At 40.7% G+C, this 144,179-nt stretch overlaps 1 pseudogene; it reads right to left on the bottom strand.

Annotated features, from left to right (window-relative positions):
• Positions 1 to 31,593: 31,593 nt before the first annotated feature.
• On the bottom strand, positions 31,594 to 136,231 carry LOC114700904 (annotated as a pseudogene).
• Positions 136,232 to 144,179: the final 7,948 nt, after the last annotated feature.

The raw sequence follows: 144,179 nt of genomic DNA, 5'->3' as shown, positions 1-144,179 counted from the left end.
AATTGTTTTTTATATGTAATTTTACATGTTAAAGTTAAACCTTCCTTTTTAAAAAAAAAGAAAGGGAAGTGCTGTGATATCACTCTATATAAATAAACACTGATGGCCAGTGACAGGCAGGAAGTATAGCGGACAAAGAGAGAGGAAATTGGGAAACAGGAAGAAGAGGAGAGACACTGCAGCCACCACCAGGACAAGAGCATGTAGAGACTCTGGTAAGCCACAGCCACGTGGCAGTATAGATTTATAAAATGGTTAATTTAAGATAAAAGAACAGTTAACAAGAAGCCTGCCACGGCCATACAGTTTATAAGTGATATAAGCGTCTGAGTGATTATTTTATAAGTGGATTGTGGGACTGCGGGGCTTGGGGAACCTGGAGAGAAGCCCTCCAGCTACAACCACCGGAGCTTTACAGCAGGACTTAGATCTGTGGTGGTGTGGTGGTGCACACCTTTGACCCGAGGGTGACTCTGGAAGCAGAGGCAGGTGAATCTCTGTGAGTTCAAGGTGCTCCTGGTCTTCATAGGTATTTCCAGGCAGCCTGGGCTACATAAAGAGAACCTGTCTCAAAATAAAAACAAACAAAAGAGATGTGTGAAAAACTTGTGAAGCAAATTTTATATATATATTTGAAACAGGGTCATAACACCGACCTGGCTGGTCTGAAATTTCACTTCTGATGCTGCTGTCTTCTCCTCTGGAGTGCTGGGGTTACAGCATGGACCATCATACCTGGCCTCCGGGTTTTCTCTCTGTGAAATTTTAATGCTCGGTCCGCGCTTTACTTGTTGCACCTATTTGCTTCCCTGTTCCTCACACTCGTTCACTTGCTGTAAACCCTGACTTACACATCTCCTTTTGTTCTAGGTTGCTTCTTCATTGCTGTGATGCAACACTATGAACAAAAGCAATGTGGGGAGGCAAGGGTTTATTTGGCTCAGAGATTATACTCCATCATCCAGGGAAGCCATGGCAGGAATCTGAAGAACGTAGAGGAAGGCTGCTTACTGTCTTGATCTATTTGACTCATGCTTGGCCACTTTTTTTTTTTGTTGTTTTGTAGATAGGGTTTCTCTGTGTAGTTTTGGTGCCTGTCCTGGAACTCACTCTGTAGTCCAGGCTGGCCTCGAACTCACAGAAATCTGCCTGCCTCTGCCTCCTGAGTGCTGGGATTAAAGGCGTGCACCACCACCACCACCACCACACCACCACCCCAGCACTTTTTAAAATATAGCTCAAGCCCACTGGCTTAGAGATGGCACCGCCCACAGTGGGCTGGGGCCTCCCACATCAACTGGCCTATGGAAATGCCTCACAGACATGCCAAGGCCAATCTGATGGAAGCAATTTCTCAACTGAAGTTGAGGTTTGGGTGACTCTAGCTATGCCATGTTGATGAAAAAAACTGACCAGCACCCATTACTTTCACTTGAAATGTGGTGCTTCCATGTTTATTCAATTAAAACATTTCTGTCTTTTGTACTTTTTTTTGACTCATAGATTAAAGGTATTTGTTTACATTTCTTAGTGTTTGTAGATCATGGTTTCCTCCTGGTTTTCTTTTCTACTGTAATTCTTTTCTGCTCAGAGATCCCATTTTGTATGGTCGGGTGTTTTCAGGTTCTTGGCTTGAAACCAAATCCAAAGACTTGAAAATATGGGCTCACCAAGCTTGCAAAAGAAGCAAGACAATTGAGTGAGAGCATAGCAGTGGTGCAGTATGTAGAGATAGACTGTCCAGACTGGCAGTCACATGGGTGAGGGCACTCAGCCCAATTACTGTTTGGGGATTCCTTTGTTGGGGTTCAGGAGGAGGAGTTGGTTAAGGGGTTTAGTTTAGATGATTTTTCTAAATTTATTGATAAAGTCATACATTCATTTTTTTCCCACTGTGCATGTCCCTCCCCATAATGCACTTGGTTTCAATCATATGTATCTTCTATGTATAGGTTAACAGAGGAGTCTCCCTAAAAGATTACCAGAGAACTCAGTTTTGTCTTATGGTACAAGTACCCCAAACTAGCTCAGGCTGGGTTGTCCCTTCTAGTTCTCATATCTGGACATGTTGGTAATATACTTTGTCCTGGTTAATTTTCTATTGACTTGGCACACATTCAAGTCCTCTGGGAAGAGTAGCTTCAGTCGAGAAGATGCCTCCGTCAGATGGCCTGTGGGCAAGTCTGTAGGGCTTTGTGTGATTGATGTGTGAGTGCCCAACTGATGGCAGTGCCACCCTGACCAGGTGGTCCTGGGTAGTATAAGAAAGCAGGTTGAGCAAGCCATTAGGAGCAAGCCAACAAGCGGTGCTCCTACATGGCCTCTGTTTCAGTTGCTGACTTCAGGCTCCTGCCTTGAGTTCCTGCCCTGGCTTTCCTTCATGATGGACTGGAAGATATAAGGTTGAATAAACCTTTTTTTTCTTGGTTATGTTTCAATTGCTATGGTAATGACTGTGTCCAAAAGCACTTTGGGGAGGAAAAGATTTACTTGGCTTCGATATTTTGGGTCACAGTCCAATGAAGAGAAGTGAAGGCAGTACTGGGGCAGAAACCATGAAGGGATACTGCTGACCAGCTTGCTCCTCATGGCATGCTTAGTGTGCTTCTTTATATAACCCAGGGTCACCTGCCCAGGAGTAGCAATGCCCTCAGTGGCCTGGGCCCTTCCATATTAATCATTAATCAAGAAAATGCCCCACATACTTGCCTATAGGCAAATCTTATGGAAGCATTTTTTTTTTTTAAATTATGTGTATGTGTGTATGTCTGAGTGTGAGTATGATTATGTGAGCGCAAGTGCCTGTGGAGGCCAGAAGCAATGGATCCCCTGGAGCTGGAGTTATAGATGCTGTGACCTGCCTGGCGGGTGCTGGAACTGAATTCAGATCCTGTGGAAAAGCAGTGTTCTTAACTACTGAATAAATCTCCCCAGCCTCGGAGGCATTTTGTTGTTTGAAGTTCTGTTTCCAAATGACCCTAGTTGTGACAAGTTGGTAAACACAAAACAAAAACAAAAATCAACAGCAGCAACAACAACTAACCAGTCCACCTTTCCTGCCAAGTTGCTGTTGCTGATGTCTATCCCAGCAACAGAAAACAAACTAGGATACACTGAAATAGAAACCGTCGATATTTGTTACCAGGAGTGGGGAACCTGCTACCATTGTCAAGGATGGAAGCGGGTATATAATGCAGGTGGGGGTCAAGGAGGCCCTGGGGCTGCTGGGTGCACTGTTTGAAGAGGGGTGTGTGTGTTATATGTTCAGATGAAGGAACTAGGCTTCCAAGTGAATTATTGCAAGGTAGAGTTGTAAGCGGTGTATATAAAATCAAAATCAAATGAGGGGGTCTGTCCTAGGGCTTCAGGGCTTCTATTGCTGTGATAAAACACTCTTGTATGACAAACTTTTCCCTGGGGAGACACAACACACACACCTACTCACCCCAGATAGAGAGCCCACAACAGACCAAAGTATGGAAAACACCCAAGTCCAACTTGATGAGTTTTATTGGGATTGTTTATAGGAATATAGGTGAGGGGTTACTTATAGGAGCAGAAATGACTCAAAGCCAGCAGCTTCACCAAAGCCCACCTGAGCCTGGATGTTGGCAGCCCACAAAAGCTGGGAACCTGGAACACACTGCACAGCCTGCAGGCAGCACAACAAATTGGAGAGTGTCCTCTCCAGGTGCCCCAGTTGGTAAAAACCTCTTCCATACAGCTATTCTGGTCTCAAAGTTTTCTTTGCGGCTCATATTCCTTCTGTCTTGGGGGTGATGGTGCTCAGATTTTATTGCTTACTCTGGCAGAGAGAGGCCTAGTGAATCTAGTCCACTTCAGGGACTTTCTGAAGCTATTTTGAGTTATTTACCTTCCTGCTTAAGGAGCAGATGGAACGTTTCACTCTCAGAGGAAACTCTACACAGCAACATCACAACCAAAAATAAATTGGGGAAGAAAGAATTTATTTCTTCTTATAGCCTGTGGATCTATCGTCCAGAGAAGTCAGTCTAGGAACTCAAGGCAGGCACTGAGCAGGAGCCATGGGTGAAAGCTGGTCTTTGACTTGCTTCCCAAGGCTTGCTTCTTCAGCTCTTACAGCTCCCAGGAACACCAGCCCAGGGCTTACACATCCCCATGTGGGATGGGCTCTCCCATATCCATCACTAATCAAGACCGTACCTCACAGACTTGCCTACAGGCCAATTTTACAAAGGCATTTCCTTTCCTCAACTGTGGTTTCTTCTTCTTCTCCTCCTCCTCCTCCTCCTCCTCCTCCTCCTCCTCCTTCTTCTGTTTTTTTCGAGACAGGGTTTCTCTACGTAGCTTTTCGTCTTTCCTGGAGCTCACTTGGTAGCCCAGACTGGCCTCGAACTCACAGAGATCTGCCTGGCTCTGCCTCCGAGTGCTGGGATTAAAGGCGTGCGCCACCACTGCCCAGCTGTAGTTTCTTATTTTTACACAACTTTGTAGCTGAAGTTTTCCTGGTCCTGCCTGGCTCCCATGGCCCGGTGGCCACTTGGACCCAAGTAAACACACAGATGCTTATATTAAAACTGCTTGGCCGGGCGGTGGTGGCGGCGGCGGCGGCGGCGGCGGCGCACGCCTTTAATCCCAGCACTCACGAGGCAGAGCCAGGCGGATCTCTGTGAGTTCGAGGCCAGTCTGGGCTACCAAGTGAGCTCCAGGAAAGGCGCAAAACTACGCAGAGAAACCCTGTCTCGAAAAACCAAAACAAAACAAAACAAAAACAAAAACAAAAACTGCTTGGCCATTAGCTCAGGCTTACCACTGACTAGCTTTTACATTTAAACTAACCCACAATTCTTATTTACATTTAGCCATGTGGCTTGGTACCTTTTCTCAGTTCTGCCTTCACATTTTGCTTCCTCTGTGTCTGGCTGGTGACTCCTGACTCAGCCTTCCTGTTCCCAGAATTCTCTTCTATGCTTATCTTGTCTGTACTATACTTCCTGTCTGGCTACTGGCCAATCAGTGTTATCAGCCAATCAGAGCAACACATTCACAGCATACAGAAAGACATCCCCAGCATAACTTTGTTTGTGACAAGTTGACATAAAACTAGCCAGCAGGGGAGCTCAGGCTACTAAATTACCTCTTATGCTTCCTACCTTCAGCACCAGTCCTTTCTGATTCCCTGAGAACCATGACTTTTGTTTCTGTTCTCCTCAAAGTGTAGAGAGTCTTCCTCTGTCCCACCAGCCAGCTCCCAAATAACCAAACAGAGACTTACTATTAATTATGAAAACTTGGTCAATAACTTAGCCTTGTTTCTAAGTAGCTCTTATAAGGTAAGTTAATTCATTTCTTTTAATCTACATTCTTTTATGTTACTGTGTTACCTTTACTTTGTAATGTTCCATGCTGCTTCCTCTGCATCAGGCTGGCAGCTCCACCTTCTTCTTCCCAGTGTTCTCTCTGCCCCAAAAATCCTGCCTAGCTCTTGGCCATTTAGTTTTTTATTAAACCAGTCACAGTGACATATTTTTCACACATTGCAAAGAAATATTCCACAACATCAAAGGCTGTCTTTTCTTTGAAAAATAGACTTCACAGCATATATTTGGTATTACTTCTGGCCTGTTGGTATTTGTATGTTTAAAGTCTACTACAAAGAACAATGCCCACTTATGGCAGAACTAAAAACATACCACTTGTAAAAGGTAAAGTTTATGTGGGGCTGGAGAGATGGCTTATTAGTTTGAACACTTGCTTTTCTTCCAGAGGACCAGGGTTCAGTTCCCAGCTCCCATGCCTGGCAACTCACAACTGCTTATAATTCTAGTTCCAGGGGACCCAATTGCCTTTTTCTGATCTCCATGGGCACCCACATGGATGCACACATATCCATACATGGATGCTCAGACATACACATGACAATTGAAAATAAAAAGATAAATTCATTAAAAATAATTTTTTTATCTTGCACAAAAATATGGAATGCAAACTCAATAATTCTCTCTTTTGCTCTCTCCACCTTTCCTTCTTCCTCTCCCCTCTGTTTTCTTTCTTTCTGTACTGGTGATTGAACTCAGGGCCTTGAACACAATAAAGAAGTATACTACCACTGAACTACACTCATCTTTATAATACATCTTTATACCTACTGTTTAAAGTGCTGTGTAATGTTGCCACCAGAGCCTCACACATGCCAGGCAAGTGATCTACATTCCTAATGTTGCCATCAGTCTTTTCTGTTTACTTTCGTTTATGTGTATGTGTCAGTCTCAGTGTATTCCGTATATGTGTGTGTTCTTAGAGTGTTCAGAAGAAGGCATCAGAACCTCTGGGACTAGAGCAACAGGTCATTGTGAGCAGTCCCATGTGTGCATCCTAGGATTGGAACTCAGGTCCTCTGGAAGAACTCTTAACCACTAAGTCATCTCTCCAGCCCCATGTAATTCTTCATATTAGATCACATTGTTAAAAATTAATATTACTATAGAAGCTAGAACTTAAGCAGTCATAAAACAGGAAAGCATTTCTTGGGCTAGGAAGTATTGGTACTGAACATCTCAAAGACTGTAGGAAGTGTAACTAAGGTGCTACTATGACAAACTTGACATTTTGACCTTTGGTAACTGTCTTTGTTAGGGTTTTTATTGCTGTGAAGAGACACCATGTTCACAGCAATTCTTATAAAGAAAACATGTATTTGGGGCTATCTTGCAGGTTCAGAGGTTTAGTCCATTATGGTCATGGTGGGAAGCATGATGGTATGCAGGTTAGCATGGCACTGGAGAAGTATCCAAGAATTTTACAAATGGATTGGCTGATAGCAGGAAGAGAATGAGGTGTTGGACCTGGCTTGAACATTTGAAACCTCAAAGCCTACCCCCAGTGACACACTTCCTCCAACAAGACTGTACCACCTCTGACAAGGCCACATTTCCTAATAATGCCACTCCCTGGTGACCAAGCATTCAGATCTATGAGCCTATGGGGCCCATTCCTATTCAAATCACCATAGTAACTTCAATAAATACCTTGAAGTTAGACTTAAATTTTTTATATAGCTAATCTGTATTAAGTACCCCTGAAGAATGATATATTTGCAAACTCTAAACCTTTTATTTATTTTTTTATCATTCAGATTTGAGGAGCTTCTAAACTTTCACACATGCAAACTATTTAAAAAAGAAGGCGAATGCTTCTTTAATCCTACACCTCTAAAGGGTTATAAGGAGTTCACTGCTTTAAGGTGGAAAAAGAGGGTTTTTAGACAGCAAGTAAATGAAGATCTTGGATTAAATATATTATTTTTGCTACAAGTTGATGCAATGTCTTGCAATTTTCCTTCATTCTGGCTCTGAATGACCTGTGGAGTCTGCAGGAAGGCAGTTTTGGAGGCTTCTTTTCTCAAACAGAAATAAATTAGAGCTGCCATTATCTGTGGTGTATGATAGGGATGGTTGTGATTCATAATTTTTGTTGTTATTTGTGTTGCTCAGGATCAAACCCAAAGCCTCAACCTGTTAGGCAGATGCCCAAGCACAGAGCCAAGTCTTCGGTTCTTACTTCCACACTGCTTTTTGTTAACTCTTTTATAAAATGTTGACTGGTTACTGTTTTGCTTTTCTTCCAGTTTTTAAGACAGGGTCTCTGTGGAAGCACAAGCCTTCAGTCCAAAATTCTCCTCCTGCTGCAGCCTCCTGAGTGCTAAGACAAAGTTCATGAACACTGTCACAGCTCCAGAGAATGTCATCTCTTGCAAGTATATTTGTACACTATTGTTCCAGCCATTAGAATTAAATCATATTGATTTTAATAGTCACTGTCTCTTTGCTTGAGATTGAATTTGTCAAGCATACTCTTTACACACTTACCTACATTCTCAGTCTCCTTCATTGTCTTGAGTTTTTTTTTTAATTCTTTTGTTTTATGAATTAGGGATTATCACCATAAATTAGTAAGTTTTTGAGGTAGGGTCTCATGAGCTTCTAGCCACCACCTTCTCAGTGCTGGGACCATGCCTGGCACCATAAGATGGCTGACTACCTCCAATGGTTTTTAAAAAGCAGAAGGGATATTTAGAAAATTTGGAACTATCAGAAACCCTTATGTGTAGCTGGAGGGCTTCTCTCCAGGTTCCCCAAGCCCCGCAGTCCCACAATCCACTTATAAAATAATCACTCAGACGCTTATATCACTTATAAACTGTATGGCCGTGGCAGGCTTCTTGCTAACTGCTCTTTTATCTTAAATTAACCCATTTCTATAAATCTATAGCTTGCCACGTGGCTGGTGGCTTACCGGCGTCTTCACATGCTGTTTCTCCTGGCGGTGGCTGCAGTGTCTCTCCCCCAGCCTTCCGCTTCCCAGAATTCTCCTCTCTCCTTGTCCCACCTACCTCCTGCCTGGTCATTGGCCATCAGTGTTTTATTTACATAGAGTGATATCCACAGCACTTCCCCTTTCTTCTTTTTTTAAAAAGGAAGGTTTTAACTTTAACATGGTAAAATTACATATAACAAAACAATTACCGAGCAAGAATTATAGTTACAATATTAAAGAAGATGTCCTATCTATCTTATATTTGTGAGTTTAAGGTTTTATAGCTAACTTATTTTTTATCATAACTGAGGAAATTACGACTATCTAGTCTTCAACCACATCAAAGACCTGAGAAGGAACATAATGGTACCTGAGAAATGGTAGATGGATGCAAGCAACTTTCGGGAATCTTGCAAGAGTAGACCAAGACAGCTGGCAGCCTGGACAGTCACCTAATGTTTCTCAGCATTGTTGGTGCATTCAAATTGGCTACAGGCCTAGAGTATCTGACAGACCATTTTTAGAAGCAGGAATTTTAAGAGACCATCTTACCCTGTCTTGGCAGAGTACAGTGGTCGCTTTCCTTGTGTCCCGCTTGTCCAGAAAGGACAGCATTGCATTTGTACTGTCAGCCATCAAGGCAAGGGCAGTTCTTTGCCCAGTAGGCCATTTTGTGCCAAAAGACAAACTTCCAAATGGAAATGTCTTAGAAGCCCAACATTCTCTCGGGATCAATTGGTGCAGCCAGGAGCAATTGTGTCTCACATCAACAGAATTTTAAGTTATTTAAATGCCATATTCTCCAGGTCTATGAAGTGTTTGAAGATTACCTATCTATCTGAAATATATCTATGTATACCTAGAAGACTTAACTAACATGGCTACAGATATGATTATCATAGATGACTAATTATTAATCTATTTTTTAATTATCCATTACAATTTTAAATGAGTTATATAAACACAACACCTCAAACAAGAATAGAAATATATACATATATAGAGAGAGTATAACAAAATTAACTTCAAGTTTGTATCAATGAACCAAAATTTATACCAATGTAAAACATTTTAAACATAAACTAAAATCTATACCAATGTAAAACATTTTAAACAAGTTATTCTTTAAAAGTAGGTTCATTAATCTACCCTTTTATCTTATCATCTCCATATCCTCCTATATATCATATTATATCCCCCCTTTTTTTTTAGAAAGAGATCACATTTATAATCAACCTGTTTTAAATAAAAATATTGGTTTTTCTCTGTCCTACAGGACAAAAGCAAAATTAATTAAGGGACTATTCTATTACTAATCTCAACTCTTTGATTCTATTCTGATTCTTTAAACTTTTCTCAAAGTATAAATTTTATATCAAAATTTATAAGATTAATATATATATATACATTTTAAACTTTGTTAAGATATGAATGGTCACATAGAGTACTAACTAATTCTAGAAAAAAGGCTAGCTGCATATATATGTTTTTGTGTTCGAGTCTCTTATCAGTTTTCTGCAGGAAATCACGGCCAGGCCTAACATCAACTGAAGTCTACAGAAAGAAGATGGGGCCCCACAACAACAAAAATTCCACGTGGACAATAATAATATCATTAAGCTGACAAACATCATCCACAGATCAGCTTTGAACTACAAGGTGCTCAGAGCAAATTTGAGATGACTAGCTGAGATGATCCAGTCTCAAAGACTACTTGAATAAGGACTTGAGATAAACCCTGAACTTTGGCATTATACACAGACTGGATAATGAAGGATATAGTTACCTCTCCTAGAATTTGACAATTAACCTAAAATCTTTCTTTCAGGATAAAGAAAACTTCGCCCATACCCAGCAGGAAGCAATTTTAAGAATACGACGCCCACATTCTCAAAGAGGTGTGTGGGGCGGGTGGTTTTTTGGTCTTTTTAATGGGTTTTGGGTCTGGGATAATTTTCAGTATTTAGGGGGTTGGTTACAAGTTATTGTCAAGGGTTAGGAAAAAGGCTAAGCAAAGGAGATTAGATTTAAGGTTCTTGTTTTAAAAAAAAAAAAAAAAAGAAAGAAAGAAAAGAAAAAGACAATTACTAATTTTAAATACTTTACATTGGATTGGATTGTTTTATATTGTATACAAATTTGAAATTGATATTGTTAGAAAATGCTATATGTATATTTCTAATTGTATTTATTCCATCCATTTAACAATGTAATGCAAATTTCTGATCCTTGAATGTTATTATTATCAACTATTAGGATATAAAGAAATGAAAGCTAGTAGTTAGACATTATCATAGAACTTGTAGTCAGATTAGATATGTTTTAAAATTGAGCAGAGATGTTTTAGACAGGTCATCTTCAAACCCTTCAGAGATCTACAGAATATGGCATTTAAAATGTTTTAATAACTTAGAAAATTTTTCTTTTTTGAGACATGTCGGCTCCTGGCAGTACCAATCTACTTTAGAGAGAATATGGCATTGAAGAAACTGCATATGGAGTCAACTTTCATTCTGGCAAAAGTTAGCCACTGGACAACAAAGTATCCTCGAATCAACAGGACAAAATGGACAGACAGATCACGAAACAAGGACTACTGATTCTTGCCAAAACAAGTGTGGTTATGGCTTTATCAAAAGGCATCTTCTGAGGCCAGGACAATACGGCCCCATCCCTGAAATGGCCTTCGCATCCGGAAAAGGTACGGTGCCCTTTTCTTCAAAGCAGCTTAACAAGCAGAGGGCCAATGGATTCTGTTGTACAATGGAACAGCAGCTGAAAGCTCATGCCTCTCGAAAGTAGACTGGCATTTAATAGAGGGATGTGGAGAAGAAGGGGATGCTGAGATGAAGCCATATATACACAGCCAAGAAGAATGGACAGCTGAATTAAAAAACTGTCAACAATTTCCAGAATTTAAAATCCTGAATCATGACAGGACACTAGTGGAATTCAGGTGTTTCTGGTACGTGGACTGCTCTCACCCAATGTGAGGTTGAACTGTTGACCTTGTGTACATCCTACTTCACAAATGAGTCTGTCAGATACACTAAGCCTATAGGCTGAAGATGATGCCCCAACACTGCGGAGAAACCTCAGGTGACTGCCCAGGCAGCTGGCTGTTTCTGTCAACTCACAAAATTTTTTGGAAGTTGCTTGCATGCACTTCCTGTTTTTATTTTTGTTAGCTAATATTATTCCCTTCTTGGGTCTCTGAGGGAGTTGAAGATTAGTTAGTTATGGTTGAAGATTAGTTAGTTATAGTTGAAAATTAATTAGGATAGAAAGTGCATTAGATACATCTTGGATTTACCAAAATAGGATAGATAATGGAATTATTTTCTCTGATTTGTCAAATACCTGTTTAGGTATTTATTACTTGTATATATTGTATATAGTTATTGTACTTTTGTATATAGTTTTTCTTTTGTTAGTTATAACCTTTTGCTTTTTTTCTTTTTATTAAAATAGAAAAGGGGAAATGTGGTGGTAATCTAATTGTACTGAAATATTATTTTGATTGTATGTTAATAAATAAAGTTGTCTGGGGGTCAGAGCTATTAGAGCCATAGCAAGAGTGTGGCGGTGGTGGCACACGCCTTTAATCCCATAAGATCTCTGTGTGTTCAGGGTCAGAGCTATTAGAGCCATAGCAAGAGTGTGGTGGTGGTGGTGGTGGTGGTGGTGGCACACGCCTTTAATCCCATAAGATCTCTGTGTGTTCAGGGATGCAGTCAGCATTGGAGACATATACCTTTAAGACCTAGGGGGCTGTACATTCAGACAGTGACGAGGCAGTCATGTGTTTGGGTTTACAACCAATGAGAAGGCAGAACGACATACTATAAAAAAACAAACCGACAGGAAGTAGGTCTCTTTTCGCGAAGCTGGGACAGCAGAAGGAAGGGTGAGATTTAGCTCTGAGCTCTGACCTCTCGACTTTCTCTTTTACATTGTTTCTGTGTTTCTTATTTAATAAGACGGTTGGTTACATCTACACTTATGGTTGCTTTTTTTCTTCTTCTTCAGTTTTTGGTAAGGAGTCATGGAAAATATTAGCCAAAATATTACCCCTCCTCAGGCTTTTAGGTAAGATCAGATGTAGTTATAAATATCTTTAAACTTCATAAAAAGTGAAATTCCCATTCATTTTCTTCACTATATCCTTATGGGTAGTAATAAAATACAAACTATAAATTGTGGATTATGAGCAGGTTTTAGTGCTGGGCACAGAGAAACATACCTGTAACTGCGTAGCCTTTGGGTCCTGGAGGCAACAGGATCAATCCAGGTCAGCCCGGCTTATAAGACCTGTTCTCAAGAAAACAAACCAAAATTACAACAGAATCCCAGAACATTTTATTACACTCAAGTATTAAATAAAAAAATCCACTAATAGAGCCAGAGGGATGGTTCAACAGGTAAGGAAGGCACTTGCCACCGAGACTGACAACCTTGGTTTGATCTTTGGGGCTCACCTGGTGGAAGGATAGAGTTGTTCCCTGACCTCAATGTGTATGCCACAGCAAAGTAAGTAAATGTAAAAACAAAAAACGCTATTAATTATTTCTATTCCATTTTCTCATTTTTTCATTTATTTCAGGATGGTGTAGGGGAACGATGCACAAAAGAGTAATGTGTCATCATATGAAAAAGTTTTTTTTCTTCTTCTTTTTTTTTTTTTTCCGGAGCTGAGGACTGAACCCAGGGCCTTGCACTTGCTAGCACTCTACCACTGAGCTAAATCCCCACCCAACCCAGAGAAAGGTTTTTTTTTTTCTTTAAGTAGTATCATTGCATGTGCTTCAAGCAAGCAACCGCAAAAGTTGAAGATTAAAGACCAGCAAAAATGGTTTAGCCAGTAAAAGTCTGTGTTGCACAACTCTGACAGCCCCAGTTCTGTCCCGGAAACCCATTACAGGTGGAAGGAGAGAACTGATACCAGACAGTTGTCAACTGATGTTCTTATGAGTGCACTGTGGCACATATGACCACACACACACTATGCACAAACATTTATACACACAATCATAATCAATAGGTAGAACTTTAAAAAAGTTCAACTAAGATATCTTTTGGAAAGTAGAAGGATGAATCTACAAATTTACAAAAGCTTTATGAAGCAAAATGTAAACAGTCTACTGTGGAGAAGTAAACAATAAACAGGACGGGATGTAGCTCAGTTGGTAGTGTACTTGCCCCGGGTGTATTAGGCCTGGTTCAATCATTACATAAGTCTACAATGGTGGCACACACCTACAGTCCCACACCTTAGAAGGAGAGGTAGGAGGATCAGAAGTTCAAGGTCGCCTTTGACTATATATTGAATTGGCCAGCCGGCCTATCTCCAAAACAAAACAAAAAAACAAAAAACAAAAAAACAACAAAAAAGAAAATAACAAAAACAAAAGAGAGAGGGGAACGGAGAGAGGGAGAGAGAAGAGAGAGAAGAGAGAGAGAGAGAGAGAGAGAGAGAGAGAGAGAGAGAGAGAGAGAGAGAGAGAGAGAGAGAGAGAAGAGAGAGAGAGAGAGAAGAAACTTTCTATATAAATTGAGGTGTCAGTGCCCATCCTGAATTCCTGACCCTGGGAGTTGAAGACAGAAAGGAGTATGGAATCATCTTCTGCTACATTACAAGTCGGAGGGTGGCCTAGGTGACATGAAACCCTGTCTCAGAATAGAACAGAGAAAGTTTCCAGATAAATTTCCTATGTTCCATATTTTCTAATCAATGGGGTATTGGCTTTGGAAGTAAGTAATATTATACACTTACTGATTATTTAAAGGTCTTTTACCCACATTTTTAATAGCGAATACCGAGTTAAGCATGGATTTGAGATCAACACTTGCCATAGGACCGTGCTGACTTCAGTCTGAGCTCTGCTTTGGCTGACCCCTGGATTTTTGTGTTAGGAGTTTTAACTTACAGTTTTCTTGATGTCCACTAGAGGGACCAGACCGTTAAGAGTACAGGCTTCTGTCATTCCCCACGTGGTGTAAAGCCCAGCCCACTGCAGATCACAGCCTGAAATTTCCCAGCTGTTCTCCAGCGCTTCCCAGCTCCAAAAGGCCTACTTTATGGAAACATGTGACCACATCTGTAAAAACACTGGCGAGTCAGTATCACACAGTTTAGAGAAGAGTGGAAGCCGGTCTAGAATCGGCTGGATTGGGACTTCTCAGTTCACAGAACTGAGTTGCTCAGCTTCAGCACCTGCCAAGTCACCTTCTTATAAGTTTGCTAAAATACACAACTGATTAAAGAAGGTAACGGCGACCTTTGAAATATGACTTCCAGTGTGGTACGTGAATGTATGGTGGGCTGCAAAAAAAAAAAAAAAAAAAAAAAAAGATTAGTGACTAGCTAAAGATCAATAAAGCCTTAAATTTACTCGCAGTGTTTGGAATTCTGTCGTTTGAAAATGTTGTCTTCCAAAATAAAGTCAATGTATACCTTAAGACTCTGAGTCACAAGTGCTCAACATTTCTGTTTCTTACTTGAAGCCTCTGTAGCGAGACATTTATATACTGTTTTTCAAAAAAAACTTTATAATGTAAGGCAACACATTTTACATCCTTGGTTGTTCTAACTTAAAGTATTCTCACATTTTATGAAACAACGTTTGAAGCAAAACAGGGGTCTATTTCATGGGAATACAGTTTAAGAATCTCATGGTGCACTATTTATTTTTCTCATGAAAGGTCGGCCCCACCAGGTAAGAATCACTTCGTAGAGTAGAGATTCTAATTTTTTTTCCCACAAGGGGTAGCTTTCATTTCAGGGCCAAGTTGATTTAAAAAAAAAAACCTGTCTTAACCTAAGGATGGTCACGTGATGTTTAAACGAACACCACCACAGGTAAAGCACACGGACCCATCTTCTCTCACAGCTACTTTGCTGCAGACCCAGGAAGACACTGCAGCAACTGAATGTCCACTAGATGCCACACTTCCTTTGCTGTGTGGAGCCGTGCGGGCAGGCTTTCAGCAGACGGAGGGGTATGTGGTCACAGGACCTCCCGTCCTGCAGGGGATACGCCGCCTCATCAGGCACACCGCAGAGTGGGGCCAGGCTTGGGAAGCTGATGAGATCCTGAGGTGCAAACCCAGGAATCAGGCTTTGGCCGACTTTGAAGATCAAATCCAAGATAATGGAACTTCTATTTTTAAAAAACTTAACATCATTGCTTTTGATGGTGGAACCTAAAAAGGATTGTGCTTTTGTTTCCCTTAATTATTTTTTTAAAAATTCTGTGTTCTTTTCTTATACTTGTCTCATTCTTATTCTTTCCTCACTTAGGAAAAAAAGAAAGAAAGCAGATTTTTAAAATGTAACAAGGAGACATAATTTAACTTTCTACAGAACTACACTGAATGAAACTAATTATCTTTAGAGACATTGACAGTTTTTGGAGAGGTTGTTCTGCTTTTTCGAGACAGTCTCTTGCAGTCAGTTCTTGGCCTTGCTAGGAAGCTGAGGTCGATTTTGAACTACTGACCTTCTTGTCTCCACCCCCGAAGTTCTGAGATTGCAGCCATATAACACCATGCCTGGTTTTATGTGGTAATGTGGATAGAACCAAGGTTTTATGCACACTACATAAGCACTCTACCAACCTTTTAGCCCTGACATTTTATTTTTAGGAATCACTAAAACAGAAAAATAGGCTTTCAATTTTCTCTGACTTTTTTTTGTGTGTATGAATGTGTGTGTGTGATGTGTACACATTTATGTGTGCATGTTTGTCTATGTATAGACATACTATGTGCACTGGTAGACTGGAAGTTGATGTGGGATGACAGCCTTGCTCACTCCCCGCCTTCTATATAAGTCAGGGTTTCTCAATCAGCTAGTCTAGCTAGTCAGATTGCTGGGATGGGGGCATTTCCATCTGGGCCTCCCAGGAGGCCTCCAGTATGCTAGCATTACACACAGATCACCACACCCACCCAGCATTTATGTGACAGCAGGAGACCCAAACACTGGTCCTCAGGCTTACATGAAAAGCACTTATCCACAGAGCCCTCTTCCCAACCCATTGTCATTTATTTTTTTAAATGTAGCCCACAGCGGGCCTCAAACATGCTACATGGCCAAGGGGATCTTGAACTTCTGACTTGCTTACTTTCTGAGTGCTGGGATATAGTCATACCCTGCTTAACTGGCTTTCTTTGATATTTTTTTGGTAGGCTGGATTCAATGATGAAATTAGAATTCAGTAAGTAAGGAATAAGGCATTGTCCTATGCCTCCCCACCTTTTGTTACCAGACGAGGCCAGCAGGACTTAAGTTACAAGTTGTTTAGTATACCTGAGAATTATCAAATACATCTTAAAGGGGATGTAAGTCATGGTCAGCATTTGGTAGTATAGGATCAACAGCCTACCTAGTCATGTGATTGTATAGGACCAGCCATCTGCTATCCTCTGGATTATCAGTTACCTAGACAATATCTATCTATCTATCTATCTATCTATCTATCTATCTATCAATCATCTATCTATCTATCTATCTATCTATCTATCTATCTATCTATCATAAACTACTCATCCATCCATATTCTATTTATCAATCATCTATGCATCTATACAGCCATACATCTATGTGCATATGTGTGTGCAGGTGTGTGCAGGTGTATGTGTGTGTGTGTGTGTGTGTGTGTGTGTGTGTGTGTGTGTGTGTGTGTGAGCACATGGATGTATGCATGGACCAAGGACAGACAACAACTTTGGGCACCATTTTTGTTGTTATCTCACTGGACTGTAACTCAGCAAGTAAGCTAGCTGGCCCAGGAGCCCCAGGGATCTGCTTGTCTTTGTCCCCTCAGTGCTAAGATTCAAGTGCATACCACCACACCTACACCTGGAGTTTGAAGATGTAGGTTCTGGGAATCAAATCAAGGACCTCATGCTTGCAAGACAAGTACTTCACTGACTGAGCCATATTTCCAGCCTTTTCATACCTTTATTTTTCTTAAAAAAATTTTTTTTGAGACAGAGTCTGACTATGTAGTCCTGGCTGGCCTGGAACTCACTATGCATACCAGAGTAGCTAGGAACATCTGCTGTCCCCACTCCCAGAGAACTGAGATTAAAGGCATGCACCATATTCAGCCCAAGGCCCAAGATGTATTATATTATTTGTGTGTATGTGTGTGGGGGTGTATGTGTAGGTGCCTGTGGAGACCAGAAGAAGTCATCTGCTCACCTGATGCTGGACTTACTCTTGGCTGTGAGTCACCCAATGTGGGTGCCGATACTCAATTTAGGTCTTCTTCACGAGCAGCAAGTGTTTTTAATTGCTGAGCCATATTTCCACTCTTTCCTCGTTTTAAAGAAGAGGCTCATTCTATAGTTCAAATTGGCTTAGAACTTACTGCACAGCACATGCTAGAAATGAACTCACAGCAACCCTCCAGTTTCAGCCTCCTGAATGGGGGAATCACAAGCATATGGTCTCACACTCATTTCATATGTTCTGAGGAACAGTTTTCAGCTACCTCTCTTACTGTAATGAAATAAAAATTCCTTCTCCAGCCTTGTTCTCTGTCTCCCTGTCTGTATGTCTCTGTCTCCCTGTCTGTCTGTCTGTCTCTCTCGGTATCTGTCTCTATTTTTCTCTCTGTCTCTCTGTAACTGACAAAATAGACTATAGACTTGTTGATTCCTTTTGGATAAAATATTTCTATATGGGAGGAAAATATTTAAATTATCTTCAACCTAAATTGCCTTAATTGATCAGTCTATATCTACAGCAAGAAACTGTCAAAAAATTCCCGTTATTTCATAGTTTCCCTAATATAAAATATTGTTAAGGATTCTTGTCTGAAAAATTTAATCAGTGTCTAATAACTGTTTGAAAAAGACCTAAAAATGCAAATCAGCCAAGGTGTGGCTTGTGAGATGGTCTTAGACCAACAAAGCTAGATTGTGCCTGCTGCCTCCTGTATGCTGACCAGAGGACAGAGTGCATTGGGGGACTGTGTGTTTTTGTGTGCACTTTCAGAGTTTATACCAAAAGTCTATGTCTATTTATAGGTGAAGGACAGCCACAGACCAGGTCACAAACACAAAACAGGACAAAAGTTTCTTTTTTTATCTAAACATTGTTTTTAAGAAAAGATAATATAATCTATTGTAACTTGTTTCCATTGGATTTGAACAATATACTTATTCTGCTTTCATAGACACCAAAGTCTTATTTTCAAGGACAGTTTCTCAGAAAGAAACACTTAGAAATTGCCTAGAGAAAAACTGTAACAGTCAACATAGTTGAGCATCCAGAATGTGCACTGAACATCAGGAATACAACTTGCATCATCTCAGCATGGAGGAGAATGATGAGCTATGTCCTCTTTTTATAATTTAGATCCAAGAGATAAATGCATGGTGGTCAAGATTAGGAAAGGTTTGTGTCTAGATTCTGTTGTAGATTATGGGTGTTGGGAGCCATGTTTTATGTCTTGGTATACTGCTATTCTTCAGCAATCAAAAATCTTAAGAAAAAAATTGCATTCAATCCTCTTAGAATTTAGAAATAGTAATAGAACATTATTATTTATTTGCATGTATATGTGTCTGTCTGAGTGTGTGTTTGTGTATGCATGCACATGCTTTTATGTCTTGGTATACTGCTATTCTTCAGCAATCAAAAATCTTAAGAAAAAAATTGCATTCAATCCTCTTAGAATTTAGAAATAGTAATAGAACATTATTATTTATTTGCATGTATATGTGTCTGTCTGAGTGTGTGTTTGTGTATGCATGCACATGTGTGCACCTGAGTGCTGTGTTCAAGGAGGCCAGGAGAGGGCATCAGATACCTGGAACTGGAGTTATAAGAAGTTATGAGCTGCCTGACATTGACCCTGAGAACTGCTTTTGGGTTCTGAGAGAGAACAGTGTGAACTCCTAACTGGTAAACCATCTCTCCAGTCCCATCAGTATGATATTTAAATAAATAATAGACCATAGTTGGATGTCAGTAGTGTTACTATTTTTGTTATAGCTTTGAATAAATTATATAAGATTAGAATAATTATACTTATCACATTTATTGCCACTTTACCTCTTTTTTTCTTTTTTAAAAGATTTATTTATTTATTTATTTATTTATTTACATTTTTTCCTTTTATTTTATTTTACAATACCATTCAGTTCTACATATCAGTCACGGGTTCCCCTATTCTCCCCCCTCCCACGCCCTCCCCTTACCCCCAGCCCAACCCCCATTCCCACCTCCTCCAGGGCAAAGCCTCCCCCGAGGACTGTGATCAACCTGGTAGACTCAGTCCAGGCAGGTCCAGTCCCCTCCTCCCAGACTGAGCCAAGTGTCCCTGCATAAGCTCCAGGTTTCAAATAGCCAACTCATGCAATGAGCACAGGACTCGGTCCCACTGCCTAGTTGCCTCCCAAATTGATCAAGCCAGTCAACTGTCTCACCTATTCAGAGGGCCTGATCCAGTTGGGGGGCCCTTCAGCCTTTGGTTCATAGTTCATGTGTTTCCATTCGTTTGGTTATATTTTTTTCAATAATTGAGTAAAACCGAAATTTACTATAAGCCACAGTCGTCCTAGGGACCTCCATGCTATATATATAGACTCCATGGTTCTATGGGTTGTGGTCTGATTTTTCTTTATTTTATATCTAGAATCCACTTATGAGTGAGTACATACCATGACTGTTTTTCTGGGTTTGGGATAGCTCACTCAGGATGATTTTTTCTAGTTCCATCCATTTTCCTGCAAATTTCATGCTTTCATTGTTTTCCTCTGCTGAGTAGTACTCCATTGTGTATATGTACCACATTTTTTTTTTTTCATCCATTCTTCTGTTGATGGGCATCTAGGTTGTTTCCAGGTTCTGGCTATTACAAATAGTGCTGCTATGAACATAGCTGAGCATGTATCTTTATGGTATGAATCAGCATTCCTTGGGTATGTGCCCAAGAGTGGGATGGCTGCGTCTTGAGGTAGTTTGATTCCTAATTTTCTGAGAAACCGCCATACTGATTTCCACAGTGGTTGTACAAGTTTACATTCCCACCAACAGTGGAGGAATGTTCCCTTTGCTCCACATCCTCTCCAACATTGACTGTCTGCCACTTTGCCTTTGAGAAGGTGAGAAAGAACTTAGACATTCTTTTTTTTTTTTTCCCCGAGACAGGGTTTCCCTGTGTAGCTTTGCACCTTTCCTGGAACTTGCTTGGTAGCCCAGGCTGGCCTCGAACTCACAGAGATCCGCCTGGCTCTGCTTCCCGAGTGCTGGGATTAAAGGTGTGTGCCACCACCGCCCGGCTGAACTTAGACATTCTTAAAGGTCTTTCTATCTCCTTTGGTGATGGAAGGGGATGGATATTGGTTGCTTAGATGACTTTCTGCATTGTCTGTCTTTTCCTTTCCCTGTTTACACCATTCTTGCTTCCCAACCAAGCAACAGAGGCAGCAAAAATACTACATAGGAAATGGCCAAACAGAAACTAGGTCTCCAAGCAGTCTGCCCTTTGGTTTAACTCAAGCTTGCTTTTATCTTTTAAGATCACTACTGGTCATCAGCTGAAGGCAAGAAGGCAATTTATCTCATTTGAACTCTAGGGCAATGACAAATTTATCCCAAGCAATGCCTTGTCATGAAGGGTAATTTCATTAGTTCTTCAAGACATGTGTCGATGAGTGTGGACATCATGGGGACACACTCGCATTCCTTATGTCATCACCTTTACTTTTGTTGTGTTTTGATTGTGGTTGTTGTTTGTTTCCCTCCTGAGACAGGTCTTGCTATGTAGTTCAAGCTGGCCTGGAACTCTTTCTGTAGCCCAGGTTGCCTTTGAACTCTAGGTGATCCTCCTGCCTTAGTCTCCTGAGTGCTCAAATTGTAGACATGAACTCTCTCACCTGATTGGAGAAAAACAATGTTTAAATTATGTACTATAGACATTTCTTAAGAAGACAAAGATTTTTAGAGAGTTGAAGAATTAAAAAAAAAAATCGCTGTATTTCACTAACTATAAAGAAATGATCCTTTATCAAAAGCCATTTCATAAAACAAAGCTCTGGAGACTCAGTGGCTTCACTGAAGTCTTACAACACTGAAGAAAAATGCATGTATGAGGTCAGGGGTTCAATCCCCTGCACTGCATTATTTTTGTTTTTCAGTGCACAGAAATCAAGGTTTAAATGCACTTAAAATTATTTTATTTATCATTATGCATGTGTGTAGATGATGTCAGGGGGACATGCCAAGCATGCCATGGAGTACATGTCAAGGCTTACCTGTGGAGGTCAGAGGACAGCTTTGTGGAAGGTATTCTCTTCTTCAACTTTAAGTGATTTGGGGGATCAAACATAGGAGGCCTCATGCTTGCATTGCTGGCTGAACCATCCTGCTAGCTCTTGAATGCATTTTTACACTTAGTTTCAACAAAAGTTAAGTGAAAAAAGCACCATCATGCCAAATAAAATCCTTGTTCATTTCTACATGAATTCCAAGCAAATACTAAGTTGGAATAATCACTCCTGGCACAAATTAACCAGCCACATCCTTTACACGTTAAAGGCACTGTAGTCACACATACACTGGGCCCCACTCTCATCCTTTACATGTTAAGGGCACTGGAGTCACACACACACTAGGTCTTGGGCTGACTGTTGATTCTTTCCTCCCCCACCACCCCAGATTTACGTTTTGAACTTATGACTATCCAGTGCGATGGTTTTAGGGGGGCAAGGCTTTAGGAAGTCATTAGTTCATGAGGCTGAAACCCTTTTGAATGGACTGGAAGCCTTATAAGAAGGGGCACAAAGCTGGCCCTCTCTGTGTCCTTCATCATGTGAGGCTCTAATGAGAATGTGATTTGCAAACCAGAAAGGAGGTCTTCACCACAACCCAACTGTACCCTGGCACCACAATCTGTCAGTTTTCAGCTTATCGTCTTTTCTGTGGTTTGAACCATCCAATTTATGACATTCTATTAGAGCAGCCAGAGATAAGATCAAATATAACCTCTGTTCCTAACTGGCAACGTTCCCACGGATGTCCTTCGGGTAGTACATTAGTTACTTTTTTTGTTGTTGCTGTGATAAAACACCATGACCAAGGCAACTTATAGGAGGTTGGGCTCTTGATTCCAGAGGGATCAGAGTCCATCACGAAGTGGGGACATGGTGACAAGTGACAGCCATGGCAGTAGGAGCAGGGAGCTGAGTTCACACCTTTAACCGAAAGCTCTAAGCAGAGAGAACAAACTGGAAATGGCAAGAGGCTTTTCCCCCCAAGGCTCTCCACCGGTGATGTGCTTCCTCTAGCAAACCTCTCCAAAGAGCGCCATCAACTGAAGACCAAGTGTTCAAATGCTCATGACTATGGGGGACATTCCTCTCTCAGACCACTACAGATAGTGAGGGTAGATGAACACAAGAACGCTGATTTCCAGACAGGAAATGTCCTTGAAGTAGATTGCAAAGTAGTTACAAATCCTTTCCCTCAGGTGACACATGTTTCTTTCTCTCAGTCAGCATGTTCTCCTGTTAGAGGTCATTTATTTCATTGCTGAACCTGGTCCGGATGACTCACTTTGAACCTTAGGAAGATAGTAAATATGACTGGAAATAGACATTTGGCTCATTTGGACTTGCCTCTCTTATTGCTCTTCAGAACTCTGCCTTTCCTACTGTTTGAATACACCTGGGCAAACCTACTGTGGTGGCCATGTTTGTGTTTCACTTACTGTGTTGCGTAGCAGAAGTGTAGCTTTAAATACCATCTGACCATAGAAACATTTGGGGTCAACAGCTTTTCAGTGAGCATGCCCAGTGGTCTCACTAAAGTTTCTAGGTCCCAAGAACATCCTTACTCCCTGGAAAACCAAGATGACTGGTTATGCTAGACACATGACTGAGTCTAATCCAACAGGTAGAGGACTCACCATGTAAACTCAGCCCAGATTTCTCATGCACAAAATCATGACTACCTTGTTTGTAAGTAGCAGAGTTTTGAGATAGTTTGTTATGCAGCACAAGCTATGTGATACAGACTCTGAGAGACTTAGTTCATTTATCTCATTTTGGAGATGAAAAATAAGATTTTAAGAGATTAAAAGACCTTCCTGTTTGGTTGGAACCTCAAGCTGGCCCCTGTATGATCTGGAAAACCCCATGCTTGTCTGTTTGTCTGTCTCTGTCTCTCTCCAAACCCCACCCTCTCAGAGAATCTCCAATAAAGAAAAGGCACCAAAAAGCCCAGTTCCTCATTCCTGGAGACTATTGCAGCTTCCTACCCTGTTGCCACCAGCAGCTCAAGTCCCTGCCTAAGCATTCCAACTCTTGACCATACTTGGGCACAAACCCAGCTTGTGGTGGACACATCATCACCCCTTGCCTACAGGCTATATAATCTCCCTGCTTTAGTTTGGGCATGTGGCTTCTCCAACCTCAATCTCTGGGACAGGAGAACCCATCTGAGAGTTGCTTTGGTCAAATAAACCTGTTGTTACACTTTTTCAATTCGGCTTCATCTAGCTTACTGCATTGGTGGAGAAACCTATCGTTGGGGTACAGAAAACCTATTACTACCCAACATCAATTATCTAGTAAGTATTGATTGTCAAGAAAAATCAAAGTTAATATGAAGAAATGTCAAGAGACACTGTCTACAGGACATTTGAATTGTAGTATATAAACACACCCACAGTTCATGCATGTTCTGTTGTACATATAAATATGGGAAGGCTGTACAATATAGCACACAAGAACAAGATGGTTTAAGTCAAGAGGATGTGAGTTCAAATCTTATTTGATTGCCTTAGATGTTAAGTAGTCTGTGTAGCCAACTTTATCTGTATGGTATGCACGTTTACAAACACCTCATAGGTATAATAAGGAAAGAATTAAAATGATGCCTAAAATATTATGTACAGTGTCTAGCATGTAGTAAAGTCTTCATTATTGGTTACCATTGATATTATAAACATACAGGTTATAGATTTATTAAAAATGCTCAAGTTCATGGTGTTTCGATGTCTAGTTTTGAACAATCCTGGTACTGACCTGGAAGCAGGGAGCCCAGTTCTAGTTATTTTATGCCACATCTTTTCTAACTCCTTTGTAAATGTAATAGACATTCACAGCTGCAATATCTAGAAACTATCTTTAGCGAGTAATTCCATTTTAATAATTTTTTCCTTTTGAGAAGCAACTCATGTAGCTGAGGCTGGCCTTGAACTCCCAAAACTCCACCTGCCAAATACTGGAGTTACAGGTGTTGGTAGTCAATTTGGAAAGGAGCATTCTTTAAACACAGACCTGTTTAAAAAATTTCAGTTATTTTTATTTCTAACTATTTTACTCACTACTCTATCTATCATGTGAGTCTCGGCTCTATCTCAAGGAAAGCAATTAAGGGCTTCAACAAGAACACAACAAAACCAGCTTTCAAACTGTTTCAAAGGAGAAAGGTAGCATAGAAGCCCAAAGACACTAAAATATTCTGACTGCTCCTTTTGCCACAATGGAAAGCTAGCTGGTACAGTTAAGAAGCGGAAATCTATTCAGGTAACTGAAAAAAGAAAAAGCCACCAGCTGTAAACCCCCAGCTGCAGATGGAAGAAAGAAGCATCGCAGAAGAGGCATCTCCAACTTCTCCGTACTGTAGTTTTTGTGAATGACCATTGTCATGTGTCTGGTATGGGATCACATTAAGAAGAAAGGACGAGATCATCACCGTGACCACACCGCAAGCCTCAGGAAAGCCATTGTCTGTTTCTTGTTGGAGGCACATTGTTCAACATTTCACCGAGGAAAATATCCCTTGGCATTTCAGGGGCCGAGCCACATCTCTGAAGCTCCCTCAGCTTACAGTTATCTGCTTGTGAATCCCATGGTTATCAGCTCAACTCTCAAAAGGTGGCACCTCCCTAGACATCTGCTTTCAATGATTAGCATGTACAATCCGTGCATGGGAGTTATTTGAAGTGAGAAATTATAATGTGCACATTTAGCATTAGCTGATTTCATACTGTGGAATAAGACCCTATTTGGAAAATTTAGACAGGATTTCATCTCAGATCTCTCAGTAACTCCCCACTCCCTACCCTGAGACAGAACGTTCTGTTGCCCTGGCTGGCCTCAGACACCCTATGTAGCCAAGGATGACCTTGAACTTCTGACACACCTCCTGAGTAGGTCTTTGTTTACAGGTGTGTACCACCATGCCTGGTCTCTGCTGAGACAGGGGCAGAACCCAGAGTTTTGTCTACTAGGCAAACATTCTACAAGCTGAGTTATCCCCAACCTAGGAGCTGAATTAAATGTTACCAGAGAAGATAATGTAGTGTAGAGTGAAAATTAGGTTCTTTGAAATCTAGTCAATATATTTAATTTTAATTAAAAAGATTTTATCTCTTTGTATATGGGTGTTTTGGCTATGTGTTTGTCTGTCTACCACGTGTGACTGGTTTCCATAGAGGCCAGGAGAGGGTGTCAGATACTCTAGAACTAGAGTTAGAAATGGTTGTGAACTGCCATGGAGTGCTGGGGAAATGAACTTAGGTTCTCTGCAGGAGCAGCAAGTGCTGCTAACTGCTAAGCCATCCCTCGAGCCCATATATATATTGAGATAGCGCCTTAATTTGTGGCTCTGACTGATTTGGAATTTGCTATGATTCCTAGACAGCCTTAAAATTCACATGTATCTTTCTGATTGTCCTCCCAAGGGCTAGAATTGCAGGCATGAGCCATCATGACACGCTCCCTCTGCCTGTCTGTCTCTCTCTTTCTCTATCCATCTGTCTGTCTCTGTCTCTGTTCTCTCTCTCCTCCCCCCCCCCCCGTGTATGTGTGTGTGTGTGTGTGTGTGTGTGTGTGAGAGAGAGAGAGAGAAAGAACGAGAGTGAGGGCGAGATTACTATCATACAGATAAAATAAAATAAATAAAGAAGCTCATGTACATTTTTTTCAAGGAGACCATAAAGGAGAATTGCTTTACTAGGATTCTTGTAGTACAAATGACTTGGTGTTTTTAAGTTGCTCAAGTGTGAAGTGTACAGAGGGAAGCTCTCTGTAGATCTGTGGGACAGGTGTAAAGCACAGTAGTTTCTCCCAAGAGCCATCTCTAGCCCTGATGAGGGAGACCAGAGTGAGGTGGCAGTTCAAATTCCGTTGTTCAGCCTATCTCCTGAGACTTCAGACAGGGAGCCGTTTTTGACAGTGGGTGCTGTTGTGGACTTATGTCTACGATTAACACGGATGAGGTTGTGTCCCTTTGACGGTGCATACTCCAGCAAGGGACATTCAGGGGATGAGGCCTTCAGTCACTAGCTCAGCTTCTCCAGTTCCCTGAGTTGCTCTGAAGCCATAAACTACTTCCTTGGAGGACAGGGGTTAGCAGCCTACCCACATTTCTTATGGCTTTTTAAAAAAGAGGGAGTAAAAGCTTGTCTGTATATTTGTAAAAAACAAACAACTAAAAAAACCCCAAAGTCTCATGATATCTAAGAACTTTAGTGCACATGGCTAAAAAATGACATGTTTTCTGGATGAGATGATGACAAAGTCTTATTTTTTTCAATCTTATTTAAAACACCACACACACACACACACACATACACACACACACACAATTTAACTAAATGAAAAGTAGTTATAAGTTTAGAGCTGTAAGAGAGTTCCATTTCAGTAAAGCCCAACAGACAGTGAATATCACTTAGTTACCTCGTGCTTAGTTGTTACTGAAAATCTATATTAATTAGAAAGTATCCCCAGAGATGCTTGCACACCATGGAAAACTGTAATTCAACATTAAGTTATTGCCTCCCTTTAAAGGGAATAGAGTAAGAAGATTTTGTCTTAAGCCTTTCCAGTAATTTATTCTAAAACTCTTTTGATTTCAAGTTATTTTTTTTAGATTGATTAAAAAAAAAAAAAGAAAAGAAAAACAGGGGAGAAAGAAATCTGGTTCACAGCCTGAATTATGCTAAAATAAACTAGTAATTTAAACACAGTGTTTTTTTCCGAAGCCTGATTAGTGCTGGCCTAACTTTTGCTCCTAAAGTGTATGCGTGCATTTCATGTATTGATGACTCTTTTAATCTTGTAAGAACCACATCCAGCAATGAATCACATTCTTCGAGTGAATAATTCAGTCCTGACGCCAACCTCAGAGGGGGAATATTGTGGTCATGCTGTCTGAACAGTGTGGTAGCTATGGCTACCTATATAATTCTTCCCAATGGAAAAAAAAAGTGACAATGACATTAAATTTAATCAGGTTTCCCTTTTCTGTGGTTCCCACTGGGATGAGCCACTAGTGTCCTGCCTTAAATATTCAAAGGCCTTCCTGAGTAGTTTGCATGTGTTCATGTACCGGGACAATGTCCTGCTACTGCAGAACAATAGATCTGTCACATAGTGCCCTTGCAACTGGGTGTGAGGCTGGCTAGCACCGCTGAGCACTAGGTTTAAGGGCTGGGCTTTAATCCAGGGGACATCTTAAGTCTCAGCAAACACCAGTAAGGAAATGTACATAGATACTGAGTGTCCTTGCGTAAAAATCTGCAGGTGCTAAATGAGGATGCCACTCAGTTTTTCAGCCTCAGGGCGGTGGAGGACCTGGTACGGAAGCTCTCATGGTTGAAAACCTTTGAAAAACAAACTAAGCAAGTATTTAGGAACTGAACTCACATCTATGCCCCTGTACTTCTGCAGAACACTCAATAGAGAGCACTTACTTTTAAATTACAAGCATAACTTAAAAATATTTTATATCCATTGTGTGTATCTAGGAGGATTTTAAGCTGGATGCTAATTTTCAAAGGATGAAAAATACCCAGACAGCCTGACTTCAGTCTTAGTGAATGTTCACATTGGACCTGTGACATTCATCTAAAATATCCCTGTTTGCTCATAACTTTGGTACTTGCAGATACAAAGGAAAGCACAAATTAATTTCTATCTTCTCCCCCACCACCCACAGGAGCATAAAACCAATCGACCATTAAAAACAAAAACCAATAAGCACAATTCTGTATTTCTAGGAAAGAATTAAGAATTGTACTTGACACTTTCTGCTTTGTAGACAGAGTAAGCCCATCTTGGGCTATGTTTAATTCTAAAACCTGGCCAGGAAGGTTTTTGAATAGTGTTAATGTCCTTGGGCATCGTATTATATAACTAAATGCAGTGTTTAAGTGCTGTACAGTTATAATATAATAAAATACATATTACTTTCTACAAATATATATAACAAAATATGTACTGGAGGTAGAAATGGAATGTGTGGTAAATAAAACGTTTCTTTGTTTCTCGTATTTCTTATCTTATTTCTTATCTTTGTTTCTTTATTTTTTATCTTTTGCTAAGTGTTAGGTTGCATTGAAATCAGGCTCTTTGTCTCAATCAATAGGCATGTTTAATTTCTACTAACATCAATTTCAAGACTTGAAAATTATTAGTTCATTGCATAGTTAAAAGAAAGATTCTTTTACAGATTTGTGTTTTAATTCACAAGGTAGTTGTTTGAAGATGGATAATTTGAAATTGTTTCGAATGTCAAGATCATAGTCAAAGAAGTAAGCATCTCATGCATGGATGTATCAGAAAATCTTTTTCTAATGACATATCAGTGACCTCAGAGTCATGGAGGAGTTCAAGGTCAGCCAGTGAGATGCTCATGGTGGTCAGCTATTTTTGACTGACTGACACTTGTTTTTTAATCTTTGAGAATGTGATTTCATGTTTATCAAACTTTGACATAAGGCATTGTGTACAATATAGAAATGGGGACCCTGTGCTATGGCTTTCCAAAATAAACTTGACACACAATATATTGGCATCCTCTTTAGGACAGATCAGTGTCAAAGGGCAGGAGGTCAGGAACGAATGGTCTTACTGAATAGGTTTCAATCAGGGAAGGCAGGGTCCCCAGGAGAAATGCCCTTCCAGAGAGCCTCATTTGTGGACTCCAGGCACCGCAGCTCAGCTCTCTCCACTTCTATTATTTGGTGGCAGGATTTTAGAGTGAATCAGTAACTAGTACATCTATACAAGGGTGGCATGAAGTCATTGTTTTGTGTAGAATGGAAAGGAGTCCAGAGAGTTTCACCAAACCTAGAAAAGATAGTAGTAGGTAAAGTTTGTCCATTTCCATGTTTCTTTTTTTCTTTTTATGTTTTGAAACAGAATCTTACTATGTAGCCCTGGCTAACCTGCAACTTCCCATGTAGGCCAGGCTGGCTTCACACTAAGATCTGCCTTGTACCATCATACCTAGTCACATTTTAATTTTTGTTTGATTGTTTAATTTATTTTGGAAATTTTCTCAAGGACCCTAGCTGGCCTTGAACTTGCTGTGTGGCAGAAACTGGCCATGAACTCCTATTATTTTGTCTCTGCTTCCCAAGTGCTGGTATGGCAGGATTGTGACACCCACTGTGCCTGACAAAAGTTTGTCTTTATGTCACCTTGAGCCTCCTTCTGATTCCTCTTGACTCTTTCATGCATTTTGGCCACAAGGTGATAGATAAATATTTAGTGTATAGTCCAGTACACAATGTCAGAAAGTGTCTTGAAATTTCTTTTTTTTTTCTTTTTGAGTTTAAAGCCAGCTTTATTGGTTGTAGTATTAAGGCAAGTCCGAGTAGTTAAAAGGGAGGTTTATTTTGTGGGGTAACTTACAAGTGAAGGGATAGGTTACAGGGTCCAGGAAAGGTGTAGCTCAATCCAGCGGTGTTCTCTGGAAAACTCTGCTTGGTCTACCTCCAGCGTCCAGGGTCCAGGAACCAAGAACGGAATTTCTTAATTTAGTTTGAAGATGCACTGGCTGCTGACTCTTTAGATTTTGTTTGTTCCTCTCAATCCTCATTTGGATGATAGAAACCACAGTCTGAAGAAAGCAAGTTACTTCACTTGTCTGACTTATTACTGGATTTGATTGCACAAAATCCTTGACTAACAACAAGGAAGAGACCAATAAGAAATTGTAATGTTGCCCTGCACACTTCCAGATTTGTGCACTAGGCTGGCACTTCTTTGCTACGTCTTATACTGCAAAGAAGTCATTTTAAAATTATTTCACTTTGAGAGAGCAAGTTTTTGAAAAAGGTCACCTTACATAAAACATATTCTCTGGACAAAAGTATGATCAAAAGTCCATTCTGGTTGCCAGACATTTACACCCAGAATATTTAGAGCACAACTATTTTCTTCTTGATTACTAATGGTTTAGTTAATGTCTCATTCAAGAGTGTGTTGTTACTGTTGTCCTGACCATTTAGAATAAATGTTGTCATGAACATTTATGCTCCCCTGTCCTAGCATGTATCTTAGAAATGCAAGAACATTCTCCTACAAAACCTCAATACTGTCTTTTCAATCATTTAGCATTACTATAACAATGGGCTCAAATGTATAGTTTATATTCAAGTTTCCTCAATTGACCTCCAAATGACCTTATAGAGCTATATAGCTTCCTGGTGTGCCTTCTCCCTCTGCCCCCTCCCTTCCCTTCATCGCTTTCTTGGTGTCTTTAAAGCCAGGATCTAATCAAGTATTATACACTGCATACATTTATCATGAAATTATTTAAAAATTACATCATTTATTTATTTTGTATGTACATGTGAGGGTGTACTTGTACTGTGGTGTATGTGTGGAGGTGGAGGACAATTTATAGGAGTTGGTTTTTTTTCCTTCAACCATGTGGGTCCTGGGGGCAGAACTCAGGTTGTCAGGCTTAGTGGCAAGTGTCTTTACCCATACAGTCATCTTGATAGTGTTCATTAAGTTAAAAAAGGAATATTTAATTTTCTTTATCCTAGAACACTCCCATTCTCAGTATTCTCTTTTATAATTTTTTTTTGTGATAAATTCTTCTTGCTCAGGGATAATACTTTGGGTATTATGGCCTTGCCCTCATAGCCCTGTTTATGTATTTATTTTTGCTTTTTGTAAAACTTAAACAAAATTTTCTTACAGAGGTCACAAAATTGGATACTTCTTTATTTTGTACACAATTGTTCTTCCTCTCTATAGAGATTTGCTCCTGAACTTTTCATCTGGGGGCAGCAGGCACAAAAATCCTGACTGTAACAGAATTGCAGTAGAATTGCCTCAGTGATTTAAGTTGAAAGTAGGACCCTGGGGTATGGTTCTTGCCCCTAGTACCAGGAATGTACAAATGTATTCATTAAAAAATACAAAACAAATTATCTATAGGCATGGACAATGACAACAGTAAACAATTGTACACTGTCAACTGAAACCAGTAACTGATGGATGGACCAGTCTTTCCTTCAGGCATTTTTTTCAACTGAATTCTTGGAAGTTATTCTTGGTGATCAGTTTGTTTTGAGCTTCCTTAAGTTTCCTGCTACAGTTACAGGGAATGACAGAGCATTGTTCTGAGAATTCAGATATGTCATCTCCCATGGTGCCCATTCTCGGTTCCTTCTCGTAGGTATTTCTGTCACTGCAGATTCTGCTATAGTCAATAGAGAGGCTTCTCCACAGCAGCCAGTAAAGCAGCTCTTATAGTCTTTGTTGGATCAATGATTTCCTTTCCTACCTGCTGTGGGATGTCTTTCAGTATGTTGTGAATATGTGTTGCTCCCATTGGCTAATAAACAAAGCTGCATTGGCCTATGGCAGGACAGGATGGAGCCAGGCGGGATATCCAAGAGAGACAGAGAGAAGAAAGGCAGGGTCAGAGCAGATGCTGTGAGCTGCTGCCAGGAGAAGCAAGATGTGAGAGAACAGGCAATACCACGAAGCCACGTGGCAAAACACAGAATAATAGGAATGGGTAGAGTTAAGATGTCAGAGCTGGGTAGCAAGAAGTCTGAGCTATAGGCCATACAGTTTGTAATTAATATAAGCCTCTGAGTAATTATTTTATGATCGGCTGCTAGAGCTTGGGTGAGAAAGATTCATCTGGAGTGTGGGCCTAGGCGGGACTAAGAAACTTCTCCCTACACCTACCATGTTCACAAAACTTCCAAGAATGGCATCATAACCAATTCTGAGAAACTGCAGAATTTTCTCAACTATCAAATATCCTTCAACACCCAATTCTTTGCTATAGACACTACAGGACTTTTCAGGACTCTTTGAATAATTTGCACACCAAGTTTCTGGTCTTCATTAGCAGGCTTTAATGAGTAGAAGGCTGGAATACATCAAGGCAGAGTGCAGCCCCCTCCTAGAACAATGCCTTCTCCAACAGCAGCTAGTGTAGCGCTGAGGGCATCTATAACTCTTCCTTCTCATTCATGGCAATATCACTTGTTCCTTCCGCCTTCAGCACAGCTATTTCAGCTATTCATTCAGCTTTTCCTCTTCATATTCACTAGCTGTATCATTGCCCAGTGATTTCTTCAATGCGGTTTTCAATTTGAGCATTGTCATCTTTGGTGGCAATGACCTCTCTGACTTTTCCTAAGTCCTGAGCTTGACAATCTTTAAGATTTAGATTCAATCCATCTTCTCCAAGTACTGCACCACCAGTAGCAACAGACATATATTTAAGCAGGTTCTTTTTATTGTCCCCAAGTCCTGATGCTTTGCTGCAACCTGAAGACCAACTTTTACCCTGTTCAAAACCAGTGTACTTAGAGCTTTTCTTTTTAACATTCCTAGCAATTATGAACAAGGTATTCCAGTGAGTACTGGAAATTTCTAGAGGAGGTACAATGGACAGAACACTAGAAATATTCTTTCACTCAACTGAAGGTAGGCATCTTGGGATTCACATTTCTGACCTTTTACTGTGTTAGCAAAATATGGGGAACTAGGACTTTTGTGGCAGTTTGAATAAGAATGACCTCCATAGGCTCATACATTTGAATATTTAATCATCAGGGGGCAGCACTACTTGAGAAAGATTAGGAGGTGTGGCTTTGCTGGAGGAAGTGTGTCACTGGAGGTGGGCTTTGAGATTTCAAAAGCCAAAGCCAGGCCCACCTAGCATGTCCTTTTCCCCTGATGTTTGTGGATCTGGATGTAGAACTCCAGCTACTTCCCCAGCACCATGTCTGCCTGAATGCTGCCATGTTCCCCTCCATCATGATAATGGACTAAAGCTTTGAAATTCTAAGCAAGTCTGAGTTAAATGTTTTCTTTTATACGAGTTGCCATGATCATGGTGTTTCTTCACAGCAATAGAACAGTGACCAAGACATCCTCTATAAAACTTCATGCCTTCAATAACTTCTAATTTATTATCCAGTGTTTTTTCATCTTTCACTGTGATGAAACCCTTCCTTCCGACCTTTTTCAATGCATCAGAAATGGTGTTCCCATTTCTTGATCTCCCTTTGCAGAAATTTTAGCAATCTGAACAATTTGTTGCAGGTTTAGACTGCTTTTCAAGTTCAGCAGTTATAGCATCACTAGCTAGCATGGTGCATATTCTGATTCCCACTGCATTAGCTGCTTCACTGTGCTGTGGATATTGCTCTGTATGCTGTGTTGTGTTGCTCTGATTGGTTAATAAATAAAGTGCTGATTGACCATTAGCCAGGCAGGAAGTATAGGTGGGACAAAGAGAGAGGAGAATTCTGGGAAGAGGAAGGTTGAGTCAGGAGTCACCAGCCAGACACAGAGGAAGCAAGATGTGAAGGCAGAACTGGGAAAAGGTACCAAGCCACGTGGCTAAACATAAATAAGAATTATGGGTTAATTTAAGTGTAAGATCTAGCTAGCAAGAAGCCTGAGCCATTAGACCAAACAGTTTAAATAATATAAGCATCTATGTGTTTATCTGGGCCTGGGTGGGACTGGAGATAACTCCAGCTACATTATTGGTCCTTTCAAAGCACTCCTTGCAGTGGAGCGTGCCACATCAGTAGCAGTGTTGTGTCAGCCCTAGGCTCTTCATTTGTGATATCAGGAACAATCACACTATCTTTTCTTACTTTGGGGCTTCTCCAGCTCTGTTCATAATCACCGCTTTCCCCTTTGACCCCACTCTCCAGGCTACAGCATCACCTAAAAGGTTTACACCTTGAAGTGTCAGGGCAGAGCTGTCCATACCAAGTTTTATATCTTTGGCCTGAGCCTGAGTGAGATGATGAGCCAGTGCTCGAGCGACACTAGTCTCATCAGGTAAAGCAGTGAGGCAAGCCTCTGGCAGCCGGTGTTTGCTTTTTTTGACACAGGGTCTTCTGTAGACCAGTCTGCTCTAGTGGTGTTTACTAGCTGAGGATGACTCTGAACTCCGGTCTTCCTTTTCCCATGTTCCCGGTGCTAAGGTGACCGGTGTGTGCCACCACCTCAGCTTCCTTGTTCCCTGTTTTAAAAGCCTGACTCTAACCTCTTCAGGCCTGTCACTTTGCAGATAAGCTTCTGTTAACGTCAATCAGAGTCAATTTCTGGGGCTTGAAGCCAAGAACCATGAATTCTGCAAAAATAGTAACTTCTTTTCGTTTCATTCTCAGTGTAGACCTGGTTGATCTGGAACTTGCTTTGTAGATCAAGCTGGCCTCAAACTCAGAGATCCATCTGCCTCTGTCTCCTGAGTGCTGGGACTAAGAGTGTGTGACACCGCATCCAGTTCCAAAATGATAACTTCTTCGTCTTCTAAAAAATGAGAGCTAGTCTCTGAATATATTTCTGTTGAAGAAAGTAGAAAAATATTAAAGTTTACATAAGTTGCAGAGCTAAAGAGAGAGCTTAGTAGACAGCGGCATTTGCTGCCAAGCCTCATGACCTGAGCTTAGTTCCTGGAACCCACATGGTGGAGGGAGAGAGTTGACTCCCTCAAGCAGTCTTTCAGTCTCCACTTGCATGTTGTGATACATGTTCTCTCCCACACCTCTTTCTTTCGGTAAATAAACAACAAATTTAATAAAAATTTTAAAAAAAATCAATCCAAGGATGAGGATAAAGCTCCATACTTAGGAGAAAAGAACACAGCCCTGTGAAAATCACTGATCTAATCTAATCATAATTATATCAACGAACAGTATAAATACTTGGAATAAGCACCACATACCCAGTGCTGGGTTTTTATTTGTTGTAGTTGTTGTTTTGTAGTGGCAGGGCTTTTTTTTGGACACAGGCTCTTACCTGTCCTATGATGGTCCCTGATTATCCTCTGCCTCAGCCCCCTGAGTAAGCTAGAATCACAGTCTTCCGTGACTGAACTTCACTCCCCTCTATGTCGATACCTAACTGTCTCATAACTATTTATTGAAGAGACTGTTTTTTCCCCATTGAATAGTTTGGACACACACCTCCAATCCCAGCACTCCGGAGGCTGATGCAAAAGAATCAGTTCAAGTTCCAAGTCAGCCTGGGCTCCATAGCAACACGGGTTATTTATAGCTGTGTTAGTTACATTTCTACTGCTCTGATGATATCCATTCTCTAAGTCTAAGGTAGTTCCAGGGTGGGTCTTGGAGGTGTTGGTATGTGGTGATGGTGATGGTGAGCTGTGTGAGTGTGTGTGGTTTGGGGACATCCGAGAGACTGAGACAAAAGGAAGAGGAGGATTTTGAGTTTGAGATCAACCTGGCTACGTAGCCACATCTGGGTGTAATGACTTGTGTCTGTAATTTCAACCCTTGGAAAAGAACTTAACGCAGGCCTACTGTGAAGGGAAGGCCATCTTGGTAAGTTCTCATTACAGAGAGCTCAAACTGCCTCATACATGCTGTGTAGACCAAGCTGGATTTTGGATTTTCAGGAGGTGATCTTCCTGCCTCTGCCTCCCCAGTGCTGGAACTGCAGCCATATGCTACCATGCCACACTTTGCACTGAGTTTACTTGTGAAACTGCCATGTTAGCAGCAAAGTCCACAAGGAATAGTAGAGGTGACTTTCTCCATGGAAGACCTCACCAACTGATTGTCTAGTGCCCAACAGTCAGCTTTGAGGTTTCGGAAGCCCATGCCACGCCCAGTCTCTCTCCGCCTGAAGATCAGGATGTATAGCTATCAGTTACTCTTCCAGTGCCATACGTGCTTGCTTCCCACCATGATGATCTTGAACTCATCCTCTGAAACTGTAAGCAGGCTCCCAACTAAATGCTTTTTTAAAAATAATAGTTGTGTTGGCCATTGTGTCTCTTCACAGAAACAGAGTAGTGATGATTAAGACAGGTATCTTTCCATTTTTCTAGTGTCTTTCTCTATTGCTTCCTTCTTAGGACTGAAGTTTTCATTGTAGGAGTCTTTCCCTTTCTTGGATAAGTTTGTTCCTAGATGATTTGTTATTGTTGTTGTTGTTGAGGCTGTTGTGAATGGAAATGTGCCTATGATCTCCTCTGTGTGTTTTTTGTTGGTGGATAGAAAAGCTATTGATTTGTGTAAGTTGATTCTGTGTTTTGCCATAGGGCTGAATTTGTTTATCATTTCTAGAATTTTTCCGATAGGATTTTTGGAATCTCTAATGTTAGTACGATGTCATCTGCAAATAATAGTTTGACTCCTTTCCCCATATCTGTTCCTTTAATTTCCACCTCTTGCCTTATTGCTCCCCCTAGTACTTTGGTTACAATGCTGAAAAAGAGTGTGGATAGTGACCGACCCTGTCTTATTCCTGACTTCAGCAATATTGCTAAAAACTTTCCTCCATTTAGGATGATGTTGGCTATGGGTTTCTCATATATAGCTCTTATCACTCTGGCCATATATCTAGGACTTTTATTATAAAGTCATGTTGGATTTTGTTAAAGACTTTTCCTGCATCTGTTGAGGTGATTATGTGATTTTTTGTCTTTAAGTATGTTAATGAAGTTTATTATGTTGAACCATTGCATATGTTGAACTATCCCTGCATTTCAGGGATAAAGGCAACTTGGTCATGTGGATAATCTTTTCCAGTGTATATCTGTATTCTGTTTGAAAGTATTTTAATAAGCGATTTTGATTCTATGCTCGCCAGGCATATTTGGCTGTAGTTTTCCCTTTTTGCTGTGTCTTTAACTGGTGTTGGTACTGGACTGGTACTGGCTTCATGGAAGGAGTTTGGGATTGTTTCCTCTCTGTGTTTCTTCTCTGTGTTTCCTCTCTGTGTTTCTTCTCCTCTTTCTCCTCCTCCTCCTCCTTTTTCTTTTGAATAGTTTAAGGAGAAGGATCGACTATAGATTTTCTTTGAAAGTCGGGCAAAATTTTCCTGTGAACCCATCGGGCTCTGGACTGTTATTAACTGGAAGGATTTTTATTACTACTTCAATCTTATTTGCTATGGGTCTGTTTAGGTTGCTGACTTCTTTGTTTAAGTTTAGAGGTTTGGCTAAATCGATATATTCATCCATTTCCTTTAGATTTTTCAGCTTATTGGGGTATGGGTTTTAAGAGTATTCCCCTATATTATTCTGAATTTCTTTAGTGTTTACTGCAATGTTCCTCTCTTCATTTCTGATTCTGGTAATTTGAGTCCTTTCTTTCTTACTTTTGCTTAGTTGGGCCAAGAGTCTGTCAGTCTTGTTTATCATCTCAAAAAAAAAAAAAAAAATGAAATAAAGAAAAAAAAGCAGCTTTTAGATTCATTGATTCTTTGTATTATTTTCATTGTTTCTATTTTTTTGATTTCTGCTCTGATTTTTATTATTTCTGGACTTTGACTTGGTTTGGATTTGGTTTGTCCTTGTGTTTCTAAATTTTTGAATTGTATCATTTGGCCATTTATTCATTTTCTTCCTGATTGTTTAATGTAGGCAATTAGAGCTATACATTTCCCTCATAAGACTGCGTTCAATGTTTTCAATGTGTACCAGAGGCTTTATTTTGTTGTGTTTTCACTTTCACTTAGTTCCTGGAAGTTTTTATTTTTTTTCTTGATTTCTTCTCTGACCCAGTCATCAGTCAGTGATAAATAGTTTAATCTCCATAAGTGTGTGCATTTACTAGAGATTTGTTGTTGTCAATTGTAAGTTTTATTGCACCATGGTCAGATAGGATACAAGGATTTCTATCTTTTCGAATCTGCAAAAATTTGTTTTGTGTCCCAGGATGTGGCCTAATTTAGAAAACCTTCCTTGTACTATTAAGTAGATTGTGGAATTTTGTTTGTTTGTTTGTTTGTTTTGGTGTTTGAGTGGGAATATTCTGTAGATATCCGTTAGATCCATTTGATGTATGATGTCAATTAATTCTGATGTTTCTCTGTTTATTTTTTGTCCAGAAGACCTATGTTTTGGAGAAAGTGGGGTTTTAAGTCACCTAATATTGATGGAATGATATTAATTTGTGTCTTCAAATTTAGCAGTATATTTTTAGATAAAACATAGCACCCCTAAGTTTGATGGATATATGTTTAGGATAGTAATGACTCCTTAGCTAACTCTTTCTCTGATTAGAATGAAGTGTCCCTTTCTCTTTTCTGATTAGTTTTAGTTGAAGTCTATTTAGTTAGATATTAGGATAGTGATGCCTGCTTACTTCCTGGTCCCATTTGTTAGGAGAACTTTTGCCCATCCTTTTACTCTAAGGTGGTGCCTGTTTTAAAACTAAGATGCATTTCTTATAGACAACAGATAGATGAATTTGGATTCTTGACTCACTCATTTAGCCTGTGTCTTTTGAAGGAAGAATTGAGGTCATTGATGTCTAAAGCTATTATTGAAATGTGTGTATTAATTGTGGTCACTATTCTGTTGATTTTTGTGTTATTCGTGTTCTAGTGGTACTTTGTTTTTTTTTTTTTAAGATTTATTTATTTATTATGTATACAGTGTTCTGCTTGCATGTATGTCTGCAGACGAGAAGAGGGCGCCAGATCTCACTACAGATGGCTGTGAGCCACCATGTGGTTGCTGGGAATTGAACTCAGGACCTCTGGAAGAGCAGTCAGTGCTCTTAACCTCTGAGCCATCTCTCCAGCCCAGTACTTTGTGTTTTAATAAGGATGGTTTTGTATATCTTTCCAGAGTCTCTCTGCCATGCTCATTCCTTCTTTTGGCTAGAAATAATGCTTCCTGTGTTTTCTAAAGTTTGGTTTGGTTATCCATTTCTTAGACTGCTTATACTATGAAATTTTTTTCTTTCTTCTTCAATGATGGTAGATAGTTTTGCTGGATATATTAGTCTAGGCTGGTCATCATAGTCTTCTAGGACTTGAAATGCATTGCTCCAGGCTCTTCTGACTTTCAGAGTTTTCATGAGAAGTCACCTATTATTCTGAATGGGTTTTCCTTTATATGGGACTTCATATATATTTTTCTCTTCTACCTTTCAATACACTTTCTTTATCATGCATACTTACTGTATATTTATGATATGCTGTGGAGATTTTCTTTTCTGATCTTGTCTATTTGGTGTTCTGTGTGCTTCTTTGTATCTATATAGGTGTTTCTTTCCTTAGTTTAGGAAAGTTTTCCTATGATCTTGTTGTGAGATATTAGCTGAGGAGGGGTTACATTTATTTTTGCTGTGGAAAAATTGTTTAATGATGCAAAGACGTGTTTCATTCTTTTATGTTTCATTTGCTAAACTCTGTGTTACTTTACCTGTCTAAAATACCTAATTGGTCTAATAAAGAACCGAATGGCCAATAGCTATGCAGGAGAAAGGATAGTTGGGGCTGGCATGCAGAGAGAATAAATAGGCGGAGAAATTTAGGAAGAGAGGATTGAGTAATGAGAAAAGGAGGCAGAGTCAAGCTAAGGCCTGAAAGTTATAAGTAAGAAAAAGCCTCTGGTGTGATTATTTGGGAGCTGGGTGGAGCCCCCCCCCCCCGAAAAGGCAAAGGGCCAAAGACTAAAGAATAAAAACAACCAACTATATTTAATCTAGTCCATGGTAGTCAGTTGGGAGTCTTCTTCCTCATCTGTGCCTATTTGAAGGTTTGATCTTTTTGCATGGTGATCCACATTTCCTGAATATTCCTTTCCTGTTTTTTGCTTTAATTTTTATATTCCTTGCTTATTTCATCTAGATCTTCTACTGTTCTTCAAGCCCTGACATTCTATCTTCTGCTTGATTCTTTCTACTTGTAAGGCTTTCCTTTGAATTTTCAAGTTAAGTTATTGGGGTTTTCAATGCCAACTTCATTTTAGTTTGAGTCCTCTTCAATGATTCTATATCTTTATTGAATTCTCTTCTCAAATCTGGACTGTGCTTGCCATTTCCATCAGCTTTATGTTTGTTTTTCTTGGGTATCACTCAGCTGTTTGTTCTCCTTAAGCTCTTTCTCAAGTTCCTTGAGTTGTTTCTTTGAATCTTCTTCAAGCTCCTTGAATTATTTGATGAAATTTATGATTCTTCTTTTAATTTCTATGTCCTGGGATTCATCTAGGTATTTCTCATAGTCAAACATTCTACAGGACTGGTTGACTTTTGAGATAGGATACTGGCTTGGTCTTTCATATTGTTGGTATTTTTGTGATAAGATCTGGGCATGTGTTCTTTTATTAGCTCTGAGTCTGATATTGACAGAAAAGGTTGGGAAAGAAGAGAGGATCTGAAGACTGGGCCTAGAGGTTGGAAATGACTTGGGTGGGATGCAGTCAGGTGGACAGAGGGGGCTGAGCTGGTGTATAGGATGTGCCTTCTGGTCCAAGCCTGGAGTGTAGGGATAGGTCTGGTTGGGTGGCAAGTATTGATGTGGCATGGGAGGGGCTTGTAGGTTGGGAGATAGGTAGTGAGGAGCCTGGCAGAAGCCTAGAGATGAGTTGGGATTCAGGCAGGGGAGGCCTGGCTAAGCTACTGCACTGGATGTAGGACCTAGGCTAGACATGGTGGGCTGGAGAACAGGTATGGATGGGAGGTTAGGGACACTACCTGGCCTGGACCCCAGAAAAGGAAATAGGAGGTCTGGCTGGGTGGAGGAGTTGGATGCTGTGAACATGGGACCTGTGGGTGGTGGCAGGTAGGATGGGTCTGGGCTAGATGCTGGAGAAGGAAATTTATTTACTTTCTGAGCATAAGCATGTAAGTATGTGTGTGGGTAAGCATTTTTGAATATCAGCCAACTTTCAGAATTCAGTTTCTTTTCCATCATTCAGGCTTTGGGAATTGAACTCAGGTCATCAGGCTTGATGACAAATGCCGTTACACACTGAGCCCTCTCACCAGTTCAGAAAGTTCTCAAATTTCTGTAGAAAGAACCCTAATGTTTGCAGTAAAATGTGCAGTGTGAAAGATAATGGCAGACTAAACTCATCTGAAGAAAACAGTGAACTGGAGACAAAGAAATTGTCCAACATGACACATGGGCACACTTAACGGAAAAAAAAGTGCTCCTGAGATCAGTTCATTACAGCACAACTTCAGACAACCTATCATCCTTATAATTTAAGTCCTTAAAGGAAAGAGTGGGGAAAAAACATCTAATAACAGTGGCTGGATTTTCTCCGTTTTATGAAAACCGTTTAAGAGCTCTAAGAAGCTTGATAATCCATAGTCCCAGGAAACAAGGAGGAAACTCTAGGCACACCATAGTCAAGTTGCTTAAAATGAGTGATAAGAAGAAAACCTGAAAATCAGCCAGAACAACAGCAAAAAATGATGGCTGATTCTTTTAAAAACCCACTGCATGTGAGACTGCAATAAGGTAACATCATTGAGGGAGATAAAAAGAGAACATAATTAGACTTCCATACCTAGTAAAAATGTCTTTCCAAAATTGAAGAAAGGAGGTTGGAGCTGTGGCCAGAGAGAGGGATCATCCGTTGAGCATACTTGCTGCTGGTTGGTGGTGCATGCCTTTAACACTAACACTCAGAAGGCAGATGGGTCTTGAGGCCAGCCAGGTCTACACAATGAGTTTTAGATCAGCCAGAGCTACATAGTGAGGCTCTATCTTAAAAACAAAGAGCAACAGCAGCAACAATGACAAAAGAACACTTGCTGTTCTTGTGGAGGACCTGGGTTCTGAACCGAGCGCTCTCCTTGTGGCTCACAAGTACCCGTAACTCCAGTTCTGGAGGATCTGCTGCCCCCTTCTGGCCTGTCTGGGCACCAGGCATGTTATTGGTATATACATAATCTTACTAATTTTTTGTTTGTTCTGTGTGTGTGTGTGTGTGTGTGTGTGTGTGTGTGTGTGTTAGAGAGAGAGACGGACAGACGGAGGGAGGGAGGGAGGGAGGGAGGGAGGGAGAGAGAGGATGAAGTTGGAGTAGGGAGGGAGGATCTGGGAGGCACTGGGGAAGGGGAAAACATGATCAAAATATGTGGTACGAAAATATTTAAAATAAATATTTACAATAAAACAATAAAAATTAGCCGGGCGGTGGTGGCGCACGCCTTTAATCCCAGCACTCGGGAGGCAGAGCAAGGTGGATCTCTGTGAGTTCGAGCCAGCCTGGCTACCAAGTGAGCTCCAGGAAAGGCGCAAAGCTACACAGAGAAACCTGTCTCAAAAAAAAAAAAAAAAAAAAAAAAAAAAAAAAAAAAACAATAAAAATTAAAACAATCTCCCCAAACAAAATACATCTTTAAAAAAAACGGAAAAGAGAGAAATTTTTGTTTTAAGGATGTACACATTGTAAGAATTAGTTACAAATCTGCAGCCCAAGAAATACTATGGGTCGTGCTCCATGATGTGTCAAAACGATACCACACAAGAAGTAGATCAAAATTGCCCACTGCATGGGTAATACACGATCTACTAGGATTTTGTAAAGCTTTGAAAAGGTAATTGACTAGTAAGAAAACAGCAATGTCTGTGGAGGTCCACATGCGTGGAGAAGGACAGCAGAGAGGTCGGAAGGGAAGACATGGAAGCCCTGGCTTCTGGTGACATCATCGTGGTTAAAGGTTGATAGCCGGAAGTGGACAGTTAAGGGTGAGTGCTCTAGGCCCTTCTGCCATGTTACCACACCGCAACAAGCTCCTGCCACAGAAAGAGGCGGGATAGGAAAATAACCTGAAAGCATTCGGAGACAAAGAGAACCAAAAATTGTGGGCCGAATAGAAAGCCAGTACGGAATTGGTCGCTTAAACCGGCCCTAGTAATAACTATGTTTCAATGACGTACAACCGTTGCTGAAGTTCCCAGCAGCTGGCGGGGATGCTGAGATATGTACCAATTGACTTTCTTATTGTTGGGTGAGTTTCTTCTCCCCCTTCCCCCTCCCCCTCTTCCCTTCTTCCTCTTTTAGCAGTACTGAAGATCAAACCCAGGGCCCTGTGAATGCCAGGCAAGAACTCTATGGATTGAGGTTTATTTCCAGTCTCCCTCTTCCATTTTGTATTTGTTTTATTTTGAGACAGTGTATTACTAAGTTCTTCAAGCTAGCCTTGGATTTACTCTGTACTCCATGCAGGCTTTGAACTTGTGATATCTTGCCTCAGTTTTCCTAGCAGCTTGGAATGTAATCATTGTTTGTAGGACACGTCCTTCCATTCCTTGTTAATGTTCTGGAAGTTATCATTCATTGTGCACTGTTTATGGTGAAGAACTCTGGGATGTAGCATGTCAGCCATGAAGTCTGAATGATATACTACTATTGTCTTTTATTTTTATTTGTATGTATGTGTGTGTATCCTGTGGGTGTATGCCACATATGTGTGTATCCAACGAGGACAGGAAGAGGGTGTTGGATCTCCTCAAACTGGAATTACAGGTGGTGCTGCAAACTGAACTCCTGTACTCTGCAAGAGCAGTGTATGCTTTTAACCTCGGAGCCATCTCTCCAGTCACTAGTATTACTCTTACAAGCATATTTTCCCCAAATATGAGTCATTCAGTTACTAATAAAGAAGTCATCATTGTTTGCTGTTTTGATACTGACAAATAGGATTTCTTTCCACAAAACACACACAACATCAAAATGCTGCTTTAGAGAAAGAACAATCATTATACAGTATTTTATTTTAGCCATAAAGTCTTACTTATTGATGTCAACGATACTTGAAAAAGTTGGTGTGGAAGCATTTAACTTGTGGCATTTATAATTTCAATAATTCACAGCTGTTCTGTTATCTGTCTACCTACTGTTTTCAAGGGGACCAGTTCACTGTCTGTTGGAGACATTCTGGCCTCATACATCATCTAACCAACCATACTAAAAAAAAAAAAAAAAAAAAAAATCTCAGGCTTTCATTTGTCCTGCTGCAAATCCTCAGGCACCGTGATTTAAAGTTTTGACTAGCAAGCGCAAAATCCGGTCAGGTTCCAGTGGAAGTTGCATGCCCAGGCTCGGCCTTTGGCTTCTAATTGAGTGGCCCAGTGGGTGTAAATTAATACATCCCAGCAGAGCTCTGCTGCGGGTGTAACTCCCTGTGTCCGCAGCTGGTTTGCAAAGGGAAAATTCTTTCTCGTGGAGCCACCACTTGGTGCTTGGGCCTAAATTGTGAAGATTCCTTCCCCGGCTGCAGCCTGTGTTCCACTTCCAGATTCTTTGTAGGAGCTTTTAAGAGAGGTCCGATGCTTGGTTCCAGGTAAGAAGTCATTGACGGATTGATTTGTACATTGCTAATCATTAGGTAACTTTTGTTACTGAGGTTTGAAAATTTGTATTTGGGGGAGGTATTGGCCGAAGGTTTGGCAAATATCTTGAAGTTATTTTAAGGAATATGAGGAAGTGCTAAAAGGTTCTTTGATTCTATATTTAGGAAAAAAAGAATGAAAGTGGAAATCGATGAATATTACTAAAACCAATGGCAACCTATTTTCTAAAAAATTGTCTTTAATGGCTGCATCTATGTGTGTGTCAACCAAGCCATTCTAGCAAGTCACCATAGAGTCTGAAAATTAGAATTTACAGCCGTCCTGTTCAATATAATGGGGTGACAAAAGTTCAGTTGTTCTAAATGCCATAGTTAATGCTCAAGTTGTACCTTATTGTCCAGAGTTCACATCTCAAATATTCAGTACTTAAATATCAACTATTCAACAAGGGAAACATTTCCGGTAGGAAGGATAACATGAGCAGACTCACAATCAAGGTGCATGATGGTGGAACTGAAGAGGAAAGGGTGCTTGCTTCTGTTTGCACGTCTGTCAAGGTGAGGTTGTATGAGACGAATTATTTCTACATACTATTCATGGAAGTACCAACTGGGGCAAACTTACATCTGGAGTGACTTAGTAATATCTTCAAGAATTAGCTTGCATGTGCCGTTGGCTAGGGTATGCCAATGTTGCAATTTCATCTGCCAGGAGCTAACTCTCAAGAAAATATATGCACAGATGTTGTTTTCAGTAAGTTACAACGAGAAAGCTGGAAGCAACTTACATATGCATCAGTAGAGATCTGCTAAATAAATTATGGTGCAGTCATGCATGCAATAATAAAATAATATTGTAAAGAATGAAGTTTAGTTTTATAAGAGGCAACTGAAGTTTCTCACCCTGTATATCTTAAGTGCAATGATGACTCAGAATAGTAAGCACATTATGTTTTTATATGGCAAAATAAATGTCCACATGCCTATCTGTGTGTCTATGTATTGGTATTTTGTAAATCTTTCCCAGATTTTTGTGACAAGATTCAGTTCAGGGTGTAAGAAGGAAAGTTGAAGTGGAGAGAGATATCTGTTTGCTTCTAGTTTACTACCTTCGTGGTTTATTTTATTTATTGGTCGATGGTGCTCACCGTTGATCCCAGTACTCAGGAGGCAGAGGCCAGCTTGGTCTACATAGCAAATTCCAGGACAGCCAGAGCTACAAAGTGAGACCCAGTCTCAGAAAAACAAAAATAAATAAAAAACTTAAAGTAAAAAATAATAAAATAAAAATATTTGTTTCCTTTTTTAAATAAACAATTATAATCAAATGAAAAAATTGAACTATTTTTATACAACACAGTGATAAAAGAAGTGAGGAGAAACATAGACATACAAATTCACTAATATTTTATTTGAACATATGACCTTAATGGTGAGGCAGGTAAACTGAGACTTGACAATTTTCTACTGTGACTGGGATCTTTTAAATTAGCTTGATCTTATTGTTTACTTTCGTTTTCTGAAGACAAAAAACCATTTGTTCTGATCTGTTACAAAATACTTCTGTTTTACTAAGGAAATCTTATATGTTGCCATCAAAGTGAGAAGAATTGATTTAGTACTTTTTCGTCATTTTAAGTTGTTGAAAAATGATAAATGATTAAAAAGTGACAGTCACGTTTAACCTGGGAAATGCCACCACTATTTGTGCAATTAAATGGAGAGTGGATGGGGTACCGCAGGATGCTGGCCATTGTCCTGAGGGACACGGGTGGGAGGATAAGCCCTCCTTTCTTACTGAACTTATCCTCCGAAGATGGAGCTCAGGATGCTGTGATTTACATAAACATTTTTTCACTTTTGGTTTTTAGATTAAATTCAATTCAAAATGAGCAAGCCCATTTATACTTTTATTTATTATAATGAATGCCTCCATAACCCTTGGTATTTACATAACCCATGTTAATTACAGTCTTGATTATTATTTTATTTCTTATCATCTTTTTCATTGTATTTACTCATATTCTTCATCTTTTCACTTTGGAATTGTGTTTAGTCATTCTAGAATGGCTAGGGTTAAAGTGAAGGAGCATCTATAATAATCCTGAGTGTTCATAAGTGAGATGTCTACCAGTTGTTCTTAACTAGAAGCCATTTTTATTCTCTTTCCTTTCTGCCCAACCAAAAACATATAAGAATCCCTCCTCCCTCCTCCATCCCTCCTGCCTCCTCCATCCCTCCTCCCTCCTCCATCCTTTCTCCCTCCTCCCTCCTCCCTCCTCCATCCCTCCTCCCCCCTCCATTCTTCCTCCCTCCTCCCTTCGTCCCTCTCTTCCTTTCTTCTTTCTTTCCCTTCCTTCCTTTCATTGCTGGTATCAAACCCAGGACATGACATGAACTATGATGTCCTTCTCCTCTTGAACTTCATACCCAGTTCCTTAGGTCATTTTTGGTTATAAAGACTCTGGAGTGGTGCCTGCTGCTCTGACCGAGTGGGTGGAAGCCGGGGATGTTGTTCAACCCATTCTACTGCACAAGAACACTTCTAACAAAGAATTAACCAGTCCTGACACTTTACATTAGTTCTGAGTTTGAGACCCTACTAATTGTGTGTGTGTGTGTGTGTGTGTGTGTGTGTGTGTGTGTGTGTATGAGAGAGAGAGAGAGAGAGAGAGAGAGAGAGAGAGAGAGAGAGAGAGAGAGAGAGAGAGAGAGAGAATAAAATTTCCAGGTGAGGCAAATTTTTTTGAAGGTCATTACATAAGTATCCAACCAGGCTGACTAGATATCTCAGTTGAGTTGACAAGGTTTCAGAACTTCCCAGGATCACTTCAACTGAGTGCATCTGCAGTGATTTTTCTGAGTGATGATTATGACAGGAAATGACCTGAATATGGAAGTTGAAGAGACCATATTCTCATGAACAGGCACCAAGTCTTAAATTCCCCACTAATCAGATATAAGGAAAGGCACTTTAAGAGGAATTCTCATTGACTGTTATAAATTGTTGCCTTTCAGGTTTCATTGGTGTAAAAGTCTGACTGTTTAAAACTTGGTAAAGGACCGTTAAGATGAAATTTGACTGACATATAACAGTGTTTAGTTTTTTTAAACAATAAAACCTGGCTCATTATTTATGTTATTTGCCTCACAAGTCACAAAGAAAGCCTTTTTAAAAAGGATCAGGGAATAGTAGTACATACTTAAGATCTAGTGTTCAGGAGAATGTTAGGGTCATGAGTGCAAGGTCAGCCTACCCTATCTAGCAAGATTCCATTTTATAATAAATCCACAAAACAGAATAAAGGAGGGGACAGAGTACTTACCCAGTTTCCACACATGTAGGTTATCTTATTTTTAAAGTTTAATTTAATGTTTATGAATTTTTTTCCTGCATGAGTGTCTGTGTATCATGTGCATGCCTGCTGTCCTTGGAGGCCAGAAGAGGGCATCAGATCCCCTGGAACTGGAGTTATAAGAGTCTGTGAACAGCTATGTGGGTGCTGAGAATTGAACCTGGGTCCTTTGGAAGAGTAGCCGGCTCTCTTAACCACTAAGCCATGATCCAACTTCTGGTTTTCTCATTCATATACAAGCAGTTCTGACATTGTATTGTAGCAGGATAGTAAAAACAAATGTGCAAAATGATCTTCATGTTCAATGGACAGTGGCTGTGCTGTGATCTACTGGTGTTTCATCCCGTCTTCAACATCTGTCTATTGGTTATACATGCACTACACATATAGTTGTGAGGTATACGGCTGTACAGATACATGGGTATACACATAAAAAGGCAACACACAGTAAGATTAAAATTTAGCACACAAGCTTAATACATTGGAAATATCGTCGAGAACTGAGATGTTTGGTTTGTTTCTAAAAACTTGCCAAGTTTTAGGATTGGGCAGATGGCTCAGTTGGTAAGAGTGCTTGTTATGTGAGCATGAGGACCTGTCTTCAAAATCCTCAGCACGCATGCAGACGCCCAGCATTGCCCATAGCCATGCATGCCTGCAACCCCAGCACTGTGGGAAGCAGAGATGGGAGGACCACTGGGGCTTGCTGGACACCAGACTAGCTTCACATCCAGTGAGAGCTCCTGTCTTAGGAGGGTGAGGCAGAGTGACAGAGCAGGACACCCAATGTTCTACTCTGTCCTCTGTGTGCACATGCACATGCAAATCTGTGAGTACCCCCCACCCCACCCCTGATTACCAAGTGCAGCTTACACCATGCTTGTATTCCTTGGTGACTTGCAGTAAGGGACAAATGTCCTTTTTATGCCATGTGAACAATTACTCTTTTAAAACTCGAGTTAGCTACCAGCTACAATATGTAGGAAGTCATAAGAAGATAGGATATAGTTCATGCCTTTTCGTTTCCCACCCCTTCCTCTTCAGTATTTACTACTCCAGAAACTAATGCAATGGCAAAACATTGAACATGCATTGCTACCATGTACATATGTAGTTTAGGCACTGAAAAACATTCTAAATTACATTCACGTATTTAAAGTTTTGTATGTATGCACACACTGGTGCACCCGTGTAGGTCAGAGGAGAACCTGCAGGAGTCCTAGGAAAAGAACTCAGGTCATCAGGTTTGGTGGGAAGCTCCAGTACTTCAAGAGTGATCTTGCTGGCCATGTTGTCTCATTTTTTCTACGTGTGTAGATTGATGTCACCACTGCTGAGATCAAGAAGTAGCACTCATTCCTCATGCCACCAGTACCCTCTTGCCTTCCTTCTAATCACATCCAACACCCTTCCACACCAAAACCCTGGCAACTAGTGATCTGTGGTTTTGTCTTTTCAAAAATGACTAGAAATTGTCTTTTTTTTTTTTTCTGGATGTATCCCGTGCTAAGAGTTAGTCTGAATGTGTGATAAAAGCTTATGTAAAATGTATCATGCTATTTTTGCTACTTTGTAACTCTTAGAAAATTCAGCATCCACAAAGTACATACATAATCTTGAGATATGGTTTCACTGTGTAGTCCTGGCTGGACTAGAACATAGAGATCTGCCTGTCTCTATCTCTTGGGTGTTGAGATTAAAAGGGAAGCTTCAGAGGTGGGATGTGATGGCATGGTTTCTGGGACTCAAATTCTTGTCCTTTAGAAGTATGAGATTTAGCCTTTAATGACTGAACTGTCTCCAGCCCTCAGTATATTTTTGAGATTTTTTTCATGTACATAGATGTTACCTATTTCATAAGTAGCATCTAGAGTCAGTGTTTTCCTTTTCTTCCTTTCCTCTCCTTCCTTCTTTCCTGTTCCTTTCTTTCTTTCTTTCTTTCTTTCTTTCTTTCTTTCTTTCTTTCTTTCTTTCTTTCTTTCTCTCTCTCTCTCCCTCCCTCTTCTTTCTGCCTTCTCTTTTTTTTTCTGAGCACATCTTACTATATAGTCTAAACTGGCTTTATAATCCTTTTGCCTCAGATTTCCAAGTGCTACAATTCTAACTATGTGTCAGTCATGTGGCTTGACAAGGGGTGACACAGATTTTTGTTTCATAAATACTGTAAACTGAAAAAACTATTTAATATATAATGCTGAAAACAAGGTGCTAAGCCAGGTGGTGGTGGTGCATGCTTTTAATCCCAGTACTCCTGAGGCAGAGGCATAGGCAGGCAGATCTCTGTTTCTGAATTTGAGCTGAGTTTGAGGCCAGCCCGGTCTACAGAGTGAGTTCCAGGACAGCCAGGGATACACAGAGAAACCCCAGGGATACACAACAAAACCCCAAACCAAACCATACTAAAACCAAACTCAGAAAACAAGGGCTGTGTCTTTCAGAATTAGAGAAATATAGATGACATTCTTCATTGCTTTTGAGATAAGGTCTTACTGTGCAGCCCAAGATGACCTAGAACTCATCTTAGAGCCCAAACTGTCCCCAAACTCATGGCACTCTTCCGTCTCTGCCTCCTGCATGCCAGGATACAGATGCAAGCCACCACATCTGACTACCAATGTAGTTCTTTATATTTAATTCTAGGAAATGAGAAAGCGGTTGAGTGACCGCTATTGCCATCAGTCTTTCTGATCCAGTGTCGTGGTAGGAGATGTAATGACAAGAATGCAGATGCTTGCTGATGTAACTGTGGACCTTGTTACTTTTCTTCCTTTGACAATTATGACCTGACTTAATTTTCTGGGTTGGAGATGCATGCAGGTCCCCTGGAAGGAAAATGTTTCACTTTCTTTCTGGGGAGGAACAGGTACACGAGGATGAGACCGACCTCATTTCTAGGAAAAGAAAACCAGATAAAAATACTGCTTTATCAAATTTGACATTTTAAAAGCAGCTATATAATGGGATGTTCTAGAAAAATGAAATGAATTACCATGTGAAAGAAATTAGATTGTTTCAAAAAATATAGCCTAAAAATGAGTCAGAGAAAAATGCCTCAGCTTTTGATTTTAAGAGAACAGTCATATAGATACAAATTTATCAGCACATGCTTTCACATTATAGTCACTCAGACTGAACAACAAGTGTATACTTTCACATCACAGTATTTCAAGTTGTACAACAAGAGTGCACTTTCAGGTACTGGAGAGATGGCTCAGTGGTGAAGAGTACACACTGCTCTTCCAGAGGACCTGAGTCCAATTCCCAGCACCTGCATCAGGCTGCTTACAGCTGCCTGTAACCCCAGTTTCCAGGAGGTCTCACATCTCTGACCTCTGTGGGCACTTGTATTCATGTGCATATACTCCAGCCCACACACATACACATAATTAAAATAATAAAAACAAGTAAAAAAAAAAAAAGGGTGTACTTCCGCATGACAGCCATCCAGATTGAACAACAACTCAGCTACCTAGTTAGCTCTGTTGCATTTGAGCAGATCACATTGTGTCCAACCCTCAGCCTATTGATAAGGTAGCTTTATAAGCACTCAGGCCATGAGCAATGATCACCGATACAAAAATAGCTACATTTATGAAGCCAATACAGAGATCTCCTGAGTCCCCAAAGTGAAGAGGATCCAAAAGACGGGGAACTAACTGGCTCAGAGTCTGGGTTGTCTAAAGACATAATGACAAAGACATTATCTCTGGAGCTTGAGCAGCTTGTGGGGACTGTTCCCATTCCGCAGGTCCGAACTTACAGCACGATAGCACTGCTGAGGCGTGCCTTTGCTAGCTAGGGAAGCACCCGCCCTCTCTCTGCTGTGTGTTAATGTGCTGGCCGCAATAAACATGTCTACTGGTAGAAATACTTTTACCTGTAAATGAAAAGAATGCATTAGGGGGAAAAAACCCCTCTTTTTGAGTTTGAATAAATCTCTCTTTCCCTTCATCAAAAATTTCAGAATGATTGTAACATATTCCCAATGAGAAAAATGCTTTATTCTTCACTTTCAACTTTTCTACCCATTTTTTTTCCTAAGAAAATTTGCATTATCTCTGTGAGGCTTGGGAAACACATAACTATCCTATTCTTTGAAACAACCGCTGGTAATTGCGTCGGGTTACCTGAGTCCCTGCCCCGAGTAGCAGTGACAAATGGTCACTCTCAGTGCACAGATCAAGTACTGAGTGCAGGAGGTCAGCTTCTTTACACGACACCTAATGGAACTGTCATTTCTCAGGGTCCCCAGCCAAAGTCAGGGTGGCGACAGGGTGTGCTCATCACTAAGGGGCCATGTCTGGCATCTAAATAGAACCCAGTAGTTCTGGTGGAGCCAAGTTATTAGAGTCTAATTGCCACTGTCTCGTAAATTCTTTTGAGGTCTTTGTGTATTGGTTCACTTAAATATTCAATGTATCTAGCTAGAGGCAGTTATTATAATGTAATCATCTTGTAAATTTTTATTTTCAATTCCAAAACACTCTCATGCATTAATAAACAGCATTGAGATAGAATACTAATACGCATGAATAATGCAAGATTTTTCTGTGCTCTTGGGGGTATAAATCCGACACTGTTGCTCAAGAGCTCTGGGGAAATAAGGAATCTCCTCTCTTTACACAGTAGCTCATGTTCATCTGGAGAATTTGTACTTTGAGCAAAAATGTTTTTATTAATATGTTCTTTGCAATAGAGTTATTTGAACTCATCATCATCCTAAGTTTATTTCACGTTATTACTTTCTGGCTTGCCTTCCCAAAGCGAGCTATGAATACACAGTGGACTCCCAATGAGCAAAGCTCGTTTTTGCTGGAAGACTGCAATGATGCTCTTGTCCCCAGCTCAGGAACACAGCATGGCCGGCCCTCCCAAGACATTTAGACGCTGATCGGAAAACGGCCACAGAGTCAACAACCAGAGAAATCCACACACTTTCCTTGAGGGGTTAGTGCTTCCTTAAGTCTCCTGATTGACAGCTCTGGACTTGCCCAGTGACACTGTCATCTGAGGAGTCCTGCACTTTCTTTCCCAGGTTTTCTGAAGTCTCTTTGGTGTCAGAAGGGGACAAACCCCTGTGGTACTGCCAGGCCCCTCTCTGTCAGAAGGCGAAGACCTGGACTAATTCATTGCAGTGCGGTTTAATTAAACTGCACCAGAGTTGTTTCCCTGGTAAAGTAAGTGTGGGAAGAGAATGTGTGTCAAAAGGGACATGCCCCTCACTGTGTGTGCTTTATTGTCACACCGAAGCTAATATATTGTGGGAATTCCACGGAGTCGATGATAAACTGTATTACAGAGCGCCATAAAATAGCATTCTACTAGTGCAGGCTACTGTAGCTCCCAATTCAATTAATCCTTCTAACTTATTATATTTGAGCTGTATGTGAGGTCTCATAAATTTATTATACTCCCTTTCATCTAAAATAAGCTGCACGATTGTTTCTACTCTCAAATAAAACTCTTATTACTTGTTGTGTCTGTCTCTAAAAATGTAATAGCCACTTCTAAGAAATATAGTTACTGGCTGAGAAATGTAAACTGCATTTGACATGTCGTCTACTCGAAAATTAAAAAATTTGATTAAGCCTTGTTGTATGAGTGCAAATCCCGGAGCATGAAGACCCATTGGATTTTTATCTCCAGGTTTCTGGAGCTACTAAGGTCATGTCAACAATGTCCTTATACTTTTCACTTTTTATATCTTGTGCATGATAAAAGAATTTACTTATAACACTCTTTGCCTTTATTACTTATGAAGGAAGGCAGAGGTAACACTGTATCTTTAAGGCCAAATGCATTTGATACATAGTGGAGGTATATAAGTATGTGTTAAGTAAGTTGGAAGATGAGGACAATAAAAAGTTGTTATTTCCTTGGTGTATATCCTTCATAATCTCCACAAATACATTTATGGGCATGTTGACAGACTGAAGCTTTGAATAATTAGTAATAGTAGCACAAAGATTTATGTTTCTACTCAAAAGGGTAACATCTAGAAATACACAAGAGCAGTTTCATCAGGTTGGGAGGTTTTATCTATTGTCTGTTTTTGCAATAGAGAGACTTGAACCTGGATCCTTGCACAGAGTAAGCAAGTGCTTCATTATGGAGTGCACTCAGCTCTCAGGATATCTTAACTATTGCCTACAGGTTGCAGTTTTGCTTAGTTTCAGAAACTGAGGTGCCCCAAAAAGTGAGAGCTGGGATGTTAATACTCTAGAGATTCTATGTGCTGACACTTTTATAAAAGGAGTTTTATGAAACTGAGCAGAGACTACTTATCTTGGGGGTCAGAGTGGTACCTATGCATTCATCAGTGACTTGAAACATTCTTTCTCTAAGAGATGTGAGCATCAAACACTTAGTTCTTTAACCTGATTTTTAAAGGATGGTGCTGAATGGAATAGGAAAGCAGGATGGACATGGAATAGAAAACCATCAACTTGACATTTCTCCCTAAATATGAATGACCCGAAGTGGCTTTGGTCAGTTCTTCTTCAGAATCTGTGGGATGAAGGGACATGATTAGCTTCAGTGTGCATGGTCACAATCAAAATGATGGAAAGAGCAGGTCAAGCTTGTAAATGGGACTGCTGATTTCTCTTGTCACAGTTGGGTGACAATGAGACAGGTTAATTTTCTGATATTGACTAAATTTCCAATGTTTCTGTTTGGAAATGAAGACAAATCTTTTCTTCCATATTGCTCTGTTTTTTTTGAACTAAAAAAATCAGTAAACACTTTAATATAGGGTCTATAAGTTTGCCACAGCTGACAGCATGGGTGGCCCAGTGCCCTTGCTGTATTACCTTGATTCCCAGCACCAGGTGAGTATTTGTCATGCAGAAGATTAAAGTTGTTCAGTTTCCACTAGGGAATTATGTGGTATTGTGGAAAGAATATGATTTGGGAACTCACTGAGCCTAGATTTGGATCCCTGTATTTCTTTTTAATAACTGCAAATTCAAAAAAATTACTTGTTTTTTTTCTGAGTCTCCATCATAGGATTTTAATAAAAATTATGCTGCCTAACATATGCTGTATGCCTAGCAGAGGTCTCTCTACACTGTACCACTCGGAAAGCCATTGTAATCGCCGTTATTATCTGTGTTGCTCGTGTCTAAAGAGCGACCCTGCAGGTCCTGCCCCTGAGGCACTGTTAGGCTAACACAACTTTCTCAGCACTGGATTCTCAGTTGGCTTGTGTTGGTTTGGTCTTGCACATTGCATTTCCAGACAATGGTCAAGTAAATAGTTTCTAAGTTGAGGGACTAACTTGCTCTGGGATTAGACCAATTTCTTCCTGTCTTCACTTGGTCCAGAAAGCACGATGAAAACATGCTTCTATCCCTAGTCACTAGAGATGCAGCACTAAGGAGAGCGTGTCTACTCATTTTCTGCTGATGAAATTGTGTCCAGAGAGATAAAAAGGGATAGCTAGAAAGGGCCTGAGACTCTTCTTTCTCACATCTCTCCTACTGGGTATCATAATTTATTGTAAGTGCTGCATAAAGTATATAGTACAAGAACTAACTTGCTGAGTCTTCACAATAGGCCCAAGGAGTGCGTGATTATCACCTCCAACCAGTGGTTGAGGATGCTGATGGTGAGAGATGTTAAGTGACTTGTTCTAGATCATATATGTGGCAAGTACTCAAGCAGGCATCAAACGTGGGGATCACTTCATGTTAGGCTTCTGACTGCAATAGCTGCATCCCTCAATACACACACACACACACACACACACACACACACACACACACACACACACACACGTAGCTAGAGTTTTCCTGCTTTGCCCACAGTCAGGACAAATCTTTGTCACCCGCCAGTCCCACAGCCACTCAGACCCAACCAAGTAAACACAGAGACTTATATTGCATACAAACTGTATGGCCATGGCAGGCTTCTTGCTAACTGTTCTTATAGCTTAAATTAATCCATTTCCATAAATCTATACCTTGCCACGTGGCTGGTGGCTTACTGGAGTCTTCACATGCTGCTGGTCATGGCGGTGGGTGGCAGTGTCTCTCCACCTCAGCCTTCTGCTTCCCAGAATTCTCCTCTCTCCTTGTCCCACCTACTTCCTGCCTGGCCACTGGCCAATCAGTGTTTTATTTATTGACCAATCAGAGCAATTTGACATACAGACCATCCCACAGCGCGCACACACACACACACACACACACACACACACACACACACACACAGCTCTTTCTATGTTTCTAGATAGAGCTAGACAATATGTGCTTTTGGATAACTCAAAGCACAAAAAGGTACATGGGAAGTTGGTTAGTCTTGGTCATAGAGCTGAGGTTGATTTTATTTTTAGAACCATCTTCATAAAATTTCCTTGAAGATGAAAGTGCACATACTAGACAAACATGCCCCCTTTTTTTGTTTTTGGTTTGTTGAGACAGGGTTTCTCTGTGTAGTTTTGGTGCCTGTCCTGGATCTCGCTCTGTAGAACAGGCTGGCCTTGAACTCACAGAGATCCACCTGGCTCTGCCTCCTGAGTGCTGGGATTAAAGGCATGTGCCACCATCACCTGGCCAAACATTCACTTTTAAGTTTTTATTGAAGTATAATATGGTAAATTAAACACACGAGTGATTTCTCCTGCATTTTGAAGTGCCATTGGAAATCTATAAAATGCATTTATTATTACTGATGTGGTGTGTGTGTGTGTGTGTGTGTGTGTGTGTGTGTGTGTGTGTGTATGGATATGTAATTGTGGGCATGTGGGTGCTACAATACTTATGTGGAAGTCAAACGATAACTTTTGGGAATTGGTTCTTTCGTTCCACTGTGGGTTCCAGTTTTTGCACTCAAGTTATTTTGAGTTATCTCACCAGACCTATAAATCTTTTAAAAGTATCAAGTGGACTGTGACAATATATAAAGAAAAAAAGAAAAACAAACAACTAAGTAACTTAATAGGCTTGAGTCATTAAAATTATAGATGATAATATGTTTGTAGTCTAGAAATACAGAGAACATTTCAATATTGGAAAAAGTCTTCATAAAAATCCATTGTTTTAGTTTTTGCAAGAAAATATAAGGTAAAATTAACTGATTTTATAGTGTTATGTTTCATTTAGGTGGTAAAACAGAATCTCTGGAAGAGTATACTACACAAAAGAGGCTTCATCACACTCTCATTAGTACCCCAGCAAACACTGATTCTGTAGAAAGTATATGTGAGAAAAATTCCTACAACCAAGGAATAAAGCAATTTTTACCCTCTAGATACAAATGTCACTGAGATGTGGACTAAGTGCTGTAACTGAACTTTTCTCCAGTTCTGAAGAGACCCAGAGACCCTGCATCCACTTAAAAAATGATCACTCAGAAGCTTATATTAATTAGAACTGTTGGCCATTAGCTCAGGCCTACCACTGACTAGCTCTCACATTTAAACTCACCCATAATTCTTATTTATGTTTAGCCATGTGGCTTGGTACCTTTTCTCAGTTCTGCCTTCACATCTTTCTTCCTCTGTGGCTGGCTGGTGCCTCCTGACTCTTTCCTGCATTCTCTTCTCTGCTTGTTCTGCCTATACTTCCTGCATGGCTACTGGCCAATCAGCACTTTATTTATTAACCAATCAGAGAAACACATTCGCAGCATACAGAGTGATGTCCATAGCACTCCCCCCCCCTTTTTTAAGAAGGAAGGTTTTAATTTTAACATAGTAAAATTATATCTAACAAAACAATTATCAAGCAAGAATTACAGTTACAATATCCAGTCTATTTATAATATCTAGTCTATTTGTATTTGGCAAAATTAAAGAAGATATCTTATCAATCCTATATTTGTGAGTCTAAGGTTTCATATCTAACTTATCTTTTATCATAACTAAGGAAATTATAACTATCTAGTCTTTAACTACATCAAAGATCTCAGAAAGATATAATATTACCTAAGTAAACAGGAAGTGCATTATAAGCAACTTTCAAAAATCTAGAATGACAGAGACAGCTGGCTGCCTGGATAGTCATCCAAAGTTTTAATTAATATAAGCCTCTGTGTGTTTACTTGGGTCCAAGTGGCTGCAGGACTGGCAGGTGAGAGAGAGAGTTGTCCTGATCATGGGCCAGGTAGGACACAGGAAAACTTCAGCTACAAAGTGCTTGTCATATTTCAGAAAGTGTTATGTGACATTGAGCAGGTATATGAAAACATTAAGCAACTTTTTTCAATGCTTAGGACAAGAGTAGCTATTATTTGGAAATATACTGAAAGTGGTTCAGGATTTTTTTTTTTAGTTGTGGAGTAAAATGAGATTGATAAATGCCAAATTCTTTTTTATTTTTTTAGTGGCAATGCTCATTTCTAAATAACATCAAGGCATGAGGTTTTTGGTCTAATTCTTGCAATTTTTTTTGGGAGGGAGATATCTCATGGGGTCACATTAAAACAGCACCCCATAGGAACAACAGTAATGTTTAGAAAGTACAGAAACCTGGTGTTAGTCCTGCCTCCTTATTTGGCTGAATGAATGCATTGTTCTCCAATGATAAAGAGTCAACTACATGGAATTCTGCACATTACCCGTTAAGGAGGTCCACATTGACTGACTTTTGCCTTTCTGTTATTTATGTCTCAATTGCTTTTTACTTGCTATATAATGCTATGTAGTTAGACAAAATTACAGCTGCAACTCAGAACTTTGTTTTCATGCACCAGAGTTATGTTGAAGCTCTGGCAGACTTCTGTCTTCTGGTCCATAGTGCAGACTGTAAGGAGCATCTATGGAATGAGAACTGGCAGAAGAGTAATGCAATCTTTGACCTGTTTGTGACATATTGTACAAAGATTTGGGAAAATGCTGTCTAGGATAATCCATCATTGAGTAACTTAGTATAACCTTGATGACCTTGCTCTTCTAATACATGGCAAACAGTACTGTGAATATTCTAAAAGAATGTAGTGTGTGAAGACTTATACCTTAAAGAGTAACAAAAACATGCAGTGAATGTTTGTTAAGCAAATTAAAGAGTGTGTACATGAAAATTGATGATTCCTGTAAAAGTTGCTCAGTGTGGTAGTTTAAATGTAATTGGGTCCCATAATTTCATAGGGAGTAGCACTATTAGGTTGTGTAGCTTTGTTGGAGTGAGTATGGCCTTGCTGAGGAAGTGTGTCACTGTGGAGGTGGGCTTTGAGGTCTCCTATGTTCAAGTTATGTTCATTGTGGACACAATTTACTTCCTTTTGCCTGAAGATCAAGATGTAAAACTCTCAGCTCCTTCTTTAGCACTATGTCTTCCTGCATGCTGCTCTGTCCTGCCATGATGATAATAGACTGAACCTCTGAAATGGTAAGCCACCCTAATAAATATTTTCTTTGTAAGAGTTGTGAGGTCATGGTATATCTTCATACCTATAAAACCTTAATTAAGACAAAAGTTGGTACCAGGGACTGAGGTATTGCTGTGATAGGCCTGATCATGTTTTTGTTTAGACTTTGGGAGATTGGGTTAGGAAAGCACTAGAATGCTTTAAGCACTGCTTAATGGGCCATACTAGTAGGAGCATAGAAGACAGTGGTGCTGAATGTGATTTGATGAACTGTAGGGACCAAGAAGTTTCAGAAAAAAAAGAATGTTAGTATGTGGCCTATAGACTGGTCTTGTGATATGTTGGTGAAGAAAGTGGCTGAATTTTGCCCTTTTCTGAAGAATCTGCCTGAGGCTAAAGTGAACAGCCTAGTATAGACTCTATTTGTGGCTTTTAGTGTTAACATTGATGAAGATTTATAATGAGAAGGAGCAAAGTGAGCAGAATAATTATAGAAAGTAAATTTTAAGGAGAAAAATAAGTAGAATGGAGCTAAATCCTAGGTTCAAGGAGAAAAGCAGCTTAAGAAATGGAATAAAGGGAGTGCTGACCTCAGGGCAAGATCCCACCCAGCTAAGTTTCCAACTTGTGAATTAAAAAGAGCTTAGAGTCAAGTATGGTGATGCATGCCTTTAATCACAGCACTGGGAAGGCAGAGGCTGGTGGATCTCTGAGTTTGAGGCCAGCTTGATCTACAGAGAAAGTTTCAGGACAGATAAGTTTAGGCAGTGAGGAACAGAAAGCTAGTGAAGATGTAATTGAATGAGAGGGCCATGTTCCAGCCCCAGTAAGCAACAGAATTTGACAGCTTTGGCCATGTGGTTCTGGCTTTTGAGCTAAGGATAGAAGAAATGGATTATGTACCTTGTCTTTGTACCTAAAGAAAGCCACCGAGGCCAGACATGTGTCAGGGATATCCCTGAACAGGGGCCTCGTAGAGAGGTCATTGTGTGAAGCTGTGAAGTTGAAACCTGGATTGCCTTGGAGAATCCAAGATGTTAGAGATGCCAGAGTTATGGATTACCTGCCAAGGAGAGGTGCTAATATGGAGTGGAACCTTCCCTAGAGAAAGAAATATGTTGCAGTCAACAAAGCTGAATGGAATTGGAGATGTGAAGAGTGTTTTGACATCAGACATAAAGATGCAGAGTCTGGAGTTTGCCCAGCTGGATTTTAGTCTTATTTTGGTCTCATATTTCCTCATTATGCCCCTTTCCCTATGTTTTGGAATGGTAATGTATATCCTATGCCATTCATTATATGTTGGAAGTATGTGATCTGTTGTTTGATTTTGATTTTACAGGGCATTATAGTTAAGAGATTGTATGGATCTCAGAAGAGACTTTGAACTTTGGACTTTAAAACCCTGTTGGGACAGTTGTAGGCTATAAGTGTCAGCATTTAGGCATTTGTACTGGCCTGCCCTTAGGGTCCTGACAGGATATATCCTCAGCTACAGCTACTATGAGCACCCCCTGTGTGCATTTGCTACATTTCCTTATAAAAGGTGGGCCTTGCCCACCTCCCATCTCTTTCTCTTTCTCCTCCTTCTCTCTTGTCCTCAGGGACTGGTCCTGCCCTTCTCTCCCCTCCCCTCAGTAAACCTCCCACATGAGCCTGTTGTGTGGTATGACGCCTTCCTGCTGCTGAGTCTTTTTAAAAATACAACAATGGGAACTTTTGAAGTTGGACTGAATGCATTTTTGCATTATGATATTGTTACAAGCTTATAGGGGCTAGGGAGTGGAATGTGGTGGTTTGAATGTAATTGGCTCCCATAATCTCATAAGGAGTGGCACTATTAGGAGATGTGGTTTTGTTGGAATGGGTATGGCTTTGTTGGAGGAAGTGTGTCACTGTGGGGAATGGCTTTGAGATTTCTGATGCCCAGGATACTGCTTAGTGTCACAGTCAAACTGCCTGTTTTCTGAAGATGTAGAACTCTCAGCTCCAGCACCATGTCTGCCTGCACTCTGCCATGTCCCACCATGATGACAGCAGACTGAACCTCTGAACTGTATGTAAGCAAGCCACCCCAATTAAATGTTTTCCTTTATAAGAGTTGCCATGGTCATGGTGTCTCTTCACAGCAATAGAAGCCCTAACTAAGACAGACACTTAGTAACTATTGAAGTCTACAGACATTGGGAATAACTTTCCCAAACTTATCAACCATATCTTGCAAGTGAGGGTTTATGCCAGTTTCCTCTGGACTGTCGATGCATTCATGCATATACACAACTCAAATATACTAATATCTAAAAGATATTTATAACCATTTCCCACTTGGATGGGAAAGGTACTTAGAGCACATTAAACATGAATCTAGGGGAAAAGAAGACACAGAAGCTGCAATGTGGTTTGGAAGCATGTAGCAGGTGAACAAGGAGAAGGCAGGACATAAAGAAAAAGAGAAAGCAAAGGGGAAGAGGAGGAGTTTTGGGGAGAGAGGTGCAGGAGGAGACTCATCTACAGTTTTAATCTTAGTGTAAATTGTGTGTCCTACTACTGATCCCTAGATAACCAGTGGCTTCAGATCCTTTAGTGCTTTATTTCTGTTTGAAAATCATCTGCTGTGATCAGGAAAGGTGCCACAGAACAAACAGTAGATACAGTGCCCACCTTCAATGTGCTCAAGTCTTGTTGAAAAGATGAGGATGTGGCAGGAAAGAGACAAGACTAAAATCTATGGTACTACAACGAAGAGCACACGAAATCCAGTAGCAAATCCCTCTCCTGATGGTTCTGCACACTGTGCCTGTAAGCATTGTTGCCAAGTAATGCTCTTCATAGCTTCAGTATTTTGAGGTCACTATGGACTGTAGTAGGAACATCAGTATAGATCGATTTGTTAGGAGCAAAAGTCATGTTTAGGAGACCATTATACTAGGGACAGGATGTTACAAAAGTTTAGGAAACCAGTTTTAAGCAGACAATGCTCAGGTCCAAAGGACAAAATTGGTGTGGCAAACTCACTCTCAGGAAGCCAGGATCGTGGTGAAATTTGGTGACAAAGCCAAAATTTCTCTCCTCACTGCTTAAACCTCACTAATTTTAGTGACACAATAAAACTACTAATAAGTCACTCAACATAAACTTATTTGGTGCTCATTCATGTTCAGAGTATGGTGACAGAGCAGAAACACACAGTTAAACATATTAGTGCACAGTCTGTTGGGAGAGCTGAACAGCGCACAGGGCACGGCGAGAAGAAAAAAGTGAACCATCTAGATGAAGGCAGATGCACTACACCATTCTTTTGATTATTAAAAAAATGGCAAATCTTAAAAATTATTTTGTGTATCTGTATGAGTATATGCACACATACATGCTCACACTTTTTGCACTTAAAGGTGAGAAGAAGACCTTGATATCCTCTACCTGCCTCTGCCTATTCCTTTGAGGCAAAGTCTTTCCCTGAACCTGGAGCTCATGCTTTCTTCCCTAGGCTGTTGGGCAGCAAAGATGATGATCCTCCAGTCTCTGCCCTGCATGGAGCTAGGATTGCAGGTATGTGGAGGACACGTATTTTCTTATGGATATTTTCAAATGCTGTGAACATCTTTGAGGCAAAATATTAAGGTGTTGCAAAAAATCCTCCTTTGGGAGAAATGTGAACATCCCTCTCCCTAAGATCCCAAAGACAAAGTGAGGTTCAATTTTACCAAAGTTCACCTAGAGAAACAAGAAGTTTACTAGACTTTCTTTCAGATCACAGGGGGAGGGGTATGGGCAAGAACATTATAGGAGCCATGCTGGAAGGTCTGCACCCAGAGGAATGATGGCTTCCCCATGGCTATGTAGATTGAACCCCCTCCCCTTATTCTTCCCTGAATACATCCTCTATCCCCCTCTCTCAAACCAAGTTCAATTAGGACAGAACTGCATGCAACTGGTTGGAAGGGGTGAGTGGATGCTCAGGTGAGGGCCCAATGATCATCCCTCTTAGAAGGAGGTGTCTGTTCCATTTATGAGGGACAGTAAATGGCCAATGGGTTTTGCTATGAGAAGCTTTTATGAGCAGGCCCCAGAAGAACTCCTAAAGATGGCAATTTGGCTTGGAGGAGAGTCCTGTGCATCAAAGGGTCTCACAAAGGAGATTCTACAACTCAAAGTGCCTGGTGAGCATGCCTGCAGGGTAAAAGCAAGATGGACAATGAGACCCTGTGACAGCAGCACATGAGGAGAGGATTTTTATTCTCAGTAAGTGGTAAATAATTTGAGTGATTAAACGGGACCTTGGAAAGCAAGCTGAGAGTTGAAGTTGGATTCTGTAGGCTGGTAAGTGCTATTATTTGGAAGGAGTGTCACTTTATAAATAGTGTTAGACATATTCTTTTGCTGTGAAAAGACACCATGACCACAGAAACTCTTATAAAGAAAACATTTAATTAAGGTGGCTCACTTACAGTTTCAGAGGTTCAGTCCACTATCATCATGTAGGCAGCATGGCAGTGTGCAGGTAAACATGGTGCTGGAGCTGAGAGTCCTTGACTCAGAGGCAACAGGAAGTTGACTGATTGTCACACTGAAGGAAGCTTGAGAAAAAGAGACCTCAAAGCCTTATCCTACAGTGACACACTTCCTCCAACAAGACTACACCTATCCCAACAGGGCCACATCTCCTAATAGTGCCAGTTCCTTTAGGGGGGGGCATTTTCTTTTGAACCACCACATTCCACTCCCTGGCCTCTAAGGCTTGTAGCCATAGCATAATGCAACTTCATAGTCTATAGCAGTTTCAAACTTGTTTTAAAGACCAAAGTCCAAAATTTCTTCCAAGACTAATGTAATCCCTTAACTGTAATGCCCTATAAAATTAAAATAAAAAAAGCAGATCACATACTTTCAATATACAATGTCACAGGATATACATTATGAAAAACTCTTCAGATCTCCAACTCTGTTCAGGTTTGTTGAATGCAACATACTTCTTTCTCTTGGACTGGTTCCACTCCTTGTTAGCAACTCTCCTTGACAGGTATTCCATCTCTAACATCTTGGGTTCTCCAAGGCAATCTAGGCTTCAACTTCACTGCTTTATGCAATGGACTCTTTAGTAGGCTTTCATTCAGGGACACGCCCAACACATGTCTGGCCTCAACACTTTCTTTAGGCACAGAGGCAAATTCCACAATCTGTTTCTTCTATCCTTATTAGCTCTAAAACCAGAACCACATGACTGGAGCTGTCAATTTCTGATGCTTACTGGGGCTGGAACATGGACCATTCACTCAATTACATCTTCATCAGCTTTCTGTCCTTCACTTGGCTATCCTGAAACTTGCTCTGTAGACCAGGCTGACCTCAAATTCAGAGATCTGCCAGCCTCTGCCTTCCAGTGCGGGGTTTAAAGGTGTGCCCCACCACACCCAGCTCAAAGCTTTTGTTTAGTTTCTTTCCACAAGTTGGAAACTTAGTTGGGTGGGATCTTGACCTGAGGTCAGCACTTCCTTTAATTCCATTTCTTAATCTCTTTATCTCCGCAAACACATGATTTAGCTCTAATTCCACTTCTGGGTGCTCTTTTTCTCAAAATTTACTTTTTATAATTTACCCTACTCAGCTTGCTCCTTTTCATTATAAATCTCCACTAGAGTTAGCACTAATATCTGCACAACAGAGTCTATACTAGGCTGTTTTGAAATTTCTTCTCCTGACAGAATTAATTTAAAACTCTTCACTTTAGCCTCAAGCAGCCTCTTCAGACAACCTATATGTAATTCTTTACAAGACCCATGGGGTTTCAGGCATCATCTGGGTATACAGATTGTGGATGATTGACTGACAGGACTCTCTCTATGCAACCATGGGGAAGTTGTCATTGGGGGAGTGAGATTTTTCAAACAAGGTGTTTGCTTTAGAGTCACCTGTAGCGATAACGCTGCGCTACCACCACTGTTCACCATGTCCGAGCGAGGGGCTGTGCATCAAAAAACAGAGACAAAAGACAGCAGGTTATTCGCCTCAGCAGAATGCTGAATGCTGTTTATTGAAAGAGGCAGGAAACCTTAAATACAGGCTTACAGCACAATGGGAGAACCCCAGAGGGCAGAAGTTCGCTACTGATGTTCACAATCTTGCATCTAAGCTGTTAAACGCCCAATATGCAGGATACACAAACAAGGAACTTCCCTTAAGCATTCAGGAGGGTGGAAACCGGCAGGGAATTAGCATAGGGAGGACATCTGGTCAAGGTCGGCAAGCACGGCAGCAGTTACCCAAAATTGGGGGGCCAGAGCCCTACAGTCACCCACACCTCTCTAAGTTATCCCTCATTTACACTCTGTTAGTAAGCCAAATAAAGCCATTGGTTCACCAAATTGGATTTTGATGAACTCTTTGGTCTGTTGTTCATGCCCTGTATGGGGTATGTAGACATCTATTTACATCTTCCATAAAAAGTTCACATGACATGTGTATGGTGGTTGGTTTTAAATGCCAACTTGCCACAGAGGACAAGCAGGGAGCATCAGCCGAAGAACTGTGTATATCAGGTTGGCTGGGGTGGATTCTCTTGATTGCCTTAATTGTGGTGGGAAGACACACTCCAAATGTGGCTAGCACCTTCGGGTAGCAGCCCAGACAAAAAAGGATACAGATGCCAGGCGGTGGTGGTGCACGCCTTTAATCCCAGCACTCAGGAGGCAGAGCCAGGCGGATCTCTGTGAGTTCGAGGCCAGCCTGGGCTACCAAGTGAGTTCCAGGAAAGGTGCAAAGCTACACAGGGAAACCCTGTCTCGAAAAAACAAAAACAAAAAACCAAAAACAACAACAACAAAAAAGGATACAGAGAAAAGACTACCTCACCTATTCCTTGCTCAGCCTTCCCTCTTGCTGCTGAATTAATTTAGCTTGCTGCTGCTGTTGATTCCCTAACTAAAATCAGAACCAGCTTTTCCAGTCTCCCACTGGAGACTGGGGACCAGCAGTTCTCTAGGAGTCATTTAGGATTTTGGCACCGGATTAGGATTGCTGAGGTATCCAGCCTTGTGGACTAGGTTATTACTGGGTCTTAGCCTGCAGGTGTGAGACAATGTATTGCATATGCTGACTGAATATGGTTGCTACTAATATACATTTGTTCTATTGCTTCTGCTCCTCTAGAGAACTCTAATGAGTAAAACCTGTTAATCTATCAAAACACTGACCTCTCAGCCCTTTACAGTTCCTGTGTTTCCTCTCTATCGTCTAAGTATTTTCTTGTGTCTTTTAAGTTGCACATTTACATTTAAAATGTTTATTTACTTAATTTTATGTTTATGAACATTTTCCTGCATGTATGCATGTGTTCCATGTGTGCTCCTGGTGCCCAAGGAGGTCAGAAGAGGGCATTAGATCCTCTGGAGCTGGAGTTATGGACTTTAAAGAGAGTAAATTGAGTCACTGGTCCTTGCTATGGGTGGAAGCTAAGGGAATATAAATGATAGGTTCTAACAGAGTTTAAAAACACCCTGGAAACCTGGAAGCCTTGTTAGTCACAATGTCTCCCCAGCCAACTTTTATGGAGGATCTATGGACAAGATACATTTTGTTTTAGTCACTTTTTAATCCTCTACAGCAACATTCTGAAAGGCAAGGATTTAACAGACATGACAATTCACATGCGGGCAGGCGAGTGAGTTCTTGGATGGTTGGATATATGGACAATTGTTAACCATCATTTGGATGCTGGGAATTGAACTCAGATCCTCTGTAAAAGCAGCAAGTGCCCCATCTCCGCATCCCACATTTTAATTTATAAGAAGCTAGTCTCCAGTTCCCCTTCCCCAGAAAACACCCTTCTTCAATAGCTGTGGTTCCTCTGCAGCTGTTTCCATAATGTCCTGTTAAACATTATGGCCTTTACCAAGGAAGACTGACAAACTCCGAGAAACAGACTTGTCCAGTGTGTTGCAGCTATGAAATATCAGTGCCCGTCTGTTACATGACAGACACTATTCCTTGAGAAACACAAACAGGGAGGTTCCAGTCTAGCCTGAGCCTATGAGCTCCTTTCTCAAAAACAACACAACAAAGCCTTGCACAAAAGAAAAGGAAGCAAGCAAACAAACAAAAAACCAACCAAACGAACAAACCAAGGACAACACTAAAAACAAGTAAGGAACGCCAGATTGGAGCAGCATTAAAGCGGTTGATCATTAGATTCAACAAAGGGCTGGAAAACAGCATATTCTTCTCTGACTAGCAAATCTATTATAGAATTCACATTTTTTTTTTTTTTTGAGAACAACCCAAACATGACAAATGGAATTCAAGGAAGCAGCCTGACCAGGCATTTCTTGGTGTGACTTAAAAATTAACTCCTTGGAAACGGCAGCTATCTCTCCAGTCAGAAATGGGAAAGTGCTATCAGTTAGCAGAAGCTGTCCTCCTGGGAGCTTCCTGATTGTGTCTGGTCCCAGATAGAGGATAAGGCACTTCTCCCGCCCAGAGGCCATCCTCCTAAGTACCCACTTGGCAGGCATCCTGGAAAATGGCAATGCTGTGCGGGCTAAGTTACTCTTCTCAGAGATCTCTATTGGACCTGATAAAGGGAAAAAACCCTCTGAAAGTGCAAGCTGTATACAGTTCAATGTACACTTTAAAAGATGTGCTAGCGGGTATTTACACAGTGGGTCAGATTTTTGTTCTGAGAGTCTCGAGAGAAGAAAAGGCCCCTTTGAGTGGAGAATCTGCCTTTTTGTTTTCAGTGAGGGCACATAAAGACAGGTGATCCAGAAGGCATCACTTTCAAAGACGAACATTTTATAAGCAGTGGAAGTTTCAGGTGTTACACCGAGGGTAGCGTGTCACACTGGCTCCCAGCAACTGTTGACAATTATTTCAGAGCCCCTTACCTGTTGTTGGTAGAAAGCAAATCTGAAGCAAGCTGTTGTTGCAAACAAGCCCTTGGCGAATCACAGAGAGAGAATGTCTGTTGTCAGAGAACTGGCAACAAAAGAAAAACCAAGAAGAACCCAGCCTTCCTCTCCGGCTAGCTGGACAGTTTGTATTTTCACACTAAAATTGGGCAAGCGAATATGGTTAGTGTAAAAGCTTCCTGAAGGAGTAACTACAAACTGTTTCAACAGTAAAAGTTGTGCTAGGTCACATAGCTGATCAATTTACTTTGGACCTTTTTAAACTAAAAACAAAACAAAAAACACTATTATGATTAATGACTAGAATAAAAAAGCTTGTGTCTTTGCAGGCTTATTATTTTTCAGATTGATGTTGTGGAAGGTTTCAATACTTTTCAGATGACGTAGAACATAAATTAGATGCTTTCAAGAATGGTTATTCTTTTAAACGGGGCTCATTTGTTTTTGTTTTAGAAAGATATTGATACAATGACACATTTTTTGTCACAGAGTTGTAAACTTAAACACCTCCCTCATGAGAGCTGGTGAGATAGTTTAGTGGGTAAAGGCACCTGCTGCCAAGCCTGTGAAGTGAAGACTCCTGAAAGTGCTCCCTGACTGCTCCTCATGCCACTCCCTCGTTGCCATAAGTTCATATAAAAGATATTTTTTTTTTAATTAAAAGACTCTCCCGTAGGGACATTTTTGTGTGCTTACAAGTATGGATAACATTTACTATTATCTTTTTAAGTTCTGCTCTACATGTGCCTAGAATTGTTAGTCACATGTTACTATTACCGAAAAGGGCCTTACTATTTCCTGGAAGTATTTGTCTCCTGAGCCACTGGAGACAAATGGTCACATCATTCAGAGCAAGAGAGCCTCTGATGAGGACTGTAGTTATTCCTGGCTAGAGAGAGAGAGAGACATTTGCTCTGGAAAGCAGGTTCGCTGCCTGCCTGTTATATCATGACTAAGAAATAGAGTTGTGCCATAACTAAAGCCTAACTCAGAGGCAGGGAACTGAACTTAACACACAGGTGGTAGTGGACAAGCTTCCATGCCCCAGCCCTGAGTTTTACTTTGAGTAAACACTGTGCATACAGATCTGGCATCCAGAAATTTAAGAGTCCTTTAAAGGAAAGTATCTATCTGGGTTTGGTGGCTTATACCTATGATGCCAGTGCTACAGGGGCCAAGACAAAATGATGGCTGTGAAATTGGGGCCACCTTTGACAACACAGTGAATACCAGGACAGTCAGGGCTGCATAGCAGGATCCTGTCTCACTGGACCTGTCAACTACCAGTCACAGATTTTAGAGGGGCTCATAGGGCGAAACCTCTCCTTTCTGAGCTATGGACTTACTGATGGGTTCTGGGGCATGAGAAATCAGTATCTTCAAATGTGCACCCACTGCTGATGCTACCCCATTCTGTCATCACACAGGGGACCCGGGTTATACTAACTGGGTCACAAAATGAGAAAAAGACATGAACAGACACTGAGAAGGAGATGCGGGGAGGGGTACTGACAAGGAAGGGAGGTAAAAGAGGGTAGAGAGGCAAGAGCAATCAAAATTAAGGACATGTTCAAAATTGAACGCCTAAAGCAGATGAAGAATGACTGAATGCGGACAATGGACACGAGTCATGAAAGAGGACACGGGCTAGCTGTTTCTCTTCTAACTCTGGTGGAGTGCTCTGTGTTGTTCTCAGTCCATGACTTCATCATACTATCCTATGGCTCACACTGTATTCTTTTTCCTTTTAAGAGGAGGTGATCATTTGAAATTTCAATTTAATTCATAGATTCAGACCATATTTTGTCTCAGGAAAATTCTATCTATTTAGCAGGGAAAAATAAGAGGAAAACACAGCAGCCATGAGAAAGAGGAAAGGACAACGATATACACAGGGTGGGAATCTGGTGTCAGTTCAGGGCCCACTCTGTCCAAGTCTAAATACACTTAGGTAGAGAAACAGAAGTGACTGAGGACTATTTTACTATAAGATCACATTAAGACACATACCATTGCTGTGCATTTAATGATAGCACAGACATTAGAAGTCTCTGTCATTTGTTTTCATTTCCCTGAGACACAGAAGAGACCCTGGTGTAGTCAGAAGATTACACAAGCTTATCAGAGTTTTCTTTTCTCTTTTTTGAGAGCATCTCCATGTGCAGCCTTGGCTGGTCTAGTATTCAGTGTGTAATCCACGCTGGCTTCATACGTAAAGTTATCCTCCGGCCTCTGCCTTTCTAGTCCTGGGACCACAGATATTGGCCACTACACCAAGCTTTACTTCTCTCAGGGTTTAAAATTTAATTTGTTTATTTTATTTGTGTGTGTATGTGTGTGTGTGTGTGTGTGTGCATGTGTGCATATGTATGTGTGTGTGCATGCATGTGTATGTGCATATGTGTGTGCGCATGTGTGTATGTGTGTGCATGTGTGTATGCACATGTGTGTGCATGCATGTGTATGCGTATATGTGTGTTTGCATATGTGTGCATGTGCGTATACACATGTGTGTGCATGTATGTGTATGGGCGTGTGTGTGTGTGTGTGTGTGTGTGTGTGTGTGTTTTCTTACAGGTAATTATGAGCATGTGAAGGTCTGAGGTATCTGCTCTCTCCTTTCACTGTGTAAGTCCCTGAGACTGAGCCATATCACTAACCTTTCTTTCAATTTTCATTTGTATCATCACATACTTTGCTCTACTAAATAAGACAGTATCTAAAGTATGACGAGTTACAGTTTGTGAGGAAACTAAAAAAATAGTACAAAGCAGTTATTTTATTATTGTTGGGTCTCAGGTCCAAGATTAAAAATGAATCCATAGACATAAATCTTAAGTCTGTGTATGTGGGGTTGTGAAATAAATATAAAAAAAATTAAGTTCTACTTTGAATAACTCCCTTTAAAAAAGAACAATGAGAATACCAGGCTTTTCTGACTCCCCATGGGAAGTCTTACTTTTTTGGAGGAGAGGATGATGGGTGGGCTGGGGGAGAAGGCTGTGTGGGGAGCAGGAGGAGGGATGAGAGAGGGAATCTGTAGTTGGTATGTACAATGAATAAAAAATTTCATAATTAAAAAAGTGAGAATTGCATATGCTAGAAAACAATGCATTTCTCTGAGCACAGTCCTTCCATTCAGAAAGGCTTCATCAGGATTCAAAGGAAGGGCACAATTGTGAGCCACTGTGACCCACATGAAGTAAAGACTTCAGGAGGGTACAAACCTGAGGGCAGGTAGCTGCCACAGGGATCTTGAGGAGAGGCACGTTGGAGCCTGGTGGCTGGATGGGACAGAAGAAAGAGTTTGTCTTTGATGGAGACTTTCACCTCCACCTTCACTTATCCCAGTGGTTTATGTTTACAAAATCAGTTCTAGTTCTCGTTCTTACCAGGTAGGGGCAAGCCAAGATTTTGTCCTTTGTTTTACTTTTGTGTGCTCTTTTCATTACACTTCCGGATTGACCAAGAGAAAGAGAAATTGGGCTGTGCTTAGTTCCAACCTGTTTTTTAAAAAGTGAGCCTGACCCACAGATAAGCATAGTCTTCACCCCTTATCAAGGGAACATCACTTTTCAACAGTGGGAGACCATGACAGAAAACCACAACTAATCAAAATGCCACGTGGTAGAGCCCAGTCCCAGTGGACACATCTACAAAATACTTCTGTACCTAAGGTTCAGGGGACACTGGGAAAGGAGCAAAGATTGTAAGCACCAGAGGAATGGGGGTTTTGCTAGAGCTATGTCTCCAAGTGACATCCAAAGCTATACTCTTAAAGTCTTACCAACATGACCATGTAAATATGAGCTGAACAAGGATGACACCAAGTGACATGCCAAACCCGACAGAGAAAGGCTGTGAGGCCGGAGCCCTACACAGAGAACTCTAAGTAACTGAGTAAAGCTGGGAGCGGGAGGGGAGGTCTTCCCTAGGGAGGAGCACACCAAATTGGTTATCCACCGCCAAAAGGTCCATCCTGAAAAATACATACAAGTAACATTATACTTACCGAGCAAGTTGCATTTAAGAATATGTATGCATATACACATTCTCATAAGTATGCAACAGCAAGTAATGAAAACAGAGGCCATGAATTTTAAGGAGAGTAGGGAGGAGTATATGGGAGGGCTTAGAGCAAGGAAAGAGAAGGGAGAAATATAATTACATTATAATCTTAAAAATTAAAAAAAAATGTTGCCTCACAAGAAAGTAAAAAAAAAAAAAATAGTTCTAGTCTCTTTTCACCATCTTGGTACCTGTTAAGCCTGCTGGGAACAGGACCTCTAAAAGGCAAATAGTCTGGAAGGTGGTGCTGCAAGACCATTTTGCTGGCTATCAGTGAGGTCCTCAGAACCAAAGAGAACAAACAGCTCTTCTCAAAAGGGAAGGTGGTTGTGCTGGAGATGAAACTGAATTCTACTTAGGCAAGAGATGTGCTTATGTGTGTAAAGCAAAAAACAACATGGTGACTCCTGGAGGTAAACCAGACAAAACCAGAGTATTTTGGGGAAATGTAACTCAGGCCCATGGACACAGGCAGGGTTCATGACAAATTCCAAAGCAACTTCCTGCAAAGGCAGTTGGATACAGAATCGGTGTGATGCTGTACCCCTCATGAATTTAAACTAATGAAAAGCAAACAAATAGGAATGGTAAGAGAAAACTATTTCAACTAATGAAATGAAAATAAAAAAATGCTCTCATTAAAAAATGAAATCATTAGAGGGCTGGAGAGATGGCTCAGTGGTTAAGAGCAGTGGCTGTTCTTCTGGAGGACTCTGGTTCGGTCCCCAGCACCCACATGGCACTTCACAACTCTCTGTAACTCCAGGTCCAGAGGCTCTGGTACCCTTGCATAGACATATATGCAAGCAAAATACCATGCACATAAAAATCAATTTTAAAAAATTTCAGTTCTGTGTTGGTAAAGAGAATCAGTATGGGGTACCCCTCAAGTCATCCAGCCACTCAGTGACTTTGTATCCTACTCACAGAAGGCTCTGGCCGGAAGGTCAGTGCTTTTATTTATTTTTAAACTAGCTATCACCAGGCAGGGACCTTATCAACGCCAAGTCTCTCTGAAATGGTGAGTAAAGAATAGGAGCAGCTGGAGTGTGTTAAAAAAAAAAAAGAAAGGAAGATTCTCAGGAAGATCTAGCTTAAGATGGAGAGAAAAGGGAATTCACTCCTTCACTCTGTAAGCAACTGTCTTTCAAAAGTTCAGGCCGTGTTTTATTCAAGAGGTAAGATGACAAAGTTTCATTTGATTTCACTAGTATGAAAATTGCAATGACATCACTAATTGCTCAGTGCATGAAGACTGAATGTAGGTGTTTTTGAAATGAGGAACCCCGAGTCCTACACCGTTCTCCAAACACTGCAGCTTTGGAAGTCCACCTACTCTCTCACTGGATTTTGGGCAGGGACAAAAGCATGCAGGATCTGGCTAACCCAGAGAAATATCTGCAATGTTCCTCTTTTTTAATTAATTTTTCTTTATTAAGAAAATTTTTATTCATTTTACATACCAACCACAGATCCCCCTTTCTTCCTTCCTCCCGCTCCCCCACTCAGCCTTCTCTCCGAACTCATTCCCCATTCCCTCCTCTGAAAAGATAAGGCCTCCCATGAGGAGTCAGCAAAACCTGGTACATTCAGTTGAGGCAGGTCCAAGCCCCTTCCCCTGCATCAAGGTTGTGCAAGGTGTCCCACCATAGGTAATGGGCTCTAAAAAGCCAGCTCATGCACCAGGGATGGATCCTGATCCTACTGCCAGGGGGGGCCTTAAGCAGACCAAACTACACAACTGTCTCGCTTATACAGAGGGCCTAGTCCAGTCCCATGGAGGCTCCACAGTTGTTGGTCTAAAGTTCATGAGTTCCCACTAGCTTGGTTCAGTTTGTCTTTATAGGTTTCCTCATCATGATCTTGATGCCCTTTGCTCATAGTATCCCTCATCCTTCTCTTCGACTGGACTCCTGGAGTTCAGCCTGGTGCTTGGCTGTGGATCGCTGTATCTGCTCCCATCAGTTACTGGATGAAGGTGCTATGATAACAGGGTATTCACCAATCTAATTACTGGGGTAAGTTAGCTCAGGCACCCTCTCCACTATTGCTAGTAGTCTAAGCTGGGATCATCCTTGTGGATTCCTGGGAACTTCCCTATCGCCAGGTTTCTCCCTATCCCCATGATGTCTCCCTCTATTAAGATATTGCTTTCACTGTTCTCGCACTCTATTCCTGTTACAGCTTGACCATCCCATTCCCTTATGCTCTCATTCCCCATCCCTTATCTTCCATTGCCCCCTCACCCCCAGTTTACTCAGGAGATCTCATCTATTTCCCCTTCCCAGGGTGATCCATGCATCCCTCTTAGGGTCCTCCTTGTTAACTAACTTCTCTGCAGCTGTGGGTTATAGTCTGGTTATCCTTGGCTTTACATCTAGTATCCACTTATGAAAGAGTGCATACCATGTTTGTCTTTCTAAGTCTGGATTACCTCACTCAGGATGATATTTTCTAGTTCCATCCATTTGCCTGCAAATTTCATGATATTATTAAGTACTACTGCTTAGTAGTACTTCATTGTGTGTATGTACCACATTTCCTTTATCCATTCTTCGGTTGAAGCGCATCTAGGTTGTTTCCAGGTTCTGGGTACTATGAATAATGCTGCTTTGAATGTAGTTGGCAATGCTCCTTCCTCTTTTGACCCCAACATGGTCTTGAAAAATGAAAAGTTCATGTAGTAGACTTCTTCATTGTTCTACTTTCTAAGCAAAACAAAAAAGAGAAGCTGTAAAACATGAAAAGGAGGGAAGAGAAGACAGCCAATTTGTTAGCAGGGAAAAGCAACCAATATGTTAGCAAATGTTCTCACTGAATCGTTTCCTGGACAGTCATGCTTTTCAAGCCAATTAGGGAAGCAGAAATATCCTCTTCAACAGCAAATAAAGAGAAACAGTGATGTTGGGGAGAGAGGGACCTAGAAAGATTAATCCTTTTAAAAGTCATCTTCACTGCTTTTCTCTCTTGTCCCCCTCAACAATCCGTTTACCCCAAGGGATATAAAACACATTGAACAGCGCAAGGGAAATAGCTTCACTAGTTAATACAGAGGACCCACTGTTAGCCGGTGTTGCTATGTGTAGTCTTTCCTCATTAGTTTAAGCTTAGTTCTTTCAAAATAGCTCTGACAGCAAAGCATGTTCTGAAGATCTGAGACCCTGAAGGGAAAAATGCCAATAAAACACGTGTGAGTGCTGACCTGAAGTGAACATATACAAGAAAAGTTTTAAGTAGATGTTTAAAACTCTTATCTTCATAGTATCCACAAACTAAGCAATGTGTTAGAAAAAAATTAAAGTTTTGTGTCCTTATTAATTGCATCCTAATTGGGGCCTAACTCCAAGAATACTACTACTTCGTGTGCCTTAGGAAGCAGTAGGAAGTGGGTCCTGGGGCTGGTTGTATTTTGCAGATAACAGTCAGGCATTGGTAGTTTAATTACCATGTTCCTTGTTTCATAGCTAGTTACTGGAGGGTAAGGCAGATCTGAACACAGGCAGGCTGGCTCTAGAGCTTAGGGCAACCACTACACAACAATTATACAGAACCTATGCTAACCACTACACAGCAATTAAATGCACACTTCATTCGAACTTTGGAAAAGCCATTCGGTTTTGATTTATTATTCAAATAGTTATATCAGTTAGACAGAGTGGCCCATGCCTAAAAATCCAGTGTTTGGTAGGCAGAAGCAGGAGGATTGCCACAAGTTAGGGGCCAGTTAAATCACAGTGAGTTCCAGGCCACCCAAGACTGCACAGTAAAAGCCTGTCTCAAAATACACACACACACACACACACACACACACACACACACACACACACACACACACAGGAGAGAGAGAGAGAGAGAGAGAGAGAGAGAGAGAGAGAGAGAGAGAGAGAGAGAGAGAGAGAGGACACGAGCTGATGCACAACAAGCATGGGAATCTGAACTGAACAAAACAACAAACCAAATACAAACCAACCCATCAAAAAGTTTCTGGGTGTGAAGAGTCTCAAGAACTCTCCATCCTCTTGACTGTCTTCCACGGGGGCAGTGGGCTTGCTGGTCTTAGTAACAGCTCTCAGGAAAAGAGCTACCCAGGAAAGGAGCATGGCGGGTGGGGTTGGGGTTGGGGGTAGGTTCTGTTTGTCTTTCAGTCAGTGCATCGGTCCACAGCAGTCTTCAGCAGTCTTCTGCTCTCAATGTGAATAATAAAGTGTGGAATTAACTAAGCAATTGTTGGGATTTGAGAGGTGCAAAGGGGGCAAAGGTTACAGTGAGTAAATCTGGTAAATTACAAAGGGAAATGAGTCTTTCCCTCAATTCTAACACACTTCATCGTCTTTCAGGTACTTCATAGTGATGTCCACGTCAGACAACAGAACACTCTGTGTCAGTATCTGCTTGGACCCCCACCCACTAGGGTTAATGAGAATCCATCTGAGCAGTAATTTCCTATGAAAAAGAAACCCTAGCAGGCCCAGGTCTGGGTCTGTGCAGCTGATGGATTGCTTCTTTTTTTATAGAGCCAAACCATCTTCATAGGAATCAGCTTTCAAGTATATAAATTTCAGCTTGGAAATTATTTCTCTTGATGCTGCTTTCAGCCATTCTTTTTTTTAAAAAGAGACATTAATTAGCTGAATAAATCCACCAAGGAACACAAAGTGTTTCTGCAAAATAATACGATAATTTGTATTGAAGATGTGATTGAAGGTTGGAAGAAATAAAAGAAGCACGAAGATGGCAAAGTTATAGTTATTGGGAATCTGGGGTAAGTCACTTTCCTCTATTTGATCTAATGTATCTGATTTTCATCTCCTTCCTCCACCCTCCTTTCCACAATTTAGACTGTGTCTCCTCTGTTAATTTGTCACAAAATTGTGACTCGCAGTTTAAAATAAACACTGACAGCATACAGAAAAAAAAAAAAAACTCAATTGTGAGACGAATTTCAACATTTATAAAAAATAGGTCTTTTCCTATTGTTATGTGTTGGCTCATCATTAAAGGTGCAGGCAGGACTCTTCTTTATAGACCAAGCAATTTTTATGTCAGATGTTCCTTTTATCATGCATTTGTGACTTAAGGAACATGCCAAGATAAATGTAAATCTATTCCACTAGGATATGAAGAACGCCATTTGCTTCACTTTGTTGTTGCTTTGAGAAAGAGTCTCACTATGTGGCCTGGCTGCCCTGGATCTCCTATGTAGACCAGGCTGGAATTCTGGAGTTACAGAGAGTTGTAAGCTGCCATGTGGGTACTGGGAATTGAACATGGATCTTCTGCAAGATCAGCCCATGCTCTTAACCACTGAGCCATCTCTTCAGCCTCCTCCCTGTTACCATTGGTTTCATATTAAAGAATTGATATTTTACATCAAGAGAGAAATTGAGGCCAATTAGCAGTCAGATGTTTTCTCAACTTGTTTTGCTTGTTATGCTAACAGATCTTCAGGGATGCAAATTCATTAGTTAATTCATCCACTAGTAGGGTGGCAGTGGAGCTATGGTTAAGTGGGCAGGACAGCAGCAGAGCTGGGATGTTACTGTTTAGATTTGGATCTGCTAACTTGCCCATTGCTAACAATGCCTTACTGGAGTAGCTGCCCATGCTCTTTTTCCTCTCCTGTTCAGTGACCGAATCCTCACAGGGCTCATATGTGTGCATTAAATGTCACAACACACACATTAATGTATTACTATGAATTTTAAAGATGTGGTAGCTGAATCAATGTCCATATACCTCTAAAATATTTTCTGAGTCAGATAAAAAAAAAAAAAGACACTGAAATGGTTTATCAGAATGGAAGTGGAATTTTTTTTAACTTTTATTGATTCTTTGTGGATTTCACATCATGCATTCCAATCCCACTTATCTTTCTGTTCCCTCACATCCACCCTCTGCCCTTGCAACCTCTCCGAAACAAAACAAATTTTTTTTTTAGATTCTTTTTTTTTTTTTTTTCTTTTGGTTTTTCGAGACAGGGTTTCTCTGTGTAGCTTTTCGCCTTTCCTGGAGCTCACTTGGTAGTCCAGGCTGGCCTCGAACTCACAGAGATATGCCTGGCTCTACCTCCCAAGTGCTGGGATTAAAGGCGTGTGCCAACAACGCCCGGCCAAAACCAATTTTAAAAGAAAACCAAAAAAAAAACCAAACAAAATGAAGAAACAAAACATAAATCAAAACAAAACAAAACAAAAAACAACAAGAAAGAAAGAAAAGGAAAAGAATCTTGTCTAGGAAGCTGTAGTGTGGCCCATTATGTCACACAATTTACCCTTAGTCCATTCATCTTTACTTGTACGTGTTCATTGGTCTAGCTGGAGGCCTCTGGCTTCTGCTACACCACCCAATGGGCTCTCATTGGGACTCCTCTTAGATAGCCTGCTGTTGTCCTGTGTCATGGAGATCCTGCTGTTTTACATCTGTAGGTGCCTCCTCTTCACATGCTCCAACAGTTCATGGATGGGTTGGGTGTTGGGGTGGGCCAACTCATAGCCCTGGTTCTCGGCCTGAGTGGAAGCTGGGTTGTTCAGCCCTCCAGCTTTCTCTCATTGTCACTACCTGGGCGAGCTCTCCAGCATTGCCTTGGCTAGCTCACTCATTGCAGCCCACAACAAGGTGCAGGGCCAGTTCTCCTGCTCTCAGGTCCTCAGAGCTGGGTCACCCACACTCATACTGTCAGGGCCAGCTCTACTGTTTTGCCCAGTCGTGGTATAGAGTCCTTTCTCCTGATTGCTGTAGGAGGCATACAAGATAGGGTGTGTGTATGTGTGTGTGTGTGTGTGTGTATGTGTGTGTGTGTGTGTGTGTGTGTGAACTCTCCTACCTGCATACCCTCAAGGCTAATTCACCTGCGGTCCCAGACAACAGGGTTAGCTATAGTGTGCTGCCCAGACAAGGTGCAGGGCCTGCTCTCCTGTGTACTGCAGCTGGCGAGGGGCAGGGCTGGTTCTCTCATTCTTGTGTCCCCATGGCCAGCTCTCACAGGTGATAATGGGCAAGGGAGGAGGGCATCTTTCTCTCACCCATGCCACCACATGGCAGATAAAGGGAGGTGGGGTCAGCTCTCCTGTTCTTAATAGTCAGGGATAAATTCCCAGAAGTCTAAGTACTGGGTCATAGAGTAAGAGCAGTTGTGATTTATATTGAGACTGATAAACTTTTTCAGAACTACTCAAATCAAGATTTGCTGCCAGCAACAAAGAGGCTTCTGGGAGTTTGTTCTAGTTTTCTTCAGATTTTTTTTTTTATAGTTTTAATTTTGCATTTAGATTTATAACTCATTTTGAGTTAATTTTTATATAACCCATGTGTTAGATTGAAAGGTGCCTTTCTGCATATTGGCTCCTGACTAACTCAAGAAACACACTATGATATTGCTGTTACCAGGTACATCTGTATTTTGGGATGTGGAGGAAAGGCTTTATTTCATCTTACAACTCTCAGGTCACCATCCATCACTGTGGAAAGTCAGAGCAGGGACTCAAGGCAGGAATCTGGAGGCAGGAACTGAAGCAGAAGCCCTGGAGGGAACATTGCTTTCTGGCTTGCTCTTCATGACTTGCTCAGTCTGCTTTCTTTCTTTCTTTCTCTCTTTCTTTCTTTCTTTCTTTCTTTCTTTCTTTCTTTAAATGTATTTTTAAATTTTAAAATAATAATATAATTACATCAGTTCCCCCTTCCCTTTTCTACCTCCAAATCCTCCATATATAAAGCCCCTTGGTCTCTTTCAAATTCACAGTCTCTTTTTTTTCCATTAATTGTTGTTACATTTATATAATGTATGTATTCCTAGATACTTAAATACAACCTGGTCAGTCTGTATAATATAATATGTGTTTTCAGAGCTCACTACTTGGTGCTGGATAACCAACTGGTGTGATTTTATCTGGGGAAGACTATTTCTCCCACTCTCAGTATACCTTAGTTGCCTGTAGTTCTTTATGTAGGGTTGAGGCCTTGTGAGTAATCATCCCTCACTCCCCACATGTCCTTAGCATGTCTATTTGTGTTAGCTTCATCCAGCTCATGTTTAGGCAGCTATGTCGGTGAGACTTTAATGTGCAGCTTCTGACATTTTGTGGAGACACAATCTCAGCAAATTCCCTGATCCTTTGGCTTTTACACTCTTTCCTCCCCCTCTTCCATAATGATCCCTGAGCCTTAGGTGTAGGAGTTATTTTGTAGATGTATCCACTGGGACTGGGATCCACAACTCTGCATTTTGAATGGTTGTGGATTTCTGGACTAGCCTCCTTCTTTGACAAAGAAACGTTCCTTTGATGAGGCATGAAGACTAAGTTACTCTGCTAGTCACTGGAGAAAGAGGTGCAGGATCTGGCTGGATAGAGAAGTTGGAAGTCACACTTGCATCATTGTGAAGAAGAAGAGGAGGAGAAGGAAGAGAAAGAGGAAGAGGAAGAAGAAGAAGAAGAAGAAGAAGAAGAAGAAGAAGAAGAAGAAGAAGAAGAAGAAGAAGAAGAAAGAAGGCAGCTCAGTGTGTAAAGGCATTTGCTGCTAATTCTAGTGACTATGGGAGCCATACAGTGGAAGTGGAGAACTGAAAATCTTATAAACTATCCTTTGATTTCTACACACACACACACACACACACACACACACACAGACAGAGAGAGACATGAGAGAGAGAGAGAGAGAGAAGAGAGAGAGAGAGAGAGAAGAGAGATACTAAATAAACAAAAATAATTGTGAATATTTTATACAAACACCTTTCTGGATTAAGACTTTATTTCTATATTGATTTTTTTGTGCCTATCCCTTCACTAATACTATTGTCTTGATAAATACAGCTTGATATTAAGTCTTAAAATAGGGTAGTATGATTCTTCCAACTATAGTATTCTTAGAAAATGGTTTAAGGTCTTCTATTTATTTTTGTTTTCAGATAAATTTTAGAGCTGGGTTTTTAAAATGTATAAAAATTCCTTATGGGGTCAAACAATGTGGCACATGCTGTCAGTCATCGAGGTACTTGGGAGGATGGAGCAGGAGGATGCTGTGTGTGAGATCAGCCTAGGCCATCTAGCAAGTACTAAGCCGGCTTGGACAATACTATTTATTTATCTTTTTTTGACATGAGGTCTCACTGTGTTGCCCAGGCTGGCATCAGTCTCTCATAGTTAACGAGATCCTCAGACCTCATGCTGCATCCTCCTGAGAGCTGGGACAAAAAGCAAAAGGTAACCATCACCATTCCTGGGCATTTTATTTTAATTAATTATTTATTTTGAGGCAGCATATTATGCAACCTAGGCTGGCCTTGAATTCACTCTGTAGCTGAGGCTGACCTTGAACTCCTGACCCTTCTGCCTCCATCTCCAAGTGGTGAGTAGCCTAACATGTTTTTGACCTGTCAATCCTCTGACCTCAGCCTCCAAGTGTTTGATACAAATTGAAGATCTGGCTTCTCTGTTACCTTCACTCCTGTCCTCTCAGGCACAGAACTCTTTAGAATTTTGAAAGGTAATACATTGAATCTGTAAACCAACTCAGGGGACATGTCATCTTAAACATATTATTTTTAACTACATGGACACAGATGTCTCCCATATATTCAGATCTTTAAATTGTCTTTCAATGAGATTATGTCATTTTCAAAATATATCACGCGGCGTGTGTGCAGCTTTAATCCAGCACTCGAGCAAGAGCAGATCTCTGTGAGTTCAAGCAGCTGGCTACCAAGTGAGCTCAGAAAACAAACTACACAAGAAACCTGTCTCGAAAAAACAAAAAAAAAAAAAAAAAAAAAAAAAATCAAAATATATCACTTATGCTTCTGTAATTAAATTTATTCCCAAATATTATACTCTTTTTGATGAGTAGATTTTTTTATTCTATATAAAATTATAACTGGTTTTTGTGTATTGAGCTTGGATCTTGAAACTTAGTTGGTTAAACTTCTGATGTGAGGTCAATAATTTTAAAAGAATGTTTTATTTTTTCTTTGACAATTTTATACAAGTATAAATTTTTCTTGATCATAATCACCCAAACTTCTCTGGCTATCCCTCAATACACCCCCTTCCCACTTTCATGTCTCTCTCTCTTTTTATAATTACTGAGTTCAATGAATGCTGTCCACATATGTGTGAGTAGGGGGTAAAAGACAGACAACATTCTAGGAGCCACAGAAAAAAATGACTCAATTTGTAGACTTAATTTTTTTTTCCGAGACAGAGTTTTGTGCTTGCCAGGCTGTCTTCTAAATCCATATGTAGCCAAGGATGACTATATTTCTCATCCTTCTGACTCTAACTCTTGATTCTTATCAACTAAGCCATATCCAACCCCACCCCCTATTGTTTAGTCTTTCTCTCCCTCTCTTTACATATAGATATATTTACACAGGGTATTATGTATTCTAGGATGGCTTGAAGGTGCAGCCAGGAAGGTGCTTCAAACTCTCTCTGTTTTTTTCTTTTGAGACAGGGTTTCTCTGTGTAGCCCTGGCTGTCCTGGAACTTGCTCTGTAGATCAAGTTGATTAGGCTGGCTTTGAACTCACAGAGAGGCTTCTGCCTCTTGAGTGCTGGGACTAAAGGGGTGTACCATCATCGCCTGGCTTGCCTCGAACTCTTGAACTTCCTGTCTATATCTCTTAAAGGCTAGAATTTAGAATTGCAAGAATGTGCTAGCACACCTGAGTTTATTTGTTTGTTTGTTTGTTTAGTGTGTGTGTGTGTGTGTGTACAGGTGCAAGCATGTGGAAGTTAGATGAGAACTTCTGGCAGTTGACTCTGTCCTTTCACTGCGTGTTCTGATGACTGAACTCGGATCATCAGCCTTGCACAGCAAGTGCTTTTATTCGCTGAGCCATCTATCTCTCCAGCCCCTTTGTAGATTTTATAAAAGGGGTTCAGCCAGGCGTGGCGATGTATGTCTGTAATCCTAGCACTTAGGGGGCAGAAGTAGTATGACTGAAGCAATTTCGGGCATCCTGGTCTATGTAGAGTTTCAGGCCAGCTAGGGCTACACAGTGAGACACTTCCTCAAAAACAAAACTGTTTTGTTTAGGTCTCATATGGAAGATCATATCGCCTTTGAATAAAGACAGCTTTAGTTTTTCTTTTTTCCTTTCAACCTAGATATCTTTTTCCTTCTTTTTATTGTCTAATGGCCTTGGTCAGAACCTCTAACAGAATGTTGATTAGAAATGACAAGGGTGGACTGCCTGTTCTTTCTGCTCTTAGTGAAGGCATTCAGTTCTTCACCATTAGGTGTGATGTTAACTGTAGGGTTTTTGTTTGTTGGATGGTACATGATCTTTATTTATCAGGTTGAGAAAGTTCCCTTGTCTGCCCGGTTTGTTGAGTGTTTTAATAGTAAAAGGGAGATGGATTTTGCCAAATTCTGTTGAGCACAGTAGAGCACTGCATGCATTCTCGCTTTGTTTCCATTGAACTAGTCCATTATGCTGATTGATTCTGATATGTTGAAACAAGAATGTATGTGGGACAAGCCTCACTCAATCTGGATGCACTCTCTGTGCAGCTGGATGAGGTTTGCAGCATTTTGTGAGGACTTCTTATTCACACTTGTAGGGGATGTTTTCCCTCAGTATTATGTCTTTACTTGGCTTTGGGGTGAAGGCAGTATTAGCCTTATAGAGTGAGTTAGAAAGTCTTCCACCCTCTTCTATTTTTTGAATAAAATTGAGAGGGTTGGAGTTAATTGATACTAAATTTTCTTTAAATATTTGATAGAACTTGCCAAGAAAGCCCAGGCTTTCTTTGTCCAATGTTTTCAAATTACAGATTTTCTTTACCGTGTTACAAGTCTGCTTTCTTAGTTAGGGTTTTATTGCTGTGAAGAGACACCATGATCGCAGCAACTCTTACAAAGGAAAACATTTAATTGAAGCTGACTTCCAGTTTCAGAGGTTTAGTCCATTATCGTCATGGTGAGAAACCTGGTGGTGTGCAGACAGACATGATGCTGAGGGGTTTATTTTGATCTGCAGGCAGCAGAAGGAGACTGGGTTCCACCCTGGGCATAGCTTGAGCATATGAGATCTCAAAGCCTGCCCCCATAGTGACACGCTTTCTCCAACAAGACCACCCCTCCTAATAGTGCCACTCCCTAAGAGCTGAGCATTCAAGCACATGAGTAAAACCACCACATCTGCTTATATTTGTTATTTCTTCTGGAATTAGTGTTGGTAATTTGAATGTCTTTGGAGTTCATTAATAGTATCCAGGTTATAGGAATACTGTTTTTCAGAGTAGTTTCTTTTTGTTTGTTTTTTGAGACTGTATCTTGCTCTTGATGATGCAAGATGACCTTGATCCCCCAGTCGACCTACCTCAGTTTCCTCAGTGCTGGTGTTACAGGCGTGTGCTACCACACTCAGCTAACCCTCTCATACAGTTAGCAGTAATGCCCCTGTAGCATGAATCTTAAAAGGTCTTATTAATAAAAACAAACCTGGAGCCAGGTATTCGGGTGAATGCTGGAAGATCAGGGAAACAGAACAAGCCACAGCTAACCTCACCTCACCAATTCCTCAGCTGATCTCGTTTCCTCAAACTGGAAGCCTCTGTGTCCTCATCCAGAATGAATCTCAGCTGAACTGCTGCTAAAAGCCTAAAAGCTTAACAGGCTCTAGTTCCTGGTTCTCAAGCCTTATATACCTTTCTGCTTCCTGCCATCACTTCCTGGGATTAAAGGCATGTCTTCACCATGCCTGGCTGTTTCCAGTGTGGCTTTAAGTTCACAGAGATCCAGACAGATCTCTGCCTTCTGAATGTTAGGATTAAAGGTGTGTGTGCCACCATTTTCTGGCCTCTATATCTAGTAGTTGTTCTGTTCTCTGACCCCAGATAAGTTTATTAAGGTGCACAATATATTGGGAAACACAGTATCACCACATGTCCCTACTTCCATTCCTGATTTTTAGCTCCTTTTCTTTCCTTAAAATAAGTAAGTCAGGTTGAAAGTCTGCCAATTTTGTCAATATGAGAAAAAATTAACTATTTTTTAATGCTTTCTTTTTCCTTTTCTTTCTTCCTTCTTTTTCTTTCTTACTTTTTTTTTGTTCTGTGGATTGAATTCAGGACCTTACATATATTAATTATTTTTGCAACACAAGAGCCAATTAATCATTTTTCCTCTGTTATTTTTATATAAGGATGATTGGTCTAGAATCGTCTTTTCTTACAATTTCTTCCACCATATACTTCTCGCTCCCCCACCCCCAACTTCTATTTTTGTAATGAGTGGGCAAGCAAAGGGTCTGACAGTGGAGCTATTCACCCACTGAAGTCTATTGGCCAAAGCTTTTGGGATTCTATTCAAGGAGCACATTAGGGAGTTCGCAAACTAAGTGACTGCCCTCTTGAGTTCCTCCCTCTTCTCCATCTTCCAACACACAAGGCTCCCACAGTGCTCCTTTCTTGGTTTCTGTGTTTGTTAGTCCATGTCATGGTGAGGAACATGCTGAGCTAATGAGCTTACGGTAAGAAAAGGTTTATTTTTGCTCATAAATTTGGAGATCCGGACTGCCCCACTGCTTTGAGACAGTTTGTGAACATCTTGGCTGGGGCCCATGGCAGAGGAAAACAACTGCTCTGATCAGCCATCCTGGTGGCTGGTCAGCACTCAGGAGGCTGAGGCAGGATGACTATAAGTTTGAGACAGGCCTGGGCTACAGTGAGGCTCAGTCTACAAGACAAGATGACCAATCATAAAAAACAGAAATGAGCAAACCAACAAAACCTTTGCTCACCGCACCTGCCAGCTACAAGAATAAGAAGACTGACTACGATCCCTCAATTCTTTTCCAAGGCACTTTCTGTGTCTTATGGACATCCCATAAATTCTTCCTTTTCAAAGTGTACCAGTTCCTGTAGTACTACCCTGTAGATCAGTAGTTCCAACTTCCCCAGTGCTGTGATCCTTTAATACAGTTCTTCATGCTGTGGTGACTCACAACCATAAAATTACTTTTGTTGCTACTTGATAACTGTAATTTTGCTATGGTTATGAATGATAATGTAAATATTTTTGGAGACAGGTTTGTCAAAAGGGTCAAGACCCACAGGTTGAAAACCAGTGCTGTAGATCAAGGCTTTGACTTGACTTGTCTGGGAGACACACAGCACTCCTTTTGCTAGAATGTTGGCTATGGTTATGTGCAATATCTCATAACCATTTCTTCCAAGGGCAAGTGAAGAAATGGGAGTGTGGGTAGCGGGTGTGACTTGATAGTTCCAATCAGTTCCAGTCCCTGTCACCTTTCCGTGGGGAGAGGTGGACACCTGCTGTTGCAGCCATTTCTGTTGCTTCCGGCATGTGGTTCTGGGTTGATGCCTCAGGATCCCCATTAGGAGATGTTAGAAGAAAAAAATTTGTGGGCTCAAATCTAGTTTAAAGGACTTTGATTTATAATTTCTTTCCCACTCTATGTATCTGTTTAAGGTTTTGATCTGCTTTCAGTGGGTAGGACACAGTAGAATGTTTATTTCCCCTTGAATTGAGCTGAACTTTTCTCTTCCACTTACTTTAATGAATACATTTTTAGTAATTCTTTGGAGTGGTGATAGGCTAGATTCAGGGTTAAGTAGAAGTAAATCTGTGTCTTAGTCAGTGTTCCCTTGTTGTGAAGAGACACTATGACCACAGCAATGATTATAAAAGAAAACCTTTTACTGGGGCTTGCTTAAGTTTCAAAGGTTTAGTTCATTGTCATCAATGGTGAGAGCATGGCAGCATGCAGGCTGACATGGTGCTGGAGAAGTAGCTGAGAGTTCTACATCCAGATCTACAGGCACCAGGAAGAGAGCCACTGGATCTGGCTTGGGATTTTTTGAAAACCTCAAAGCCCACTCCTAAAGTGACACACTTCCTCCCACAAGGCCACACCCACCCCAACAAGGTCACACCTCCTAATCCTTCTCAAGTAGTACCACCTCCTGATGACTAAGCATTCAAATATATGAGACTTTGGGGATCATTCCTATTCAAACCACCACAGTGTAGAAGAAGTAAAACAAAAGTCCAAATATTATTGGATTTTTATCATACCATTAACAGAAGGTTTTGTAGAGAAACTATTAGTGTAAAGTAACATGATATGGGCAGCTGTGGTGACAATACTTTTAATCCAAGAACTTGGGAGGCACAAGGAGGCAGCTTTCTCTGAGTTTGAGGCCAGCCTGCTCTGCACAGTGACTTCTAGGCTAGCCAGGACTATATATACTACTCTATCTAAAGATAAAATACATGTAGTAATAAATAAATAATCCTTAAATAAACAAATAAATAACATGGTTTACATTTTAGAAACATTTTTACAGTACTTTATTGAGAATGTATCGGTAGAGGGAGAAAAATTAAAAAAAGTGGGTGAGGTCTGTCTTGGTCTTTGTGAGAGAACAAATTATACATGGGTGTAGTTTTATGGGACCCCTTTTTAAGTGTGTCACTTTGACCTTAAAAATGTTGACTTTGGGCTGTGGGTATAGTTCAGCAATGAAGCATTTGCCTAACCCTGGATTTGAAGCCAGTGCTGAAATACAACTTTAACTCTATATTTAATTAAATGTCAAAATGTCAACGAACTTGTAATGTGTATATTTTTTGAAGCAGACAAGTAGGGAAAATTAATTTTTTAATTATTTTGCAGAGGTGCTGGATTGTGTCATTTCCTTTATAGCTGAACTTTGGCTATAATTTTTAACAATTAGTTTTTTTTTATGTGAATTTTAAAGGGGGGATTGAGATTTGTTTCCTTTTTTTGGATTTTGAAGTTTAAAATGTATATTCTTACTATGTCATTTGGCTCTGACTTGGAACTTGATATATAGACTAGGCTTTTTTCAAACACAAAGATCTACTGGCTCTGCCTTCTGAATTCTGGGCACGTATCTCATGGCCAGTTATGGATATCAATTTTTTAAGATTAGCCAATGTAAAGTTTCATCTGAAATTATTTCCTATTAAAAAAAAAAGAGTGATTTTTTTTTTTCTCTATGAAGTTTTGGTGCCTGTACTGGATCTCGTTCTGTAGACCAGGCTGGTAGTGATTTTTTTTCCCTTTGAGTGGGGGCAGTAGCAGGCTAGGAAGGCTCAGGGGCTAGGAGCACTTACTGTGTAAGCACTGGGACCTGAGTTCAAATCCTCTGTGCCCATGTAAAAGGCCAGGTATGGCCATGAACATGCCCATGACTCTGACACTATGAGGAGCAGAGACAAGAGGATTGCTTTGGCTTCCTGGCCCCCATTGTCACTCCAGGTTCAGTCAGAGACCTTGACTCAAGATAGTAAGGTGGAAAGTGATAGAGTAGGACACAACATCTTTTTCTGAGCTCTCCACATGCATGCAGACATGTGTCCACAAACTCATTGGCAAATATCACAAACATGTATACCACATTCATATATAAAAGTAAATAAATAATAAAATGTCCTTAAAATTTTTGACAAGATTTATGCTATTTACTGCGTATTATATAATAAGGTGCTTTACAAATTGTGGAGATGGCTATCGAGATGGTCAGCAGGTAAAGGCGAAGCAAGCAAGCATAGGACACAGTTTAGCACCCTGGGACACCCATTTGTTTTAGGGTTATGCACATCCCCCTTGGAATAATGGCTTGGCAGCCTAGTTTCTTCACTTGTATGTACTCTCTGTGTGTGCGCACACAGACACAGACACAGACACAGACACAGACACACGCACACACGCACACACGCACACACGCACACATGCACACACGCACACATGCACACACGCACATACGAACACACGCACATACACACACTCCTTTCCAAACAATGCACCTAACTACCTCTTGACTTCCCATACACTCCCATATTTGAACAACGGTATGATTCCCTGCCCTGGTAAAAATCAAATTTAGACAGTTTTTATTTAAGTATGTTCCCAATGTCTCTGTGTATGAAGAATAGAAAGACTGTTCTTGCCTAAACCAGTTTGGGGTATGTCCCCAGTAAAGCAAAATGGTGCCCTCTAGTAACCTTTTAGGGAGAATCTCCTATTTACCATCTTTGGTAGTTTGAATGTAATTGACCCCCATAATCTCATAGGGAGTGGCACTATTAGGAGGTAGGGCCTTGTTGGAGGAAGTGTGCCACTGTGGGGGTGGGCTTTGAGTTCTCCTATGCTCAAACTACTCCTTGTATCACAGTCTATTTCCTGTTGCCTTCTGATCAAGATGTAGCCAGCACCATGTCTGCCTGCATGCTGCCATACTCCCCACCATGATGATAATGGACTGAACCTCTGAAACTATAAGCTGCCACCTCAACTAAATGTTTTCCTTCATAAGAGCTGCTGTGGGCAAGGTGTCTCTTCACAGTAACACAAACCCTAGGACACCATCTTAGGCCTATGCATGATTGGGTATGCATATAATTAAAATTAGATACATTATGGAAAGGCCTATGTACAGAAGAAAAAAATGAATGTGTAAGCTAGCCTATCAATCAAAACAGAGAACCACACAAACTATCCCCCTTAGTAACAACTTGTCCTTCTCTTGAGCCCATGAAAGGAAGCCCTGAATAATAAACAATTGGGCTGTAGAGTGCTCTCACTCAGGTGACCTGCTGTCAGTCTTGACAGTGTATCTTCATCCTCCTGTATTTTAAACTATCTCTTTGCACCAAGGAAAGTTACTTTGCTTCTTTTGCAAATTTGTGTGAATGCTCATTTTCAGTTCTTTACAAATGAGACCAAGAACCTGGAAACACCTGGGCTCCTGGGTAGGACCTGGGCTCCTATCACTGATAGCAAAGGCACTTGCTTCCAAATCTCACAACCTGTGTTCTCTCCACAGGGCACACATTGTGTAAGGAGAGAACTAACTCCCTCAACATGTCCTCTGGTCTACACACACACACACACACACACACACACACACACACACACACACACACACAGTAAATTAAAAGTGGGGTGAAATATGCATTACTTGGCATTTTTAGCCATTTTGAAGGAACTGAAGTTCAGTGCCATTTAAGCACATCCACAATGCGAAAAATGTTACAAGTGATATCAATAATAATAATATTTCTATATCTATTCAATAATATTTCAGTAAGTTATGTTTTACATTAAGATTTATAGATCAATTTTTACTACATATAGATTAAATTATTGTTAGTCATACTTCTACAAAGTGGAATAGTTAAAAATAAGTAGAAGATGATTTAGTTATTTTTTAGCTAACCCATGGCAGACTCTGAGCAACTACCTTTGGATTTCACATGCTCAGGATGTTGCAATGTCTTACTGCTTCTTCAGGACACTTCAGACCACAGCTGAAGATGATGTTAAGATGGCCATGCTGCTAAAACAGAGCTCCCAGGAAATTCCAGGGTAGAAACAACAAGGTCAAATGCTTTGAAGTCATAGGCTAGAAGTCTTCAAAATACATTTTCAGAATTCTAGCACTTGGAAGGTGGAGACAGGAGGATAAGAAATTCAAGGTCATTCCTCACTGGAATTCAAGGTCATTCCCCACTGCATAATGAGTCTGTGGCCAGTCTGGGTTACACTAGACCTTGTTTCAGTTCCCTCACTCTCCACAAAAAACCCATCTCAAACACCAAAGTGCCATTTTGCTTAGACTTCATCTTCATTTTGGCAGGAATTTTTATGAGACTTGATCTCTCCTCTGAAAACTGGCAGTTTGGTGCTGACAGAGACTCTCTGCAAGCTGCTGTCATTGTGGAGAAACAAACAGCAGCAGGCTGGTTAGCTGCAGCAGAAGGATGGTCAAGGCCTGGGGCTGTTGGAAAAGCTTTCATTATTTGTCAGTATCGACAGTCACCATTGGGTCCATTTTACACACCACAGGGGCACATATACTTTGACAGAGGTGTATATATATATATATATATATTTTTTTGTTGCAGCCAACCCACTCACGAAACCTGAAGTACAAGTCTTAGATCCCACACTCTGGGCTTCAATTATTAATTCCAGGCAGAAAGAGCAACATGATGTTATCTTGATAGTTAATATTATCTCCTGTTAAATAATAACTGAAATGCAAAATTCATTTATTCTCTCAACAGATAAATAGGGTCACTTATTATTTAGTAAGAACTACATTAAATAAGTTGAATAGGAGAGTGTAGCATTTATGATTACAAAGCTTATTCTCTGAAAGGAGAACAGACAGGAAATTCAAACCCCAACACAATTTCAGATAATGAATGTGGTCATATAAATAAAACACACCCACTGGATCAACGTGTCTGGAGGCTAAATTCTGTTAGGTAGATTAGGAATGATGGCTGACTTAATGGTTAGGAGGATAACTATGGGGAGAGCCAGTAGAAGATGCTAAGCAGGATGAAAAGCAGCTTCAAAAGCTCTGAACTGAGGAGTTGGTGGTTTGAAAAACAACACAGGCCAGCCGTTAGGATCACAGTGAGGAAGGATGACTGGGTACGTGGCAGTCATAGATACAGTTTGTGATAGATAATAAAAGGGCACCTTGGTGAGCAAAGATACCAATGTTGATTCAGTCTCTCTCCCCCCCTCCCCAGGTTAAACCTAGGGCCTCATAATGTTTTACACAAACATTCCACCTCCAAGTTATATCCCCAACTCTCTTCTTACTTTTTTTTTTTTAAACAATTTCTCACAAAATTGCCCAGGCCTCAAAATATTTCTACAGTCCAGGCCGACCTCAAACTTGTGATCTTTTTGCCTCAGCCTCTGAAGTCATTGGGATTACAGGCCTATGCCACCTGGCTAGGCTTGAAAAAATTTTTTTTTCTACATGCAAAAAGAAACAATTGGCAAGCTTTAAGAAACAGGCTGTTCTGTATATTTCAGAAAGTCTCCTAGGGTTTCTGTCTGGGGAATGGATTTTGGGGTTCCATGTGGGAAATAGGAAGTTGTGAGGCTTTTGTAAAAGATGCCAGTGGCAAGGACAGTGCTGGCAGCAACCCAGCCGAGAAGTGGGCCACTCACAGGTCTATTTCTATGCCAGGGTTTATCGACTTCATTCATATTGTGAAGATGGTGTAGGAGGCACAGAAGATAGTGGGAACATAAGGCAGACCTTGGGGAAGTCTCTTTGAGCATTTAAGTCAAAAGAGGCGTTTTCTATCGGCGAGGGAGGACAAGAAGAAATCCAAGTTATCTTGGATGGAGAGGTCAAGACAAGAGATTCAGATGGAGAACCAGGGTCATACAGTAAAGCCTTGGACTGGGAGACACCCCAGCTCACAGGCTAGCTAGCTAAAGAAATGAAGGACAGCCTGGCTGAGGCAGAAGAGGAGAAGAAAGTTCACTCTGATGGAATATATATCAATATAAAGGTATTGATAAGGTTTTCCCTGAGGGGTTAGGGAATGAGGAAATAATTGGAGGGTGGTATAAATGTTAGCTAAGCTGTTATGGATAGCTTGTATGTTTATGCCTACAAGAATGATCCAGGAGTCAGCGTCTAATGAGACAAGGGTAATTGCTGGCTTAAATTTCTTTAACACAGGGAGAGGAGATAAGATCTAGAAAGTCAGGAGATGGCCTGGTATTTTTTTTAGGCATAGGGAAGTTTTTTCACTGCAAGTAGAAGGCAGAGAAGGAGAGTGAGATGAGACACGTAGCCAGCTTGGTGCTGGAAAGTTGAGGCGTTTCCCAACTGAGTGCTATGCCTTTCTCAGAGGAGAATGAGGCAGGTGCCCGAGCTCTGGAAAGCTTTTGGAGGTTTGAGGAGAGAAAGGAAACTCGCTCTTCTCTGAGGATGAGAAATGCAGTGAGTTTCCTGGAGACTGCTGAATGCAGAAAATTACAGAAAGAGGAGAGGAGGATGGGGGAGTTAAAGGAAAGTTGATCATAACGACGGCGATCTAGTCACAGAATCCAGACTGGGAGAGATGGAATGAGTATGCCCACAGTAAGAATGGAAAGCTCTTTCTCTCTACTCCACTGAGTAATTGCTGACATTTCAAGTGGAGAAGGGAAGAACTAGGGAGGAAATGAAGCACAAAGAGGTGCTCTTGCAGTGGTGGTTTTCTCTGCTGTGGTGTCTGCATTAGTGATTGCCACGTTACCCATGGTATTGGGTACGGCTGAGTGAGACAGATAGAAGCAAAGATTGGAAAACTGATCTAGCAACTGAGAAGATAAGGGATTGAGAAAAGCGATGCCCGCCCCCACACACCATGAGACTGTCTCTGAGCAAACAGTGTTCTGGCCGCTTCTGACTCCTGCAGGAGCCATTGCTCTGGGCACAGAACAACATCATCCTCCCCATCATCATCACGGCAGTCAGTGCTCAGGGACTTCACTGAACTTGCAGATAGTGTACAACAGGGATCAGAGTATATTGTTTCCTCAAGCCTACCCCTCAAGGTCCAATGTTCTAGGCAAAAACTTAGGACCAATAATCCTACAGGTGTAATTATGAAAAATGATAATTTTAAACCTTCAAATGGTAAGGGTTGTAAGATCTGAAGTTGTGTTCTATTAAACACAGCTGATCTTTGACTTTTCTCCAGCAAAGCTGTTGAGCTTCAGATGCCCTTATTTTAAGTACGTCTTGGGAATTTGGAAGAAGAAATATTTGTTGGAGCAGACCTAAATTATTTTTTGGAAAAAGAAATTTTCTCTAAATTATAGTACCTTTTGTGGGTGATCAGTAGCATTATTTAACATTTTTTTAAAAAACTCTGAAGATTCATTTTTCTGTCTTCTAATATAGAGAAATTTAAAAAAACATTAAGTGTGGAAAATGGAATAGGTTTTTTTTGTGTGTGTCTATGTGTGTGGGTCTTTGGTTACACTGCCACAAAAGTCCCATGAATACGAGTTCTAATCTATATCATCCTGCATCCAGAGGGAATGGGAATTCTCCTTACTTCACCCTTCCACTGTTCTGTTTCAAACTTCTATGTCTAGAGAAAGGTTCATTTGCTATTATTTATTGTATTTATGTACCTTTCTCCTAGGCATTAGGATCCTGGAAAGGGGAATTGCAGCCTGTTAACGTTTGTAACTTTTATCATTTATCACAGACTCGAAATATAGGTTTTAAGAATCTTTAAAATAAAAAAGAAACTTATGGTCATAGCCATGTATAGATAAGGGAGAATCTTAAAGGCATTTTGGCAATGGAGGAAGCCAACCTGAAAAGGATCAAGTGAACTATAATTTCAATTATAAGCTATTTTGAAAGCAACAAAACTGTAGAGATAGTGAAGATATCTGTGGTTGCAGGAGGTTAGATGATGGATGTGAAGTAGCGGGAACAGGAGAGGCACAGACAATCTTTAAGATGCTGCTGCTGTAATTGAGGATATTGGTGCATTTGACATCAGCAATAAATGTATACTTTGAAGAGTAGGCCCTTACTTACACTGCAGAGTACAGGTAAGAATAAACTGCCATTATTATTAGTTCATCAACTGTAAGAATGTGCAACTTGAATGCAAGGTGCTAATGGCTGTAGACACTGTGCAGTAGCAGAGGGAGCAGCTATTGGGAATGCTCTGTGCTATTTGATCAATTATTCTGTCATCCAACCCTGTAACAAAAAGGTCTACACTTTTTAAGAAGAATGAAATTTGTCATTAAAAGTAAGGCTCAATGTGGGAATTAGGCAATACGCTACATTTTCTGAAAATAAATGCTTGTAACACATGCTACTAATACAGATAGAAAGTAGCAATGGAATACCTGAGGAGCAAAGTGGTGTTAATAGATCTTTCCTGAGGTCCATGACCCCACTGGCACTGGGAATCTGGCTAGGTTTCCAGTGCCAGGCATGATTTACCTCCCATTGAATGGCCCTTAATTGCAATTAGACAGTTGTTGGTTTCTAACAACACATGAGTGCCATGTATCTGTTTACACATTTCTTACCATGTTCATAATTGCCATGGTTCATAGGTGGTGAAGGACTGCTAATTTCCCCCCCTTGGTAGCTTGCATAGTATTTTCTGGAACCATGGAAACTAGACTGCAGGAAAGAGGCTTTCTGGTAGGATCTAGCTTGAGTCATCCAAGTTGAGTGTCCAAAGTGCATGATGTCTTCAGCAATAGGGGCCACCCTCAAGCTCCGAGAGGCAACTAAGGGCCTACGTCTATAATACACATTGTTTTAGGAGTCACTTGGACTATCTGACTAACCCTTCAAAGGGAAGTTTCTTGTCCTTGGTACTGGAGATTTTGTTAGGGAACTAAGCAAAGTATTATCAATAAGAGAAATGGAAACAGTGAAAAAATACCACAAAAAGTGTTCATCATCACTAGCCATCAGGGAAATGCAAACCAGGACAACTTTGAGATTTCATCTCACCACTCTCAGAATGGGCAAGATCAACATAACAACTGACAACAAAGGTTGGTGAGTGTGTAGAGAAAGGACCCTCATTCACTGTTGGTGGGAGCACAAACTGGTGTAGCCACCATGGAAATCAGTCTGGAAAACCCTCAGAAAACTAAAAACAAATCTACCATATGACCCAGCTCTACCACTCTTTTTTTGGCAATGTCCTAAGAACTCAGCAACCTCTCTTACAGAACCTGTTCCGCAATGTTTATAGCCACCCTATTCACAATAGCCAGGAAATGGAAAATGACCTAAACATCTTGTGGTGTAAATAGCCCCCATAGGCTCATAGGAAGTGGAACTATTAGGTATATCCTTGTTGGAGTAGGTGTAACTTTGTTGGAAGAAGGGAGTCACTCAGGGGTGGGCTTTGTGCTCTCAAATGCTTAAGCTAGGTCTACTTTGACATTCACTTCCTACTGCCTGCGCATGCATCAAGATGTATTTTCAGCTCCTTCTCCAGCACCATGTCTGCCTTCATACCACCACGCATCCTGCCATGGTGATAGTAGACTAAACCTCTGAAATGTAAGCCAGTAAATATTTTCTTTTATAAGAGTTGCTGTGGTCATGTTGTCTCTTCACAGAAACAGAAATTCTAAGACACAACCTTCAACAGATGAACAGATAATGAAAATATGGTACAGATACACAACAGAATACTATTCAGTAGTGAAGAAAAATGAAATCATGAAAGTTGCAGACAAATCGATGGACCTGAAAAAGATCATATAGATAGACCCCAGATCCAGGGTACTACCTTCCCGAGGGGGGGCCCCGCCCCAAGAACCCAGACTCTGATCCAGTTGATGCAACAGCAAGAGGTTTTTATTAATGCGGCTGTACAGTCGGGCAAACTCTGCTCCAAAGAGCAAGGGTCACATCTTATTGGAGCCATATGAGTGCTTTTAAAGGAAAAACCCACAAAAACCATAAGATTACAATTCCCATACAATTTCGTTTCACAAGACCATGGTCTGATCACAAAGTGGGTACAGTCACATCCACAGGTACATTCTTCCTGAAACCTCAAAAGGGGTATCAGGGCGGGAGTGGAGTTTACACAAAGGTCACAGTGGTCCTTCCTGGAACACTTGCAACTATCCCAGTCACAGTTGAGTACATCTCTTAACAGAAATCTTTTTACATTGTTACATTACAGGGGTGATTGAGTAGTGGCTGAGTCAGGTGGCCCTTGGAACTAGTTCTCTTTTTAGTTCCTTATTCTCCTGGGGCTTGGGAGGTGTAAGCCTGAAGGGTTAGGGTCTTTCAATATTAAGTGAGGTAACCTAGACCCAGAAAGACAAATGCCACATTTTCTCTTTAATCTCCAGTTTCTAGCTCCAAATCCTCAGATGTGAGTACACAACACAGAACAACTGAAGAGACCAGGAAGTGTGAAGGGATCACAGATAAGGGGAGGGGTTGTGAAGGAGATACCATGATGCAGGTGATAGGAAGTGAGAAACAGTAACATGGGAAGGGCTCTGACTGAGGGTTTGGGGGGAAGTAGATCAGGATAGAGGGAGGAGGGGACAAACAACACCTAGGTTGTTTGATAAAGCCTCAGAAAATCATATTATTTTATATTTAAAAATTATACAAAGTACATATATGTACACACACACACACACACTCAGAGAGAGAGAGAGAGAGAGAGAGAGAGAGAGAGAGAGAGAGAGAGAGAGAGAGAGAGATTGATTAAGGCAAGGCAAGTCAGTTAGTCATTTAGATTGACACTGTTCCCAACAGAAACTAACAACAACAAAAAAAAAATTCTTAAAAAATGTTTTCCTAAAGGAACACCCTGGAAGCTCCTTAGTGGGAAGCATGGCACGGCTTTGATAACAATACATGCACACATTTTCATTGTTTGGCTACCCATCTTAATCACCATACCATCTGTCTGCCATCCTTTGCTCTGTCTTTTCCCCTTGTAGTCTAAGCTTGAGCCCTGGGTACTAAAAAAGTATTTTTTTGAATTGAGAGTTACACAGTTCTTGATGAAAAAAAAAAAAAAAAAAGGCCATGGTTTATATAAAACCAAACCAAACCAAACCAAACCAAACCAAGGAAACTTGCCCGATAGATCCTCGGCTATCCAGACAAGACCGACAGAGGTAGGAGCCACACAGCCCAGTTAGCAGCATGTGTCCCCACAGACACACAGGTAAAACTAAAGTGTTAATCTGGGAACATATTTTTCAACTGTCTTTTGTCAGTTTGCTTTGGACAGCACAGCCAAGCATCTGCAAGTTTAAAGTCAGTTCATAGTAGGCATAGAAAGAAATTGGCTTTTACGCCTCTCAGCCCGGTGCCCATCCTTCGCTCCGGAGCCTCAGAGAGGAATGTGGAGTCCATGATGCCGGGTTGTACAGGAGCACGGGAATGTTACAGTGAAATGCGAGACTGAAGCAGGTCATTCCCCTTTGTTGAGCGTCTCCTTCTTGTCAAGCCACCGGGCTGCACGTTGTAGCTCTTGCTTGTCACTGGGAGCCTATCACAAAGCCCCTTCTGTTACGACACCACACCTGAAACTCCCACCAGTCAGCCGAGCATAAACAGTAAGGTGGAGCCAGGGTCCCAAAGCTCCCGTGCACAATGGCCTCTGCTGTCACAGAGCCACAATTCCTGGCTCTTAGGGTGGTATATTTTTCCCCATCATATGCATGACAGAAAGTCTAATGGAGCCTGGAGTAGCTTTTAAGATCCTATAAAATGGGCTGTTATCAGTTTCATCGCTGTCCCAAGATGTCTCCCTGGATGTCAGAGAGCCCACAGCCGCTGTATTTTCAGTCCTGGGGTCAGCAGGGAGCAAAAAAATAATTAGTTGGAAGAATCAGGGAGAGCGGTGGGAGCAATCGGGAGGGGCTGTTTGCAAACCAGAATACAAGCGCACTACACACTGCGTTCAGAGATGAATGAGCGCTTCTTCAATTCCCTTTTGAGTATACTTTATTTCAGTCTTCACAGCTGAAACATGAAGTGTACTGTTATGTCCGTGTCTTTTCTTTTCTTTTTCCTTTTCTTTTTTTTTTTTTTTTTTTTTTTTTGTTTCTTGAAACAGGGTTTCACTGTGTAGAACTGGCTCTGTAGCCCAGGCTGGCCTCAAACTCACAGAGACCCACCTGGCTCTGCCTCCTGAGTGCTGGGATTAAAGGCTGCACTGCCCAGCATGGATGTGTCTTAACCAATGTTTGATCTCTGTTCTTAATGACGAAAATCTTAAAAACCTGAAAATATTTTATGTCCAAGCTTGGAATACATAATTTTTAAATTACACCGTGGTATTGGGGAAAATATAAAACGTGAAAGAACATTGAAACACCAGATAGTCATGCCTGCCATTTTCTAAGATTTAAATGTTGTAGTAAAATCGCAAAGACATTTTTTGGTGTTTTAAATTTTTTATTTAATGTATTGTTCAGATAAGATCTCACTCTGTATAGTCCAGGCTTGATGGGAACTCACTGTCCAGCACATGTGGTCTCAAACTCACGGTATTCATTTTAGGAGGCCTCAGCCTCCCAAGTACTGAGCTCAGAATGAGCCACCATGTTGAGCTGGAAAAGCCTGTAAAATTTCTTTAAACCCTTATTTCTTTTTTATTTTATGTGTATGAGAGTTCTGCTGGCATGTATATCTGTGCACCACACACATGCTGTGCCCACAGAGTCCAGAAGAAGAGTATTGAATCCCCTGGGCTGTGTGGCTCCTACCTCTGTCGGTCTTGTCTGGATAGCCGAGGATCTATCGGGCAAGTTTCCTTGGTTTGGTTTTGTTTTGTTTTATATAAACCATGGCCTTTTTTTTTTTTTTCATCAAGAACTGTGTAACTCTCAATTCAAAAAAATACTTTTTTTAGTACCCAGGGCTCAAGCTTACAGGCAGTTGTGAGCTACCAGGTGTGCATCTAGGAACCAGACATGGGGCCTCTGCAAGAGCAGCAAGCTCCCTGAACCATTGGGCCACTTTTCCAGTCTTCTGGAAAGGACTTTGATATGTAGAAAGTAGCACTCTACCTGACCTAGATATTATAGTCTAGTACGAAGTTAAACTACTATGTTCACATGCTGGTTCCTAATAGCATTCCCAAAGTTCCCAAAATCTTTGTCTTTTCTCTTGAGGTGATAATATTTAGGACTCACTGAGTGCATGAGATTGGGGTTCTTTCTTATTTTAGGTTATTATTGAACATAGTTCTCTGCCCACAAGGTCAGCTGTACAAACAATTTTGTGGACCATTTCCACCTCATCTGATGATCCTATTATCTTGCAGGGAAGGTGTTAAAGTCGGACAGGATCACATCATCTAAGGCATTTGAGTAAGATACATCTGACCAAGGTGTTATTTGTGGGTGATAGCATTCTCCACATCACCCTTAGAAGCTACTAACCACTTGCTTCTCATGCACAGTCCCTGTCATACAAATGGTCCTTCCGTTGGCTTCTAGTTTGTCTCACTGTATGCAGTTCTTTATGAGCATCCTAAGGGGCATGAATGTGGAGGCTTCTGAGGTGCCAATGGCCCAGCTTCTCAGGTTCAGGGTACAGCATTTCCTTTCTGGCTGTTCAGAGATCTCTCTAGGAACATAGGGATCAGCACCTCTTTCCATGAACACAGATCTCTGCTTCCACAGCCTTCTTCTGAGGTTTCAGCCTCCCACACTGAGGGACTCCTTTGTGAGCCTTGGGAAAAAGGCCTTCCTCATTCCATGACTTTCCCCTTGCTTTTTCCCAAGGGGATAGACTTCAAGACACCATAGTGGTATAATTAGCCACTTTCTTTTTATCATGCCTTTCCCTTTCTTCTGGTCAGTGAATTGAGCACAGACCCGGCTATCTGATTGGATAGGGGAAAGAAAGGTGAGATTCAAAGTGGAGGAGGGTAATTTATACTTCAAATCTATTATTCTGCCTTTCATGACCAATTACTTTTTACTCAGAATAATGCCCAACAATTTAGCATTAACTTATATAATGCTCAAATGTTTGTCTGTTCTCTTAAATAAAACCCAGAAATCCAAGCACATAAGCTCGGATTTCTCTATTAAAGCAGATTCTCTGTGTTAGCTTGGAGAATTTCTCTTCTTAGTATCTGGCTCTTTCTGTAAATGTTGGTGGGCACTTTGCAGTCACCTTTGCTGTATAACTAGACAGCCTGCTTGCATTAATGTTACATTTATTTATTTGTGTGTGAGGGCCATACGTGAAAGCCAGGACAGCTTGTGAGACTTGGCTCACTCCCTCATATAGGTTCTGAGGATAGAACTCAGGTCTTTAGGCTTTCTCGGAAAGTCTTTTAACCCCACTAAGTTATCTAACTGGCTTTTAAATAACATTTCTTAAATTTATGAGTAGACATTATGATCAGGGGTCTGTGATGCCCAGCTGTTTGGGCACAGAGCAATGAAATAGTGCATGACATTAGGTTGTGATGAGGAATTGAAAGTGCACAGCATAGGACTGTAGGCTGAGCTTTGGATTGAGGAATGTTGTATCTAGACTATTAAGAGAACCACTGGGAAGTTGCCAGCTATGCATGGACCCCAGAAATGCTAAGATAATATGACATAAACATGGCTGTATTCTCACGAACTTTCAGTATAACTCTGATGTGTATTAAAGTCTGGGAACTGCTGAACTTAAGCAAGTGATGGTGGACAGTGGGATTTGCCCCTAAGACTCAGTTTTCTCATTTAGGATTAAGGAACAATCTCTACTTAATCTGGATGGAAGTTGTGTGCCCAGGGAGCTTTGCACAGTTTTATGATGATGACATAGCTCCTTGATCCTTTTTCTGTAGAACACAGACACACCCAAGTGTTTGGAGACATCGTATGTCCCCTGAGAGGTAAGAGAACAAGATGAATAAGGCTCTGCCTCTCTGAAAGTCAGCCTGCAGTCGAAAGCTGAGCTCCATTTCTTACTAAGTTTTGCTCCATTTCTTACTCCATTTCTGACTTATGCTAAGCTCTCGATTTCTCAGTGCCTTGTTTTTGTCACCTGTGACATTAAGATCATGCAGTAAGAACTGCTGTGCCACAGAGACAGAATGAGATAACATTCATGTGAGAATGAGGCTGCACAGGGTGGGTGCTTAAGATGGGCACACTGTGTTGGTGTGCAAGAATTGGCCATAAATTCTTAGTTAAGCACATTTCTAAGGGTCAGGGCCAAAGGACACTATTTCTGCCTTGAGGGGTCTTCTAATAAGTACTAAACTTGTAAATTTGTAATCTCAGAGGTACTTGAGACTTCATAGTACTATTCTAAAAAATACATAATAGCAGATAATTCACAGCTGAGGATATAGCTCTGTAGCTAGAGCTTTCCTGCCTTGCCCACAGTCAGGACAAATCTCTGTCACCCACCAGTCCCACAGCCTCCCAGACCCAACCAAGTAAACACAGAAACTTATATTGCTTACAAACTGTTTGGCCGTGGCAGGCTTCTTGCTAACTGTTCTTATAGCTTAAATTAATCCATTTCCATAAATCTATACCTTGCCATGTGGCGTGTGGCTTACTGGTATCTTCACATGCTGCTTGTCATGGTGGTGGCTGGCAGTGTCTCTCCCTGCCTTCCTGTTCCCTCAATTCTCCTCTCTGTTAGTCCCGTCTATACTTCCTGCCTGGCCACTGGCCAATCAGTTTTTTATTTATTGACCAATCAGAGTAATTTAACATACAGACCATCCCACAGCATAGTTCAGTGGTATAGGGATTACCTAACAAATGAGAGATACTGGGTTCAGTCTCTAGCACTGACAAAAAAGAGGCAAACAATTAATTGGTATGGGAAACATACTTTAAAAATGAAAGAAAAGGCAAAGAAATGATCAGATAGCAAAGAAAAGTTGTTTTATTCAACATAATGTCACAAACTGAAAAATGTTCTATTAGTTAGGCATGGCAGCTAATAATGAGTAATGGTGCTCTAGTCCCAGCACTTGGTTAGCATGGGAGGTGTGTATGTGTGTGTGTGTGTGTGTGTGTGTGTTGTGTGTGTGGGGGGGGGGAGGTCACTGAAGCAGGAGGATTGCTAAGAGTCTGAGGCCTGCCTAGGCCACAGTGGGTTCCAGGCCAGTAGGGGCTATGCAGAACTATGCCTCAAACTAAAAAAAAAAAAAAAAAAAAAAAATCAAAGCAAACAAGAAGAAGAAAATAAAACCAAAACAAACAAAAAGCTAAGACCCCAAGACCCCAAAAGTTTTATTTAACATAATTTTTAGAGGAATAAATCCTTGAACAGCCTTTCATAAAAGCTTGCTTTTGAGAGCACACACAAATGGTGCGGTTTGTAGCTTATAATGAAGGCCTGAAGCCTGTCAGAAGGTGGACACCACCTTGGAAATGCAGACTGTTGCACTCGGGATGAGAAATATGTGGACACTCTGTATTCCCCTTTGATTTCGAGAGTGTCACAATACATAGGTCACCCAAGTGAACAATATCTAAAGTGTTCTAAGACTCCCCAAGTCTCCTGGGAATGGTAAAACAGGATACAGCCTTTTATTCTCATTTCCCTCTGTGAAATGCTCTCTCCTCTTCTTGGAACGCAGGTTGGTTGCTGTGCATACAGATAGGTGCTCACAATGGGGAATGACATTTAAGCATCTCACCTTCTATGGTGTACAGCCTCTCTGTCCTTTTAAACCTTGCTGCTGGGCCAAATGCAAAGGAGCCTCTGTGTGACTTTCCGTTTATCTTCTGTACCCAAGCTACAAAGTTAGTGCTCGAGTGTGTCAGGTATCACCTGGGGACTTGAGAGCGAGGCTTTTTACAGTGAACCCAATCCCATGACCTGTACCACATTGCCTTTGATTTGAAGGCGGGTTAGTTGACTACCAAGACAGCCTACTACATTAATCAGAATCAAGTTCACCTGAAATGTGGACACACAGTAATTGCTAGTTTGCCACATGATAGCTTTCGGCATACTCTGTTACACGCTGGGTACATGTGCCAGTGGGAAATGGGGATGCCTTCCTCCTGTGTGTGCTGCTTGGGCAAGGCTTTCAATTCACAACATTAGCAAATCAGAAACTGAAAGAGTAAGAACTATTCATATAACACCTTCATTTTTTTTAATCCATGTTCCCGCTTCTTATTTTTCTCATAGTTCATTTTCTGTTTCTGTATGTGCAATGAAGTCTCAAAAACAGATTTTGAAACTGTTTTAAGGTAAGTCATCCATATGTTGCCTTGTCTCTTAATACTTTAATGGCTATTACCCTTTCACTTCCTGCTTTTGTATTGCTTATTGAGACAAGTTCTCATTATGTAACCCAGGCTGCCCTCCTACTCCTGGTCCTCCTGCCTCAGCCTTTCAAGTACTAGGGTTACAGGCACGTGCCACCATGCCTGGCTTTCAGAGATGTTTCTTAAGAATAAGATACTCTCTTACATACTACAGTTCATATATTTCCTTTACTGTATTTTTCATTTTTAATATTTATTGTTATTTTTAATATTTAAAACTATTTTTAAATTTAAATATATTTTCAAATATTCTTACCCTCCTCCAATTCCTTCTAGATCTTCTGCCTATCCCACCCAGCCAACTTTAAGTTCTTTCTTAAAAAACAAACAAAACTCCAATACAAGAACAAAACCCCCCAAACCAAAAAAAAAAAAAACACCAAAAAACAAAAAAACAAAAAAAAAAAACAGCACCCAAAAAGAAAGAAGAAAGAAAGCAAAAAACCAAAGAAAACAAAACAGAAAACCAAACTGTAACCAAATAAAAGCACACACACAAAAACCTATGGAATCCATTTTAAGTTGTTCAACTACTCCTGAATATGAGGTCTGCCCTGGAGTGGTTGATAACCCAATGTAACTCCACCAGAGAAAAATGATGTTCCTCTCCCAGCAGGTGTGACAACAGTTCAATTGTTAACCTTTACCCTAGTGGCTAGGTTTTTGTCTATCCATCCGTCCATCCATCCATCCATCCATCCATCCATCCATCCATCCATCCATTCATCCATCCATCCATCCATCCATCATATATACAAAAGATAACAAAGTAGAAACCATTTAAATTGAAGATGGACAAGACAAACAGAGAGAAAAAAGCCCAAGAGAAGGCATAAGAATCAGAGACCTACTCTTACAAACACTCAGGAATCTCATAAAAACACTAACCTGAAAGCTATAATATATATGCAGGGGACTTGGTGCAGACACATGCAGTGCCTGTGCATGCTGCTTCAGTCTCTGGGAGTTCACATGAGCTCTGCTTATGTTGGTTTAGAGGGCCTTGTTTTCTTGGTGTCTTCCATCCCCTGTGGCTCTTACACTCTTTCTGCCTCCTCTTCCATGGGGTTCCCTCAGCCCTGAGGGGAGGGATTTGATGGAGAATCCCATTTAGGGTTGAGTGTTCTAAGGTCTTTCACTGTGTAATATCTGGCTGTGGGTCTCTATATTTGTTCCCATCTGCTGCAGGAGAAAGTTTCTCTGATGATAGCTGAACAAGGCATTGATTTACGAGTATAGCAGAATATTCTTAGGAGTTATTTTATCACTGCTTTTTTTTCCTTTTTTTTTTTGAGCAGTATTACTTGGTTTTTACCATAGGTCCCTGGTCTATCTAGTCTCAGGTTCATGGTCACCTATGCAGTGTTGGGTACGGGTTCCTTTTCATGGAGTGAGCCTTACATCAAATGAGTTAATGGTTGGTTACTCCCACAAGATTTGTGCCACCACTGCCCTAGCATATCTAGGAGGCAGTACACCATTGTAGATAAAGGGATTGTGGCTGGCTTCGTGTTTATGTTTGTCTTTTGGTAGCATATGGAGTCTCTCTTTGTACCAAAGATGCTGGAATGTAGGGGTGAAAACTCTATGTAGGCATCAGCTCAACTTCTCCATGTTCAATGGGTTCTGTAGGTGTCTTCAGCAATGGGGCCTTGTGTCAGTTGGTGGAGAGCAACCTATAGTCTTGACAACACCCTGGGTTGTGTGGGGGTTTCTGTAGGGCCCCTTTGGCCAACAATTCTATTAGATGTAGTCCAATCCTAGTACTGGAAGCTTCATTTGGTGACAAGAGATGGCCACTTGGGCCTCACTCTCCTCCATTATTTGGCATTTTTTTAGATTGCTCTCCTATATGTATATATTTTAGGATGCTTCTACTGTGTTAGATTTCCATACTACCCCTCAAATGACCCTGACTTTTAACTACCTCTCTCTATCTTCCCTCCCTTGTCTTCCTTTTCCCTCCTCCTCCTTACTTGTTCTTCATGTTCAATATCACCCATGGTTCATCCATAACTCCCTATTCTATTTCTCTTTTTTAAGGAGATCAATCTGCCTCTTCCTAGTTCCTTACTTCTATGGTTCTATACTTTGCAGCTTGCTTACCATTGACTTGAAAGCTAATATCCACATAAAAGCAAATACATACCATATTTGTCTTTCTGGGTTTGGGTTATCTCATTAAGGATATTTTTTCCAAGTTCTAACCATTTACCTGTAAATTTTATGATTTTATTTTTCTTATAGCTGAGCAATACTCCAATGTGTAAACGTACCACATTTTCTTCATCTATTCTTCTGTTGAGGTTGTTTCCAATTTCTGTCTATTATAAACAGAGCAGCAATGAACATCGGTGAGCAAGTGTCTCTGTGGAAGTATGAAACATCCTTTGGAATTATGCCTAAGAGCAGTATAGTTGGATCTTTCCCCACATTCCTGAGATACTGTCACACTGATTTTTATAGTAGCTGTATGAGTTGGCACTCTCACCAGCAATGTATAAGTGTTCTGTTTATTCCATATTCTCACCAGCATGAACTGTCATGTGTTTTGTTGATCTTAGACCTTCTGACATATGTAAAATGAAATCTCAGAGTAGTTTTGAATTGCATTTCCCTGATCCTAAGGATGTTGAACATTTCCTCAAGTGTTTCTCAGCCATTTGAGTTTCCTCTATTGAGAATTCTGTTTAGATCTGTATCCCATGTTTAATTGGGTTATTTGCTTTCTTAATATCTAGTTTCTTGAGTTCTTGATATATTTGGGATATTAGCCCTCTATTGGATGCATAGTTGGTAAAAAATCTTTTCCCATTCTGTTGGCAGCTGCTTTGTCCAAATGATAGTGTCCTTTGTCTTACAGAAGTTCCTCAGTTTCATGAGGTCTCAGTTTATTAATTGTTGTTCTTATTGTCTGTGCTAATTGTGTTCTGTTCAGTAAGTCTTCTCCTGCACCAACAAGTTCAAGGATATTACCCACATTCTCCTCTTTCGGGTTCAGTGTATCAGGTTTTATGTTGAGGTCTTTGATCCACTTAGAGTTGAGTTTTGTACAGGGTGATAACTATGGATTCATTTGAATTCCTTTACATGCAGACATCCAGTTTGACCAGCAAATTTTCTCCCAATTTGTAGGCTACCTTTTACAGCATTAATTCACTTTATTTTCAGCAGTATTTCTTTTTATTGAATTCACTTTCATATCCTGAATTGACTTCCTTATTTCATCCAGCTCTTTGTGTGTGTTCTTTTGTAATTCATTTATTATGTTTCCACATCCTCTTTTCTTTGAATATGTTTATCTCCTTCCTTCCTTCCTTTTTTCCTTCCTCTCTTTCCACAAAATCTCACTATGTAGCTCCATATGGCCTGGAACTTATTGTACGTACCAGACTGACTTCCAACTCAGAGATCCATTTGCCTCTGCTTCCCAAGTGCTGAGATTAAAGGTGTGAGCCTTCCGTTAGAGAGTTTTTACAAGTTGGTGTCATATGTTTATTGGCTTTTCTCAGTAGAGACATTTTAGTAGCTTCCTAAGGAAATGAGACTTACTTTTAGTTTGAATGTTTGGTGGAGAATTACAAATAAAAACACTTTCAACTATAGGTAAACTAGAAGTTCTCTATCTGTAATTGGACAATCCATCTCTTTGTATTAATACCAATAGTCATTTAAATAACAGCAGCCTTCATTGCTACACAAGTAAATAGGCTTCCAGTGCATGAGCTCATAAACTCATATCAATTTAGATTATAACAGAATTGTGAATACTGCCTTGGATTACTAAAGACATATAGATAATGAATTTGGGGGAAAGTAGTGTTCTTCTATGAACTACAGTGTGTTCACAGTATAAAGAGCAGTAAGCCAGTTCCTACATGACTTAGCTTACTTTTTGTGTATGTGACAAACACCACCATGTCAGAAGCAACCTGGAGACAGAAGAGTTTATATCCTCTTGTACTTCCTGGTACCAGCTCATCACTGAGGGAAATCTGGGTGGGGAACCTTTAGGCGGGAACCTGGAGGCAGGAGCTATATAGCAAGGACCATGGAGGAGTGCTGCTTACTGGCTCATTCTGCATGACTTGCTCAGCTCCATTTCTTATTCATCCCAGGCCAGCTTGTCCAGGGATGGTACTGTCCACCATGGGCTGGTCCCTCCTATATCATTCAGCAATCATGAAATACCCCCACACAGGCCCACAGGCCAATCTCAGAGAGGCAATCTGATACCTCTCTTCTTCCCAGATACATCCAAATTTGTGTCAAATTGACAAGAACTAACCAGCACTGTTCAGTCATGAGCTACATTAAGGCATCAAAAATATGAATAAATTCACAAAATCATAATCGAATATTAGTAATTCTCATTTCCCTGGAAACAGAACTATTTAGCCTTATAATACATAGACAGTTCTTGATAAATAGTTGAATTCCCCAGGGTATCATAAATCACCAGGAGAAATGAACACATACAATATGCCATGCCATGAGAGGAGTTATGAAATGAGGGACTTGCATCTGAACTGCTTAGGAACTGATTCATAGATTTTTCTCAACATAGTTTAACAGTCAAGCAAACACTAACAATTGTATAGTTATATTGCAGGAAACTGTAACTAAGAACCATGTAGCTATATTAGATATGAATAATATTTTAGCAGAAAGACAATTTTAACTTATAACATTTTGAATTTTAAAGATTTTTTAAGCCTCTTATTTTTATATATTTAAAAATGCTATTAGTTTTTCGATTTTTTTGTTCACTCAGTGTTTTTGATCATCATTTACTTAGTACTTTATTTTACTGTGTTGTATTGAGTGGGTGTGAGCATGCCACATTGTGTATGTGGATATCAGAGGACAACTTGCAATTGTCAATTCTCTCTTTCCATCATGTGGGTCAAAGGGGTCGAACTTAGGTCATCAGACTTGACAATAGGCACCATGACCCATTTATTTAGTATTTTAAGTCAAATAATTGAGCTATTAGGAGTGAGTTTTAATTATCAATTTAAATTAAACTTTAATGATGATATTTTTCCAAAACACATGGCTGACTCAACATATTTCACAGCCTGCTTAAATTATGATAGAAAGCGGTTTTTCAAATATTATGGTGTAGGCTAAATGCTAATAGGAACTGGATATGGTTTAACTAGGTTTCATGTGTTATGAAGTTGATCCCCAGTTTGGAGAGATTATAAAGTGATGGGACTATTTTTTTTTTTTTAAGAGCAAAAACGTTTTTATGTCTGAATCTTTTGCCTGCATGTATGTGTGTATACCACATGCATGCCCTGTGCCCATGGAGGCCAGAAGGGGGCATTAGATCCCATGGAACTGGAGTTACAGATGGTTGTGAGCTACCCTCTGGGTGCTGGGAACAGAACCTGGGTCCTCTGCAAGAGCACCAAGTGCTCTTAACTGCTAAGCCACGTCTGCAGAGTCAAGAGGCTGGGACCTGTAGAATGGGGCATCTGTTGGGAGGTTTCTGGGTAGTTGGGGACACTGCTGTTCAAGGGATTGCCGTAGCTCTTTTGTGACCCTGCTTAGTTCTCAGTAAAGGGTTCTCAGAACATCGTGGCCACCATTCCTTTTGCTCTGACTTCTTGTCTCACCGGGCTTCCCCTCCTTTTTGCAGTGCTGTGATCCCATTGGCTTTTCTCTGTGACCAAAAGGTCTTCAGTGGAGCTGAGCCAGTACCAACTCTGTGCCTTGAATGCCAGAACTGTGGCCCAAAATAATCCCCTTTCAAACAAAACATCTAGCCCCAGGCATTTTATTTTAATAACAGTAAGTAGAACACTGTTTATGTCACTCTCCCAATGGATGTTGCGTACTGTGGTGTTAGTATTGGGAAACGGGGCCTTTGGAGGCAATTAGGTCATGAAGACTCTGCTCTCACAAATGGACCTAGTGCCCTTATAAGGTGGGTGGAGGGAAGCAGCTTGGCTCTTTCGTTCTTGAATCTCTTTTGTTGTGTGAGGTCATGGCATTTGCTGCCTTCGGAGGTCCAGTGATGGTGCACCAGGACACCATCTTACAAGACACCGTGAGCCTGTATCAGACAGTTTACCAGTGGCTTGATCTTGGACTTTCCAATTTCTAGAAGTGTGTGAATAAACTGTTATTAACTATGTCTCAGGTATTTTCTTTTAGAAGCCCAAGCAGACGAGATAGTGATGAGTGTATAACTTTGTGTCCACGCCCTTGCCCAGCTACACTACCTGCTTGTCTCCCACTACTGTGTGATGCATTTTCTCTATCTTCTTGACGATTTACAGTCTCCATGACTGCTTTAACCATCACAGCATATCTGAGTGGTGCCATAAAGCTTCTCTTGAAGCTTTTAAGTGGCCTTGTAGTCTCTGCATCTGTCTACTGTAACGGAAGTGTGAATCCCTGAGATTATCAGGCTATGGAAACCCAAATTATTTGAGAGACTCTGGAAGATGAAAACTTAAGTAAAAGAGAAGTGATGGAAAGAAAGAAGGGAGAAGAACGGAGGGAGGGAGGAGAGGAGGGAGAGAGGGAGGGAGAGAGAGAGAGAGAGAGAGAGAGAGAGAGAGAGAGAGAGAGAGAGAGAATAAGAGAGAGTTGCATGAAGTGTGACTATAGATGCTGTCTCAGAAGAGGCAACAGTACCCTCTGCCACTCCGGCTAAAACAAGTTTTGCAGTTCAGAGATAAACTGCTGTGCTAAGCCCCTTTGAGATTTCTGAGTCACAAAATCATGAACAAAGTAAGCATTGCTCCAAGCAATTAAATTTTGAGTGACTTTCTTAGGCAGTAATCCATAACCAAAATGTAAATATTGAACATGTTCAAGTTTTATTACCTCCAAACTGTAATGTATGTTTGTCTCTTCCTCTGGGGCACAGAGCCAGGCTGTGTCACAAGTGCTGGCCATAAACGTTTTTAAAGGCAAATTTTTCCCTGGTCCTTAGTAGTCAAAAACCAGACACAGAAACAACTCCCTAGTGTCCATGTGACAAGGGAAATTACAAGATAATGTAAGAATATAAAAGGAACAATTAATTATTACATTAGAAATTAGACACCGAGAGAAAAAGAATTCTTTATGTCACATACCAAGTACCATGAAACGTTAGATGCATCTGGAATCAGATTCTCTGTTTCTCCCATCTGTCTGTCTGTCTTTGTGTCGTGTGTGTGTGTGTGTGTGTGTGTGTGTGTGTGTGTGTGTGTGTGTACAGTGCCGGGATCAAACATGGCCTTGGGCATATTAGGAAAGTGATCTACACTCTCCAACAAACCCTTGTTGAATAAATAAGATAATGAATGAGGAAATGATGAACTGTGAGCTATGGACTTGGAAAAGACCCCTGAAAGAATCAAGAAAGGACACGATGTGAACCAAATATCAATGAATGTTTAGAATTTGGTGAGTAAGGATAGTAGGAGAAAAAAGAGAGTGGCTCCAACATGATAGGAACTGAATTTATCTATCACATACCATCAAAGAACACTTCATGGTCAGCAGTGGAGACAGAGCAGTGAGGCTGGATGGGATCTCTAAATGGAAAAAAATCTCGGCATCCTACCCAAATGGTTTGAATGGAGTTAATTCCTGAACAGAGACATCCTCCTTCACATTCAGGATCCCAGACATCTCTTAGATCCAGTACTACTGTTATTCAGAATTGATTCTTAAAGATAATTACCACATTTCACCCACTTTTAAAAGCCCCTGGGTTTGTTTTATGGACAGTCTTACCTTTATCAATAAAATAAGGTAAAGCTTACATCTCATTTTACCTTCAAGAAGTCCAAAATAACTTTTTTCTTTCATTTTTCTGATCCCAGGTTTGTGTATTCCAGGTCTGTGTACCCATGCCTCTGTAATCCAGGTCTGTGTACCCAGGCCTCTGTATCCCAGGTCTGTGTATCCCAGGCCTCTGTAATCCAGGTCTGTGTACCCCAGGCCTCTGTATTCCAGACTGGCATTGGATTCTGTGTGTAGCAGAGCATGATCTTGATTTTCTGGTCCTTCTGGCCCTACTTCCTAAATGCTTGGATCACAGGCATTGACCACATCACACCCAGTTTATTGGATGAGTCCTGAGACTCCAACCTCGGGAACCCTACAGCTAGACAAGGACCCTCTCAACTGAGCTGTCTCAGTCCAAGACCATTATTCTTGGTGACTGGAACTCCTAGCTTTCCTCAGTTGCCTGTAATTCATGGGAGCACCCTGGGATGCCCTATACATCCTAGTTCATTAATTCACTGACATATTTGCTCACATTTGCCATGGGTAGTATATGAAAATATACCCAAGTAAGTTACTAATTCCTCAAAGATTTTGATCCCTATTGAAATCCCAACAAATAAGAACAGGTAGACTCCAGCCAGGAAGCAGATCAATGCATTGCTCAGCTATCATTTAGAGAAGCTTCCTACTACAGCAGATGGGAACAAATACAGAGACCCACAGGCAGATATTACACACAGATATCTTGGAACACTCAGCCTTAAAGGGGATGTATCCATCAGACCTCTCCCCTTAGGTATCAGGGAACCCTGCAGAAGAGGAGACAGAAAGAGTGTAAGAGCCAGAGAGGATGGAGGACACCAAGGAAACAAGGCCCCCTAACTCAACATGATCAGCACACACACGAACTCACAGAGACTGAGGTAGTATGCACAGGGCCTGCATGGTCTGCACCCGGTGGGACCCTAGGGCTGAAAGGAGAAGTGGACACGAGTCCCCACCCCTAACCCAGAAGCTATCTCCAAGTGAAAACCACTTGAAAATGAACATTTAGTTTCCTCCAAAGAAGTCTCACTGGGAAAACAAACTACTCTTGAGGGTGGGCTGCATGTCCAGCTGCGGATGGTCAACAGAAAACGAACTCCATGGCATCTTTACAGATTCCTTGTCTTACAATGCCATGCCAGTGCTTTTCTTTTGCTTTTAAAATTTTTTTTTTAAAAAAGATCTATTTATTTATTATGTACACAGAAGAGGGTGCCAGATCTCATTACAGATGGTTGTAAGCCACCATGTGGGTGCTGGGAATTGAACTCAGGACCCCTGGAGGAATAGTCAGTGTTCTTAACCTCTGAGCCATCTCTCCAGCCCCCTTGCTTTTTAAATTTTATCTCATTATTTTTAATATATTTTTCTTCTTTCTTTCTTTCTTTCTACTCTACATGTCTTTGCATGTATATTATGACTTCCAGTTTTTTTGTCTTTATGGAATTTCTGAGTGTGTGAATGAATGGGCCTCTGCTTCTTATGCTTTCTCTTGGGCTTTTTTCCTCTGTTTGTTTTGTTCAATTTTGATGAGTTAGTTTTTGTTTTACCTTATTGTATACTATTATTATTATTATTTATTAGAAGTCTATTTGTTTTCTAATGGGAGACAGAAAGGGGTGGATCTGGGTGGGAGGGGAGGTTAGGAGGCTCTGGGGAGAGAAGAGGAAGGGGAATATATTATGTGAGGAAAAATGTTTTTAATAAAAGGGAAAAATAAAAAATAGAATTGGTAGAGAAAAAATGAGACTATTGATCTTGAAATGGAATTTGCACAAATCTCTTGAAGAAACAGGGTAAAAAGTGGACTACATGGATTCTATTTATGTTATTTAAAGTAAAGCATACAGAATAAGCCCAAATAAATACATATAAATGCAAATCAAATGAGGATATAGATATTAAATATAACATGGATGTACTGATTGTATTAACTTTGGACTATTTCCAAGCTATGCACAGAATTAGAATTGTTCTTATTACTTTTTCCTTTCAGACATGATCTCCCTAGAACCTACTGTCCTGGGACTTGCTGTGTGCCTAGAACTCGAACTTGTATTCTCCTGCCTCTGCCTTCTAAGTGCTGGCATTCCAGGCACTTGCTACCAGGCCTGTCTATGATTGTTCTGCTTAGATGTTTGTGGCAACCCATCTGAAATGGTGAAAAGATGGCATGCCTCTGTGAGATGCAGGAAAGTGAGCGGGAAAGCTAAAGGCCTTTGCAAGGGCTTTGTCCATCAATTACTACCCAGCCACATTCCTAAAGAAAGCTTAAGAATTAAACTGGCAAGTTTCAATATTAAATGAAAATCTAGGAAATTATGATTTTTGTTTCAAATTTCACAGCATGATCTATTTATTTTCTAAAATGTCTTCATAAGGTACTTTTTTCTATGAATTATCTCTCCCAATAACCATAATTTTATGAACTTTAATAAAAATATGGATGAGCTAGAAATCATTATAGTTTTTTATTCTTATTGAGAATTTTATGGGTGTCTTACCTGCATGTATGTCTGTATACCAAGTGTGTACAGTATTCACAGAGGCCAGAAGAGGGTGTTGGATCCCCTAGGACAGGAGTTACTGATAGTTTTAGGTCATCTTCTGTGTCCTGGGAATTGAACTTGGGTCCTCTAGAAGAAAAAATTGTGCTCTTCACAGTTGAACAATCTCTCCAGTCTCCATTATGATTTTTTTGATAATCCAAGACTGAAGTTATCAAAGGAAATGGTGCCAGACTCTTGTAAGAGTTAATTTTGTATGGAAACTTGAGTGGGGTACAAGATACCCACTGTTCTGGATGTGTTTGTAAGTATTTCTGGTAGAGATCAGCATTTGAATTGGTGAACTTTGTAAAACAGATGGGCACCTCCAGCATGGGTGGGCATCCTCAGCTTGTTGAAAGCCTGAAGCAAGACTAAAAAGGTAGAAGGAGGCTGAGATTTCCCTGTTGGCACTTTGGCCTTCTATTGCTCTGTCTCAGCCTGTGAACTCTATCACTAGCTTGCCTGGGCCTTCAGCTTGCACATGGAAGATTAGGAAATGTTTCATCCTCCATAGTTGTGTCAGCCCATTCTATATAATAAATGTATCTCTTTGTCTCTCTATCTTCCTTATTAGTTCTTGAGAATTCTAACTAATAACATACTATGTGCTAAAACACTCCCTGGGTTAATATGCCCTTCAAAGCAGATCTTGGAAGTACTATACATATGGCTTCATACGATAACAGATAGTCATTAACATTAAATTTTATATCAGTCCTTGGAAAAACTCTTAAAATCAGCAGGTGACTTGATTCAATCCTTAGACTCGTCCAGCCTAGAATGAACTGCCTTGTGACTGTTAGCTGTTTAGAATGATTACTCACTCAATGGCACTTGGTATCAGTCCCACTACTGTTAGGAGACAGGTGTTGGACTGTAATCTGTGCACAACAGCCAACCTTTTTATTTTGTTTTATCATAGCCAATGGACCTATGGTTGAGTAAAAGACTTTATGACACTGACTGGAAGGCTGCAGATTACTAGAGCTCTTGATGGCGGTGCATTTTCCTAATAAGAGTAGGTGATGTTGTTTGATTAAATGCTATATGCCATAGTACTGGGAATTTCATAAGGAATATGTAATTTCATGTTTAAAATAATCATATATGATATATACCCCACTACACACACACAAACACACACACACACACACACACACACACACACTTGCACACACATGCACACACACACACATTTGCTACCTCCTTTTTATGGAACTGAAACTGAAGACTAGTCTCATCACTACTAACTAGTTGCTCAAAACTTTAAACCTAGGTTTGTGCTCCAGAATATCTACCTATTGTTTTAACCACTATGTTGACATTTATCAATTTTCGAGGCTCCTTTTATATGACATTAGAATCAAACATTATTTATCAAACATTATTACCCTTAGATGTTGGATACTAGTGGTAAATTTCACTTAGGATAAGTGACTGAGATCAAATTGACGGCTGTGTTTTGAATGAGTTGCATGTGATAATTATAGGGAAGCAAACCTGAAGAAAACTGCTAACACATTTCAGAGACATAAATTCTAATCACACCAATATTAAACATAAAAATTTCACAGCAATTGTTCCAAAGGGTGGCATGACAGATGAACTCACTGAGCATGAGAAAGAACTAATAAAATCATTTTCCACTGTTTAGGTAAGAAAATAGCAGTGTAAATGGGAGGACGAACGCCTGTAAAGCCACAGTGGATGATATCTTCTTTTTTTTTTTTTTTTTTTTTTTTTGGTTTTTCGAGACAGGGTTTCTCTGTGCAGCTTTGCACCTTTCTTGGGACTCACTTGGTAGTCCAGGCTGGCCTCGAACTCACAGAGATCCACCTGGCTCTGCCTCCGAGTGCTGGGATTAAAGGCGTGCGCACCATCGCCCGGCTTTTTTTTTTTTTTTTTTTTTTTTGGGTATGATATCTTCTTAAAAGGCTGCATGATTAAAAAAAATCACAGAAAGCAATGCAGTTCAAAATTCTGAAAAAAAATTCTACTGGTCGGTCATTTCAGATAAAGCAGTCTTGACATAAAGGTCAATTGTAAAGACATTTAGGAAGCTGCGTGTAAATTAAAAGCAGTATAAACATAAATTAAAGATTTTCCAGCATCACACACATGTATAAATCCATACGCAATTTGATTTCTTATAAAATCTTTCAGCATGACATCAATAAAACCATTCAACATCAAAAGGGACAAAGCTCAGAACTCCCCCCATGTGCCATGTGCTACACGGGCCGTTTCACACACCTGCTGTGGGTGTGTTTCTATTGCCAACACAGAAGTGATGGGCAGAAATCCATTCTAGGAACAGTTTATCCAGAATTAAAAAACCTTTCTTCATGCTTATTTCTAATATTGATCAGGATAGCTAATCCTACTTCATAGACTACAGAAAAGGTTTATGATTTTTTCATTTTTCTTTTGTTTTTGAGATTATAATATAATTCCATCATTTCTTCCCTTCTTTCCTCCCTTCAAAGCCTCCCACATACTCCTCCTTGATCTCTTTCAAATTCATGGCCTCTCTTTCTTTTCATTATTACATGCATATATTTAAGTGTATATACACACATGTTTCCAAACAATCTTGCTCTGTCTGTAAAACGTTACTTGTATGTATGCTTTCAGAGCCTACCATTTGGTACTGGTCAACCAATTGGTGTACTCTTCCCCTCTTCCCTGGGGAAGACAATTTCTCCCCATCTCTGAGCATTCCTCTGTAGCTTGTAGCTCTTTGTGTAAGGTTAAGGGAGCCATAGGAATAGTATTAGAAGTATTATATAGAAATTATGACTTTATTTTTGCGTGCAAATTTTAGTAGCTAGTAGATTTTTAAAAATCATGATCAATAGTTTGATTTGGTTCCATGAAAAACACAAGTAAAAGAATTCAGATGAAAAATTATAACAAGAGAAGTCTTGTTATGTGTAAATGTAGAAAAGTCATTTCTTCATATTCATAAAACTAATATCTCTATACGTTGTTGACTAAGTATACTGTTATAAACATTAAAACTGGGACAGTGTGTGGAAATAACAAAATGCTAGTCCTTCAGAAACAAAACATTCCTTTTTATTTATTTATTTATTTTTAAAAAAATTCTTGTTATTTTACTGTTGTTCATGGTGGTTGTCATGATGATGAATATGACTATGATGATGTTGATGATAGTGATTGTGGTGATAGTGGTGGTGGTGGTGGTGGTGTGTGTGTGTGTGTGTGTGTGTGTGTGTGATTCCCTTCTTTTGCTTTTTTTTAATTAAGAAATTTTTTCATTTGTTTTACACACTAAAGACCCCCTCCTTCCCTCCTCCCACCTCCCCAGTCTCCTCTCCTCAACCTAACCCCCACAAGAAGGCAAGGCCTTCCATGGGGAGGCACATCCAGTAGAGGCAAGTCCAAGCCCTTCCCCCTGCCTCAAGGCTGCATGAGGTGTCCCATCATAGGTAGTGGGCTCCAAAAAGCCTGCTCATGCACCAGGGATGAATTCTACCACCAGGGGACAGATCTCACTCCATAGCTTAGGCTAGCCTCAAACTTAACGAGTCCTTCTGCCTCAGCCTCCTAAATGCTAGATTACAGGGTGAGCCACTATGCCTCCCTGCCTCTTTCACACTAAGAACTCCCTTCTACTAGCATTTCTTGAAGAGTCTGGATAAGAAAATGTTGTGAATCAGAACAGGCAGAAAGAACTTGCCTGCTCTTCTGTTAGAGGTGCTGGGACAATTTCTTAACATCTTTCAAAAATGCTATGTGTTGATGCTTTAGCAGGATTTAAATGTTGGCTAGTTTGTAAACTTCTATTATTCCTATAGTTCCTGCTGGAAGAGTCTCAAGAAAATTGGGAACAGTGAGCCCTTTCAGTCCTGGGAGAATTACCTGGAATGCTAGCCTCCAATGAACACAACTATTGTCATTTTCCCCTTGTAGTCTCCTGCTCTTTGGGGGTATTTTCTCTTTCACTGTATTTCTCTGCACTTGAAAAAATGAAGAGCGATTACAAAGTGTGCTTTAAAGTGTATTAAATATAACTTATGGTAAATTAGTAATATCTCTTGAAAAACCCTGCTCTCAGCTCCCCGACGTGCTTCCTCTGGGGGAAGATAATGCGATTGTGTTGATTTAAAGGTTCTGTCTAGTTCTTTTAAGCATTCCTCTGATGCTGTGTCGCTGTGCTTGTAATAGACTGTTATTGCCCTATATTGAGTTTACAGAGTGAGGGTAAATCTTTGGTGATGTGATTGAGCCTCTGCAAACTCAATATTGCTCACCTGGCCTTTATAACTCTCAGTTACATTGCAGCAGAACAGCACACATTTTCATTTTTACCTTTTTAGATTTTCATTCTTTGCTCTGAAGCCGAGAGTGTATATGCTTATATATGGTCTTCAGTGTCTATTTGGGGAGGCAGTAGCTTATAAACAAAAAGAACACTGTCAAGTGGGTTATTTTTCTTTTTCTGAAATTATTGATTTTGTGGTTGATCTTTTTTATTGTGTTCCATTGGGTTCTCAGCTCTAATATTAAAAAGAGAGCAGCTGGGGCAAACTTAACCCAGACATCTAGCCAAGGTCTAGTTGAAATGTCATCTTAGAGGATCCAAGGACATGCCTCTGGAGCCTGTTCCTACCTGGAGACCCAGAGAAGCTGTCCTCTCCTTGTTGAAGATGACAGAGAGGAGGACTAGGTGACTGGAAGTATCAGCATAAATTGTGGGGAGTGGGAGAAAGCCCTGGGTTAATGAAGTCCTGGGTTGATGGTTGCTGTTGACATGGCATGACCATGTCAAGGATCCTAGCTCTATATCTACAGGAAAATGCAAAAGCCTCTCCACCCTGACCCCATGAGGCTCAGAGAGATGGCAAAGTCTTTCTCTTGTCAGAATGTGGATGTTGATAGTTTGTGCAGAATATGTCTACCATAACTTGCTCCTCACAGCATGGTTATGGCCTGAAGACTGCTCCACTACATAGACTAGGCAGTTATACCTGCCTTCTTGTTCAGCTGTATGCAATAACTCCACCTCTCTGTTAAACTGTTTATGACAAATACTGAGCTTCTGGGAAGTTAGGGTTAGGCTATCAAAGAGCCCAATCCAATTGAATCCAGCTTCTTTATCTGTGTGTCTGTACATGTCTGCCATTTCTTCATTCCCTCCCCTCCCCTAGTCAGGTCAAGTCCCTGGGATGTGAGCACGGACATTGTAGTTAATAACCTCTCCCCTGGGATGTGAGCATGGACACGCTGGAAAATAATGCTAACACTGATGTTCTTTTCAGGTGTCTTAAATAATTACCAGCTTCTTTGGTTAAACTTCTTGCAAAATTAGTAGTTTTTACTGATGTATAATTCAAATCATAGTTTAAAACTGTTATCAAGACACAATGCTTGTGTAGTATATACAAAGCCCTGGGTTTGATCCCTAGCATCACAATAAACCAAGCCCTGTCACCCCTCAAAACCAAGCCCTGTCACCCCTCAAAACCCACTTGCCTACAAACTGAGGTTGTATTACTATGACTACTACTACTATTACTAATACCATTACTTCTACTAAATTATCTAAGACAAGGTTCATGTATTCCAGGCTATCCTTTGAACTCACTATGTATTCCAAATAACTTTAAACTCCTGATGCTCCTCGCTTCACCTCTTAAGTGCTGGGATTACAAGCATGTATCACGATGCCCAGCTTACAGAAAGGTGTCCTGTGTGCTCTGTTAACATTGCTCTTTCTCCTGTTGTTTTCAGAGATATGATAACATAGTTTGCCAGCAGATATTAGTGGATAAGTCCTTGGCAATTACTCCTCCTTCCATTCCTTCCCCACCATGATGGACTGCATCCCATTTATAATTACCTATTTGTTGTGATTTGAATATGAAATATCCCCCAGAGGCTCATGTGTCAAACACTTGGTTCAAAGTTGGTGGGGCTGTTTGGGAATATCATGGAACCTGAAGGAGATGGAACTTTCCTGGAGCGAGTACATCACCAGGGCAGACCTTGAAGTTTTATAGCCTGACTCTGCTCTCTGGTCTCTCTCGCCCTGTTTCTGGACTTCAAGTACCATATGATGGGCTGGCCTCATGGTCCTGTTGTTAAGTTGCTTTCATCAGGATATTCCTGTCATAGTAACAAAAAGGATATTAAGGCAGAAATTGGTGTCAGGAGTGGGGCAATCATTACGATAAACCTGATTATACAGCTTTTAGTGTGTTGGAAATGTTTTATGGGAGGAAAGTGGAAGAGTTTGTAACTTTGGGTTAGAAAAACATCACAATAATGCAAGTAGAGCTTAAAAAACTATTCTAGTGGGAGCTTGGAAGACAAATGTGTTGCATTGTGGGGGAGCTGACTCATGACGTTTCCCAGAAGAGCAAGGACCTTATCAGGACCTGGGATAGGGGCCATTTATGTTGTGTTCTGGCAAAGAATGTGGCTGCATTCTGGTCATGTCCTGAGAACTTGCAATAGGCTGACTTTAAAAGTAATGGACTGATTTGTTTGGTGGAGGGGATTTCAGGATAGTATAACATTGATACAGTGGCACACAGTGGGAAAAAAAACAAGTGGGAGAGAGACATTCTTACAATGTGCAGTTTGGAATGGAAAAGATCACCAGGAAGCTTAAGGTTGCAGCTGAGGCAGTGTGATGAAAGATGATAGTTGTTAAGGAGATTAGCTCTCTTAAAGAGAAGCCTTCTGTTTTGCACTGAAACAATAGGAAAGGTAACCAAGGTCCAGACCCCCATCAGTCAAAGGTTCCAACTCCTGAAAATGGAAGTTTATTTGAAAGAACAGAAGGTCAGACTATCAAAGTATGTTTCTGTTCCTGTAAATGACTGCCTAAGGAAGTACCCTGTACCCTCAGCCTCAGCATAGAAAAGCTGCTGAAACTGTGGTTCAAGAGAGCCAGGTCCCATCCCTAACTGTCCTGAGAACTTGGCAGTATCATCCATGAAACACTGGTTTTGGACACATGCAAGACACAAAGTTGAGGAGGTGATGGATCTCTTCCCCAAAGGCTGCTGAGCCCAAGCAATGAGTGGTGAGGTCAGAGTTCCTGCAAGGAGGCCCTGAGAGGTCATTGCATGAAGCCCTGAAGGTGAAACTTTGGTTACAGTGGAGACATCAAGATGCTGTAGATGCCAGAATTGTGGGATGCCTGACAAGGATGAATATATACAGGAAATGGAACCAGTCCATGAGACTGAAGTGTGTTGCAGGCAGCAAAGTGAGAGGGGGGTAGCTATCTAAACACTTTACAATTGAGATGATTTTATCCTGTGTCCCATATGCAGGGTATAGAGTGGCAGGATCTGCTATTTGCCCTACTATGTTTCAATTTTGCTTTGATCCAATCTTTCTTTGCTGTGCCTCCATTCCTCTCATTTGGAATGGGAATATTTACTCTGTGACATTTCATGTTGGAAGTGTTTTTGAGGATTTTAGCACCAGATATATGCAAGGGAGAGCACAGTAAAGAAACTGCCAGCATGATCACTGCATGATATGGTTCAGGGGAAGGTTTTTGTTGTAGATATGAGACAGAGAGGACAACCAGAGGCATATGAAAGAAGCCAGAGAAGAGAGAAGAAGAAGAAGTAGATCAAAGTGACCAGCAGACTGGATATGACCAGGGCTATCTGCAAGAGAAGGGGCATAAAAAATAGAGAGAGCATAGTGAGATTAACAAGATCAGAGAATATTGTACTCATGGGGGCTCGCAGAAATCAAGGAACCTGTGGGGATCTGACCTAAGTCCTCTGCATGTGTGTTATGGCAAATTAGCTTGGTGCTCCTGTGGAGTTCCTAACAGTGGGAGTGAGGGTGATCTCTAACTCTTCTGCCTGCTTGTGGGACCCTTTTCCTCCTACTGGGTTGCTCACCCAGCCTTGATGTGATGGTATACGCCTGGTCTTATGGTAGCTTGTTATGCTGTGTCTGATGGAAGTCCCTGGGAGGCCTGCTTTTTTCTGAGGAGAGGCAGAGGGGGTGGTTCTGGGGGGGAGGGGAGGCAGGGAAGAGAAACAGGGAGGAGTGGGGGATTGTGGAGGAGGGAAACTACAGTTGGGATAAAATTTATGAGAGAAGAATGAAAAATGTTTAATATATATACATTACATTCAGGCCACCGGAGCTTCCCACACCCATGTACATATGTGCAACATTAAGTAGACTCAGTGGGTTAAAGAAATAAAAATTATGAAAGGACAATACGAACCTGAGATGGAGATGTGATGGGGAGTGTGGTGGTGGATAGATGAAAACACACTCCATGTATGTTTGAAATTTCCAAAGAATAAAGGTTCAAGTAAAGAAGCTATATAAAAACATGGCTTTGGAGTGAATTTAGTTGCATTAGTTTGGCTTTCTTCACAGAGGGGACAAAGACATGAATCCTGACTATTCTGAACTCCTTAGCCTGTGTCTCTTATTTTAGCTAAGCATTGGGTTCTCCTTTAATGTGTCACATGTCTTATATTCTTTACTAAGAGAAGTCAGCATCTCTGCCCCTGCCTTTGGTGTTGTGAGGACTTCGTTCATACAACACAGCTTTGTATCTTTGACCTTTGCCTTAAGTATTAGGAAACTCATGCACAAGGTTATTATTAATGGGTATTTTACTGGATTTACCTTTATTATCTAAAGCTTATTTGCTTTTTCTATCATTTTGTTTTCATTATCCAATATCTACCTTAGTAGATTTTGCTTCTATTTATTGAGGAAACAAAACCTACGGGGTTACTGCGAAAACTGAGTCAGCTCTATGTGCTGGCTTACAATATCAGGGAAAGGGCTGTTCTTTGTTCTGTGTTGTTATTTTATTAGATCAGGCTGGCCTGGACCTGATAGAGACCCACCTGCCTCTACCTTCCCAGTGGTGGGATAAAGGTGTGTGCCACCAATCCAGACAATGTTCTAATTTTAGGCCACCTCTATTCCTCACCCCCTTCTTTTTGGAAGAAAAATGTAACAAAAGCTAAAGAATTTTTTAACTACATGTTATTTCTATGAAACCAGGGATAAATCTGGAGCAAAATCCACAGTATATTGTGATGCATATAACATATATTTTGTAGTGGGTGTGTATGGGAGGGAGGGGGAGTAACTGTATGTGTATATTTGATCTTGTACATGCTCATTCATATGAGTGTGTGCATGTTGAGATCAGAGGACAATCTTGGAATGTTGTCCTTACCTTTCCACCTTCTTTGAGACATGGTTTTTCACTGTTGTTGGAATCTTAGATGTTGTTCAAATCTTAGATGGTCTTTTAATAAAAAGAAAAAACCCAGAGGCAGATATCAAGGTGAAAGCTGAAAGATCAGAGAAGCAGAACAGTCAGGCACTAGTTCTTACGTTTACAAAATCCTCAGCTGCAAGGGAGTGTGTTCCTGTTTCCTTACACCTTATATACCTTTCTCTGCCCCGACATATTACTTCCTGAGATTAAAGGCATATGTGTTTTGCAAGCAAAGGCATGAGATCTCAAGTGCTGGGATTAAAGGTGTGTTCCACCATTGCCTGACCTCTATGTCTAATCTAGTGTCTGGCTCTGTCCTCTGATCCTCAGGCAAGTTTATTAGGGTACACAATATACCACCACAGTCACATAAGTTGGGCAAGCTCCTAGTAATTCCCATCTTGCCTCTGGTGCTTCCCTTGAGGTACAGAGATAACAAACACTTTCACTGCTGTTTCTAGCTTCTACCTGGCTTCCAGGGATCCGAAATCAGGTCATCAGGCTCTCACAGCAAGTGCTTCTATCCTCTGAGCAATTGCTCCAGCCTCAGTCATTTTTACCTGTAAGACCACTGAATTTAAGCTTTTCATTCAAGTTGTCAAAGAAATAAAAGTGGAAGAAGGGTAAGGAACACTAGCTATTAAATGTTTAATAGCTAGCATTCAGTAATTATTAGGTGAACTATTAAATAACAGCTTGAAACTCTTTGGTGAGTAATATTAGAAAACAATTTTCTTCCATTTTACCTCCTATCTGTACATTAACTGTTGGTCATTTAGCATTGTTCTCACCTTCGATCTTTCCCCTTTGGGTATGGTGGAATGCTCAGGAACTGCATGCTGAGAATCCTCAGGCTTTGCATTGCATTCTACTATGAGATGCACCCAAGTCAAGACTTGCCTGGTGGACCTCATTCATTCTCCCACCCCCATCTCTGGGTTTTTATAGCTCCAGCTCTTGTAATCTCTGTCCCCTTGCAAAGGCCACCTCTCAGTGACTTGTCACACCATCTTCATTTGATTTCCTCTGCTAACCGTAACCATGGATGACATGTCATGTTATTCAAGTGACTGAGACTGGGCTGGGTTCAAGGCTTTGGTGAGTCTCAATTCTTTCACAGCCACAGAACAGCCTACACTTCTGAAACCATTTTTAGGGTCTTGTCTCCTAGACAATGTGGGTAGTGCTTTCACAAAATAACTGTACAGTGCAAGGAATGAAGGTAGCATGGATTTCCAACAAAAGATACTTGAAGATTAAAAAAAAGTTGTGCATCGTGGAAGAGTGGTGGAACCAAGATTTTTTTTTTCCATCTGGAAACAGGCAGACAGGGGAACTCTGCAGATGGGAGCCTCAGTGCCCTTATTCTAAGAACTAGTTAACTTTCTGAGTTTAAATTTTGAACAGTTTCTGTTTTCCTGGATACTTTTAACTTTCACTGTTTCCCTTTGAGAACAAAAGAGCCAGGAGGGTACCATTTCAATGCTTGTCACGTAGTAAATAGCAAAGAGCAGAGATTTAACATTAGCAAATGGTGTGAATGCGTAGCTTTAAAATAAAAAAGTGTACATTTCCCACAAATACCACAGGTTTCCACTGGATCAGTCATAGGAAGAATGTTTTCTTGATATGTAAGGAATTATTTGCAGTGCATCTCGGTCTTCTCTGTGGCTACTCTGTGACCAAAACAGGAAAAATAGACCTTGCAGGTTAAGGGCTCTGTTTGCAGTTAAGACAGTTTGTCCTGTGCAGGTTAAGGTTTCTGCAGGTAGTTAAAGAATAAGTTCCTGTTTGTCCTGTGTTAAGTCTTTGTGAGTTAAGGATTCTGTTTGCAATCAAGAATAAGTTCCTGTTTCTTAGATCTGAGGTAAACTTGTAACCCCATTTACACGATGTCTATCCTCACCCTTGTTCATTCTTTTTCATTGTGTCTTTCTAACAACATATAACAGCCGACTCTCTCACCTCTGTGCAGACCTCATCCCTCCTACAAAAGGGACTTCAAGAGGCTAGCAGGAGCTGCTCTCTCAATTCCCAATGACGGTAAAACAGCTAGATGGTCAGTCCCCACTGCACCCCAAATTGGACAATCACAGATTTTGTCTTTTCTTCTTGAAATTCTCAGGTTTATCAGCTACAAATGAATACCTAATGCTCAGATTTTATGAAGAAAAGAATTTTACTTAGATGATGGTTCTGGAGGCTGAAGATCCAAGCTCAGGTGGTCTCATCATTTCAGCCTTGGTTGCATCATAGCATGGCAGATAGCATCACAGTGTAAATACATGTGAGGAGAGATCTCATGGTGATACAGAAAGTTAAAGATAGTCAACAGCCCGGCTCACTTTTTTAGTAATAACTTACTCTTACAAGAATCATTGGGAATTCCATTAATCTCTTCCTAGGGATTACTATTCTTACTGATTTAATTATCTTCCACCAGGTCCAACTTCAAAGATTTCTCCACCTTCCAACGTTGCTATACTGGAGACCAAGCTGCAGGTAAATCTTCGGGGATAGGGGATGTTAGCTGAAACCAAATCCAATCCATAGCACAATAAAAAGAATTTTTTAAAAAGTGTCTGTCTTAGTTAGGTTTATTATTCCTACAACCTGACCAATATCAACTTGGGAAAGGAAAGGCATTGTTTGGCTTACACTTCCAAGTTACAGTTCATCATCAAAGGAAGTCAGGACAGGAACTGAGTCAGGGAAGAAACCTGGAGGCAGGCGCCAATACAGAGGCCATGGAGGAGTGCTGCTTACTGGTTTTCTCCTCACGACTTCTGAGGCTGGTTTCTTGTAGAACCAAGGACCACCAGCCCAGGGATGGCACCACCCACATGAACTGTGCTCTCCTCCTTCAATCACAACTTAAGAAAATTACCTAAAGGTCTGCCTACAGCTGGATCTTATGGATGCATTTTCTTCGTTGATGTTTCCTCCTCTCAGATGACTACAGCTTGTGTCAAGTTGGCCTGGTACTAGGCAGTACATTGCCACAGGTTATGTTTAACCAGTGAAAACATTCACAACAGACTATTTGAAGCTAATGAAAATCATGAACAGTTCCTACTCTTGACCTAATTTCAACAGTCGGCAAGTATTATGTATATCATACTTACGCAGTAAACATTTACTGATTTAGATACAAAGAAAGAGAGAAAGCCCTGTTTATTTGAATAAAGCTTCTTCTGTGAAACCATTTGGAAGGTGTTCATTATTTGGCTTTCTGGAGCACAGTCAATGTACTGAACACTCTGACAAATCTCTTCCACGTCTTCACTCCTGGATGTTAGCTTTTCCTTTGGGCCTTGGGGCAGCTTGGGTTTTGGTAAAATTGCTCCTATAAACTTATTTAAATCAGCATGAACCACAGTAAGAACATTTCCTGGGATGGAGCCATATGTGGTCCAGGAGGCTGGTGCACTGAGGTCTTCAACTGCTAGGTAGAGGGTGGATAATGTGTCCACGGGCCTACACCTCAAAGTGACCCAGTACACAAGGCAGATGTTTTGATCGGTAATTTAGAGTAGTTCTTCTTTGAGAAGACAGTAGGTTACAGCGTTATATGCTTCCCCACCTCAGCGCTTGTATTTGTACTGGGTCCCTGATAGACAGTTTGCCCCAGACCCTGATTCTTCTCTGAGGTGACCATGCAGGTTCACTATGCACAGCTGTTTAAACTTGCTTATTACATGTTTTTTTTAAAGATTAATGACACAATTGAAAAACCAGCATCACTTCGTATCATAAAAGTAAGTTGTTATAAAAAATGAATTGATAATACACAATGAAACACTTTGAATATTTGCTGAAAGCTACTGGTAACATGAAGTTTCTTAGGAATCTCTGTGACAACCAGGTTCCCTTTTTAAAGATACAAAGCAGTTTTTTCTTTTTTCTTCTTCTCTCGTATGGTACATCCTGACCACAGTTTTCCTCCCTCTATTCTTCCCAGTTGACACTCCCCCTTTCTTCCACAGATCCATTCCTCCTCTGTTTCCCGTAAAAAAAAAAAAAAAAAAAAAAAAAAAAAAAAAAAAAAAAAAAACAGGCCTCCCAGGGAAATCAAGGAACACGGCATAACGAGTTACAATCAGACTAGGCACAAACCCTCAATCGAGGCTGAGCAAGGTAACCCAGTAGGAGAAGGGTCACAAGAGCAGGCAAAAGAGTCAGAAACACCCCCCCTCCCCTACTTCCACTGTTAGGAGTACCAAAAGAACATCCAGCTACATAACCATAAGGTATATGCAGAGGACTTGGCTCAGACAATACAGCGTTCATTGTAGCACAAATCGTTAGAAGGTCTTATTAATAAAAACAAACCCAGGAGCCAGGTATTAGAGTAAATGCTGAAAGATCAGAAAAACAAGACAAGCCATAGCTAACTGCACCTCACCAATTCCTCAGCTGATCTTACTTCTTCAAACTGGAAGCCTCTGTGTCCTCATCTGAATGGACCTCATCTGAACTGCTGCTAAAAGCCTAAAAGCTTAGCAAACTTAGTTCCTGGTCCTCTTGCCTTATATACCTTTCTGCTTCCTGCCATCACTTCCTGGATTACAGGCAGATCTCTTTTCCAAGCAAGGACAAGAAATCTCAAGTACTGGGATTAAAGGTGTGTGTCACCTTGCCTGGCTGTTTCCAGTGTGACTTTGAACTCACAGAGATCTGGATGGATCTCTGCCTCCAGAATGGTAGGATTAAAGGTGTGTGTGTCACCATTTTCTGGCCTCTATGTCTATCTAGTGGCTGTTCTGTTCTCTGACCCCAGATAAGTTTATTAGGGTGCACAATATATTGGGGGACACAATATCACCACAGTTCATGATTGTTGCTTCAGTCTTTGTGATCCCCTATGAGCCTGCTTAGTTGATTTTGTGGGCAGTGTTCTTATGGTGTCCTTGACCCCTCTAGCTCCTAAAATCCTTCTTCCCACTCTTCTGTGGGGTTCTCCTGGCTCCACCCAGTGTTTGGCTGTGGTTCTCTGCATCTACTCCCATCAGTTGCTGGGAGTAGAAGTAATTTTTAAAAATTATTTCTTTTGCTTTTTAATATAAATATAATCACACCATCTTTTCCTTCCTTTTCCTCCCTACAAGCATTCCCAGGTACTCCCCGCTGTCTTTCAAATCTTAAAAACAAAAGCACATTTTTTTTCATTAATTCTTGTTACACACACACACACACACACACACACACACACACACACACACACACTTAAACACAACCTGCTTAGTCTGTATGTTCCCTGTGTGTATGTTTTCAGGACTAACCATTTAGTACTGAATGACCAGTTGGTGTGTTCTTCGCTGAGGAAGACTATTTCTCCCATTCTTCCTTTAAGCAGGTGGTTTGGGAATCTGCCTGGTGATCACGAGATGGCATGTCACATGATGACATGACAATGTTGCCTTTCTCGCTGTGTGATCTCTCTTTTATGTCCCCACTTCCCCTTCTGCTTTCCACTATGTGTGGAACAACATTCAGATCTCATCAGGAGCTGAGGTCACTGATGGGACTGATCTCACTCTTGGGACTCCTTCTAGGACTTGGAAGTAAGCAAATCTCTTTAAAACAAAAACCTACCTAGCCTCAAGCATTTTTTAAAACAAACAAAAACAAACAAACAAAAACCTCAAGCATTTTTTTGCTATTTCATAAAAATAAACAAATAATGAACTAAAAGCTTGGGGAATGTAACTCAGTGATTAGTATTAGGTCCAATGTGGGTCCCCAAAATGGCAGCACTGCTGACAATGTCCTAAACAGAAGGACTCTAACCAGGTAAACAGTAGGATTGTTATTGGGTAAACAGAAGCCTAAACTCAGTATTCCTCAGGAATCCTATATTTATGTATGTATGTATGTATGTATGTATGTATGTATGTATTTATCCCATGTTTATCCCAAACAGTGGGTTTCTGTTTATCAGGAGAGCCACTACTTCTGTTATCCACCCCAATGGTCAAGTCAACTACCTTGGGAAGGGCATCTAGTTCCTGATTACTTCAGATATATCAGCTTGAAGATCTGCTGACCATCAGGTAATATCCACTTGCTTTCCTGCCAAGCAGCTGTCCTCTACTGTCTGAGGCAATCTGGTAGTTTGTTTCCTCAAATAAACTTGTCTTTCTACCCACAGAGTGGTCTAGTTTGGTAGCTCTTATGCACTTTGATTATGGGTAGAATGCACAAAGCCCTGTGTGATCTCTGACATTGCATAACGACTTTGTGATCCTAGCAATAGCAGAAATTCAGAATTACCCTGGGTTCCTTCAAGAGCTTGAGACCAGTCTAACTCATGTGAGACCTTATCTGTAAAAGAAAAAGAGAACTAAGACAACTTCCCAGAGATAATTATTTCGAGAAGATGTCTGAATGGTAAGTAGAAAAGGGTAAGAAGGAGGTCGTGGCTGATAGAAAATTTGAGGAAGTAAGAGGCCCTAACATTGAATTTACCTTATATTTTGGAAAGGACTTTGGTGAGAAAACCTTGCCAAAGAGTGAAGTCCTCTGTGAATGAGGAAGAGCAACATGAACTGCTGTCTGGATGGCATGAAGCTGGATGATATGGGCTTGTGCTAATCCATGTGTTTCATATTATATTTAACTCAATGCCCACCCCACCTGGCCCTGCCTCCATTCTTCTTTCCAGCAGTACTGGGGATTGAACTTAGAGTCTCATGAATATTAGACAAGTGGTTACTGCAGCCAGAAGGTTTCTCTGGTCCCGCTTGACCCCAAGGTCCCACAGCCGCTTATAAAATAATCATTCAGAGGCTTAATATCATTTACAAACTGTATAGACTATGGCAAGGCTTCTTGCTAGCTAACTCTTTCATGTTAAATTAACCCGTTTCTATTAATCTATGTTTTGCAACATGGCCGTGGCATTGCCGGTCTTCTGGCATCTTGTTTCTCCTTCGGCCGCTGGTGTCTCTTTCTCCTCTCCGTATATCTGTTTAGATTTCCTGCCTGCCTCTAAGCTGCATTGTCATAGGCCAATGCCCCTTTATTTATCAACCAATCACAGCAACATATCTTCATAGCATACAGAAAAACATCCCACAGCAGTCTACCACTGAGCTACAGCCCCTGCCATTTATATTTTACTTAAAAATAAATCAGAGAAATACTGGACTAACAGTTGCATCAGAGGATTAAAGGGCACCAGTCCTAATTTTGAAGTCTGTGGAGGTATGAAAGATTAAAAGGCTATAGCTAGAATTTCAGTGACTGAGAAAACAATTTCAGCCTTCCAACCCCAGAGCTATTGAACTCCTGGCACACAGGCTGTCCAGTGTTGCCTGGGAGACAAAAATGCCACAGCAAGCCAGTTCTAGGGAGACATAGCCTCCATCCATGGCTGCCCTAGTAAAGGGCTCTCAGGGACCTTGCTGCCCCTTCCTGTCTATAGGATGGCTGAAAGAGCCTTCACTCAGCTGCCACCTTCTTTTTCTCCATTCTAGCCAGGCAAGGCATAGGGGTTCTTTCTGCCTTTCTATCTCCTTCCCAATTTTCTCTCCATAGATATTGTCCCTAAGAGTCTTTGCCCTTCAATCCCATCTGAGAGTAAAACAAAGACAAGAGGTGACTCCATGGGAAGTACTTCTGTGGTAGTGGTTTGAGGATGATTTTCCAAAGTTACTAAGAATTGTTCTGTTTGGCAATACGAATGTTCAGCAATACGAACGAGTAGGTGCAGTACTCACCGACTTGAATTTGGAAAATTCCACTTTCAGTATTTGATAGAAAAGGTGAGAGGACATGTCAAAAAGAGAACATTAACAAAGGTGATGGGATGAGTGAGCAGAAACCCATCGGATCTGAGCATATTTTAAAAGGATTGGAGACTTCTGAACCACCTTCAGCTTGTGGAGACTGGTTCTGTCTGGTCCACAGCAGCACTGGTGACAGCAAGTGAGCCTCAGAACAGACCACAGCATATACCTGCCCACCACTTATGTGGAATGAATTTCAGCATCCAGGGACTGACTTCCAAGGGCCTTCCTAAATGTACAAGTCAACTTGAGTAGGAATAACCAACTACCGATGGTAAGTGTCTTAATCAGAGTCTGTTGCTGATACGTTTGGGCGCTAGGACATCAAGCTCGAGGTGTGGTCAGACTTGGAGTTTGGAGGTGAGATGTCTTGTCAATGACCGTCTGCCTTTTTGTCTTTCCATGTTGGTCGGAGAGTTCATTGCTTTAAGTCTTTTAGAAGAGCACCCATATGTAAGATGAATTGCTAAATGGTCTTATTAATAAAAAAAAAAAACAACTTGGAGCCAGATAATGGGGTGAAAACTGAGAGATCAGAGGAATAGACCAAGCCAAGACATAAGTTCTTACCAATAGGAAATCCTCAACCCAAGAGAGAGCTACTTCCTGTATACTCACATCTATATACCTTTCTGTGCCCTGCCACTTACTTCCTCACTCTGCCCAGCTACATCACTTCCTCTTTCCACCAAGCTCTATCACTGGCTGTCTGTCTGTACAGACCTCCAGACCTCTATGATTAACTAGTGCTGGGATTAAAGGCATGTGCCACCACACCTGGGCTCTGTTCCCAGTGTGGCCTTGAACTCACAGAGATCCAGATGGATGTCTGCCTCCTGAGTGCTAGGATTAAAGGCGTGTACTACCACTGCCTGACCTCTATGTTTAATATAGTGGCTGGCTTTTTCCTCTGATCCCCAGATAAGCTTTATTGAGGTGCACAAATAAAATATCACCACACTCATATCCTTTAAAGGGCTCTATTTTCTGGCCCTAATTACTTTCCAGAGACCCTTCCTCTCAAAACCATCACGGTGAGGATTTGTGCAGGACACATTCATTCAGTAATGATGAGAAATAATGTGCAGTGTCACAGCAGGGCAAATCAACATCTAAAGCATTGGCATGGGTTTGCCAAGTAATTGCTTTCAAAATTACCCATCACTTATGTCAACAATCATTTAACTCTGCAAGAAGGTGAAGAGCGACATTCCAGATGCAAACAGCACTTTCCCCAGGAAAGAAAGTTGGGTAATTTCACAGCTACCTCTCCTGCTCCCTCACACAAGTATCCCCTCACCCTTCACCCACTTAACTTTGTTGTCAATATTACTGATTGAGTTCATCGATAAGCACTCGGTCTAACCTACTTCATAAAAAGCACTAAGATTAGATGTTCTATAAAGATGTATCTATTTACTTAAATATTTATCAATGAGTATCTTTTTAAAAAATGCTATTCTGGCTACAGAGTTTTCATCTTGCTTTAGAAGACAAGGTCTTCCGAGGAAACCCTAGTTGGCTTTCTATTCAAAATCCTCCTGTATCTGCCTCTGAGTGATTGTAGGCATGCACCACCATGCCTGCTATGACTGGAGGTTTCTAAAAGATGTGTGCCAAATACTGACTGCTTTTACATGCTTTGACTTTTTAAAACTGAAGCAGAAGACTAAAATTTCCTAAACTATTTTTTTTTTTTGGCTAGAGACAAAATAACTTGTATGCTGATGTTCCTTGAATAATTGTTAGATAAGACTTACACATTTTCTTTTGCAAAGGCTGGGGACAGACACGTGGTGGTCTGCTGTTTTAAGATCAATGTCCCATCAAGTGGAACATTAGACACAACAGGCCTCTGCTGGCATGCCTGTAGAGTTCGGATGTGAATAGTGTGACCCAGGAGGTGAACTGCACGAAACATAGCAGGGAGAAACATCAACAGTCATCATTCAAACCGAGTCATTTATAGTTCTCTCCTACAACACACCTGTTACTCCAGATGAGTTGGCTATTCTGCGAAGGCCCTGATTTGCATGGACTCTCGGTGACCTGTCGGTAAGCACACAGCAGGCACACACCTGCCTTGAAGGGTGGCCTTTCTGTTTATATGTCATTGCTTATTGTAGAGAAAAACAATAAAGCAGATATTTAAAAAGGCTTAGGAATAGCAAGTGCTTTGGGGAAGAAATCAGATAGCACAATATAGAACCAGAGGCAGACTGATTTAGATCCAGTAAACCCTCTGAAAAGTTCTTTAGTGGGGTATAAAACAGCACAGAAAGGTAAAGTTCTTTCTTTTCTGCTTCCTCCCCTTCTCATGTGGTCTATTTGGCTTGATCTGTTTGGGAGGCAGCCGTGTGTTAGTGCCGGTCCTGGCTTGTTGCATGAGTTGACTGTTTGAATCGTGGACATATGCAGGACACTTGGCTCGGTCTGGAGGGGGGACTGGTCTGCTGGACTGAGTCTACAGGTCGATCCGGTCCTCGGGGAGACTTGATCTGGAGGAGGTGGAATGGGGGTGGATGGGGAAGGGGGAGGGGCGAGAGTGGGAGAACAGGGAATCTGTGGCTATTATGTTGAAATAAATGATGTTGTAAAATAAAATAAAAAAAAAAAAACTGTAAAAAAAAAAAAGTTCTTTCTTTTTAGAATAAACTGAGCTTGTAAGGAAAATCTGGAAGCTAAGAGAGCCCGAGAGTCTCAATGGATAGTCAGTTTATCATTTTTGTTGACCCAAGGCTCTTCATTCACGGAGGAATGCTGAGTTCAGCAGACCAGGACTTCCTGAACATCCTAGAGGACACTGACCCTTTGCATCTTGGTGGTGCCCTCAGCTTTGGCTGTGAAGTATGAGGACGATCTTTCTTGAAGAACTCAGCCAAACAACAACAACAAAAAAACCCAGAAGTTCTAAGAGGAGAGTGACAGCTTCTCAGGACACTTCATGTACTGAATTGAAGAAAAAATGTTTAAAAGAGATTTATTATTTCCTTGGTATAGATCCCAATCATAAAAAGGAATACAGGCAGGAACTGCACCACTGGAAGGTGGGAAACCCAGATGTGGAGTCTGGAACGCTGGCTCTTGGCTCTGCTGAGCACCAGTAATATGTCGCTATGGGAAAATCACTACTATCTCTGAGTTGTTACCTCACATTGTAAAATAAAGGGTTAGATTTGATTTTTAAAGTCCCTTCCAGCCCTAACATGTTATAGTACACATTACCCTCCCCAAGGAAGCTTTTCTCATAAATGTTAACTTCATTGTGGCGTGTTCTGCTCTGATAAGAGTAGGAAATCTAGACTAAAATCAATACACAGCACTTCCTGGTGTGAAAATTCCAAGAAGTAGATAAAAGTGATTTATGAAGAAAATCCATCATAACACTTCATATAGCTGGCCTCAAATAAGCATACAAAGCCGTGTGGCTAGCTAGAATAAACACCTGTTATTGCTATGGAGAAAGTTTTCCATGAAGAAATCTCTCCCTCCATGTGATGCCTTAAATCTGAAAGCCCACTCCAACCTCATGGTTTAAATACTTGTTCTCTATTAGAAGTGGTATGTTTTAGAGCCCAGTAGGGCCAAGATAGCAGCTTCAGGTCAGCACAGGTAGGCTCTTGAAGGGTCTCGCCTGGCACCTAGTTGTGGCCCCTAGCTATGCTTCTTGGTCTACCATGATGTGAACAGTCTTTGTTTGCTACACACTTCACCCGCCATGACTTGAGCTGCTCCTCCAAGCCTTGAGTTGTTTTTCCTCAGGTATTGTACAAACAATGTAAAAGGTGGAACATACCTTAGTTTTAAATTTTCCCCTTCTAAAATGTTTTCCCTACTGGCCATTTGTATTATATTGGTGATTCACCCTACTGAATGCATTGTTATTGAGGCAGGATGCAGGAAAAGCTTTCAGCCACAAGAAAGCAATTTTCATACACTCAAGTCTGAGATTCGAGCTTTCATTCTTATTCCAGAAAGAGAATGATTTCTGTGATTCTGCATTTGGAATCCTACCACTGGTTGTATTACTGTTTTCTTTTACTTTTTGTCCCAAGACCGTGGAAGGGGCAGTGCTGACTCTTAGAGGCAACACCACTGTTTATTTGGCCCTTGCTTTCTGTAGGGGTTCATTCTAAGGGGTTCCGGGAAGAAATAAACAGATGAAAGAAAGGGGCACATTGCCGCCCCCCCCCAGCCCCGTCCCCATGGCCCTGGCTGTGTGGTTGCCTCTCATAGGGCAGCATTCTCATGTGCTCTACAAAGACAGCCTTTTCCACTCACCCAGGACCCTCCCCATGGTAATGTGTCCCCTGCTCTTGCTGCCTCCTGTCTGGGTTCATTTTGGTCCTGAGCATCTTGTTCTCACTCCTGGAAATACCTACCTTCATTGTTCTTAGTATCCTAGAGGAAGGGTCTGGCTACAGATACCCTACCATGCTCCCTCAAGAGTTTCTAAAACTGGTCTCTAGCAGAGATTTGGGGAAAAGTATAATTAAGGCAGACTTTGATTTTAAACCCAGACTTGCAGTTTGTATGAATTCTTAAATATTGAAATCCTCTGTGAAAGAAAACACGTTTCTTTGCAATGGTAACAAACATCATATGTATTAGCTTTGTTGTCCAGTTGGACGGCATACTCATGGTCAGCACTGATTCCAGGAAAATCTCTACTATGCTTTTCCTTTTCTTACAACTTCTTTCTCAACCCATTGAAAAATAAGCCAAGCTTTTCTCCACCCTTTTCCCCCAGAGGGAAAAAAAAAAAGAATGCATGCCAATCTTTCTGGATACACCAGTTCTTATCAGTGCCGCTTTATACCTGAGAGAGAAGCAATTTCTAGTTGGTGATTTTTTTTCAGCCTCCATAGCATGTGCAATCGATGGTATAAGATTGACTCTTCAGTGTTACCGCACATCACATCGTAAGGTGTGCACAAAGATAAAAGACTCTGGAATAGGCCAGCTGATAGCTGAGCCTTGATAGCCAGCGTCGCCATCTCTTCGCTTAGCCAATGCTTTGAAAGGAAGTGGGAATAAAAGACAAGGAGCAAAACGCCCAGTTGTCCAGCAGAGATTTCTTTGGACTAAAGATCACCTAACATGCTTGTTTCTGCTTCCTCCTTCCTTGTTAACTCTGTCTGGCCTGCTCCACAGACGCTGGCTCCTGCTTCCTTCCCCAGCGACTCTGCCTTTTCTCCACTTTTGACTTTCCCTATTCCTATTATTTTTGAGATCTTACCAGCAACATATTTTCCAAGCGTGGGCTGTGAAACTCCTACAGAAAGAAGCAATATGATTGTATAAAGTCTTTCTGTGTGCTGTGGTATGGTGGCAGTGGGGTGAATATAAACTAGCAAAATCCAACAGGGAAAACGGCTTTAATTTTGATGGGCACTTTGGAACACCATGGAGCTTGCTCCTAGGATAACAGCATGCTGAAAAAAAAAATGATGAAATCAATGCCCATGGTATACTACCTGAGGCTGTTTTTTTCTCCTGTCTCCCACTCTGGTTCTCTCTTCTCTCTCTCTTTTTTAAGGGGTTAAAGTGGGTGGGCTTTAGAGTTTTACAAGAGAACTATTAGTGAAAAACAATCTGATACATTCAACTTACGAAGGCCCTACTCCTTCCCTCTAATCTTTCAGCGGGACCCAAGGGAGGCTAAAGTTTAGATCCGTCTATTCTCCACAAGAACTTTGATTCACTATTAAATTCCGTCTAATGAAGATGACTTTGCCATCCCACGGCCATCAACAGGCTATGTGTAGGACAATGCAGAATCCACCTTGTATAGAGGGACATTGTTCTTTCTTCTTAGTTCGCCCCGTTGAATAGAATCCTGTGGAAGTTCACATGCAGAGGAGACCAGTGAAGTCAGCCACAGTGCGTATCTGTGCTGTGCCCTGAGAGTGGCCTTAAGGAAATGGCTGTTTTGCTTAAGTCCACACTTGCTCATGTCCTGCAGTGTGACATGCTTAGGATAAAAGCAAGCAGGTGAGACAGAAGGAGGGGAGGAGGAAAGATGGAGACAGATGGGGAGGAAGAGAGAGGAGAGAGGGCAAGAGATGTCTCCCGGTGCTAAAAGTTACATCGTGCATTAGGAGTTGCACAGTTACTGACTCCTTGCCTTGCAGATAAAAAAGCCAAACGGGGGACAGTTCCAATTTGAGAGTATAGAACTTGCTTTACTATGTAATGAATTCCAGGTGTATGACACAGGAAGCATCATCTCTTACAGAATAAAATTTGATTCTAAGATCAAGCTGTTTAATACAATTCTGTAATTGTGTTTTATTTACTTTTACTTATTATTTATAGTACACATTAAAAATCATTGAAAAGTTTCAACAACACATTGAAAGTTAGGCAAACATTGTTACAGGCCTGCAATCCCCGTTACCATGGAGGATGAGGCAAAAAGGTCACAAGTTCAAGGCTGGCTGGGCTACAGAGAAAGTTCAAGACCAGCTGAGGAACTTAGTGAGATACTGAGCTGAGGAACTTAGTGAGATACTGTCTCAAAAATAAACATAATAGAGGGACTGAGGCTGTAGCTCATTGGTAGATTAAAGTCTTCCCTATATTGCATGAGGTTCTAAACTCAATTCCCACAGGCTCGAAACTCAATTCCCAATACTAAAGAAATAAAATTAGAACAGCACACCCATATGCAGGATGGTTTTCCTGTGGTCAATGATGACTAGGGTGGAACCCAAGATGCAGATTTGGGCTTTCAGGGTACAGTACAAGATGTAGTTGTTTGCTCTGAGCATAGTTCCTCCCCCCACCCAAATTCTGCCACCTACCAACAATGCAGCTAAGAGAAAGCGTTTAACCTCCTGAATTTCAGTTTACTTGTTTGAAAAATGATAATTACTCCTCAGAGAAAGAATGTTTTGTCTGCAGTGCTGATATGAAGATTTTTTTTTGAGATAATGCATACAAAGAACCTGGAAGAAAAACTGGAGCCTAAGTAATATGTGAGCTGTTTCTCTTCCTGTTTAATTTACCAGACACCATGAGCATTGTTAGTTAGCAGAACACTTGACTGCTTAGCAAGGAACAACAATTTCACATGCTAAAGTAAAGACTTGGATATGTGATTCATAACCATGAGTTAACACGGAGTGAAATGTTAACTCTAGTATCATTTCCCCCTAGTTAATTGGTAAGGAAACATGTGACTCTGCTCCTATTTGTGGTGAAGTAGATCCCATTAGATCAAACTGATAGCAGCTGCACACTTGCTGGGAGGGGATTAAGGAAGACGCCTGCCACAGACTTGGTCTAGCAAGTTGACCAGTGGATGAAGTCTGGAGGCCTGGAGTCTTGGAAGATGGCTTAGCTCCGACGAGATTTTGGCTTGGAGATTTTGCCGGAGGTAGGCCCAGTCGGTGCTGCACACAACTACAACCTGGGTAGACATCTGTATTTTTCATGGTTCAAATCTCAGAAGGTAGATATTGTAGCTGCCTCAGAAAAAGGACAGTGAGGGAGTATGTACTGAAGTAATATAACCACCCCGACCGAATTCAGGTCTAGGAGGAGTTTGTGAACTTACCTGTAAAGGATGAAGGTTTCATGGGAATTCTTTGTACTATGTAAACTTTACATATAATATTTAAAATAAAAGGTTTATAATTTTAAAAGTATTAAAGCATCCAGTAGGCTGAGGCAGGAGGATCACAATTTTGAGGTTAGCCTGTTACATAGAAAGATTCTGTCTGAAAAGTTTAAAATTTAAAGAGAAAGGAGCTCTTGCATGTAGCTTGCTTCCCATAGCCACAGAGTTATTTATGGGGTGTCCATTATCTGCCAGTATTTATGCTAAATTGGTTACAGACACAGTCTCTGAGTTTTTAGAATTTTCATTCTGGTAGGACATTTACTAAAAACAAAACTACAGGAATATAAATTGATCTATTTCACTTGGGATTCTTTACATGGATCCAGCTTCTCGGACAGAAGTTAAGTGTCCCATAACTATGACTCTAATATCCAAGACTTCCATCCCAGTCTCCAGTGTCAAATTTGTAGTCCCTTTCAGTCTCCACTTAGAGCTGTTCTGTTCAACATCTCTTTATTCACCTTCTTATTTGGGTAAGAGATAAGATTAACCTTTTATCTGTATTTCTTATACACATTCTTGTGATCACGACACAATAAATGTTAAATAAATATTTCCTTCTTAAATTTTTATTAAAATTTGTTCAAAATTTATATATCTACCACATATACAATGGGTCATGCTATTTGACAGGAAATAGATGGAATGTGTGTGTGTACATATATATACACATCCACACACATATGTGTGTGTGATGATCACGATGTGGAGAAAGAGATCTTAAAGGATGGAGGGGAGCAGTGGAATGAATGTGCTAAAAAAAAAAAAAAAAGCAGAATGGAGACAACCCGGGGACAGAAAACCAGATGAGAAATGGCGAAGGGTCCATGGGAGAGAAGAATGAATGAAACAAAGTATAATGATCTATTTCAAAAAAGCCATCATGAAACCCACTACTTTGTATTCTAACTTAAGAATTAGATTATTTTGAAATTCACAAAGTAGTGATACAGAATCCTAAATTCTCCAAATGCATGCAAATATTTCACCTGTTTTTGCATACATCAGTAACACCTGCAGTTTGGAGGTTGAGGCAGGAGGATTGAGGTTCTATGCTATCCTAGACCACATAGTGAGATCCTGTCTCAACTATCCCCAAAGAGCACCATTTAAAGTTTATGTGCATATGTATGGCTGAGGACACCAGCTAGTAGATACTGATTGCAACATATTGACAGTCTGCCTGTTCGAGATGTTGGAAAGAAATTGACTAGCTAGTGACCAGTCTGTGTGTGTTGTCAGAGTCTGTGCAAATCTTTGAAGGAGATGCACTGCTCTACATTGAATCGCCTCGCAAAAGCACATCTGGCCTTGTGATGAGCACTGCAGCTTTTTCATGCTGCTTTTCAGTTTTGTCATCCAATCAAGTGTCGGTGGAACACCCTGGCTGCTATCTGTGGTCATAAAACTTTCATTGAGCTAACCTTACTAGAACATTCTCTGACCAACTGAGTTGAACACAATTCCTATAAGCTGTCACTTAGCACAGAAAAGCAAAGACAAGAGATGGGAGTGCACTGGTGCCTGTGCAGCAGCTCTGATGCTCCAGAGACCTCTCTGCCTTCTTTGACATCAACAGAGCCAGCACAAGTGCAAAGGAGATGCTCTGAGGCAAGACTTAAAGTCCTTCATGAAGCATCTACACTCAGACTTGATTTTCTTGCTCAAGTGGCAAATGACGCCACAAACACAGTGTTTCTTCAATTTTAATGGCATGCTTTTGCATTGCTCATCAAGTAACCCAAGGCACAAACTCTTAAAGTGAATCCTTTCATCTCTATATGATAATCTGAATCATCAAGTGCCTCTTTGGGTCAATTGTTCACTGTGAGAAACAAAGTTAAAGACTGCATTCCCCCACGATTACTTTCACCTTTCAGTAAGCTTTCAAATCTTTGATATGAGTAGACTTTTTCTCTTTTCCAGGCCCTTTTAATTTTTAATCACTTGTTGTCTCAAATGCTGATCATATTTCTGAGAAATTATTTTGTGGAAAAGACAGAGCAAGATAGAATTGCGATATAGTTCTTTTTTCTTTTCTGTGAAATCGTTTGGACCTAAATTTGTGGTGACAAGGTCGCTTCTCTCTAATAGGTTCCACTGCCACGAGAGGAGGCTGTTGAAAAGAGCAGTAGCCAAGGCTTCCAAGTCTTTCTATACTCACATCCTCTTTCATAAATACACAAAACTTGGCTTTGCATGGGAAAATGTGTACCGTGACTCTTATTGATAACGTAGTGAATTTAAAAAACAAACATTATAACTTCCAGCAAAGCTGACCAGTGCCACACAATCAGTGTTCTTTCAGTGTTCACACAACTACTGGTGATTTGAAATATGTCTTTAAAATCTTTATAGAAGGAGAGTAACTGTCACTCAAGATCTGAAATGAAAAAAAAAAAAGAAAAGGAAAGAGAAAACAGACCAACTATTTATTCCCTAAGATCCATGTCCACCATGCTTTCTTTATGAATTATTTTTCTTTTATTGAAAATAAATTTTTTTCATACAATATATTCTGATTACTGTTTCCCTCCCCCAGCTCCTCTGAGATTCTTCCTCTCCCTTCCCATCTGAATCTACAACTTTCCATTTCTCCATAGAAAATGAACAGATGTCCAAAGAATAATAATGAAATAAGATAAAACAAGAAGATTGGAATAGGACAAGACAGAAGAAAAGAAGCCAAAGAAAAAGAACGAAAGTCCCGAGAACAATGGGCCACTCCAGCCAGTATAACAGATAAACTAACTGCAGCTCTTCACCTCTTCCTCCTCTCCTTTATATCCAATCTCCTAGTCTCATCCCCAGCTCTGTAACAGACTATCTGCTGTGGCTTCCCCTCACTCTCTTCCTGCATTCCTAAGGGACTAAGCAGATCCTGGTAGAACTCCCTGCTTTCCTCATTCCATGGAAACCCTCATCCCCACTCCTCCTAGCCCATTCCAGTTTCTAAGTATCAGCTCCCAATACCTAGGAAAAACATTTTACATGGAATTTAGGAACTTGAACAGGAACCTTTAGAGGCAAACCTCACCAAAGATTAGAAGAGACAAGTCTATAAGAACACAAACAGTGGAATGGAATAATGAAAACATTTCAGGATATGAAAGTAGAATTTAACAAAAGAAAACCCAAACTGAAATAAAGCTGGAAATGAAAAATGTAGGAAGTCAAACAAAAATCTCAAAGGTAAGTCTTACCAAGAGAGTAAAAGGCAGTGTTTGTTGATTCTTGTTATGGTGTGGGTCTCCCATCCTTTGATTCACTGGGCTGGGATTATTTATTGTTTACATTTCTTGAGTGTGATTTATCTCTTTGGGTTGAAGTTTTCCTTCTAACACCTTCTGTAGAGCTGGATTTATAGATAAATACTGTTTTAAATTTGGTTTTATTGTGTAATGTTTTTTCTTTCTCTAGCTAACTGTGACTGAAAATTTTGCTGGGTGTAGTTGTCTGGGCTGGCAGCTGTGGTCACTTAGAGTTTGTGAACATTCAACCAGGCTCTTCCTGCTTTCAGAGTTTCCATTGAGATCAGGTGTTATTCTAATGGGTCTGACTTCATATGTCATTTGGTCTTTTTCCCTTGTAGCTTTTTACATCCTTTCTTTGTTCTGTACATTTAGTATTTTGGTTAACATGTGTCAATGGTCTCAATTTCCCAATAAAAATATACAGACTAACAGATTGGATTAAAAAAAAAAGCAGATCAGTCTTTCTGCTGCATCCAGGACAGACACCTTAACGTCAAGGATAGACATGACCTCAGGGTAAAAGGATAGAAAAAGATATTCTGAGCAATATCTGAACACAAGAAGCAAACAGATGAGGTGATTTTAGTATCTGACAAAATGGACTTCCAACCAAAACTAACTAGAAGAGATACAGAAGGATGCTACATCCACCAAGGGAAAATCCACTGAGAGGGTTTTGAAATTCTAAACATTTATGCACCAAACACAAGGATACCCAAGTTCATCAAAGAAACACTACTACATCTTAAAGCACATATTACATCCCACACACTATAGTGGGAGATTTCAATACTTGACTAAAAATAGACATGCCATCCAACAAAAACTAAACAGAGAAATGTAAGAGCTAAATGATGCCATAAATTAAATGGACCCAGTAGGTATTTATAAAACATTTCACCCAAAGACAACAATATACACCTTCTCAACACATCATAAAACTTCCTCCAAAATTGACTGTATACTCATATAGAAAGCAAGTTTCGACATATACAAGAAAATTGAAATAACATTCTGCATCTGATCTGACCACGACAGATGAAATAAAACTGGATATCAACAACAGAAAAAACAGAAAGCTTACAAACTCATCAAAACTGAACAATTCACTACTGAATGAAACATGGGTCAAGACAGAAATTAAAAACACTTGAGGATTGAGTGAAATGAAATAACAGTATTGTGGTGATATTTTATTTATGTGCCCCAATAAAGCTTATCTGAGGATCAGAGGAAAAAGCCAACCACTATATTAAACATAGAGGTCAGGCAGTGGTAGTACACACCCTTAATCCTGGCATTCAGGAGGCAGAGATTCATCTCGATCTCTGTGAGTTCAAGGCCACACTGTGAACAGAGCCAGGCATGGTGGCACATACCTTTAAATCCCAGTGCTAGTTAACCATAGAGGTCTGGCGGTCTGTACAGACAGACACGAAGTGATAGAGCTTGGTGGAAAGAGGAAGTGATGTAGCTGGGTGGAGAGAGGAAGTAAGATGTCAGGGCACAGAAAGGATATAAGAGTGAGTATACAGGAAGTAGCTCTCTTTCGCTGAGGATTTGCTAGTGGTAAGATCATGGCTGCTTTGTTCTGCTTCTCTGATCTCTCAGTTTTCACCCCAATATCTGGCTCCAAGTTTTTTATTAATAAGACCATTTAGCAATTTGTCTTGCACGGTATATCCAAACTTATAGGATACATGAAGGCAGTTATAAGAGGCAAGTTCATAGCACTAAGTGTCTAATTCATAAAAGTAGATCCATCTCACTCATATTAGTAACTTAATAGCACATCTGAAAGCTTTAAAACAAAAAGAAAAAAATCACACAGAAAAATAGTAGACTGAAAGAAATAATCAAAATCAGGGTGGAAATCAATAAAATACAAACAAACAACAACAAAAATAATTCAAAGAACCAATGAAATATAGAGTTAATTCTTTGGGAAAATCAATATGATTGACAAACCCTCATCAAATTAATGAAAAGGCAGAGAGATAGAAGATCCAAATTAGCAAAATTAGAAATGAAAAGGGGGGGCCAAAACAACAGACACCAAGGATA

Source organism: Peromyscus leucopus, chromosome 3, assembly GCF_004664715.2.
Source record: "Peromyscus leucopus breed LL Stock chromosome 3, UCI_PerLeu_2.1, whole genome shotgun sequence".
Taxonomy (NCBI): Eukaryota; Metazoa; Chordata; class Mammalia; order Rodentia; family Cricetidae; genus Peromyscus; species Peromyscus leucopus.
This window is presented reverse-complemented; position numbering and strand designations above follow the sequence as displayed.